The sequence below is a fragment of the Pleurodeles waltl genome, chromosome 1_1, assembly GCF_031143425.1.
Source record: "Pleurodeles waltl isolate 20211129_DDA chromosome 1_1, aPleWal1.hap1.20221129, whole genome shotgun sequence".
NCBI lineage: Eukaryota > Metazoa > Chordata > Amphibia > Caudata > Salamandridae > Pleurodeles > Pleurodeles waltl.
In genome coordinates this window covers 85,975,570-86,119,748 of record NC_090436.1, presented here as the reverse complement: position 1 = coordinate 86,119,748, position 144,179 = coordinate 85,975,570, and positions in this window count along the sequence as shown.

Genomic DNA, 144,179 nt, shown 5'->3' with positions numbered 1-144,179 from the left:
GCCTTTCCAACGGGGTTCCAGACACGACTTCCTCACGTGCTTCTTTACCACGACCCAGTCACCTGCTTTCAGTGCGTGTCCTGGACCTTGGATCGGTGGCAAGGTGGTTGCTTCCACCTGGTGAGAGAAAGAGCGAACCACGTCAGCCAGACCTTTGCAGTAGTCTAACACCATATCATCTGTAATATTCAAAAGCGCGTTTGCGGGAACTGCAGGAAGTCTCATGGCCCTGCCCATGAGGATTTCGTGCGGGGACAATCCAGTCTTTCTGTCAGGGGTGTTTCTCATTGACATTAGCGCCAAGGGCAATGCGTCAGGCCATTTCAAATTTGTCGATGCACATATTTTCGCCATTCTTGATTTCAGTGTACCATTCATCTGCTCCACCAGTCCTGATGCTTCAGGGCGATAGCTACAATGCAGTTTTTGCTCAATGTTCGGCGCTTCGCAAAGTAACTTTATCACCTCGTTATTGAAGTGACTTCCCCTATCTGATTCTAAAGAGATCGGGAATCCGAAACGTGGTATCAACTCTCTCAACAGTAGCTTTGCAACTGTAAGGCTGTCATTTCTACGTGTGGGGTATGCCTCAATCCAGTGACTAAAAATGCACACAATCACCAACACATACTTCAGACCTCCATGCACAGGCATCTCAATGAAGTCCATCTGCATTCGACTAAACGGGCCACTTGCTCTACCAATGTGGCTCGCGTTCACAACTGTTCCCTTTCCTGGGTTCATCTGCTGGCAAGTGACACATCGATGGCAAACTGCTTCTGCAGCTTGACGAAATCTGGGGTTAAACCAATCAGTTTTGAACAATCTTATCATGGCATCTCTCCCTAGGTGAGCTTGCCCATGATAGAACCGCGCAAGCTGTGATAAGAGACTGTTTGGCAAAACAAATTTTCCCTCATTTGAAACCCATAACTCGTCTGGTCTCTTTATACATTGTGATTTAATCCAGGAATCTCTTTCATCCTCCCTGACGTTATTCTGCAATGCTTTTAGTTCATCTATTGTATCTACGACCTTCAAGGCAAATGCTTCAGCTGGTTCGAGTTCTGGTTCATTTATTGAATTCCATTCGTCCCTGAGTAATATACAGTTCAAGGCACAAAATCTTGCAACTTGATCCGCATATGCATTTCCCCAGAGAAACATAGTCCTGTCCTTTCGTATGAGCACTACACTTTACCACTGCAACTTCGGCTGGCATTTGAATGGCGTGTAACAATTCCCTTATTCTCTCCCCGTTTTTCACTGGGGATCCTGAAGAAGTCAGGAAACCTCTCTGTGACCATAGTTGGCCAAAGTCGTGCACAATTCCAAACCCGTACTGACTATCAGTGTAAATGGTGACTTTCATCAATGCAGACAGTTGACATGCTCTTGTAAGGGCTACAAGTTCTGCTACTTGTGCAGAATAGACTCCTTGAAGCCAGCCCGCTTCCAAGACACCTGTTACAGTACATACAGCATATCCTGCTTTCAAAATTCCCATCCCATCTCTTAGACATGAACCATCAACAAAAACAATTTGGTCATTTTCATCAAGCTTAGTATCCTTAATGTCAGGTCGAGGTTTTGTGCAAAATTCAGTCACCTGAAGGCAGTCATGCTCGACGTCTTCAGCGTTCTCAATTTCAGCATTTTCACCAGGAAGCAAGGTTGCTGGATTCAACGTAGTGCACCTTTTCAGCTGCACATTCGGTGAGCCCAGAATTATCGTTTCATACCTTGTGAGTCTTGCTCCGGTCATGTGTTGCGTTCGGGAGCGGGTCAAAAGTATCTCAACTGAGTGAGGGACCATGACTGTTACTGGGTGTCCCATCACTATTCCTTCACTCTGAGTGAGGCTGATACCAACTGCTGCTACGGCGCGCAAACACCCTGGAAGTGCTGCTGCGACCGGATCCAAAGTAGCTGAAAAATACGCTACTGGTCTGTTTATGCCACCATGGGCTTGAGTCAAGACAGACAAAGAACATGCATCACGTTCATGACAAAACAATGTGAAAGGCTTTGTGTAGTCAGGCATACCTAAAGCTGGAGCCCTGCACATGCATTCTTTCAATTCAATAAAAGCACCCATCTCATCTCCTTTCAGCTCAATTTGATCCAGGGCATCCTTCTGGGTCAGTTTCAGTAAAGGCTTCGCTAGAGTTGAGAAGTTGGGAATCCACTGGCGACAGTAGCCCACCATTCCCAAAAACTTCCTCACCTCCCTCCTTGTCTTGGGTGGACTCATTTGAAGTACACTTGTAATTCTTTCCTTCATTATTCTCCGTGACCCTTTCTCTATTTGGTGACCCAAGTATTTCACTTTCTTCTGACAGAACTGCAATTTGGAAGGAGACACCTTGTGTCCATTCCTTCCCAAATGGTTCAACAGAGCAATGGTATCGGCTGTGCAGCCACTTTCTGTCTTTGATGCAACCAGTAAGTCATCAATGTACTGTACTAGGGTTGACTCGAATGGCAATTCTAGTGCTTCCAAATCTTTCTTTAAAATCTGATTGAAGATGGACGGTGACTCAGAAAACCCTTGAGGAATTCGACACCAACTGTACACTCTGTCTAGGAATTTGAAACAAAAGAGGAATTGGCTGTCCTCATGAAGAGGCACAGAAAAGAATGCTTGTGACAAGTCGATGACTGAGAACCACTCGGCATCGCAAGGGACTTGAAACATTATCACAGCTGGATTTGGTACGACAGGGCAACACTTAACTATGATGTCATTAATTTTTCTCAAGTCCTGCACTAGTCGGACCTTTCCACTTGGTTTTATTAGTCCCATTATTGGTGAATTACATGGACTGCTTAACACTTCTTTCAGTACCCCCTGTTTTATAAATTCGTCAATAAGTTGAGCAACTTTCATGAGGGTGTCTTGTGCCATGTGCTATTGTGGGGTCTGGGGAAAGATTGCATTGGGCTTTACAGTCACTTTCACTGGTTCCACTCCTTTCATCAATCCCACCTCTTTCCCTGTCATATCCCACACTTCCTTTCCGACTGTTTCCCGTAATTCAGCTGGAATATCTTCTTCAGTTATCATCGGGAAAAGACAAATCAGAGGATACTCTTCATCGACAGTTTCCATCTCATCCCCTTCTACACTGTCCTCTTCTTCCCCATCACTGCTCGTCTGAATTTTTATTCCCTCGTTCGAACACATAATCGAACAACCCAATTTGCACAACAAGTCTCTCCCTAACAGTGCTATCGGGCTTGAGTCACATACCACAAACTGATGCACCCCTTGATAGTTACCGATGCTGACTGGTACCGGATCTGTTATTGGGTTCGTCAGGTGCCTGTTTGCTACTCCCACCACTTGAACTGTCCTCCCTGAGAGTGGCAAATTTGGTACTTCACTGCTCTTAACAGTTGAACGTGTGGCTCCTGTGTCAACCAAGAATGAAACACGATGACCCATTACTCTTCCCTCTACGTACGGACCCTTTTGATCAACTTCCAAGGATGCTGCAAGCACACAATCTCCTTCTTCTTCTGAACTTTCACTCTCCCATACATTGTTTATTCCACTCTCACTGTGTAGTGGGAACTGTTGTACTGTGCCATTTGTACTCATTACCTGACCCGAGACCTGTGGAGGAACCATCACTTGCTGCTGACTCATTGGTGCCAAAGGTATTTGCATTTGCTGATTAGGTACCATGGGTAACTGCTGTTGCATTGGCTGCATTTGCGTCACCTGCATACGAGGCATCTGCATCTGCTGCGGCTGCATAGGTTGTAATCCCTGCAACTGATTTACGGTCTGAAAATTTGGGTTTGGACCTCTCATTTTCGGTCCCCTCATTGTCTGGAATGCATTGACATCATTGTTTTGCTGACCAACACCTGCACCTGCACCTTCCTGCACCACCATCGGGCACTCGCGTTTCCAATGACCGACGATTCCGCACACGTGACACGGCATCACCTTCTTCATTGCCTGCACACCATTCACAACAGTGTTCAAATCCGGACCATTATTCACAAAACCTCCTCTGCCTCTGCCTCTCGTCTGTGGCTGAAACGCCATGTTTCCCTGCAACTGCGGCTGCGGTTGCGGTACCTGCTGTTGGAACCCTTGCATCCCTTGCAAACCTTGCAGACCTGTCTGGGCTGCTTTAAGTTGCATCATCATCACCTTCTCTTTCAACCTTTTCTGTTTCACTTCAATTTCGTCGCTACAGTATTTCGCATAATTCAACACCTCATCAATAGGTTTCGATTGCCAACAAATCAAATGCGACTTTATCATCTGGCTTATCTCTGGTCTCAGCCCTTCCACAAATCTAAACACAAAATGAAGCATGTCCTTCGCCTCTATTGTTTCCGTGCCGCTGTAGTTTTTGAACGCCTTCAACAACCTCTCATAGTAACTATGAATCGACTCTTTAGCCTCTTGGGCAGTTCGATCAATCTTCTGCCAATCCACATTTTTCGCGGCAACTTTCGTCTTCAAATGCTCAATCACCTTGTAGTACAAGCTCATCACCATAGGTGATGGTGCACCCGTCTCCCTGTCTCTCTCTGGTTCACTTGTCGGCCAACCTACAGCTCTTTTGCAATCCTCCCACAAATCTGCCGGAACCACAATCTCAAAGAGGGTGTTCAGGTCTTCCCAGAGACATTTTGCAAGCTTCACAAACCTATCAGTCTGTTGATACCATTCAATCGGTTTCTCTCTCAGTTTGGGAAAATCATCCGTAAAAGACTGAATGTTGCTTCTGTGCCATGGTACATGTATTAATTTTCCCCCTGCTGTCTCCCTCATTGGTAACATGGTTACTGCCTCGCTACTCTGTGGTCTTTTCTCATTGAGCTCTGTAGCACTGTCCCTCCTCTTTTCCTTTCTCTTTACCCACCTGCTTTCCCACTTGTCTAAGCACCTCCACACTTGTGCACTCTGCAGCAATTCTCTAAGGTGCGCCTTCATGCCTGCTGACCTCATGTGTTCAAAATCTGTGGTCCCAAAATCCAATCTGTAGCTTCTGCTCAAGTGTTTTGTCTTGTCTATATCCACCCCGTTTTTGTCAGCTATTTCCTGCAAGCTTTTATGTACCTTATTCACTTCTTTCGTAATCCTGGGACATAGATATCTCAGCTCTTCTTCCGAGTAGGACTCTAACCTATTCACACCCATAGTCCCTTCCACCAATTCTTGTGCTTCCATGTTCAACCGGACCCTATTCAGATATTCTTCTCCCTTCCCACTGGCTGAGCTTTGAGTGGAATTCAGACTGTTGAACCATTGTGTCAGCTGTTGCGCATTCAACCCCATCAGTGTAGCATTCACATCGACTGCCATTGATGGTTGCGGCAACTTTTCAGTATTCGATGACAGCGGTACCATCAGTGGGGGACTCGACCTCACCAGTGTTGACTGAGCACATATGGGACTAAACTCCATCAAGGACCCAGATCCAGTTGGCTGAGCCGCTATCGGAGTTATCCCTGGAGTGTTTTCTATGCACCTCCTTTCTGTCCCATTCTGCAGCATTGATCCCTGACCGCTCATACCTAAGTTAGGCTGACTATACAGAGGTACCGGTGGACCTACAGTAATGGGTAGTGATATCGCATCTGGGTTCTGTCCACTTCCCATGTTCTGAGACATGTTCATTCCCACACTATGGGTCATCATTGCCGGCATGCCCATCTGACTCCCCGTCATCTGAGCATGTGCATTTCCCCCCTGCATCTGCTTTTGAGGCATCAAAAACTGGGTTGATTCAGCTTGTGCCAATATTGGGTTGTGACCATTCTGTCCTCCCATTACGGTTGGATCTAGAATCATTCCCGTACTGTTGTCACTGCTGTAGTACCTTGGGACCTGCGGCTGGTAATTTTCTGCTGGTTTCAATATGGGCACATCTGGATACATTCTCCTAACCTGCGGTATCTGCGGGGTGAACAGTAAACTCGGGTCCTTAGATCCCGATGATGCTCCTGAACTCTGAGTTTCATTATTCCGTACCGATGCCGGAGGGGCAGAACTGGTACTTGGACCTTGTCCACTCTCTGCATAAGGTGGTGGACGGTCGTTCAGCAATTGCATTATTAACTCCTCATCCTCTAACTCCTCTTCTCTTCTCAACTTTTCCTCGTCCTCTCTATCCTTGGAACACCTCCTGTTTGTCTTGCAGGTAGCTTTCTTACCTGTCTCCTCTTCTTCCTTAGTAATTGCGGGAAACAATTTTATCCCCTGCAATACATCTGACCTCCACACCTTCTGTGCATTATCCCACCTAGCGTCCGCTAGTGTCTTTTCTACCTTTCTTATCCTGGTCTCGAACTTATTTTGCTGTTGCTGTCTAGCCATCAGTTCCCAAATTGCTAGAGCCTCAAACTGTGCTGGCCTTGGAGGTACCTTCATGTCGTACATCGTGAATCTCAAATTCTCTAGTATCCTTATATTGAATGTCCCATGGATCGGGAATGCTACGCTCCCATGCTTCTCTGTCAGCTTGTGCCATTGCTTTAGCCAAAGGCACGGAGCTACCCCCTTTTCCTCCATTACAATGTAAGCTGGTGTACCTTCGGGTGGCGTCTCTTCTCCTACGCTCGCTTTAATGTAAGACTCCCCCTTCATCGCACTCCTTAATGCTTTAAAAAATTTAATTTTCTCGTCTTTTATTTCACAAAATTTGTAATCAATAGGTGACTTTAATTCCCGGAATACTCTTCGCTTGCCTTTCCCCTTCCAATCGAGCCCCACGGACTGCGTCCAATCCGTGCGCGACCCTTCTCTCCAACCAACCTATCCCAGCGCGGCTCCTAGTGACGTCACACTCACACACACTGCGGCCGACAAAGCCTCGCGGCTAGTCCTCCTTCACTCAGCTCCTCTCGTAACAACTTCTTGCATGTATCGCGAGCTACCAAAATAAAACAGATCTGTCGGTTTACTACAGGAAGGGTAACACAATCGCTTCAGGACCTTAGGGATTTTTCACTAGCCTCTGCAGTTATTCCATCTTTCTCGGTTCCCACGTTCGCAAGCAAATCTGACCCGCAGACCTACTCTCAACTTGTCAATGATCTATTCTAGTGCACTTAGAATTTTGTCAAAGCCCGAAGTCGAAGTTCCTTTCACTCCCTTAACACACGTACCGACTCGTTGACCACGCCCGATCAACCTACTAAACCGCCCAGACCACAACATAAATCAACATACTCCGGAGTCTCTTGACCTCGCAGGGCCCGTCTCAACAACAACAACCACGTGGACCTTTTTATGCACAAAGCGCCACACGCACATGAAGTTCGACGACTTCCCTACTCTCACACTCGGAGTCGCACCTCTGCTATTTCTATGAAGTTCGACGACTTCTCTACTTCTACACTCGGAGTCGCACCTCCGCTATCCTCTAAAAAGAAAAAAATTCCTCGCAACCTTTTCACTAAATCTGCGGCAATAAGCTGTGCAAGCGCAAAACCCTAATTTCACTCATACCATCACTAGTACCGCCAACGCTGATTCCACACCTCCATTCTCTTCATTCGCAAGCTCCGAGATCCCGGGAAAGTCGCGGTGGACCTAGCCCATCATCATTCTGTCAATCTATTTTACCCAAGAAAAATCTAATTCAACTTCCCGAATGGGGTCTCAAAGGGCGTAACCGTCAACTCAACACCATGTACTTTAAGAGTACGGGGTCTCAAAAGGCGAAACCGTCCTCTGCTACCATCTACTGATAGAGCGTTCCGTACTAATAATTTACCTGTATTTGGACGCTCTTTAGGCCGATGAATCTTTTGGCTAAGTGGGACCCTCGACACCCTTAATCACCCAATTTCATTAAATCAATAATCAATAACGAACATAAGCAATACCCTGATCAACATAACACTTAACAATTAACCCAGAATACATTTCGACGAACCCTGACCTTTCAGTCAGGAATAACCACACCAGTTTATTCAAAGTTAGTGAATTTATTTCCCTATATTAACAAAGCTAGCACAATATAAATGTGTCTCAACACCAAATGATAAACATAAATGAACATTAATAGCTGTCCATAACGACGAAACAGGTGCAATCTATGCAGCATTTGAATAACAAGGCATTCGATAATAGCAATGCAAATCACTAAAACTATAATCTGTAATGAACTAATTGCATACATTTAGTCAGCATAACAAGGTCTCAAATTGCATTGTGCCACAAAAGGAATCCTCATCTAACCTCAAATTAGCATCGGCATGTGGGACTTCATGCAAAACAATTTAGCAACATTAATTTAGAAAACTCCTAACTAGGGATCTTGTCAAAAATCAGCAGTTGGTTACCTAAAAGAAACACAATGCAATTGTACAATTTCCTTTCATATTTACCAATTACGATCAGCATACAAGGAAGTCTTCGTCTCTCAGGTACCGTTTCTCGATCAGCATGGGACGGGGCAAAGGGGCAGGGGTGGACGGGGCAATTGCCTCACGGCGGCAAGGTAAAACTACTACTTCATGCAAAGGGATCAAAGTTAAAGTCTCTAGGGCAAGAATCATTTAAAGTCTCTTTCTCTCGATTAGAGAAAGCATCAAAGTCTCTTTCAAAATGGCGTCGCAGCAGGGTGGGCCATAATAGCTACGAAATGGCGGGTAACGGCAATAATGGCTGCAATGGCTGGCAATGGCTACTTTCTTCTCGTGCACCTGGTTTTTATAGACAACAGTTCAAATCCAGTAGGGTCTTCCATTGGAGGGTTCATAGGTTAGCTTCCAATTGTCCAATCAAAAACGACAGTTCTCAAGCTTTTACTTAAGCATACATTATCCTTGGAGATGGGTACGCAAGTTGCAACATTTTATACCAATTAACTCACTTTCAGAGCTTCCATTGTCCGCACCTGCAGATCGACCTTGGAGCAAAGAGAAAAATGCCAAGCTGGCACGAAACCTTAAGATAAGCATGTGAACGATCTCAGTGGAAAAGTACAGCTTCAAGCAAAATACACGTTTATTAGCACATTGGAAAAATACGAGCATCTAAACCGTGAGACCAAGCAACTAGGCCGAAGCCTCTACTAAAGTAATGCTAAGCTAAAGCATTTCAAACAAGCAAATCATAGCACACATTTACGATTATGTCGGATTAGTGCAATTCTAATACACCACGTTATATAAAGCACGCTTATAAATGTTGGCAAACTACTCTAAGGGCACATTTGTCCCCGTACAATCTTTATTAGTTCGGTTAAAGTCACACATGATTATTGCAGTACTACGTTTAAGCGCTAATAAATGAAAACCTTCATTTTCTGCTTCATCAGTGCCTTGGTGTCCTACCTCTGCAGTTTTGCTCACAACCAAACTTTGGTCCTCTACCTGGCTGCCCTGTCAGTGCTGACACATATTGCAGCCTTATCTCCATATTCGGGGCAACATCCTGACATAACTTGCAATACTGTCCCTCAAATGTGGACCCATTCATAAATACTACCAAGTGATAGCTTCCCTTCTCCTTCCCGAGCACAGCACATGAATGTATCCATATGATGTGATTAAGGTTGGTTACTTCAACCATTCAATAGTAAACCTCACTTTAGTGTGTTTTGAAGATGTTCCCAATGAATAAATCTCGTTTAAATTTACAGTGTAGATATTTTGGAACGAAACATACCTGTTTGTAGTAACACGTGAAATTGTTTTTATAACTGCTTAAAGTACTGCTAAAGCTTTTGCATTATTGCACGTTAACACACATTTGAAACCCACAGGCATGTTGTATTTCACTGTCACACATTGCACATTTAGCCTTCCTGTCCAGGTAAGCATGGCCTGGACTCCCAGCTGGGATAGCCCAGTGAGTACTGCAGGTTTAGGGAAGCTCTTTCTACCGTACCCTCCGGTACCTCCTTCCCAGTACCTTCCTGCATTCTTGCTGCCAGAAGAGGCCGCACCTGCTCATTAGTGTCTAGCTTGAGTTTCGGTTTAATCACCTGCCCTTTCCTCCACTTCCTGCACTGTAGAGAATGCATAACAGTAGAGAGAAAATACCCTGAATTTACCATCATTTGCTCCAATGATTCAGAGGGTGAAGCACTGCTCAGTTGACATCACTAATCACTCTTAGAATATTTTTGCTTCTAGTTATACTTGTACATTAAACATGTGTTAAACTTCTATGAGCTTTCCCGGGTGTCTTCCTTCTTTTGCAATGGAGGTACCAGGTAGGCAGCTGGAGTTTGCTCCTCAGTGGCTGGAGAGGACTAGCCCTACCGGTTAGGCATGAAGGTGTATCCTGGGCATGTCTGATTGATCAGTGCTACCTGACTGTGCTGGATGGAAGCCAGTGACTTATCAACGCCTTCCTCCTCTTGTATGCTCCTGCTCAGACTAGCACATGATTTGTGGTTAGTCAGTGACATTTCTGTGACTGCTGCTCAATGCTCCTTGGCTTTGGGCCATGTCTCTTGTGTTAATGCATTAACCATAACTTCTTATCTATCAGTGGCAACATTTTCTGCTTGACATATAGATGAATTGGTTCTGTGGAGACTGCATACTGTGGCAGAACATGACATATTGGTATATTTGCAAAAGATTTCTCTCTGTAAAACCTATGGCTTTGAGGCCAATATTTCTTCTTTGTTATTCTATCAAACAAACCCACTTGTCACAATTTTTACAGAATATTCTTCTGGAGAAAACCTCTACGCGATCCAGCTTTCTTGTTAATGATGCAATAACGCTCTGGTATTATAAGTGCCACCTGACCCAGGGCACACCAGATACAACTTTAATATGAAGTGTGGAGAAGGGTAGTAAATACCCAGTTTAATTTCATAAACTGAAAACAGTTTGACATTACATTCTGTGTCAGAGGTCATCCAGTGATTCAGAAGTCTAAGGGTAAAACGCATTTATTTGTGACCATTGACTTTGCCCTTGAGTTACCAGCACTGGGGGTACTAGTAACATCGTGCGGGCGAAGCTACCACGCATTGCAAGTGAAATCCTGACGGTTGCCTTGAAACGAAGAATTATTGTGGAAATCAGTAATTCTGGGTCTGATCCTCCTAGTAGTTTCTGATTTTACCCTGGAGCTTCCCCGTGATGAAACAAAACAAATACTGACCTCATCACAATTACCAGGGTCCTTGCATAATGTGCCAAGTAGTCTGATGTTAATGATACTGCTATACACATATATTTTACTATAAAAGAAAAAAGCAAGTTAGCCAAAAAGAGTTCCATAGTGACAGCAGAGGGCTGGGTCTACTGTTTTTGACTTTACCTATGCTTCATAGGCCAAGAGACTCAGGCTTGGTCAGCAGCTGTCTAACTATCATCAAATCCAAGATGGATTTAACTACCGGACAGTGACAAAACTTAAGGTACTGTTAGCTGGTTTTAGGAGAATCATTTTGAAATCATGCCTAATTAATTTAATCATCCCATTGGCTTTCAATGGAATATAAAACCCAGTCTATTTCCTGTCAGGCTGCTCCATCTTTAAAAATAGCTGCACTTTTGTGCAATTCTTCTCATACAAGGTGATGAATTATCTTATCTTTGGAAGAAAGATACATCATATAAAAGGCGAACACATCTCCTTCATAAGACAACAAACTTCGACTGCCCTCAATAACATCCCAACATCACAAGTAAACTAGGAATTGGAAGGCACAACATGCATCATCTACAAAGTCATCACTACTGTCCCCTCCCCCCCACTTGCTTGGGAGGCAAGCTCACCACCTCTGGAGGCTCTCGACACACCCACAACCAGGTCTCCACCAGCTTGAGCTTGGAGACAAAAAAGTGCAAAAAACAGATCAACTGGCCCTCTCCATTTATCCATACAGGATCTGGAACGACATCCCTTTATTCATTAGGCATCAGGACGGCCACAACCCAGCTAAGGAATAGCTGAAGACACACTTATTTCAAGGACTATGCATTATGACAAAGTAACAGTCAACCTCCCCTCTCAGAAACCCTCCAAGCACTGATTGGCTGTATCTTTGTCCATGTCTTGTTGCCAGTTAGCTAGGTTGACGCTGTACAGGAAGCAGACGCATACACACATCTACTTCAGTGCAGCGGATCCGAGCATATTTCCTCTCAAAGAAGCTACTAATACACAAAGCATCCTGAGGAACAGAAAGAACGCTAATGGTGAGGGTAGTCACAGGGACACGACATCATTACCAGAGTCTAAACCTTTGTTTGCCAGAAACCTGATCACATGACAAAATGGAACACAAATTACCATAGCCAGAGGAATTATGGAAAGCACTAAAACTTCAGGAAACATCAGAAAAACTGAGCTGAAGAAAGAAAAGCAATGCTACTTTTTCATTTTAAAAACAGCTGTTTTAATTATGCTCCATGCCCTGCCCTGCATGTCCCCTCAGCTGCACTGCAAGTGCAAAAATGCATCGCATATCTGGCCCTGTTTTTCTGTAGGTCTTTCACATTCCTAAACCTGCTACAGCCATGCATGCAGCAGAAAATAAAACAATTACAACAAAGTGTCCTACTGTTCTGTCCTTGGTGGTCTATGGATAGTCTCGGTATAGCATTATTACTGCTTTGTATTGCACATTGTTTTTCGATACATTACGTATAGTATACTACAGATGTATCTCCTTTTCAGTGTTTGACACACTTTGCAGGTTGGTCCATGCTATAAAGTACCATAGCAATAAACACAAAAACAGAATATACCTAGCTCCCAGGAGCAGCAGAGAACACTCCAATACATTATGTATGGTATACTACAGATATTTCTCCTTTTCAGTGGTTGACACACTTAGCAAGTTGTTCCAAACCATATAGTACCATATCAATAAATATATAAACAGACCACGCTTAGCTCCCAGGAGCATCAAAGCTCTTCAAAAAGAAGATCTGTACTGTCACATAAAAAAGCCTAAATAAACCAAAATCAATATTAAGCATTTAACATATCTTGCAAGTAAGGAATCTACCCAATACCCTTAAATATCAAGGTAAACAAACACAAAAATGATTGTCTTGTAGGGTAGCCTTCTACAGTGCAATATAAGTCAACTTAGAATCGCCTTCAAATTATTCAAGAAAAAAGGGGTGTTACCCTCACAGTTGTAGCGTTTTTTAAAATATGCGAAACGTGCAAACATTGTATGAAAAGTATCTTTGTTAATTAGTGTTTTGGTAATATATAGAGCTGTAATTGACGAACTAATGATGTTGCACTTGGAACGAGTTACGTAGGTCACTTAGAAGTTTAAAATAATGTTATGAATAGTTATACCACATTTTGTCATATAATAAGCCATTATTTTCAAAATGGATGCAGCTTCTGGTGTTCTACTCAACTTGCTCCTGCTCATTGCCCCTCCCAATTAGCATTCCGCTGCAACATCATCCCTCCCCTTGTTTCCACCGAGCATCAAGTGAAGACCATCAATGTATTACCAATATGCAACATTGTTTCAATATGCGTATTGTGAGTGACGCTTCCATTGTGTGCTCAAAGTATCATTTTCAAGGATTTCTGTCTGAAGTGTTAGTGTAGATGTGCTAATTCTAAGTGTAATTTTTAAGAAATGTTTAATTTGTGCTGGACATCTTCAGAGTGCAGTTGAAGAGGAAGATTTCTCTTACCTTATGAAATGTGTTAGTACTAAAGATTTAGAACACTGTGTTGTTGTTTCTGATTTGCCAATGCAACCCTAATCATGATCATACCTCGCTGAATTGCGAGATTCTATTAATAGCTTGTGGGATCTGTCTATAAAATGTTTGGTCTTCTGTCTTTCCTGTGATTCTTTCATTATTTTCCTTGTGAGTGACTTTCTGCTTTCCTCCAAGATTATGTTCATTTATTTTGACTTGCTAATGGAATGCTGTCAGTACTCTTTATGAGTTGAATTTTACATAGGTTCTGCCTAACTTGGGATTAGTACATTTTATGGGTTTGCATTTAGCTGTACTTCTGGGCCTTCACAGCATATCATGCATTTTTCTCTGTACCGCATGTGGACTATTCTGTAGCAAATCACCTTATATTTGATCCAGAAATCAGTTCTTTATGCTTTTATTTTTTTATTTTGTCTAACTCTGCTAAATTGTGTTTTCCTAACGAGTGTAGTTTCTAACCGCTAGATCACCTGGAGACAATGGAGACAAATTATTTTGGTAAAGTATCAGAGTAATTAAACAATGGGGTGCAAATGATTATTGGGGTTTGGTTCCCCCACAGTGTCTCGCTACCACTCACATGCATGTATTGGAAGTGTAGTAACACAAAAATAATACCACATAACATGTTGGTGTCAATAATAGATTCAGTCAAAATCTTTCACTGCAAAAAGCTACTTTGAGCACATTCATAAGGACGACAATAGCTTATTGACTCTGTACCCTCACAACAGATTTTAAAGAGACAGAGGTGCCTGCAAAACAGCAAAGAACAATTGCCATCCCTCATGGCCAAACCAGGTCAACTTCATTGTTATGTAAACATAAGTGAAAAGTGTGAAAAAAAGAGGGAAACTCACCCAAGTTTTTAAGGCAGTCATCCACACACTGATATTAGAAAATGAAAGAAAAACTGAATAATGTGGCTAAGGATTAAATCAAACAGAAGACCATATTAAACTGTTCCATTTGCCTTGGCAAAATTGTTTCTGTCCATTGAAATGTCCATCTCACTGCTAAACATGAAGAAGTGAGGAAATATCTTGCACCTCATCAAGACTCTCCAGGCTCCCATTCCATAACCCACCTCATTGTGGCGATAAGCATAACAGCAAACTTCACATCAAATACCGAAGAGATCTACCCTCAACAGAAAGTGGTCCATAGTGGATCCTGTGTAACACTGCTCCCTATAGGCCATCTTGGAAGTAAAAATGTCAGATCCCTGAATGGTGGAAGTGGTACAATCATATATTCAGTACAGCTCTCATTTGAGAGACCTCCTGGGTTAAGTGCCCTCCATCAACAGAATGTTACATGTCCATTTGGGGGTGCTTGGAAATGCTGCTCAAAGCCTTATGAGGTTAGGTACCACTGCCAGAGTGCGGATGCACCCACAGGGATTGTCAGCCAAGTAACTACAAGGAGGAGCGAATCAAATAGGTCCAAAGGAGCACACTGATTGGCATACCAGTACACTTTTCTCCCAGATGCGTTATGGTAAATGTAGTGCATGATAACTGTCTCATAAGCAAAAAACAGCAACTCTTCTGATCATGTGGGCCTAAATGACTTTCTCAGTTTGTTGTTTATGTTTAGTTGCCTCTCCTATAACCTAAGTGACTAAGGGCCAGATGTATGAAAGCATTTTGCATTCGCAAACAGTGCGAATGCCCGTTTGCGAATGCAAAATGCCATTTCAGAATAACATTTTGGGGTGCAGCAGAGGGGGCCTTAGCCCCCCAGCACCCTGGGGTTTTGCATTTCCAAAATTGCGATTCTGGTTCAGAAATCGAAATTTTGGAAATGCAAAAAATTCACAGATATGGGCCAACAGGCCCATAGGTGCGAATGGGGCCGGTATCGCAATTTGCGAATCGGTAATAGCATTTGCGATTTTTAAGAAATCACTATTACCGATTCGCAAATGTGATACATGGCACTTTGCGAGTCGGAAATGACGATTTCTTAGAAATCGCTATTTCCGAATCGCAAAGGGCCGTGATGATACATCTGGCCCCATATTCAAGAAAGTTTGGGGGCAAAAGTATAACACCTCTTGGAGACCCTACAGAAGTACTGAATTATTGCCAAATTTAGAAAGGATGAAAACTCATCTATTTGTGAAGTACTCTCATCAATACCTTTCCAGGTCAACCCTAGGGTTTAGTGAAATCACATTATGTGTGGGATCCATGGATATTATGGAAAGGTGTCTGAGTCACTTTCACAATGTTTTCATTACAAGAGCCCCATTTTCATCAACTGTGCACAAGTAAAAATTGTCACAGGCAGCGTTCCCTTATGTCTATCCACTGCCCAGTCAGTTGTGTGACAAACATATGCCAGGTAGTCGTCACATACATGAGGTTTGTGAGATGCTGCTATGTCTGTCCACCTTCTGTAAGTCACATAGTAAACATTGCTAGCGTATTGCAGAAGGTCTCAGCACACATCAGGATTCACACTGTTCACGAGACGTTTTATTTTGAACCAAGCCTTGCACGGAAGAAAGTTACACAGTTGACATAGTATGAGAAAACATGAAATTACGTGTAATGTGGATAGCAAAAAAGTCAGGTTTTACATGGGATTACACTGGTATGATAAAAATGCACACAGACCTACCTAATACTGCACTCTTGCTGTGATTGTCTGATAGGCTGCCCTTAGGTCTATTGGTCTGTGGACTCCTGTCCTGCCCCTGGTGGATCCTTGATGTGCAGAGCGTATAAAGGCTCTCTTTATTTAACAAATAGTACAGTGTTTTGCTACATAACACACACACATATTTATTTGAGTCACAGGAAGATGACATGATTCATACAGAATGTCCTGATATTTGGATAAGTACAGATAAGAATCCAGGAGCTGTATTATATATTGTGCCCCAGGGGGCAAAAGGTGTGTACAGCCACTTTGTTACAGCTGTTCACAGTTAAAAAAACTCCCAACCGGATTTTTCTTGCATTAAAAACTGCTACAGTTCACACTAATAATACCAATCAGCAAAAGTGCAATTAACTGAGTAGCAAGGTCGATAGTATGCGAAGCGCTGGACTTCTGCCCAGCGAGATCGCGCTGCGAAAACAGAGAAAAAGTAGTCCACAAACCCAGTGTGCCTCGCATGTTTTCTGTACTTGGTCGCTGCGCTCGAGGAGGGCTAACCACCGGAAAAGGCATGACGTATGCGTGCTTTCCACTAATCATAAGAAGCGGATTCTAACAGGCAAGCCAACTTGCCAATGAAAGACACTGACGTCACGTCGACGGGGCTCCGAGCCCTTTTCTAATACCTAAAGCGTCTCGCTAGCGATACGCATGCGCGAGCGCATGGGACGCAGGCTCGACCCTAAAAATGCTTATCGAAAAGCAGTCATAGACATGGTGATCTTTTGAACCCAGCAGGTCACCATGAGAGTGATTCTAGCCAATCATAGCGGGTCGCAACTTGCATCTTACCTCATTAATATTTGTGAGATGGGCCAAATTGCAGCCCATACAAATTCTGCATTTTGTGAACCAACTTATTGATAAATAAGTCAGTTTGCAAAATAAAAATGCATTCTGTAAAAGTCGATGAGCAAATTGCAATTAATTTCACCAAATGCATTTTTAGTAGATAAGGCCCTTATCCCCTAGATCAGATCCCCCCTTTAGTCCCTTACACTAGGTGCATTTACCTCGTGAGTTCAATATAGATAAAGGCATCTAAAAAACATTAACAACATAAACCAAATAAGAAACTATGCAGAACATACTGTCCTTCACCAGTGAACCTGACTACGTTAATCAGCAATGACAAAGAGGAATGATGCACCACACAGGAAGTTGATTGCAGCACAAAAGAAGGAATGAGCTGGCAGTCTCACGCCCTGTTTGCATAATTTGATAGGGCCTAGTTTCACTCCTTCTCTTTGTAAACCAGTCAGGCATGTGAGAAAGGATTAAAACCAAGGTTTAAAACGTGTTTACCAACATCTCTGTTTGCTTTTAGGATCATTACTTTCCTCTATTTAACTGTCTGAAATAACTAAACACCACTAGAGACCCTGATAGGCATTGGAGTGTTATATAAGAGTATCTCCCAGAGTAATTATATAATTTCATGGTAGAAATACTAAAGACTAGCAACAATGCAAATTTGCCCCCTTAGAAAAAAGGGGGAATCCATACAATGCACGATAAACTTTAATATAGTTGGGTCACCTCAAAGCAGAAGATCTCTTCTCAAGGGGCAGGCAACATGTCTAAAGTGTAATTGTGAACTATGGTTCTGCCGTAATAACCTGCATTTTTAGTGTCCCTTTTCTTTCATTTTTGTTTTATTTCTCCTAGTGCTATAATGCATGATGATCATGATTAACTTTAGGCTCTATGCACGTTTTAGATGGTACTGTATGATAAACAGGGAGGGCTCAGACTTTCTCACTGAACTGAAAACAAACAAACTGAAGTCTGGGGTCAATGAACCATGGATGAAAACCTTTTGAACCAGTGGTTATTTGGGTATGTGTAAAATTAAACCTCATTTCATGTTCTTTATTGCTTCTACCAGGTCCTGCATCTTGCCCTTGGCTTTTATACTGGGCACAATAAAGATAACATATGAATTTTTAATCTGTAAAACCAATAAATCTTTGTCTCCTTTTGGGTGCCCATATTCAATTGTTCAGCTAAACTTTCAAACCAGTTAAAACCATACAGTTCATCTTTAAAAACGAATTAATCACTTCACCATTTTACTTAAGGAAAGTTGTTGGTAAACCGTCCTTAAAACACATTTGACTTTTAGACTGTAAATGAGGCATTCGCAAAGTGGCGTCTCAGAGCTACCATGAAGAGTGAACTCTAGTATCTTCCATGCCGACAGACAAAGAACACATTTTACAAGTCTTTCATCACAAACCCTTCCTAGTAAAAATCATATGAGTATGTGCCTAAAGATTAAATGAAGAAATGCATTGGTCTCCTCAGCGGAAAGCTCAATTTAACACACATAAGTGGAAAATTCCATTTACAAGAGAAAATAAGGTTTTTCTCAAAGGAGGTAATACCACCAAGCATGCACGCTATCCCAGGCAGTGATAAATGAATCATCTTCCAGACTCTCCCAGATGGGTGCTTATAGACATGAGGAGGTCAAGGACAAATATGCTGAATTCTACTCAATTTTATATAATTGTAGAGAGCATGGCTACCCTAGGGCATCCCAGCACTAGCAATGTAACATAGACTACACAACGCGCTTAAGAGGGGTTAGTTATCAAACAGACAGGTTTTTAGGCATTTCTGGAATGTCAATTCATTATCAATGAGCCTTATTGTATGATGGAGAGTGTCCCATAGTTTACCCACATCGTAGCTAAAGCAGCGCCCTCCACTTCTCGCTCTCTGAATAAAGGGAATCGAGGCCCCAGCTGAGTCATAGAGGATCTGAGGGTTCTGCTTGTGCTACAGGGTGAGATCAGAGGTATAAGTATAGGGGGCCTTTATTTAAAAGTGACTTGAGTGCTGCTATGCATTGGGATTTGAATTGTACCCTCTGATCTACTGGAAGCCAATGGAGAGTGTCCAAGGACTGTCGGGCTCAATTGTGTCTGGGGACTTTGAGCAGGATGCTGTATTCTGCACAACTTGAAGTTTCTTGGTTCCAGCTTTAGGCGCTCCCCAACAAAGTGAGTTCCCTTAATGGCTGGTCCACAAGCCTTATGGAAAGAAGGGGAAGCAATTGAAAAATGTTATGTAGCATTCTGAGTATACCATAGCATAGCAGCTGGTCGCAATTGCAGATGCCTGGACCTCCATAGACGAAGATTTGTCCAGCCATATACTCAGACTTTTTATAACAGTCTTTGAGGCTGGAGGGGTGCTAGGCAGTATAGCCAGCCTAGCCTCAGATTGGGGTTCAAGTTGTTGCCTAATATCATAAGCTCAGTTTTATCCCCATTTAGCTTGAGGCACGAACTGGCCATCCACATAGCTGTCTTCTCTAAACAGGGTCCCAAAAAAACAAGATTGGGGATAATTTTCGGGGAACAGGGAGAAATGGAAAGTCCTTTTTGGTTAGATACAAAGCATTGTTTGCTACTAAGAATTTAGAGAGGCAATGATGTACATGTTTCTACAGTACAGTACATATTTGCCTGTACTTAACTTCAAAATATTTGTCAATGCACATGACAGCTCTTCACCTGATCAGTATTTAATAATCTCATTGTTGAGAACAAGCACATTCCATATTTATCCTCCGGCCATCAATATTCCGAGTGGGGGTGAGACCATTATTTGTCTAAATGATTTTACTTAATCTTAGTCTCAGTCAACCAATGAATGGAGAGTTCAGATTTCATCCCTGTTCAAGACATGGCATTGAATAAGAGGACAAACAACAATATAGCCTCATCAGGCCCTTCTGAATTTCTACCAAACAGGAGAGACTCAAAAGAATAATAATAAAATAAGTTGTATCAACCTGGGCTGTTACCTAACTTTTGCACCAGCCCTATACTCAGCCTCTATGAAATCATAACAAATGAAGGCCTTTAACTACTAAAAGAACCACAGAAATTTTGGGGGGGATGATGTAAATGTTATTGTCCTTCTAATCATTCGTCAAAATGCTTTTTAGTACAATAAAATGACATCAATGTGCATATATATATATATACACATATATATATATATATATATGTATATATATATATATATATATATATATATATATATATATATAGGTATATATATAGGTATATATATGAAGGAATCTTACTGAGGTTTTATTGATAGCCCAGCTACTGGTTTAAAGACTTTTGGTAAAAATAGTCTTCTGGTGATGTAACTGGAGAGGCAACAGATGATGCAACTATCCTCATAATCATATTCAGCTCATGCTAGAACACGCTAGGAAGCTGTGGTCGGTCTTCTTCTGGATCTTTTCAGCATGCTAGGGGACAAAGGAGTTAGCATCAAATACACATTTACAAATATGTGAAGCTCATTTACGATTCTGTGGCTACACAGTGGCTACACAAAGAGGACCAGGAACCACTATTGAAGTTTAGTAAGTTTATTACAAATTAGTAATCACTCGAATATATGAGCATATCAAAGCTACAGGATCAAAAGTGGCAAATTGAAGCGCCAAAATGGATTAAATATCTTCAGTATAAGGCATATAAGGATTACAGTCACAGCAATGCAAAAACTAAGAAATAAGAATTGATATTCTATAAAAGAATGTATTTTTTTTTTATTCAGCACAAATAACAACAGGGACATTTAGCTAAGTTCTATGCTAGATTGGACTAGATTTAAGAGCCTCGAGATGAAGCAAGGTAGGTGTCAGCATAGAAAGACTTCAGTAGAAGTCTTCAGAAAATAAAGAATCCAGTGTTAGCATGAAGCTATGCACTGTGAGGACAAGGGGTCTAAGTCTCCACCTCTCAGAGTCTAGAAGAATTCTGCTGTTACTCTAACCGCGTGAACACTAAATGAATGTGGAAAGTTTCAAGAGCATCCGTATCTTCTGAACACATCATTAGAAACCCAATTATTTCTCCTTCTCATTGTGCATACTCACAACATGGAATGATTTTCCCATCCCACGGAACAATGACAAACAGGTCAACCTTGATTTTCTTCTTCCCAGATAGACAATGAATAGGAGGCACACCAACTCATCCTGTCCGTGCCAAGGTCTTCTTGCTTGGCCTTTCTATCTCTAATAAACAATACTCCTTTCACTAGCTAAGCAATTAGGAATGTGCACCTGCAAAGGAAAACATGGCAAGTAAAGAAACTTCATCTCATATGTTAAATGTAGGCCTGCCTATGCTAACTTAACAAGCCGCAACTAATATGCACTTGTGCTATAATTGCGCGCACAATATTAGATAAATGCAAACATAAACAAAAAGTCATAAACATATGAGCATGACTCCTTTCAATAAATGCAATGAACCCACACATACAAATGAAAACCCTAATTTCTACAGCAAATGCACTTTCGATAATGTAGTTTGATGCTTCTCTTTATAACAATAAAGTTAAGGCACACCATGGAAATGATATCAATTACACTGGCGAATTACTTCTGTAACATGAAGACGTGCAGCCAAAACTGCCCTTTTCCCCTCATATTAGGGAACTGTGAAAAACAGCACACTGTTGGGCTGAAATATCTCAAAGAATGATCACTCTCTCCAGGTCAGTTATTATCTTCAACAATGACTCAGAAAATGTTGCCTGTGATGCGGCTCAAAATGTTGGATTATAAGAATCCTAAACTTTCCAAAAATGATGTAGAAGGCGGGCAAATCTTCCTTCTTTTCCTAAATAGCACCCTGGATCACAGAAATATTGCAACTAATCCCTACTTAACACACCTGATACAAAATGTACGATGATACCAAAAGATTTCAAAGTATCTTGTGTGATTTTGTACTTAGTAATTTTATCAAGTCATTCTGTGGGGAAAAATGTATGTCAACTACATGCTTCTTTAAATGGGTGATATAAGTTTATTTATTTCTTACTTGAACTACTAATAGCAATATATTTTAGCCGTATCTTGAGGCTAGTGCTGAAATAACTGACTGTAAAATGTGTAGAGCTTTAAAACAATGTAATCTTGGCCCATATGTGTGCTTGTAGATATATTGCACAATGTGTGTACTAACCTAAAAAAACATTTTTTGATGTTTACAACAGAAAAAAGACATTACAGAAATAACATTTCCCATGTGCATAAATAAGTTAAGTAATGTTCTTTGAATAGTGCTACCTCAGTGCCTTATGGTCACCTTGATGCTGACTAACTGGGCCCTTCACAACCATGCAGTCAGACTCTGACTAGTCCAACTGAGGGACCCTGAACAAGGTCTTAAGACACCTTAACAAAACCATACATAATACTTATTGCCTTTGTTCATTCTCATCTTCTGGCTGCTGGCTATTCTGTCAGACAAATTATATCTGTCTCACATCAGTACTATTCGGATTCCCGATGTGCCACCTGTTTTTAGTTAATACTAGAAGCAATCTTTTGTCTGGTACTTCTGACGTTGGAGATGAAGGCTCTACTAATTCGGATCATGATTGTGGCAGCCTGGGGTCCTCTCCAGGAAAGTCTAAGTTTGTCCCTGGCTAGGGTCCAAAATTAACTCTTTCCTGGAATCTCCTTCAAGCGTGGGCCTCTATGTATTGACTTTGTATTTGTGGACCATGACCCGAGGGATTGATCGTGGCTAGCAAACCAAATTTTTATTTAAGTGATAACAATAGCGTTATCAGGGTATGGAATCCTGATTACTACATTTGTCTTGCCAGAGACCGTGATAACTAGCAGTGGAGACAAAGGATTTCTTCCTAAGTCTTTCCTTCCTATTATATTTGTAATTTCAGAGGCTTATCATTGCTTAATGGTGTAATATTGGGCAATAAGCCCTTTGTGCACCTGGGTGGTGGATAGTTGTAGGCCCACCCCATGTAAAAGTGGTTAGGGCGAGTTGTGGGAAAGGGTTATGATGTCAATGCTCATTTCGTGTGTGTTGTGATATTGTGTGGGGTCGAGCTCTGGTGAGGTGGGCGTGGAAGATAATTGATGGGATGACAGGGATAGACGTATTGAATAATATCCAGCTACCATTGAGTACCGGAAGAACTGAGCGATCATTGCCTCCCAAATCTTCCATATGGGCAAACTGACCTGCTACTGTTCCAAGAGATTTACCTTTTTGGCAATGAGGGTCAATTTGTGGGTAGAGGGAAATACTTATGCTAATCAATCGAAATTCTTTATTCTGCAAAACTTGCCATTATAGCACTAAAGACATAAATATATGCAATAATGCCATTTTAAATCAACTGATCAATTAACTTATAAATTCATAAAACAAATTTAAAAGACATTACGATAGCAGCATAATTACACAAGTACAATCTTGGTTCGCAATACATGCCCAAGCACATATAATCTATTACAAAATAACAATAGCCTACAATTCATACACAACTTGGAGACACAGGTCGGACCATTACATCTTTCAGGGGGTTGAATTTGTTTGCCTGATTCTCCAAATATTTAATAAAAAGCGGAAGACAGAAAAAACAATAGGTTGAGTAGTCGTAGTTCTTAACATCCTGATCGCTGTTTTATAATCCCCAATCCCCAGGTTGCGACAAAACAGCAATATTCACTTCCCCCTGGATACATGGTGTGTGGGGCAAAAGATGATAACATGCTCAATGGATTCTATTGCCTCAGTACAAAAGGGGCAGAGTGAGCCAGGCACTGAACAGGATTGCTGCCATTTTGCTGTAGCTGTACGTAATGGCAGGGTCCTGATTCAAAATGTTATGTATAGTTTGCTAGCCAACAGCGGCCCAATGTCATCCAGATAGCCTTCCAGAGAAAAGACAACTTTAGACTCAAGGAAGGCTACAGAAAGAGAGCCCGCCCTCCCATCCCTACAGATCACTTCATCCACGTACCGCCAATAAATCCCCTTGCGCATAGATTTGGGGATGACACAAGCATTTTAAGAACGGTCCAGAGATTTTCGCATCAATCCTAGCAGCCCAAGGTGATTTCACAATTTCCTCAAAACCCATCCGATAAGGCAGCAGTTCAGAAAATGCCCAGACCCTCCACCAGTACAGCAGTGGTATGAGGCCTGCTTTGTGAGTGAGAGATCTATGTTCCAACTTTAGGTGAAGTGGGATAAGTGGGGCACTTACAGGAGGATTAGTTAGGAGATGAAGGAAACGGTTCCCAACTAGTTCCATTTCACTTACTTTCTCATGTCGCCACAGTTCCCCACCATAAAGTGCTGCTCCAAGGACTTGCAGATGATACATTTCAAGAGCTGGGGAAACTGGGCAAAATGTAGAGCCACATATAGCCCTCACAATACCCCCCTGTATATTGCTCTAGCTTAAGTCTTCTATTTTGGGGCATCCAAACAGACTGTTCAATGAGCATGAACCCCAGGTATTCAAATGTGTGGACTCTCTCCAAGCCAACACCATCTAGCACTGGATGGGAATGAGCTGACGTGCGGGGATTAAAAATCATGCACTTGGTTTTGGTAAGGTTAATTTCCAGGCCTCTCTGCTTTCAGAAGACTCCAGACTGGTTTGACAAATTTTGGATTCCCATAGGGGATTTAGAAACCAGTAAAATATAATTGGTAGAGGAGCGCCAGAGCCTTCCTATTGTCCGACCATGCTGAATCATGGTTACATAATTCTAACTGAGCCACCAAATCATTCATATATAGTAAAAACAAAGTTGGGTCAAGAGAACACCCTTTTATTACACCCTGTGTGACTGGTATAGTTGCTGTCAATTCACGGAGGGAGACACACCTCACCTGTGCATGCATATTTAAGTTAAGCCTACTGATGCCATCACCAAGGTATTTAGGAACTCTAGTCCCTTCCCTGAGCCCAGCATGTAAAGGATTCAGCTAACCCACATCCAGGTATGCAATCTGGTCCACTACAATTCTGCTGTACAGCTTCTGAGAGCTAGCAAGCCAACAGGCCAGTAGCTGGAGGGGAGCAATTTTAGGTCCTTTGTATAAATTGGGATAACCTCTGCCCTCACCCACGTGGGGGCATGGGAGACCCACCCATTATGGAATTAAAATACAAATCAAAATAAGTGTTCCAAATGTTGGCTTTAAACAGGTCTCCCTTTTCCAACCCTGGTGCTTTACCCGAGGTAATCCACTCAATCGCTTTTGCAACTTCACTAACAGAAACAGGCCTAACATCACGGTTCTCTTGCCTAATAGTAACCGCACCCAATAGAGCATCAGCCTCACAGCTACCCTCCTCAGGAACCACTCAACTGAAACACAGTCTTGGAAGAACACACCCAAAACATTAGGTTAAAATCTCAGCAGCTGTATCCCCTCCTCTTTAGCCAAAATATGCCAAAAGGAATGGTGTTCTTTTCCTTTAACAGTTATCAACAAAGATACCAATTCACAGTCTCTCTTAACCCTTGCTAATGCAGCTTTATATGAGTGCCTACCATCCTGGATTAGTGTTCTACTCCCCCATTTTATTGCATCTGTTAGGGCATGCCTGGCTGTTCTACAAGCTTTAGTCCTTCTCTAGCTTTGGTAGGAAGTGCCTTAGACTCAACCAGACACAGTTTCTTTAGCACAAGCTGGGTTTACAAGAGTTTTTTTGGGGATGGAGGGGTGAAGATGTATACGAGGAAAGACATTCTATTTATAGTGCCTTCAAAAAGCTAAACTAAAATGGCTGCAATGCTGCTGCTACATAGATATTAGAGCCATTTGTGTTTATGCTCTACCTAAACTCAATAAGGGTATGCCAGCAAAAAGAGGTACACTGTTAGCAGATACTACAGATGCGGAGCAGTGATGGAGGCAAAACTTCCATAGGCCTGAGGGATGTCTGGCACTTAGCTCATGAAAGAAGGAGGATGGATGGATGATTGAAGGAAGGATGGAGGGATAGATGGAGAGAAGTATGACTGGATTGATTGATGTACCGAAGGAAGGTTGGAAAGATCAATGAGAGAATGAAGAATGGATACATCAATGAAGAGAAAGATGGATGGCGAGGAGGAAAGATGGGTGGACAGGGGGAATGCTGGATGGATGACCAGGTCCATTGAGAATCGAGATGTAAAAGTATAATTTTACACATTGTTTTCAGAAGTCCCTGAGGAAAGCAACCAAATGACTTGCAAGGTTACTGTAATCACTTGTTGGCTCTCAGTGCCATTCTGTGTATGGGTCAGAGGGGGGGGGGGTATTTTTTTCTCTCTCTCAGTCGAGACTGGTAGTCTTGCTGGAGAGAGGGACCTAATTGCTGAGTCTGACTGGTCTGCCAAAATGGCTCTAGAAAAACTGAAAGGGGAATACAGGGAATTGGTAACTATTGCACCTAAAACACATTATATTCTGTTACGGAAGATACTATGGGGTCAGAAACAAGGTGGTTCATAGTTTGGCTTAGTCAATGAGATAACGAAGCAAGATGGATATGGCTGAATGAAGATTCAGAGGGTGTCAGTGATCTAGGTAAGGCTGTTGCAAAGTTAGACAATGCCTAAGATCACATGGGAAGTCAGAAAATAATAGAGATCCAATGAAGGAGCTCTGCATAAGATAAAAAGGCAGACGTAGGTGGTAAAGACAAGTACTTAAGTGTCAATTCAACATTCAACCATGGAATGCAAGACATACATATTACAATATTAACTATTAATAGTAAATGGGATGTAGGATAAAGTACTTGGGAGCTCTACATGGTTTGACTCGAACTCAGTAAGTTCCTCACTCACAACCTCTATTACAAATGCTAATGCTGACTGCAAATATCCTCACTTAGGGCAAACATGCAAAAGCATGGTCTGTGGAGCTGATATGTTTAGCGATGTGCTAAAAGGTAACAGACTAGAAACAACACCTAGGTTGCCAGCTCTGCCCACCAATCCTGATAATTACACAAAAACCACAAAGATGGAGAACAAAATACACAGTCATGATACACCATAACTATAGAGGAGTAGTGCTTAACAAGGAAGAGGAAACAAAACATGAATCACTTGATAGAAAGCAAATAAATGAATCATGCTAGGAAACCGAGAACTAAAGCATCAGGGATAGAAAGATAGAACACTGGAAACTACACAAGCAGGGAAAAGAAGACTATGACGCAGGGCACTGTTGAACCGCTGATAGGAAGGCAAGGACTACAAAAGGAAAACTACAGAAGGGAATGTTCAAGAAATCTGGAAAACACTGCAGTATTGTGGTAGCTCTGGAAACATTGATGCACTAAACAAATAGTGTAGGTTCAGGAAGCAGGGTTTAGCAATAGCTCAGAAAAAAAATCTCTGGAAAGAGAGGGTCAGCCAAAAAGAACTACTGTTATAATGACTAACACTGAACTGAAGGAAACATAAGCTTAAAATAATTCACTAATGAACAGATGCCTCAGTTGTGATCTAGGTGGAAACTACCAGCTACACCTGTTTTAATTCCTTCACCCATCCTTGGCATATATGGATACAAAGGAAGCAGTAAGCATGGAATTCTACCAATGTGGTTTTTGGCAGGAAAAGCAAATAGTCTGCTACACAATCTAGCACGGATCTGTAACACAAGTTGGTCCTAAGCTGGAAATATTTTGTTGGGTTATGTCACAATGTCAAGGCTTGCAGAAAATGTAGTCTTTGAAAGGAATAGTATTTGGTCTATCACAAAGCCCAACATGGATCCAAAATGAAAGTGAAGTTTAGAATATTTTCCAAGAGGCTTGAAGTCAGTATAATGATATAGAAAAGTCAGATAGCTTTGTCAAACATTGGAAAATCCACCAAGCACCCTCCCAGTGGTGGGCACAAGAAGGCTGGAGGCATATGGTGACATAAGGCAAGGAAGTGAGTGGTGATGAAGATGTAGCACAGGCATTTGCTGCATGTTTCAGGGAATTGCGCTGCACCAAGATAATGGATGACTGATCCATTATGAAGTTATTGCTTGGTGAACCTGAACTCCCCCTTATCTCTGACTGATTGGTTTCAACTGAAAGACGATCTTAGGTTTTAAGATGTTCAAGGCTTTTAAAATTGTTTCTGGGTGTAAGGGCCATGTATAGTAGTCTTCAGATATATCATAATTTACATTTACAATAATTCACAATTGGAGGAAACCCTAAGTAAAATGCCTATCAAATTGCTACATTTTACGATTGAATGCAGACACTAAAATACTGTCCAACATCCCCTCTAGCCGCTGACTGTTCTTTCATCTTTGATAGACCCTCATCAGTCAGGCTTTATTCCACACCAGTCTACATAGCTAAAACTCAGTGAGTTCTACAATTGTTTAGGTAGAGCAGGTGAAATAAAAAATACCCGAGCTGGCTGGTCATTTGACCATAAATGAGCATTTAACTCGATTGAGTGGCGTTTTTTGAGAATTCACTACAGAATAGATTTTGGACTATAATTTGTACCTTCGGTTGCACTAAGGTGCACAAAGCCACGATAACAATTAAAGGGAATGGGTTTTGTCCACAGGTTTGATATTGGTGGCAGAATGAGGCAGGGATGTCCCATTTCTCCATTATTCTTTGCTTGGGTGATGGATTAATTGGCAGATTATAGTAGATGGACCCATTAGTTAAATGTTTCCTATGGGAAGAAGATAGTGACAATTGGATATCATTACATGCAGATCAACATCCTGCAGTTTATTGAGTATTTTGGTACAGTATGCCAAGACTGCTGGATTCCACGTAAATGTGACTAAATCTTCCTTATTTCCCATTCAGGGGATATTTGTGGAACTCCTTGCAAGATACTACCTTTATGCAAACATGGACTACTGCCGTTCTCTGTGCATTAAAATATCTAAGACATGAAAATGATGTCCAACACTACAGTAGGGTACCTTTCCATGCTCTTGGCCAGGGCTGCTTAATTTATCTTGGGATCTCTCTTGAAGTTGCCATAAGTTCTAAAAATGTGGTCGCCGATAACACTTTACGAATGTGAACACACTGTCTAGTACCCTGCTCTGAGATGATGCTTCCCCTCGGATCCCATAGCCCACGCTTTGAAAATGGCATACGAGGGTGCTATTTCACGTCACGATTTGTAGAGCTATTACTCGTTATCCAATCTAGTATTGGCAAATATTTAGTCATATGCCCATTGGGATGTGTTTCCAATCCGAAAACAGCTATGGAAAAGAAGTACATTTTACACATCATCTTTAGATGCAAGGAAAATGGGACACCTTTCCTGCTGATAAGCAAGCCTTGGCAAAAATGGTGGGATGGGAGATTAACAAGAAGAACTCCAAAGTTACACCAGGAGCACCAGATTTTTTTCTTTTGTATTTTAGCTTGTGTTTTGCACAATGCTTACTCAATTCATACTTTAAATCCAGGGACGTGATAGATATATTGACACTGTGACCATTAGCAGGCCATGACATAGTAAAGACCTTTGATAAATTGAGCACCTGGATGTAGAATACTTTCAAGTTGGCAGCTACTGATTGAAGAACTAACAAAAGGGGCAATCCCTAAAATATAAAGTTCTCCAGTTTAGAAGTGATGGCATGTATTAACTGTAAACAGGAGGAAGAAGCCTTTTTCCATTTACTTAGCAGATGTTGAAAGATGCATCCCTTTGGGATAAGTGAATTGTTCACTGTATGTGGAGGTGAAGATAATCCTTACCTCCAGTATGGGTAAGTAAGGTGTGTGGGGAGTTCATGATCTGACCCTCTCCACTTTGCGCTTGATCTTAGTTCATTGCCAGTAAATGGGGGAAGTACCTAAATATTTGTCACTGATGGGTGTATGACGGAATGAACTCCAGTATGGTGGCTCAAAAATCAGTATCAGAGGGACGCGGACCCCTGGAGACATTTGATAATATTTGGATGCACTGTAATTTTTAAAGCTACTTCCAATATTCAGAGCCACATTTTGGCATGGACGAGTTGGGCCCGTGCCAAGGGTGCCAATCTTCAGAAGGGATAATGGAGCACCTTTTAACATGCTACAGTCACTGCTTTTAACACTCTATCAGCTGCCTAGCTTGCCCTCCCATCTACCTCTCATCGCCTGCCCCACATACTCTTAGAAACCAACACCCACTCCGAACCCCAACAGAAAACCTGGTACAAGCGTAACACACCTAAGCTGTGGTTGATTCAGGTGAGTCAGGGGTGGTATGGAGATGTATCCAGAGGCAAGTCACTGGTTTAATGCAGCCTACTGAGAAGTGCTACTCCCGAATAAGACTAAGAGTGTGGGAACTTCCTGTCAATTTGAGAAACTAATGATATTAGCCAATAAGATGTTGTTTCTCTGCTATCACAACTACCGAAGTAGTCGGTTTTAGGTACTGGGATTCTGCAACACCTATAAATGCATACATTTTCACCCAAATCTGAAAGACATCTTTCCTATTTGGGCCTGTGAGAAAACCGTGGGGCTCAAAGTTAAGTAAAACTACCCCTTCATATGGAACCTAATTTTTTTTTTTTAAGTTCTCCTGTGGGACCCGGTACCAGGAAGTAAAAACCCATTTGGGACTCCCACCTCATTGGTTCTATGGGTCCTGCAGGAGTACTGCAAAATTTTATATTTATGATAGGTAAAAGAGATTAAAAGGAAAACAGCCCTTTGATTGGCCACTCAGGTAACTCTAGTTAAAACAATCTTGCATCCTTTGAAAATAGTGTCAAATAATTTTGGTAGCCCCCATTACTGGACTGGTGTTTAAAATAGACAGTTTGCAGTAAATAGAATCCAAAGCCATAATGTTTTCAGACAAAATTGGAGACCATCAAACACCACGTGCATTATCCACCTGGCCTATGCAAATTGCACCATATATAAATGTGATATATGCTTTGCAATTAATTTAAGAAAGAAAACCACACTCATAGCACTGAGGTTCTCCTTCTGTAAGACAAATTATTTTACATAATGTCTGTAACATGCATACATTTTATATGTCCATATATAGTAGGATGCACTCCAACCATCAAACTCTTGATGGTTGGAGCGCATCCTAATACTTAATTACTCAACAACATATTCTTATTACAACATTCCTTTTAAACCAGCATAGATCTAAAATATTCATTCTTCAAGATACCTAATAATGATATAGCTTAGAGGCTAATTTAGATCAAGCCAATACGTGCTTCGCAGCATCCTCTCACTTCTTCAGGGTTCTTAAAGAAAAAAAACTGCATCAATTAATACACACTAACTCTCTATCAAAAAGCATAAACTACAAACAAGTGTTCATATTTTCCCATATCAATAAACACAAAGAGCATCTTCCTTCTCTTTTTCTGTAGAAATAGACGTCTTGCTACTCCTAAAGTTCATGTGTACACATTTTTTAACAATGAAAAGTTATCATATTTAAAGGGGGATGCATAGGTTGGTAGACAAACAAATATATTACCACATCTTCAATCAGTTTTTCACAAAGGCAACAAATCATCCAAAATACTTTTTAATTAAACCGATTGTATTCAACTCTTCACTCCTTATTAAGCCTGTTGTCCACTGAACTGCCTGAACTTTAGTATGGATTCATAATAAACTTGAAAACAAAGACGTTAAAAAGTCTATCCTACACCCTACTCTGCTTCCGGCTTAAAGAAAAGAATGTGCACATATCTTTACCTCAAATCAAATGCAGTCATACTCCTGTGAGTTAGTGACTCTTTTCTTATAACATCCAACATGTTAATGGCATCTGACGTAATTTCCTATTGAAGTGCACACTCAACTGAAAAGATAGCTGCCCCTTGATCACAAACCCCTCAACATCACAGTCCGATAGGACACTGCTACTCTCAATTATTTACATTACCTTATTTAATATGTGAGACAATCATACTTACAATTGAAATGGAAATGAGAAAATACTAAGACATAAATACAATGTATTTTTATATTTTATGCTCCTCCCCGCTTACAATCCAAATCTTATCTTATCAGACCACATGTTCATGGAACATTGGCTAGCTTTAACAGATCCTTATAAAGAGTCAATTTATATGGGGTTCCTTAGTAAAAAAAAATACAAGTTTAATACTTAGGATAAAGTACGTACTTCCTCTAACAAAATTACCATTGATTCACACACCATCCCTTGATTCTTACACCACAATTTATAAGATTATATGTATAAATCTCAGAACAGTCTCTAAAACCACTCCACTAAGGATAAAGTTCCACTGATAATCTCCTTGAGCCACAACGTAACCTCTTAATATATTGGACACTCTGGGGGTCATTCTGACCTTGGCGGTCCATGACCACCATGGCGGAGTGCGGCGGAAGCACCGCCAACAGGCTGGCGGTGCTTCCTGGGCGATTCAGAAAAGGGGAGCCGGCGGTTTCCCGCTGGCCCAGGGAACCCGCCATGCCGGCGCTGCTTGCAGCACCGCCATGGGGATTCCGACCCCCTTCCCGCCAGCCTGTTTCTGGCAGTGTCCACCGCCAGAACCAGGATGGCGGGAACGGGTGCCGTGGGGCCCCTTGGGGCCCCTGCACTGGCCATGCCACTGGCATGGGCAGTGCAGGGGCCCCCTAACAGGGCCCCACAAAGATTTTCACTGTCTGTTTAGCAGACAGTGAAAATCGCGACGGGTGCCACTGCACCCGTCGCACCCCTTCAACTCCGCCGGCTCCATTCCGAGCCGGCTTCATTGTTGAAGGGGCTGTCCCGCTGGGCCGGCCGGCGGTCTTCTGGCGGTCGCCCGCCGGCCCAGCGGGAAAGCCGGAATGGCCGCCGCGGTCTTTTGACCGCGGTGCGGTCTTTCGGCGGGAACCGCTTGGCGGGCGGCGACCGCCGACCGCCACGGTCAGAATTACCGCCTCTGTGTTTGAATCTCAATACTTCTACCAATGATCATTCTAACATGCACAATTTTCCTATTACAATACATCATGAATTGTTTTTCCCGTTGGTGATGCAAAGGTTTAAAGAAAAACAGGTACAAAGAATACCAATCCAAAGATTAGAATCAAGTCTTATTTTATTTTAAGATAGCACTCATATCCCTATACATACTATTTATTTACAGTTCAGAGACCTCTTGATTTAGTGAGAGACATATAAATATAAATATACATCGATTCATATCATATTATTTCTAAGTGGTGCATAGTTAATTATCTATGTTAAGACCTGTTGTAGCCATTTGCCTAGTATCAGTTCACAAAGGTCTTAGACATGCTCAACTATCACCCCCACTACAATAAATATGGACATGCTCAATTCCTAATGAACTGATTTTCTGGATCTCCTCTTGCTTATGATATGTGCCAAAGTGTATAGCTCATGGTAATTTAGTGTCCTGATTTCTAATACATTTAATAACACTCACATGTTATTTTATTTCCGTATGGACACACACACACGCACAAACACGCTCGCTCTGCTCTCACCACTGGGAAGTTATAGTTAGGATATTTCCATAGGAAATTGCTTTTTTGGGTTGCTAATAACTTTAGAACCATTTGAGAAATCTCCCCAAAATTTTTTCATCCACCTCAACTCCTTTCTGGACAGTTTTGAGGTGATCCATCAATCAGGGGCCGAGAAAAAGGGGGGTCCCAGAGCACATTTTCCCATGCTATTTTGATAGGACAAATTAGACGAAGACACAGAAAAAACAGCTGAAAAGAATAACACCAAATTTGGCAGAGAGCTAGATCTTTACCCAGAAAGTCTGCTTTTTTGTGATTTGGTGTAAAAGTGTTCAGTAATTTTTTAGAACTTAAGGTTCAAACAATAGCCGTATCTTGATGGTTGGTATCGCAAGGCTTCTGCGGGAGTCCTGTGGTACTGCAAATTGAAAAGATGGAGTGTTCTCATTGGTAACAAGAGTTTTTTTTCCTGTTAGCCTATTCAGTACTTCAGACCTCATTGGTCCCTCGCAGCAGCCAAACCCCCATGGTGGCTAATCCCCTGCAACAGCCACAGGAGTTTGCCAGTAATGGGGTTTGGGCGCAGGGTCTGGCGGCTGTCCGTTGTGCAGCTGGGAGTTAGCCACAGACGTACAGTTATAAGAACTTACTTTACTTTACATTAAAAAAACAGAAAGCCACTTTAACCTAAGTGAAAAAAACAAAGGTTAAAGTGTTTTTGTAGGTAAGTTATGTAGTAAGATTTTAGCGCATACCCTTAGAAATCCACTGAAAAACAAAGGTCAAAGTGGAGGTAAAGGTAGGTCTTCTAAAAATAAAAATAATGATTTAAAAACAAAAAAAACGCAGAAATTAAACAGTCATGTGTGACTGACCTAAGCATACCTTGCACCGCTGTGGTGCACTTCGTGTGACCTTGCATATTACATTACTGATGACATCTGAAATCTATGGCGTTGCAAGTTATGCACAGGTCAGTTACATGTAACTTGTGAACTTCAGTGTGTTTTTAGTTGTAAAACATTATTTTTTTATTATTAGAAGCCCTATGCATACATTTTAACCTTTGTATTTTCAGTGAATTTCATAACATAACACAGACGTTTAGAACTGAAATGGCACTGTACATGAGAAGACAGTGCCCGCCCAGGGTGCTGGGGAGGCATGTGACTTCGAACAATATCAACATTACCCTGCAATCATATATAAGATCTATTTAATTAAGACCTTGTTTTTACACCTGTTCGGCTAGGTATGTTAATGTATATGTTTGACCCAAATGGGCAACCTGATGTTATTGTATTTGTTTAGAAAAGTGCAATTAAAAATAAAAATATAAAAAACTAAAATTAAAGAAAAATGTAAAAGAAAAATTAAGCACTTGTAAAATTTTCATCACTGAAACTGAATAGCTGCCTTGTGTCATCCTTAACCCACCAGTCATTAATGCGATCTGCTTACACATGCCTGAAGTATTGAATCATGCCTACTGTACATTAGAAGTCTCATTCCCTTTTTTCCATTTACACATTGACTCTGAATGTTAAAAAGCTGTTTCACAAATAGAAGGACCATATGGCGCCACTAATGGATAAACCACATGTTTGATTTGTATTTGGTTGCCTCTAAGTGCATTATGAGCTTTAGTCAGGCCTTGGAGATCTGGCAGCAGAAGTCGGAATGTAAAGCCATAGACAACAAACAGCAGTGAAGAAGGAACCGGAGGAGGAATGTATTGAGAAGTGCACGCGCTGGAAGGGTGCCTAGAAGAATGAGGCCTCTCCCCGCTGTTTCAGGGCGAAGGAGCTTTACATTACTCCTGTTCAAACATTCAAACTTCAACCACAAAGTTGGCAAACTTCATACAGTTTGTCAACTTTCCCAATGTTCCCAACTTCTCTTGCAGAAGTAGTTTCTGCAAAGTTATTATTTTTTTTAACCGGATTCTCTCGATACAAGAGCGTTTTCTGTAGTTTATATCCTGCAAATCTGTATTTAGGAGACTGTTCCTCAGGATACTTCTTGACTGAGAATTTAAAAAAAATCTTCCCAACTTGGCACTCCCTACTGAGCAGGAGCCACGAACTCAACTGGGCTATGTCAATCTTTTGTGCAAAAGTGTCCAACACTGGCTTATAGAAGGGTGCACCCATTAAGTCTTTATCCAGATTTACTAAGGCGCTGTGGCCGTGCAAAGCGACGTAAAATGGCCCAAAGCAGAGAATGCTATTTACTATTGAGTTCAAACGTGTTTTGCTCTGGCAAAGTAGTCTTTTCTCAAATACAGCTTTGCATTCCTTTGTGTCAAGAAGGCATTACTAGGGCAAATCAGAGCAAAACCCCATGGCCTTTGACCCAAAGCCTAATGTCCTAAGATAGGCAGACCGACTTCTGTGTCAAAACCTGCCTCCTACTTGAAGCAGGCGCAAACAAGAGGAACTGTGTTCATTTCTCCAAAAACCTGACCCATTTCAAGCAAGCAGCAGTTCACACTCAATGCATTGGAACCCTATGAGGTTCTCTATGCAAGGGAATTTGTACTGGAAGGTAATCCTTCCAGTAGGTTTGGGTGCTAGAACTGATGCACATACCTGACGTTTCCCATAAGTTACAGCCCTGCAAATGATCTTATGCATTAAAATATAAGAACTCTTGCCTCACTTCTCATCGCAAAATCATTCTGAATCAAGCCCCTAGATTTTCATGTTCCATTTTGATGACAACCATATTCAACACAATTTTTAGGAGGGCTAAGGGGATGGTCAGGGGGCTGTCGCTTGTCGACCAGAATTCTGATTTGAGTGCAGAACAACTGGTCAAGCCAAATGCTGATAGGAATCTGATCATGCTGGTGGACACGGTGCACCTTTAGATACTCCCACTTTCTCAACAGTTTTGTACCTTGGAGTTGACTTTAACAAGGCTGTTACGTTTGAGTTGCAAATAAATAATTTCTCTGTTTGCTCATAGCTCTTACTGTCTTGCTCTCCATTGTTAGTATTCAGGAGAAATGCAAGCAGCCTAGAGTACATGGGGCTGGGAACAATGGTAGGGAGTTTAAGGGAAACCCTTTGTGATGGGAATACTAGGGGGCATATTTATGAAACCTTTGTGTACGGTTGCGTTGCCTTTTGTGGACAACGGTGGTAGAAACCTGGAAATCATAACTACGAGGCAATGCAAAGCCACGTTGCGTGGCTTTGAATTACCTCGTAGATATGGAGTAAGACAAGGCAGCGCAAATTGCACCGTTGCCTTAGCCTGCAAAAGGGAGGCGTACCATGAGCGTTGCGGTGCGTGTTCCAATGCAACAGCCGTGGATTTTAGCACATCCCCAGATTTACAAGAACTTGTAAACCTGGGGATGCGCAATGCCTTACGCTTCCCTAGGGGAGGCGTAACGAGGAGAACTATCTTTATTTATCCTTGTTTTTTCCTCTTTCTATGTGTGATGCATTCTGCAACACACATTGAAAGAGGAAAACACCTCCCAGGATTGTTTTTGTGCTGGAAGGTTCCCCTTTCTGCACAAAAACAATCCTGCATGTAACGCAGGCATCCTTGCACCATAGTACAAAGGTGCCCATATTGGCGCTAGACTGCCGAGACGGCGCCAGCGCAGGGGGAAAGCACAGAAATGCGCGGAATGCCATAGACACCAAACATTCCTGCCCTTTCACTGTGATACAGGGCAGCACAGCAAGGTGACTTGCTGCACTGTGCTGCGCTGCTCTGCCCTTCTCCAAAACACCATAACTATGCACCTAGACCTCTAACTGCATGACCACTCACTCACATCTTGGGTTAAGGTCAAGTCATGGTGTATAATGGCAGAACTCCATTTGATGTTCATAAGGGTTCGTGGCTTTGCCTGACAGCATATCACTAGTTGCATTGGCTCTCTGTATACAACCCAGTTCACACTTACATCCATCCTTCAGGATTATTGTGTTTATTTTCCCTTCGGGTTCCCTTACTATCTCCATCAGTCCCTGCCCGTCCCCTTTTGCCTTGCTTCCTTTCGTTGGTGCGCCTTGTCTCCTTGTTTGTTCTGTTGTTCTGTCTGGTACCTTGGCAGCAGCATCCCCAGGGCTAAAGTCCAGGTTGGTCCTAGGCTTATCACAGCAACGCCCTCTGCCAAAACCGGCTTGTAAACCTGTTTGTATCTTACATTCCCAGCTTGGTTGGTTGAAAATTTGTATCAATCACTCTGTTTTCCAGCCAGTATAATTTAGACCTATCTCCTCAACATCAGGTTGTGTGTGTTGTTCTTCTGCTGAGACAATTCTATATGAGGTGAACTCCAGTCAGTGTTTCTGTCTTACTTCCTGTTTTGCCCCAAATTCCTACCAGTGGCAGCAAGTCTACCTTTGTTTGCAAGTGTAGATATTCATGAATGGCAGGTCTACATCTTTAGAACCTGAGAGCCATTCAGATTGCTCTTGCAGTACTCATGTTCCTCTGAAATATTGCAATACATATTCAGTTTAATGTTTCTATTTTAAACTTTCAACAATTACATAAAACAAGGTAAATATGAAACTATAGAAAATACATTAACTAAAAAACACCATGAATAATGAGTAAACTTGTAAGATATAGTTTCAGGAAAAATATAATGTTACTAATATATGGATCCTATATTTTTTTTAAAATAACAGACTTTTAAGTAATACATATGATACAATACACTACGGTCTAAAATATTTTATGTAACAAAGCTCAATAAAATAGGATAAGACCATCCACAAACCAGTTTCCTGTCCTCTTACTCGTTGACTTTTTGCTTGTCTTAGACAATGTTCAGCGCTCAGCTACTTTTTGGCTAGGTTTGCTCTATAGAAATAACACAAACATTCATACAGGAAATGTCAATAATCAAAACAAAAGAACAAAGAAAGAAACAGAAAAATAAAGATTGAGAAAGAAGAGAAAAAAAATATATGCCTTAGAAAATAGAGGAGAACAAATATATCAAAGCAAGACAGAGCCTAAATACTTAATGCAAATAAGATGAAAGTGGATTGAAAATATGAATTTGAGTACTAGCTGCATACTGATGCTATAACTATTTACTTAAGGATAACAAGCAGCATTTGTAGTAATGGAAAAACATTTATCAATCCTGTGATTAGCACAGGCTCATATTCCACTAAGAGACAAATAATATATGGAAAAAAGTTCCCCCTTTTAAGAATATTGCAAATCACTGAAACATTCCATTACCATATAGAGTAAGGAGACTAAAAGTGAGTTCCTTTAAAAGGTAATGGGACTCTGAGGTGATGTGCAATATTTCTTTATGGTACACAGATGGGATTTTATTTCTTGTCATACATGGTCATACCATCACCATCCCACAAACTCCTTAAATCCATTGTCTGCTGCTCTTTCACATTAAAGGGGTAGTATGGTTGCAGACATGAAGAATAAAGGTAAAACCTATAGTGCAAAATTAAACACGCAAAGAAGTAGTTCCCCTTGTTGCACCTGCCCTTGGGAGGCATATAGTTTTGACACATTCCCAGGTTTACCGGTTCTTGTAAATCTTGAAATGGATCAAAATCCATGGGTGTTGCATGGTAACACTCACTGCAATGCACATGCGTAATTGAGCCAGCAGCAATGCTTTATAGCGAGCAGGGTGCACAAGCACCATCGCAATGATCACTGTCTGCAAAGCAGACAGTGATCATTGCGATGCTGCTGGACCGGGAGGCCTCTGCACTTCCCATGCCAAGTGGGATGTTCTCCACCAGCCTTTTCATGGCAGTGGTACCGCCATGAAACCGCTGGGGAAGAAGGGGGTCATAATTACCATGGCATCTCTGCTTGCAGCGCTGACCGGGTGGATTAGGACCGCCACAACCTCCATACCGATGGGATCTCTGATCCTGGCAGAGCGGTTGATTCTCTGGAGGCCCATCTGTCAGGGTTGTGATGTGTAGTTCAGACCGCTACATTGGCGGCGGTCCGACCGCAATCCACAAGCTAGGTGGTCTAGTGACTGCCAGACTCATAAAGACCCCTATATCTTACAAGTTTACTCTTTTTTATGTTTTTTTTTTATCTAATGTATTTTATATATTTACTGATTTTACCTTGTTTTGATGTCATTGTCAAAAGCTTAAAATAAAATCATTAAACTTAATATGTAGTTACAATATTTCAGAAGAACATGAATACTGCAAGAGCAATGTGATTGGCTGTCAGGTTCCAAAGGTGAAGACCTGCTATTCATGAATACCTCCACCAGCAAGCAAAGGTAGACTTGCTGCCAACAATAGGAATTTGGGGCAAAAGAGGGAGTGAGACAGAAACACCAGACTGGAGTTAACTTCATGTTGAAGAATTGTCTCAGCAGAAGGAAAACACACATTAGCTGATGATGTGGAGATAAGTTTAAATTATACTGGCTGGAAAACAGGATGATTTAAAAGTATTTTCAACTAACAGAGCTGGGAATGTAACATATAAACAGGTTTAGAAAGCTTGCCCGCTTTGGCAGAGGAAGTTGCTGTGATGAGTCTCGGGCCAACCTGGACTGCAGCCCTGGGGAGGCTGCTGTAAACATGCCAGACAGAACAGCAGAACAATCAAGGAGAAAGGGCGCACCAACGAAAGAAGGCAAGGCAAAAGCATACTGGCAGGGACTAATGGGGAAACTAAGGGAACCGAAAGGGATAAAATACAATAAGCATGAAGGATGGATGTGGGTGCGACCTGGTATATATACAGAGAGCTAATTTAACTAGTGGCATGCTGATGGGCAGAGTCAAGAAACCTAATTACCCTTAAATGGAGCTCTCTCGTTAGTAACCCTGATATGACCTAAACCCCAGGATGTGAGTGAGTGAATGAGCATGCAGTTAGAGGTGTAGAGTTCAGACCTCTCTCTCAGATGACAGGTGTGCGTAGTAGTGAGTGGAGAGCGACTGCCTTTTCCTGTCAGACTGCTCTCTCAGATGGTGGATGTGTGTACTAGGGTGTGTACATGGACTGGCCTTTTCCTGTCAGACCTCTCTCTCTGATGATGAGTGTGCGTAATAGGTGTGTACATGGACTAGCCTCTCAGGGAGGTAGACTGGCCTCTCCACTGAGACCTTTGTCTCAGATGAAAGGTGTACGTAGTAGTGTGTGAAAACAGAGACTGGCTTCTTGGCTGAGGCATCTCTTTCAGATGAAGGGTATATATAGTATTGAGTAGAAAGGGACTGGCTTTTCCCTCCAGACCTCTCTCTCAGATGGTGGGTGTGCATATTAAGGTGAGAGCATGACCTGCCCTCTTCTGTCAGACCTCTCTCTCAGATGGTGGGTCGGAGTAACAGGGAGTGTACATGTACTAGCCTCACCTTCCAGACCTCTCTCTCAGGTGACGGGTGTGCGAAGTGGGCGTGTGAAGAGAGACTCTCCGCTCCACTGAGACCTCTGTCTGAGATCAGGAGTGTGGTTAGTAGGGTGTGTGGAGAGAGACTGGCCTCTCTGCTGAGATTTCTCTCTCAGATGAGAGGTGTGCATAGTAGTGAGTGTAAAGGGACACCCTTTCCTCCCAGACCTCTCTTTCTCAGATTAGACGTGTGGATATTAGGGTGTATACATGGACAGGTCTCTCCTGTCAAACCTGTATCGCAGATGGCGTATGTGCATAGTGAGCTGTGTTTATGGACTGGTATCTCCTTTCAGACCTCTTTCTCTGATGACAGGTATCCATAGTAGGGTGTGTGGAGAGAGACTGGCCTTTCCACTGAACCTTCTGCCTCAGATGACGGGTGTGCATAGAAGGGTGTTAGGAGAGAGACTGGTCTATTCACTGAGACGTATGTCTCAGGTGATGGATGTGAGTAGTAGGGTGTATGGAGACAGTCTGGCTTCTCCGCTGAGACCTCTCTCTTGGATTACAAGTGTGCATAGTATGCTCAGTTCCGGGACTGTCCTACGTGCTAAAACCCCTCTCTGATAATGGGTGTGCATAGTAGGGTATGAAAAGAGAATGTACTCTACTCAGAACTCTTACCAAGCCAGTTGGTGTGCTCTGATAAATACCATCTCCAGTAAGACTCCTTCCTGCAATAGCACGTGTGCATACCACAGTATATTCAAAGATCACCTACTCCTTTCTACTTCTCATGGTCCTGTGACTCTCGCAAGATCGTAAAATGTTTTTAAAATAATTAATCATCTACTCATCACAGTACTTATCTCGTACACACATCCTGTCAAACACAAGGACCACATTATCCATTCTTACTAATAGAATGCATTCTGAACTCATCTACTCATTTTTACTATTCACAATTCTGCGAGACTTCCGTAAGATCTCAAAAAGATTGTTAAAAACAATGTACATTTATAATCTTCTTATCCCTTAGGCACCTCCTCTTCAACTCTAGGGTGTAGCATGCCCTTCTGATGCACTCTTATATAGCTTTGTACTTCATTTCCACAACACCTCCAATTTTTCACAGTAAACAGTAATGGCGACCATTTCATGTCTAACATTCCAACATCCAGCCAATCAGAGTGCTCACTCTCACGGGACTCAAAAGAGAATCTCGCTCCCATGAGAGAGTGAAGGCTCACTGGAAAAATTGGCCTCTAGACCAATAACAGGGCTCCTTTTTTGATTTTGCGCTCTCACAGGATGCTCGACGGACTCTCAAAAGATGAACTACCAAAATGTACAATTGTTTTTGACCCTTACTTTCTCAAAAACTACTGAACAGATGTTCACTAAATCACAAAAAGCAAAGTATGTGGACCAAGGTCTAGCTTCTTGATGAATTTGGTGTAATTCTGTTCAGCAGTTTTTGCAAAAACCTGTTTGAAAGAAGTCTATTCAAAATCATTGGGATTTTGCGTTTTGGGACTCCTCCCCCTTTCCTGGAAGGAACTGGGGTGGATGATTTTTTTTATTTTTACGTTTTGTGAAGATTCGTCAGACTCGGCCAAAATTATTAGCAAACCAAAAGCACTTGGCTATGGGAAAGAAGACCAAACTATAACTACCTAGTGGGGATGACATGTATATAATTGGGGTGCAGCAGCAAAATAAGAAATAAGACCTTAACTGCATACCTAGATACCTAAATATAACGTCAGTCTAACTTTAACCTTTTTTTTTTAGTGACTATATATGGTGGCTGCCACTGTGTACTTATAATATTATAGTTAGATCTGGTGACTAGAGGCATCACAAGTCAACTGTGTAGTCTTCTTTAGTTTGCTAATAACTTTGCAGTTGTTTGTCAAATCTTCACAAACATTTCCCCCAAAAAATTAATCCACGTCAGCTCTTTCGTGGAAAGTGCCAATCCATCAAGTGGGGGTGGGGGCAAGGGTTGGACAAGAAAGAAGGGGACTCAAAACATTGATTTGCCATGTTAATTTCCATAGAAAATCTTAGGAAGCAATACAGGAAAAAATAGCTGACTGGAATTATACCAAATTCTGGCAAAATGTTAAAACTATACTCAGAAAGTGTGCTTTTTGTGATTTGTATAAATCTGGTCAGATGTTTTCAGGAAATTTGAATTTAAAGATCTCATGAAGGGTTCAAAAATATGTCTATCTGGACTGTTGGTATCCAGATAGACTTTGATTGGCCACTTTAAAAGGAACTAGACAATTCTGATTGGCTGGCTACAACTTGTTTCAGACAGCCATTACAGAACTCAGGGACATGGTCCCTGCATCCTGAAAATGATTATTATATAAATATATGAGGACATGCTTTCTATGAGTTCTCAAATATCTTTTTCCCTCCATGCAAGTAAAACATCCTGTCCTGCAGACTGAAATGTAAAACAACAGCAGTCTGCAGCAGGCTGTCAGTGACAGTATTGTCTGATTTTGAGACAGTTCCCAAGCCCAAAGGTGTTCAAGTAGAAGCCCAAATACAGCCCAATGCAGATGCAAAAGAAGACCAATGCTGCAACACTCAAATTATGCTAAAACAGTCTTTTGGAGACACTGTAAACACAATTCTATTTTCTATTCAGTACCACTGTGACTTTTTAACTGGCACTTCAAGGACCACAAATCCAAACATGAACCTGGCATTGATGAATGAACTTTTTAAGAGCAGACTATACCCTACCTTAATGAATTCTAAATTCCAAATGCAAGAACATTGACACCCTTTCAGCAATGCGACCCCTAAAATAGTGCATTAAATGCACGTTGCAGGATTAACAGCACACAATGAGATACACAGAAAGATCCCTGCGGTTAAAGAAACTCCAGCATGACTTGTTAGCAAACTGCAAGATTCTTTAATTATTATATGCAAAGGGCAATAGATGGTCACTTACTCTGATGAGTCCCTTGTCCCACACTCCAAATTCCTTAACCAAGACCACTTACACTGACACTACAGGTTATACATGACTTACAGAAAATGGCCTTAGATATTTGCTGTTGTGTTGCAGGAAAGATTAGACTAAGGTTCCCAATCTTTGCAAGAACCCGGTGATTTTTTTTGTGCTCCAAATGAAAGGTTATTGGAGTTTCAATGTAAAAGACCCCTTTCCTAAAATGTTTAGCGATGCTCTCCCCCTAACATTTCAATTCTGCTGACATCACCATCACTGTATGCCATTTCTTTCCCCATCAGCACCAGCTTTCCACTCTGTCCTTCTTTATGTTTTTTTCTTTCATCAGTGCAGGATATGGGTTTGGGGGCAGCCAAATCTGGCAGCTATTGTTCAACCAGATTTAGTCCAGCATATGTGAATATGCTGAATTTGTCCTAGTATAATTTACAGGCACTAGTACTCATTCAGTAGCACCTACAACTTGTCTGTTTTCCTTTCACAGCAGGCATCTGCAGAGCATAAGTGAGGTTCCTATTTAGACTTCCACATGAGCCCAACTCAAAGGCTTCAGGTAAAGGGCAACCAGCCCTCCTTTTGTAGGTGTCTTATCCTGGTCGGGAGCCATCTGGAGCCTAGCACCTAGATGCCAATATAACGGAGAGAAACCAAGACACTCCACTTGTCATCATTTTACTCTAGTGCTTGAGAGAAACTATGATGTGAAGGCAAGTTTTTCACTTTGTTCAACCCTGTATGGAAGAGATATGCATGCACCTTCGAATGTCAGATGTATCTCTCTGTATGAGTAACTAATCTATTAATCATTAAAGGGTACTATTTCTTATTTAATTTCTTTTGCAGGGCTACTCATCCTAGGTTGAGGGTAGGGTGTCAGAGAGTTTTATATCACACACATAGTATACAGAGACAATGAATAATAGAAGGGTATAGCACAATGTACAGTGATTGTTACAGAAGAGTTTGAGGGTTACAAGGCAAAGGAGTGACATATCATCCATACTGGCAGGCACTATATGTTAAGTGTGCATGATCTGAAGAAACATAAACTTCAGATTTGAAATGTAACACAGTGGTTGGGGTTGTCTATACAAAAATACTTTACTAGTACCTAAAGGAATGTGTTTTAGCAGCCCTGAAATAAAACAAAAGATTGAGTGAAAAACTAAAAGGTTCTAAACCTATGCATGAACCTACTAGATGCTGGTTCATAGCTGGTTCATACCTCACTGTGTTAAATTAGAAGGACTGTAAGTGTACACTTTAAGTAATTTCAAGTAATAAAACAGTTGTGCTTTGCAGCAAGCACATTAACTCCATATGCTACTTTATGATAAGACAAAACTGTGACTAAGCTAAACACAGATCTCTGCAGCAACATCCCTATTCATCTTGTTGGGCACACCTGGTCATGGACATGGGCACCGCAGTAAGTTGAGCAGGCCAACCAGGTGACCTTTCGCTCCTCTTTCCTCCAAGGCCGGGCCTCGAACACAAAGCACAAGACGTTTTTAAGCATAGATAAGGAGGAGGAGAGGGGACTATTCACTGGGGCCTCATTAAGGCTTGGTCTGTGGCAAGCTTGCCTCTCCTCCAGAGCACCCACCAACTCACTCACCAGAGGATTCTGGACATACATACACTGGGTACGTGAATAGCTTCAAACAGGGCCATCATCGTAATCAACTGCAGTTTTCCATAATTTTCTAATTAACAACTAGAGTGTTAATATTTTATATGAATGACAAACGTGTGGCACACCTGAAGCCATCTTGATGTAATCAAAGCGGTAAAACATTGTGCATTTCCTTTGAGAGGACCATCTGCAGCCTTGCCACAAAATTTATATGAGTAACTAGAGTGCTAACGTTCTAAATTTATGACATATGTGTGACACATCTGAAACGCTCTCTTGATGGAATCAAAACTATAAATCTGAAAGTATTTTCTACAGAGGATACTGCAGTAAATGGACACATGAGATCTTACATTTTGTTATAGAAAATAGGGCTAGTGATTTAGAGAAGTAAAATTAAGTCACCTTTTAAATGATTTGTCAGTTAACTCTATAGTAATCAACTGAGTGCCACTACATTGTTCTAATGAACAATTAGAGCTCTAATATTTTGTATTCAAGACGTAATTTTGTTGGAACAGGAGCAGTTGAATTTAAAGCCTTTCCTGAAGAGCAGGCTGATATAAATGAGCATTGACATGTTAATTGCAGGCATGAAACCAGGGGTCTAAAAATGTGAGGGGAGGTGTGGGATTTTACTAATTTGAGGCATATTGTACTTTTATAGGGGTTACAAATAGTTAAAGGCAGAGATGTTTGCTTAAGTATGTCATCCCCTTTGCATATATGGTTATTCAACCAACCCATCTTCTCAGTCACCTCACCGCTCCCTAGTTTTAAAATAGTTATAGTTTCCTATATGATTATCTTTACCGAAAAAAAAGATTAGAGTGGTCTTATGGTTAGGCATGAAATAATATAAAACTGATGTTTAAAAAACAAAAACACTGAAGTTCACCACTTATAGTTCGCTGAGCTAACTGTAACTTGCACCCCATCATGCCATGCGGATAATCTCACATACTGCATCACTCATGACATGTCAAGTTAGCATCACTGATGACTTCTCCAAATACATCTCTGACCACATCATTGATGCTACTGCTCCATAAAAAAAACTGTGTAGTACTGGAGACAAGTCTCACTCAGTATGGTAAAAGTTATGTGGTACACAAGTTAGCTGTATGTCCCGAAATACTGCAAGCTGGCATCATTTCCTTTCTTTTTTTGTTGCAGTGGTGTGTCCAGAGCCATTAGTTGTCTTTCAACTGCTCATTTCTTTTGAACTTCTGCTCATGCTATGCTGTTTGGCTGCATAACCCTTCAATGATTCCACATCCCAGTGGTTCCCATGGAACGCTGGCCAGTCTTTCCTCTGTGACTGCACTTTGTGGAATAAAGTACACGTCACTTCCTGTGCAATGAATTTTTATTCACCAGCTGGAAGTTGAAAAAACTGCTACACTAGTGATTTCTTTGCTAGTCGTGCTTCTTTTGTTGCTGCAGAAGTGCTTGGGAGCTCAATGACATCAACATCTTCCGATGGTGAACCTTGCACAGACGTGGAGGATGATGTACTTGCTGTTTGCTCTCCTCCAGTTCTGTCTGAGGCCATGATGGGTTCAGATTATATCTACTACAAACTGTGTTGTTAAACACCAATCCAGGAATAGTGGTTTGAAAAATCTTTTGAGGTTATTTCTAAAGGGTGTGGGCTTTTTTGAGCAGTGTCTACTGAGTGGCCAATCAAATGGCTACTTTCACTTATATATATAAATATTTTTTACCTCCCATAGGTACAGCGGTACTCCTACAGGACCCATAGAACCAATGAGAGGGGAATACGGGAGTACAGCGGGAGCCAGACAGACAAAATAAAAACTTGTGTTCACTATGAAGGGGTAGTTTTATTTAAACTTTGAGCCAATGTTTCCTCACAGGCCCTAATAACAAAGTTGTCTTGCAGGTTTTGGTGGAAGTTTTTAATTTTCAGGTGTCGCTGTTCTGTAGTACTTAAAAACAGGTACCACAATACCTGTGATAGAGAAATAGCATTTTATTGGCTAGTATCATTAGGCTCTGCATGCAGGCTCTGCGCCCAACCGCCAGTGGCCAGCATTGCCTCCACACATCCTCAACCCCCATCTTTCATATATTTTAAATAATATTTTTGGTGCCACATGACTGCCACCAGGTTTCAAATCCTGGTACCATGAGACCATGCAAGCTTCAGTATGTGAACTTTGTTTTGGTCTCGCAGTAGCACAAGTCTCACAGAATTCCTGTGATTCAACGGGGCCAGGCGGTGCACTGCGTAACGTAGACGTACCACGATACCCACAGCATGAAATAATTTGTTTTCACTTTGGCCTTGGGGTCCCCCCAAGAAGTGCCAGGGGATCAGTGTACCCTTACCCTGCCCCCTTATATGTAATGTACATTTGAACTTCAGGACAGGGGACCGAGTCCCCATGTCCTCTAATGGTGGCTGCAACATCTCTGTTTGATTTGGGGGCAGTCAATCAAATTGCCCATTTCCTCAGTACTGGTAATGGTCACAAGGGGACGAGAAGACCGATGGGAGTGAAAAAAAGCCCTCTTTCTAACAGATTGTTCCACTTTTTCAAATTGCGGTACCGCTGTAGCACTGTGGGACTCCAGTGGGCCCAACTGTTCGGATATGACTACTTTTTCAGCCTTCGCTTCCCAAAAATAACTGAACATATTTCCTCGAAATCACAATCAGCAGGTTTTCTGAGTAAAGGTCTGGCTTTCTGTCACAGTTGTGTAATTCCGTTCAGCCTTTTTTCTGTATCATTTTCCAAGATTCCTATGGGAAAAGGATATTTTGGGACTACCCTTTTTCTCAGCCCCAGCATGCTGGATCACCCTGGAAGGAGCTGAGCTGGATGAACAGTTTTTTGGAAAGTTTTGTGAAGATTTGTCACAAAGCATCAAAGATTTTAGCGAAACAAATGATGCTCTTCCAATGAAAACTCTGACCAAAACATACATAGACAGTGTCAACCCCTACATATGTGTGTGTGTGTGTGTGTGAGTAGGTCCTCACAAGGATGGTAGCACGTGTTTAAGTCCCCACAATGATGGTACTGTGCACGCAATTAAATAACTATATATTTGAAAATTTGAAGCAGGATCCTTTATCATGAATTTTTTCTTAAAATTTTTCTGTTATTTGTATGTTTTAAAAACATTAGGAAAGGATAGTCCCCAAAAGGCAAGTATCCACACATAGGGGGTGATTCTAACCCCGGCGGTCTTAGACCGCCGGGGCCAGGGTCGGCGGGAGCACCGCCGACAGACCGGCGGTGCCCCGCAGGGAATTCTGACCGCGGCGCTTTGGCCGCGGTCAGTGCAGGAAAACCGGCGGTCTCCCGCCGGTTTTCCGCTGCCCCTTGGAATCCTTCAAGGCGGCGCAGCTTGCTGCGCCGCCGAGGGGATTCCGACCCCCCCTACCGCCATCCAGTTCCCGGCAGTCCGCCCGCCGGGAACCGGATGGCGGTAGGGGGGGTCGCGGGGCCCCTGGGGGCCCCTGCAGTGCCCATGCCACTGGCATGGGCACTGCAGGGGCCCCCGTAAGAGGGCCCCTAAATGTCGTCGCACAGCTTCCACTCCACCGGCTCGATTCCGAGCCGGCTTCATCGTGGAAGCCTCTTTCCCGCTGGGCTGGCGGGCGGCCTGAAGGCGGCCGCCCGCCAGCCCAGCGGGAATGTCAGAATTACCGCCGCGGTCTTTCGACCGCGGAACGGTAACCTGACGGCGGGACTTTGGCGGGCGGCCTCCGCCGCCCGCCAAGGTCAGGATGAGGGCCATAGTCCCCACAAGGATGGAAACACATGTATGTGTGTGTGTGTGTGTGTGTGTGTGTGTGTATATAAATATCTTTTTTTTTTTTGCACTGAAAAAACAAATGGTAAAGTTATATTGATGTTGCAGTTAGGTAGGCTAATAAGAGTTTTCCTTATCTTACAAAACCCTAGACATGCAGCGAAAAAAATAAAGTGAAAGCAAATGTTTTAAACCCAAAAACCTCTGAAATTCACCAATTGTAATTAATTGTCCGAACCATAACTTGCACCTCCATGCACCGGTTATAAACCACACAATCCATCACTCATGACTTGTTAAATGATATAATTGATGAGATCTCTCATCTCATCCCAGTGCTATTTGTGAATAGGTCTCTGAGTCTGCAAATCACCAGATTTGCACATACAAAGTTGTAGGGGCAGCAAACGCCCAAGACAGAAACCACAAGTGAAACCACTGACAAACAAGCAAATCCACAAGAGGTAGGTATGTGAATTCACAAAACAAGGACAGGCAAGGCTGGTAATTCCTTCCATTCCACCCGGGCGGATGTCAAAATTGAAGAAAAAAAAAGAATCTGGTGATCACTACAATTTTGAGTGGTGCAGCAATTTTGCACCCACACTCAGTATTTTCCAGCACCATTTTGCCTTGTAATTCTTGGCAATATATGTGTATGGGGAAAAACATTCAATGATGATGCTTGCAACCATTAAAGGGGGAAGACATTTAGGGGGTTATTCTAACTTTGGAGGAGTGTTAATCCGTCCCAAAAGTGACGGTAAAGTGACGGATATACCACCAGCCGTATTACGAGTTCCATAGGATATAATGGACTCGTAATACGGCTGGTGGTAAATCCGTCACTTTTCCGTCACTTTTGGGACGGATTAACACCTCCTCCAAAGTTAGAATAACCCCCTTAGTATTATTGTGCTGTTTCCATGATCAATTGTTGTATGCCAGAATATGGTTAGCAAAAATATCATTTGAGAGAAAACATGTCTCCTAAATATCATTCACAAAAATATTACCCCACTGGGTGTACATTTTTTTATGACTAACTCCCAATGGGATCTATTTTTGTAAAAAATATTTAAGACACAATCTTTCAGTCAGACTATATTTTGGTTATGATACCTTGCTGACCCGGCAGATTACCCACGCACAAATACCGTGGCCAGGATAACCGCTATGAGTGGTTCTATTTTCTTAAGGGCGGTGTCCCTCTTCCACTCTTGTCATGCACTTTCTCAAGTGCAGAGACAAGTCCCACCATTTTCTCTTAGCACTGGCCCATGAGCCAATTCCCTGCGCAGAACTTACAACTGTCCCTGAGGGCAAAATGCTAATTGTTTGTTTGCGTCGCATAAATTTCCATGAGTTCTTGCCTGATGCACAGTTAATATATTATGAAGATGGGTATATTTGCACTCACACCCCATGAGACATTTATAAAAAAAAAATGTAAATCAGCATTGGTATTTCTTAATTGAGCTGCTGCAATAGTAGTTATATAGTGTAGTAGATATTTCAATATTTATTATTTTCTTTTATGGAGTCTCAAGGTGGAGGTACTATGTGTATTGATATATGCAAATTAGTCTTCAAGCAGCAGCAGAGACTTTAAGTAGAAGATATTTATGATAGCATTAACATCTCAATCACACTATGGGATATGTGGTGGATCAGCTAAAGCTTAATTGCATAAAACAAGATTTGATACAGTTGGCGGGCAGCATGTAATTGAGGTAGCGTATATTTAGAATTTGAGGTACAGGGAGTGGCCTGCACAACAATCACATTGTTTTTATTGATGAGCCAACACTTGTGTTGGAAATCAGTTCTGCATGTATGAGGTCAGCAGCTTAGCCAATTGGAAACATCTCTCCTAAAAAGACCACACTCATACAGACATAAGCAAGGACTCTGCTGCACCTTGGGCCGGGTCACCAAACATTTTTGATTGTCACTATTTCATGTCCTTCATGGTAAATTAAGTGTGTTTTCAGTTCAAACAACTTTTGCCTCTGTATTATGAACGGTGGATTCTGGAGAACTTTCTCCTTGACATGTGGTGTTCCACAGGGCTCCTCTTTGAGTCCTACGCTATTTAATATTTATATGGCCTCGCTGGCAAAGACCGTGGAACCTTATGGATTATCTCTTATCTCCTATGCGGATGATACTCAATTGTTTTTTTCCTGGCAGCACTATTATGGTTAGTGAAGGTACCATCAGCATTTGATTATGAAAAAAAAGATTTGTGATGTATTTGTTTATAGCCCTAATGAATTCGGGGATGAATATGCCATAACAACGAAACACATGTTGGCTGAGTTGATGTCAAGAAAACGTGGCTTGTATTGATGTCAAGAAGCGTGGGTTTAAAGATGATAAGATTTGGGTGTTGTTATTTTTGTATTAAATAGTGAGTGTTCAGTGATCTCTTGAAATTGGGGACCCATGTGGTTTCACTTTATTATTATTACATTCTTGGATTATCGGTTGGGGAATGGTAGTCCTCCACACATAATAATGTCCCTAATCATAGTAGGTGCAGTAAAAGTTTCAGTAATTTAAACCTGAGCTCAACCCCTGGTGTCTATAGCACAAAGCAGACAGGCTTAATTTAAGAAAATGTGTAACTCATTTAGAAGTATAGAAACAGATTCAAAGTCAAAAATACAAAACCATAAAATTCCACTCCCCTTCGTAAACCTAGAGAATATTTAAATGAACAAAATTACACCACAGTGACAATCTTTATAAGGATATATGAATTTTTAAAGCTTTAAATAAAATAGCGTCAAAAAGAGCAAAGTGCCAACCACAAGCAACTGGTCTTACTAGGCCGGGGCAAAGTAGCAAGTTATGGCCGATCATAATGCCTTGCTGGTTGATTGCTGGTCAGATACAGGGTCTGGGTTCTCCCCAGGCAAAGACTTACCTTCTTTTCTTAGAAACAGTTCTGGACACCAACAGTTCGTCAATGGGTTTGTCGCCATTGAAGGCAGCAGATAGAAGGGCTTATGTGCTCAACATAGAAGGGTTTCATTAGGACGGATCCTGATGCGGCTGTCGAAAAAAGGTAGGAGAAGTTCAGGTTTCCACTCCATGGACGTCTACGGTGTTGATCGGGTCCTTGTCAACGGCAACATCGAGGAAGCTGTGAGAGGGAGTCAAAGTGGCCTTTACATCTATACAATAGATTCCCATGTTGAGCGGAAAACGCAGGTGCATCTATAGTCATGCCCACTGGCGATCCACCCACAGCAGATTGGTTGGGAGGTTGGTCCTGACCCCTCAACAGTTCTCTGTGAAAAAGGTTTGCTGAATATTTCTGCATCCCAGGTTTTAAGGCTAGACAGGAGGAGTAGACTCTGACAAGGGTTCTAGGACCTTAGGAACAGCACCTAGGGATGAGGACCCACTCCCACAGAAACCTCCAGCAGGGTCCAAGGTGGGTCCAGTAGAAAATGGTAAGCTGGGCTCTTCCAGGAAAATTGACTTCTTTCAGTTTTTGTGTCCCTGTTGTAAGGAATTCTTCCTTAACATACTTGGCTCAAGTCTGAGGGGCGCAGGTACAGAGAGCTCTTTCCCAGAATGCTGTTGCTCGATGAGGACGAGATGGCATCATAGCCTGCTGCTATGTTGTTTATTGAGTGTCAGCAGACACAAGGGATCCTGGGCGATTCCTGCATGGGAGCTCCTAATATACACCACATAGTGAAAAAAAAACAGAAAAAAATCACTGTATTTTTTAATTAACAATTAGCCATGTATTCAGCTATACAACTGTTGCAGATGTTATTGTTTCTTATTCTTTATTCTTACTCCTTAATTTCTCATCCCAACCCAAAAGGGTTAACCTTTTTTTTCAAATTAGGTCACCTCCTGTGACTCCTGGCTCCTCCCTAATCAATAGGGAAAAGGTTCTCAGGGGTAACCCTACCCACTTTTGCACAGTTCCTATGTGTCCTACTGCAAACAATCCCACAGTGCTCTTTTCTACATACAACCAAGATGCTAGAACCTTTCGGTGCTTGGGCAGAGCTCCTGCGCCCACCCTTCCTCTGTGGTCACTCATTACTGGTCCTGAGAGAAGCTCTCTCCCAATGGGATTGGCTGGCTGGGAACATAAAGGGAGGCAGGCCTAGTGTGTGATTCATCTGCCAGTGACAAGGTAGGCATCCTTTGAAGATAGGCAAGAGGCTGGGCACAGCCCCCCCATACTATCCTGTAAAGGGGAGGTGAAGCCCATCCCCCCCCCACATACACACACCCAAGGCCTATTGTTTCAGCTCTCTGGGAGCCAGTTCATACCTCATCAATGATCTCAGGAAAATGGGCTTCAAGAGGCTTTAGACAGGTTAAAGGTGACTTTTAAGTACAATTTATAAAATATGTATTGCTAATTCGACTTTACCAATTAAATGGGTTTGCAATAAATAGTTTAAAAAGTCTAACTTTTTATCGGGTTCCTTAATGGCAATAACATTATTAACTGTAATAACGTATTCCAATGATTTCCAATAGAACAGCTAACTCTGCTACAGTGGAAATAGCTTTTTTGGGAGTATTGTCATTGCAAGGACATGTTTAGCAAGTTCTTTAAAAGTCCTACTTTTAAATATCTTATGGGCATTTAAAGCCTATTTCGCAGTGACCTATTAATATTTAAAAGGTGGGTGTTGGCTTGTCAGTAGGGGTTATTTTGACAGGTCGAATTTGCAGTTTAAACTTGCCTAGCCAGGTAACTAGTGGCAGGCCTGTAGCCAGTGATGTTTTGCATGGTCACTTTAGTGGTTGCACAATATGCAATGCAGCCCACTAGTAACATTTAACTTACAGGCCATGGGTACACTTTGTGCCACATACTAGTGACTTAGGGTAGGTTAAATATGCCAATTAGGAGTATAACCAATTGCAGCAGTTTTCGTTGCACATGCACTGCTAGTTGGCAGGATCCCAGTGCTCAGAGTAAAAAAAACAGCAATAAAATCTAGAAAAGAAATGGGGATGACCACATAAAAAGGAGCAATTTTTTTAAAGCTTTCACTCCAAGAATTCGTTTTTGCTGAAACCAAAGTGGATAGGCCTAGTGTTTTGTGAAGGTTGTCTACCACAGTGTTTCTGATTTCGCTAAACATTTGTGTAGCGACTTTGGAAGTTTAGCTACCCTATGGTGCTAATAACTTTACTTATCAGCTGAGATTTAATGAAAACACGAATAACAAAGAAAAACAGTATGAAAATCATATTTAGGAAAGTGTTTTGCAACGCATATGCTTTCACAATTTAAGTTCTGGGGGGGGGGGCTGGTTCCATTGCAACGTGGCAGCCATTTTGAAAATAGAAGAAATAGACTTTCAAAATGGCTGATTGCCGCTTTTGGCTTTGCCAATGCATTATAAAAATGCAGGCATCGGCAAACCCAAAAGCGGGGACCACAGAGCCAAAGTGAGAACAATGGTCTTCGATGCTAGTTTTGTGCATTTGTGCATGCATAAGTGATCACTTCTTACTTGTGAAGAGGTGTCATACGTGCAGTACTACATAATGTGACCAGAAAGTGCAGGGACGTGTTTTGATGGCTCATACCAGGCTCTCAGATTTGCATGGAGGGAGCTTCCCCACGCCCCATCATGAGATTTTTGTATGGAATACAGAGTTAAGTAAACTTCGTAACTTTCATAACACATCGTGACGCAACGTCAAACATTGTCCTGGGACAGTTCCCTGGGGCACCAGACGTACTTCATTGCTGTGAAGGATTTATGTTGTGACTGCATGACTGCAGCAGAGCTCACGCCTGGTCACAGGACACTCCCGTCTGCTGACCACCGAGAGCCGTCACACCCTCTTCTCATCTGCAACAGAGTGTTAAAGTGTCAGCTGTTTCACTTCATAAGACAGTTGTACACACAGCCAGCATCGAATGAAACACATAAACCCTTCGTTTCATCTGTTATGCAAATGTTTCAGTTCTTGAAGCATAGTCATTAAACTACAAGCACAAGTGAATCAGTGCTGTGAATCTTGGCACTAGACTTATCTGATGATACTTATCATAGGTAAGGGGCATTTGCCTCTTTGTAGACTTGAATATGGAGGTTTAACAATAGATTCTCCTCTGGAAGCCTGTGTTGAGGGGCTTCAGTCCACCCATAGGATGGGGGTGGGGAGATGTGTGCAAGTAGTGTGTCCAATCGAACTGGGAGTTGTCTGCGATGCTGTCAGGAAATATATCCACACTTTGGAAGCGGGCACTTTCTGTCAAAAAGTAGTCAATTTTGGGTGGAGAACCATGAAATTGTGACATAAAAGTATATTCTTTTTCTCAAATGGGGGGGGTTAGTAGCTGAGATTCAATTAATTTAAACTGGTGGAGCAGATCCTTCATGATTGCCCCTTCTCTACTATTAGCTGAATTTGGGGGATCTGTTTTATCGACTAGTGGATCTAAAATCAGATTCCAATCCCCTCATATCACAGTCTATCTTCTACTGAATTCTGACAGAAGTGGTGGTATTCTCATCAATACATTTTTCTTCTGTACATGAGGCAGGTACTCTGAACTTACTACTAGGGGCTGCCCATTGTCCTTAGGAAAGACATATAGGCCCTCATTATGACATTGGCGCTCAGCTGACTGCCACGCCGGCGATGGCGGTAGGTCAGTCGCCATGCTGGCGGTGAAGTCGCCAAATTATGACCATGGCGGTGATCCATCCCATAGACAGCCAATGTACCACCGAACCACCAGTGCGGTCAGTCCACTGACCACGGCGGCTGCCATCTTCAGGGTGGCGGAAAACAACACCCAGCTCACCGTATAATGACATAGCAGACCGCCAGGATTTCCAGGGCAGGACCACCGCCACCAAAAGCCTGACAGAAACTAATCATATTAAAGGAGACACTCACCTCCAGGGACACAGATGTGTCGGCGGCCACTAAGGAATCCGAACTGGAAGTCCTGCCAATGCTGTACCACACAATGGCAGTCCAGGGGCAGCAACACCGATGAAGACAAGGACGGTGAGTACAGCAGCCTAGCACACAAGGGAGGGAGGGTAGAGTGACACACCCACACGGCACATCACACACCATACACACACACCACACACCGAGAACAATCTGCAGAGAAATCCTACAACAACATAAGCCAGAAGTCAAGAAAGCCAGGACACATACCTTTGGTCCAACCTCTTTATTTAGGTGGACCTGCGCCCACAACAAATGAGGCAACTATATTCAAAAGGCCATTGGCCAGTACAATGTTAGCCAAAAGCCACAGGGCAACGTCCAAGGCCCAACTTGATTCCTGACAGCCCAAGTCACTACACTGGGCAGGGGCATCATGGTGATTGTGGGCAGGCACATCAGGGGACATGACTGGGGAGAGAGGGTGGGGGGTGTTTTTTTTGGAAGGGGGTCCTTAGACTTGGGTTTAGGAGGGAGTGGGTCCTTGCTCTGTTGCGTAGGGGGGCGAAGGTGGTTGCTTGGAGCGGGGTGTGGAGTGCCACTCTTGTGCCCCTTAGTGGCAGGTGTAACTGCAGGGGGAGGAACAGGAGTGGACTCGGAGCTGGAGGTACTGGGCTGGGGAGAGGGATCTTCCTCTTACGGACAGGATGTGGCTGGGTGGAGGGAAGAGGTCAAGGCGGGAAATGAAAAGTTTCTTAGGTCAAATGGGGTGGGCAGGAGGTTTGGGAGTGGAGGTAGAGGAAGTGGTTGTAGGAGGAGTAGGTGTTCTGGACTTGGTTGCAGGTGCATGTATAGTGTGCGAGGTGGATGGCTGTTGAGTGTCTGAGTATGAGCGTTTATGTGTTTTTGGAGGGGGGTGGGCAGACATGGTGGGAGAGGACAAACAGGACTTGTGTATGTATGTTGTTGTGGTGTCTGTAAATGAGGAGGGTGTGCTGCATGAGGTTGAGATGGTGGTGGTGGTGACTGCACATATGGTGAATGGGGTGCTAGTATGCATATCTGCTGTTGAGGTGACTGTGGGCAAGGCTGTACCGGTGGCAGGATCTGGGACTGATGATGCAGTGCTTGCAGGTGAGTGTTGATGTGACTGTGAAGGAGGAGGAGGAGGGGGAGACAGTGGATGTAGTGGCTGTTGTTGTATGTGCTTCTGTGTGTTGGCTGTGTGTGTGCTTGTGGAGTGAAGTGTTGTGCCTTTGCTTGTCTGTGCGAGTCCTGTCTGTTGTCTTGGGTGCATGCTTGTCTGACTGTGGGCGTGGGATGGGTTGGGGGGAGGGCTTTTGGACTGGGAACAGGTAGTTGGAGGGGGGAGACGGAAGAACCAGGGACACTGGCTGCCGTCAAAGAGGAGGCCAGAGCCCAAAATGATCTCCTGTAGGGCAGCCAAGCCACCGTGAATGCCCTCCAGGTAGGCATTCCAATGCTGCATCTGGGATGCCAGCATTGGATGGCATTCATTAAGGTTGACTGCCCTACAGAGATGGATCTCATGAGGTCAATAGCCTCCTCAGTGAGGGCAGCAGGGCTGACTGGGGTAGGGCCTGTGGTGCCTGGGGGGAAGGAGATGCCCATCCTCGTGGGTGAGCGGGCACAGGCAACTAAGTGGGGGGGTTACTTGGAGGGCAGTGCTGGTACAGGTGGTGGCAGAAGATGTAGTAGCTGAGGAGCTCCCAGAGGGGTCCACAACCACCAGGGAGCTTCCATCGGAGGAGAAATCAGAGTCTGTAGTCGTAGCTCCAGTCTCCCCTCAGGTGCTCTCCTCACCCTCCAACCCACTGGTCCCTTTGGCATCGGTGCACTCTGCCTCCTGGATACCGTGGGCTGCAGCTCCCCCACTCGCTGGTGCCCCTGCTCCTTCGCCAGATGATGCTAATGCACACAAGGACAGGATGAGAAAAGGAGAGAGGGGGTGGAGAAAGAAAGGGAGTACAGGGTCAATCACAGCAACAACAGCACATATGGCATACACATCACAATCACTCACTGGGACTAATACTGTGCAGTATAAATCACAATCACCACCCATTACCTGGGAACAACAGCAGAAATGAACCAAAACACTACCATCCGCACACCTACTGGGACTCACTAAGCCATGTCTGCCATGGTATGCCAGCTACTTACTAATACCAAATATACATACCACCCTACATTGCCAAGCAGGACTCCACAAGATTAGCTAAACCAGCATATTGGGGCATCCACTGACTAGAACCTTGCACCCAAACCCCATGGCAGGCAACAAAAAAAAATACCACACAGTCTGTACTCACCCCCTTGTGGCTGCTGTGCTGCCCTCAAGTGCATATCCAACTCAGGATTGGCCACCGCTAGTATGCAGGCCATTGGGGGGTCAGGGTCCGACGGCACCTCTCCCTCGTTGGGAGGCTGTCCCCACCTAGGCCTCCGCGGTCTTCCAGGCCCAGCGTCTCAGGTCCTCCCACCATTTCCTGCAGTGGGTGCTCTGCTGGCTATGGACCCCCAGGGTCCGCACGTCTTTGGGGATGGCACGCCACAAACCTTTCTTCTGATGGTGCTGACCTGTATAGGGAACACAGACAAATGGACACCATGTACTCAGCACTCCATTCTGTACCAAAAATGGATTACATACTGCATAGATCCCACATTAAGCCCACACATGACCCGTACCTTTGCATACACAATGCATGCAGCAAAAACAACCCCCCCAAATGACACACTGCCAGCACACACATACATCTTCATGCAGCCATGTCGCATCTAACGTACCCATGAGGTACTCACTTGTTGGTCTGTAGGGCCATACAACTGCCCATACAAGGGTAGGACCCCATCCACAAGCCTCTCCAACTCCTACGATGTAAAGGCTGGGACTCTTTCCCCTGTAGCACAGGCCATTGCGGGTTCCAGACATGGGACACAGCAGCACACGTAGTGGAGGTGTTGATCAGTACAGAGCCAGGAATCAAGTGAAGTGGTACAGAGAAAATGGAGGTCACGTCCGTAGCGGTGAACACTGTCACCACCGACGTTGATCATCATTGGTTCCTGTGCTCCATAGAGCTCCATGTTCACCAATGAGGAGTTGCACAGCGGTGCAGACCGCCTTCTGCCATGACGCCAAACGCCAGCGGAGTGAGGTCACTTCCAGCTGTCCCTGCATACAGGACAGGTGGTTGTCAGTTCCTAATGCTGGTACTCATGTTGGACAATTTAATGTGCGTCATAGGTATTGATGGTAAACACCAAGACAATTCCAGTCTGCTGCATACATACATGCTCTGTGTACTGTGATATTGTGTATCCATTCTTCCTGTAGTCAGACACATCTCACTTAGTTACCTATCACTGTGGAGGAGGAGGCAAGCACCCGTGTACAGACCTCTAGTGGACTTGGCTACACTGGAGGAATGGCACATCATAATCACTTATCGTCTGGACAGGGCCATAAGTACTGAGCTGTGTCAACAATTGGAGCCAGATCTGATTCCTGCTATCCGTAGCACTACAGCAATACCCCCGGCAGTACAGGTACTGTCGGTGCTCCACTTCCTGGCAAGTGATTCTTTCCAGGTGGCTGTGGGCTTGGCTGCAGGAATGTCACAGCCAATGTTTTCGATTGTGCTTGGAAGGGTTTTGGCTGCCTTGCTCAAACACATGAGCAGCTACATCTCATTCCCCCAGAGTGAAGATTTGCCCACTGTGAAGGCTGCATTCTACGCCATGGGACACATACCACATGTGATCGGGGCCATTGACAGGACGCATATTGACTTGGACCTCCAAGGGCAAATGAGCAGGTCTACAATAATAGGAAGAGTTACCTCTCTCTGAATGTCCAGATGGTGTGGTTTGCTGATCAAAACATCTCCCGCGTCACTGCCACGTTTCCTGGATCTGTGCATGATGCCTATGTGTTGAGGAATAGCAGCGTCCCATAAGTGATGGCACTACTACAGAGGCAGAGTGTTTGGCTCATAGGTGAGCTTGAGTCTTCACCCAATGTACGTCAGTTTATGCCAACTGAAGTTGTACTCCATGCCATTGTACATCAGTAATGTGTGTCCCTCACTACTTCCAGGTGACTCCGGCTACCCAAACCTGTCCTGGCTGTTGACCCCAGTGAGGAATCCAAGGACAGGGCCAGAAAATCTGTACAATGAAGCACATGGGCATACCAGGAGGGTTACTGAACGCACATTTGTTCTACTGAAAGCCAGGTTCCGGTGCCTCCATTTAACTGGTGGATCCCTATGCTACGCCCCTAAGAAGGTCTGCCAGGTAGTGGTGGCTTGCTGCATGGTGCACAATTCGGCCCTCAGACGCCATGCGCCCTACCTGCAGGAGGAGGGGTGAGACAATACACCTGTGGCAGCAGAGGACACTGTAGACAGAGAGGAGGAGGAGGATGTGGTCAACAGGACACATATAATACAGCAGTACTTCCACTCACACACAGGTAAGACTGCACTACTGGTCATCTCTCCATTTCAGTAATGTGCTGTGTGCCTGTTGTGTTGTGCAATGCACTGCCTTTGCTTTTCAAGTGACTGTCACTTATGCTATCCCTTTTTGCAGATGTTGGTGTGGTCACAACTGTGTACTTATGTAATGACTACAGACTGCTTAAACACATTTGTTGGATGGTTTCATACATTACGGGACATTTGCACAGGATAATGCAGTTCAATACATTACATATTGTTGTATGATAAAGCACGAATACTTCAGTTGTGTTCAAGGGTGTTTATTGAAGTGACAAAAAGGATGGGATAGTGCAATAGAGTGGGGTGATGGTGGATGAAAACTTCAGTATAGTGGCCCGGTTGGTTTGTAGCACAGGTCCATTATCCATGGGGCCATAAGAAAAGGAGCAATGGCAGTCCAAAGTGAACAAGGTGACTCAGTGGCACACAAGGGAGACATTCTGGAGGAGCTCATTTCCTGTCGGTGGTTTTGGTCTTGGCAACAGTCTCTGGTGTCTGTCTGGGTCGCAGGGAATTTTCCCGGGGTGGTTCACCTTCTGCAGAGGGAGGGGTGCCAGTGGCCTGTGAGTGGTGTGGCAGGTCCTCCTGTCCACTAGCTGCAGCAGATGTTGTTGGCTGGTGTGTAGATTGGCTAGTGGAAGGGGCCTGCTGGTGTGCTCCGTTCTCACGCATCGTGTTGGCCATGTCACCCAGCACCCCTGCAATGGAGGCCATGTTGGCATTTAGGCCCTGGAACTGCTGCATGGCCTCCTGGTGGTGTACCCCCTGCAGCTGCTGATTCTCCTCAAGATGGTAATCACCCACCCCTTCCTGTCCTGGGATTGTTGGTAGTCCCCCAGGACATGCGTGAGTGCCTTCTGGGCAGTTGGTTCCCTGGGTTTGGCCTCCCCCTGGCGCACAGCTGACCTCCCACTGGCCCTGTCCCCTGAACGGTGTGCCCACTCCTACTTATACCAGGACCTTCATCGTCTTGCCTTTGTGGTGTCGACTCTGGTCCCTGTACAGGTGAGCACACAATTGATCGTGGTGTTCTGGAGACAGAGGTTTGTGGACGTTGGGTGGCTGCTGTGGTGTTGGAGTCAGATGGGGGGGCCCTGTGGTAGACTGGGTGTGGGATGTGGAAGCTGACTGGCCAGTGGTCCCAGATGGGACAGGGAGATCATCCAGATCGGCACATCCAAAGTTGCTGTCATCACTGAGGGCATCTTCTGTTGGAGGACTGGGTTGCCCTGACCCATGCTCGCCGCTGACATTGGCTGGGGCACCTATAGACATGTAAGTGACTTGTTACAGACATTGTCTGTCACATATTCAGAATTCAGAATTTCTGACTTTCCCTGTGGGTTGGGTGTTGTCTTCCCACCTGAGTGTCTGCTGTGGTGATTTGTGGTCCATTATTTGGAGGGCCGTGTGTTGCTGGCGTAGCTAAGAGGGTGATGGTTCCAACAATTTGTCGCCTCCGTTGGGTCTGGTGGATTTGTTGTTGTGGCTGGTTTCTGTTGGTTTTGTGTTTGTGTGTCATTACCTGGCAGGCGGATTCCCACCTCCGCAGTGGTCTTTTGGCAGCCTTCACCGTGGTGGTCTTCGGAAAAAACACCAATGTCATAATGAGGGCCATAGTCCCTCTGGGTCTATTTGCAAATGAAGCAATTTTGTGGGGAGGAGTTTTTCAAATTGGTATGGCCACTCCACATTTCTGGTTGGGATGCAACTATCTGCTGTGGTGTGAAAGTTTCGGAGTGGGTCCTACATTTACTGATTGTTCTGCCCACCCAATCCTGCTTCAGTTTGTCATTCTTCTTGTGAACTAATGCTATAACAGTGCATTTATCATTGAAATATGGTAGCGTCTTTTTCCCTTTAACATAGCTTTAATGCTCATGGGCCCTGTCCATTTAATGAGTCTACAGTTAACACTAATGGGTATGGCTTTTCCTGTCTCAGAAACTGTGGGTGGAAATTGAAGGTCATTTTATTCAAGTAAGTTAGAGGAGCGCCTATTTCCCTATTACTCTGACAATTAAAGAAAAGTGAATGTGGGATCCACTTACCAGGAGATACGGTGCTAGCTTTAGAAATTCCTAAATTGGCTTTTATGGGTTGTGCTCTGTGTATACAGCACTTTCACTCAGGGGCAGCTCCTTCACAATCCCGAAGGAGCATCGCCCCCTCAGGCCCAGCCAGCAGCTGAAAAATAAAACAATAGTTTACCATTGTTTTATTTTTGCAGCTGCTGGCTCAGCCAGCAGCGTATGCAGGGAGGGGGGTGGGCTGGGCCATGGGAAGAGGGAGAGGGTTGGGCGAGTGGAGTGCACTTAAGTGTGAATGTGTGGTTGGCTGTCTGTCTTGAGGGGGCCAAACATACATGCGCACTTGGGTTTCTCCAACCCACCTGTGATACACAGCCGGGTTGGAGAAACTGCATAGACTCCCATGCAGTGTCTGAGAGGCAGACCAAGCCGCTCAGACCAATCCTGATGCTGCTCTCTTGCTAGGTGTAGCATGAGAGCACCACCGGGATTGCATGGGGAACTTGTGCTGGTGTCCCAGGGACTGCTGGAGTGAAGCGGCCATCGTCGAGAATGGTGTTTTTTAAAAAAAAAATTATTTCACCCCCTGTCCCTGCACCCCAAAACAGCCCCTCCCCTTGAGATTTGTGGCGGCCACCATTACTTTCACTCCAACTTCAACTTCTTACTTTAACTTTTAACTATTAGTAACAGAAGAATGTTCCAACACATCCAGCTGGGCTGTTACCCAGGGACAAACAAAATACCTTAAGTGGTAATGGGAACTATAAGACAGTGTGTTGGGGTGTCTGGGGCCGTGTCACCTATGGGACATATGATCAAATAGGGTTGCAACCTTAGTAAAGGTGTGATGTATGTGAATTGTGGGAATACTCACTGTCTGTTTCAAATTGTATCTCTTCTGGGCTCAAGTTCCATCATCCATGTCATCAAGACCTGGCAACCAATTCATTGACCCTGTGAAATGTGTTAATCTCTGTTATCCTCTCAATCACCCACTCTAGTTGTCTCCGTATTGTAACCATCTAATAATTGAGAACAATGAGAGTATGCTAACAGCATAACTGTAATATGCCAAAGTTAGTGCAATACAAGAATGCATATGTCCCTGCACTATTTATGGACCACGTTTTCAGTGTTATTAAGGATTACGTTTTTGAGTTCCCTAGTGTCACCTACTGCAGCGTTACTCCAAGGGGGAGCATGATTTATACCTCCATTGCAGTGTCCCTACCATTTTGCTCAAACTTTCTCTGTATGGGTGTTGAGGTCTGTGCGTTTCTCCAGAGGGGCTGGAAATTCTTTGCAGGGGGTATCTCAGACTCCAGTGTTTGAATCGTTCAGTACTGCTGATAGTGAGCGGCATGGCAACAGTATCCATTTGAACGTCATGCGCTGCAGGAAGTTAATCAGGTCCCAATATGTTAGCTCTCTTGTCATCCACTGTGGCAGTTATTACTGCTTGATCTAGTTGCGGCTTGCGCTAATTAGAAGGGGCGGCGCATGCTTGAGGGAGGGAGAAGAATTAAATTAAATAAAAGCTCATTTAAAAAAAATCACTTACCTTACTGCTGCACGCTGCTCCAGTCCTCCGTCTCCTCGCTGCAGGCAGGCTCAGGCTTCCAGCCTGTCCTGCGCCAATCCTGACGCTGCTTAGAGCAGCATTAGGATTGGCTGGGAGCGCTCCCGGGCAGACTAAGAGCCTGTGCATGCTCTCTCCAGCCCAGCAACTCTGTCCATTTAATGGACTCTGTTGCTGGGCTGGAGAGTGCCCTGTGCACATGTGTTTGGCCGGCCCAGGACGGCCGGCCAAACACACATGCTCTCTGAGGGGGAGTGCTGTGAAAATGTTTGCAGCTGCTGCTACTGTCGGGGGGGGGCACTCTCCTCTGCCCTTATGGAGGAGTCGCCCCTGGCTGGATCGAAAAAAGCAAATGTTATGTTCCCATTTTGCACCCTTATCCTCATGGTAAGAAATGTCTTCCGCTTTATATCTGTCTCTTGAGAAAAGTCTTTATTGAACTGTTTCTCATATTCTTTTGCAACACATATCTAATGGACTTTTGATGTGTTAAATTTTGCACTAGAGGTTTTATGTTAATTCTTCATGTTTGCAAACATGCTTGCTCATTCATATGGAAGCCTCACATCAAGGTTTTAAATGGTTTGTGGGAAAGGTGATGGTGTCACCTTTCCCACAAAATTAAAATATAAAAGAATATAATTATTCACCATAACATGAAACAATATTAAGGTAAGCAATATTTTAAACTTCAGTATAATAATGAACCACTTAAAAACAATATATTTAGCCTCGATAATGTGGTCCATTATATTTTTGTAGTCCTTAGATTCTGACCACAATATTATGGTCAAATGAGATTTTTGAGTCGATATTGTGGCAGACTATCACAACATCACATTTTGTTTGATAACCAACTTTATTGATTTATGTGCACAGCAACTGTCACATTACAAAAGAGAGCAATTTGTGACATCACAATATATTACCACTTCAACAACCCACAATAAATATACAAGACAGTCATAATCATGCGGCTCCTATCTACCTGGCCCACACCTTATTGTATTTTGGAGGGCCTAACTAGTCACCTCTGGAATGGTTTTAGATATGGGACTGCCATACAACATATCCAAATGCGTGAAAACCCCATCATGGAGAGTTCCAACCGGTAGGCTGGATCATCCCTGTACCCCTGTGTGCCACTTGTTAATGGTGAGTACCTGAATAGCTAGATAATAGAAATATTAGTTGGACATACCTAGGCCACCGTCATATGTACCTCGTTGGCATGTACCACAGGAGAGGTGTCGCCTGCCATTTTGCCAAATGATGGAGCGGCCGACATGTCCGTTTCCAAAAACGAGTGGAGGAAGAGCTGAATGGGGAGGTATTAAAGTATATAAAGGAAGCTGGGCAAAATTAGCATCTTATAAAGTGCTAATCGACTCATAACATTCAGCGGCAATCCTTGTCGTTTACCCAGGTCAGCCTACACCTTATGTGTAAGTGGGGTGAGATGAAGGGCTCCGGTCAGGGCAGAATCCAGCATAACTCTAACACACAGGAAGGTAAAACTAAGGCACCGGGTGGGAATATTCGATTGCCAATCAACAAGGTCTCGGGAGCCCGAGAGGTGGACCAGTAGCCTCTCCAAATATGCATAGCAGTTGGAGACATCTGGGTCCACTCACTGCCAGAGGTGAGAAGTATAGTAACACATTGTCAGCGTAGAGTGCAATGCAATATTCTTCCCTCCGTCCATTGCCATTCCGTAAGGGAGGCATTTCTGCAAATCAAATTCGCTAGTGGCTCTATGGCTAGGGCTAAGAGGAGTGGGGACAGAGGACAGCCATGCCTCATACCTTTCCCAATGGGGAAGGCCTAAGAGAGCACCTCATTCACCAGAACACGAGCTCTCGGTGTTTGGTATAGAATCTGTATCATGCGGCAGAAAGAACCCCCTAAGCCCACTTTTTGAAGAACAAGTTCTAAGTACCCCAAGTCTACTGCATCAAATGCCTTTTCGAAATCAATTAATAAAAGGGCCAGCAGAGAGGGGAGCATGTGCTGGTGCCCCAGGGCAACATGCGGCTTTCGCAGACAATGCATGGTGCTACAGGTTGGCATGAAACCACATTGATCCTGGTGGACTGAGTGGTGCAGGACCATTCCCCCTATGGGGTGGCCAATATAGTGGCATATATTTTAATTTTGTTCATTTATTAGTGATATTGGTTGGTATTCTGCACAGGCCACTGAGGTGGGGTGAGACTTTGGAAGGGCCACTATTGTGGCATGATCGTGAGGAAGGGCGCCTCTCTCCAGGGCCTCTGTATATAGGCCATGGAGTTGGGGTATCAGTATATGTTTGAATCAAGAATAGTATGCTGCAGGATATCTGGGCTGGGAGTTTTGCCGGACTTCAGGGCCCCAATAGCCTCACCAGTCTCCTCTATGGTTATACCTCATCTAGACTTTTGCCAACAGAGACCAGCAAACAAGGCATATCTGTCTCATTCAAGAGTGGCACCTAACGTTAGCTGAATGGTCTAGCCACCGCTGTGTATAATGCAGCATAATATTGGGTGAAGATAGATGTGTCACGGTTTTCAATGGGCTTACCGTCGAAGTTGATGAGGTTTGGGGAACGACCCCGGTTCCGGCAGGTTCTGCTCTGGCCGAGGTAGGGGCGACCCCTTCCGGTAGCCACGGTGCTGTTTGACAATAGCAAGCCACTACAGTCCGTCCCCTCCAGAAGGAGTCCCAGAGGAAAAACCCCAATAGGGTAAAAAACCTCCAAGAGGAACTCCCTGAAACAGAAGGAGGACACCAAGGCGTTAGAGCTGAAGATCCGAGGGTACAGGAAGACTGGAGACAAAGACAGGTCAGGAAATACTGGATTCACAAGAAGAAACCAGCCGGAGCGTGACTACCACCAAAGGAGTGTTGCAACGCAATGAACAAGCAGCTGAATTCCCCTTATATACCCCTAAACAGGAAGTAGGAAACAGGAAGTAGAAACACCACCATCTTGGATTGGGGAAAAGAGTATAATAGTGAATAAAGTACATGCGTCCAAACAAAGAGAAACAATGCATGCTGGGAAGAGAGGAAGTGGGCAGCATGCTGGTTAAGGGAAAAGGCAGGCATAAAAACACCACCATGTGCAAGTATTCGGCTTTTACCTGTAGATACTGGTAAGTGGTGAGCAGATGTTTATATTAAATAGTCTGAAATGTAAAGCGCACTAAATGCGCTATGCGCAGCAGGCCTGAAACCCACTCGGGGTCTCAAGCCCTGCTGCGTCTGCCTTTGCGGCAGAACTGAAAGAAGGGGGCCCGGCGAGTGCCGCGAACCCTGACCAGTCTTGCGGCTTTTCCCGCGGCTTGTGCGCGGCGTGACAAGATGCTATGTCTTGGGGAGACGTATGGATTGTCCCAGTTCCATCCGCTATCTCAGGGATCACCCTCCCCGCCCGCAGTCTGATAGTCAGTCTGTAAAACAATTTACTGTTCTTGTCCGCCCACCCATAAAAGCGCGCCTGCGAGGCTCACCAGATTTGTCTTGCTTCCTCTAGTGAGTAAGTCCTGATTTCCTCCCTTGCTATCTCAAAGCACGGTCAGCGACCCTCCCCCTTTACTGATTTGTGCTCCAATTGGAGCGCTTGAGCTTCAAGGCATGTTATACATGCTTGTTTTTCCTTCTCCCAGCATCGCACAAGGGCCTTGCCGTGACCACAGATGGTAGCCTTGCCCGCAGCCCGATCGTGAGGTTAGACTGAACATCTCTGAAATAGTGTTCAATCTCCTTGTAGAGGCGTTCAATCTCCTTGCAGAGGCTAGTAGAATAGGTCTTGTCCTGTAGGGACTACGCGTTGAGATGCCACATGGGCCACTGACTACAATCAGAGTGGCCATTAGTCAGGAGAGTCGAGGCATGATCTGAGACCCCGTGGGCAAGTATCTGTGCCTGGGTGACTAAGTATAGATCAGTAGCAGGCATAAGGATCATGTCTATGCGAGCATGTGTGTGATGTGCTGCAGAGGTGTGAGTATACTGTCAGGAGCGAGGATACCAGGTCTGCCATACATCACAAAGGCCAGGACTCCCTACCCATTTCATGAGGGATACGGCATGTCTGCAACGGGCCTCTGATGGGGGCCATTGATGTCTAAGCCCAGATCTGGGACTGGATTCATGTCGCCGGCGATGATGGTGGAACCCAAGGGCATCTGAGCAAGTAATTCTGTGTGCATGGAAAAAAATGGGGCAAGCGCCGTAGAGGGGCATTCTAAGTAGGTTAATAGAATGACTATCTATCCGGCCTGTCAGTGCAAGAAATGTCCCCTGAGGATCTGTCTTCTGTACCACCAGAGAGTAGTCACTGTGTAGGAGTATTGTGACCCCTCTGACACCACGTGCAAATCTTGCATGGTAGACACAATCAAAGCTGTAGCGAGCAAGGAATGGGCATGAGGTCTCCATTAAGTGTGTCTCCTGAAGAAACAGGATAGAAGGGTGAAGCCCGTGCACGTGACTTAGCACCGTCCCTGTTTAATGTTATCTAAGAGCCCATTAACATTCCAAAAGACTACAGTGGAGGGTATCATGGGGCGCCTGAGAAAAGAAATCCTTTTGGGAAATTCCACATGACTGGGAGCGCCGGGTGCTCGTTAGGTGGGGCTGCTACGTAAGATGGAGCTTGTGTTTGTGTGGGGATCAGAACAATCCACGACCTTACACGCCTGTGTGACATCAAAGCACAAAGCAAACAACCTTTCAACAACACAACAATGCAATGAATAACACACTCCAAATCCCCTCTCCCCATACTTCCTCTCCCAACTGAAGAAGCATCTGTTGTCCTGTAAGCAAATCACAAAAATTACTCCAGAGGAAGAAAAGAAAGAATATGGTAAGGAGTGGTGTTCCCCTCCAGGAGATCGGATCTCATGCATGCCACTGTGATGAACCTGCCCAGATCTCACTTCAAACCCAAGAGGTCAGCTAGATTGGTGGTGTTTGATCCAGTCTCTCGCCTCCCAGTGGGGGCGTCTGATCTCGCAGTGCTAGGTCTTGAGAAGCATCCTCCCTCCGCGAGGTTGGCGGGGTAGGAGAGCTGAGACTGACGGATTGCGAGGCAGGCTGAGTCCTTCACCGTCTGCCGGTGAGTTCCCTCAACAGATGCCCCAGGCACATGGGCCGAGGCCCAATGGGAGGAGGGGGGCGCTCCAGTGTGTCCCCTGAGCAATCGCTCCTCCGTAGCCCACTCCCGCACAGCCTCGGGCATATCGAAGAAGTTGCTTGGCCTGAACTTCGCAAGAGTAATCTGGGAATATCAGAATATCAGAATCTTCGAGCTCTGGAAGTGGATCTCAGCGTGTAGCTGGGACTCTCGTAGGATTCTATCACAATCTTGGAAGTTAAGAAATCAGTCAATGCGGATTTGGGAATAGGATAATTTTGCCTGCTCATCCTTCCCCATGGCTTGAAAGCTTATATATGTGTAGTGTCAAAGGAGGTCACCACGGGCCACTACTTGTACAAGGAGGAATATGCATGTAGGAGTTCAGTCGGGGTGCAATCGCTCTTATAAAGGGGGAGGTGAAGGTGCGATGCTCCAACCCTACATCCCTGGCTCCCGTCCCATCCACGTCAACTCCAGAGGGGCCACACACATCGTAGTGCAAGTTGGGACGCCCACTGTAGAGCACTGCAGACAGTAGCCAGGCAGTCAATGGGGGAAGAGGGATCACTAGCAGGGTCCCTCCGGGACAACACAGGTCTACGCCAACTCAGGCCGCCTGTCAGTTGGAGCGTAGGGGAGCCCCACCCTCAGTGTGTAGTGCCGGGATCTGCACATTAAGGTCAGTATTGTCAATAGAGGAAGGCTGGGAGAGTGACTGCGGCCAACACCGAGGAAGGGACAGGCTGCACAAGCTAAGCCCGGACCAGGGCACCAGCTGCGCAGCTCTCCTCTGCCCGACCCTAGTTAGGGATAGCAATGGGGGCCCGATTACAGGCCAACGAGGCAGCAGTACCCCCAGCAGAGGTCGTAAGGCAAGGCAGCAGGGATGGTCAGTAGGCGGCACACATCGCACCCCCAATAAATCCCCCATGGGGGCAGCAGCGGCGATCAGAAAGGAAGGGAAAGGCAGTCCAAGCCGAGTATGGCCCCGGTGCTCCAGGCTCCAGGTCTGCAGTTAAAATGCACACCACAGCTCAACCCCGCCCAATCCCAGCAAGGGGAAAAGCAGGGGGCCCAGTTACAGGTCAGCAGAGCTGCGCCCCCCGCATGGGACTCTAGTCCCAGAGGCAGCAGGAGCGGCCGGCAGGCAGCACACCGCACTCACACCCCCAGTAACTCCTCCAGGGAGGCGCACCTGCCACAGGGTCAGCGCTGCTCAGGGTTCGTCCAGGTGGCCCGCCCCCTCAGCGCCCTGGGACAGGTGTGGGTCAGCTGCTCGCAGCGTCCTCCATGGGGCCTTGGATCCCACCGCAACAGCTATCAGCCACACCACACTCACAGACAGCCCCTTGGGGGTGGCCGCGGCTGCTACAGGATCAGCGTTGCCCGGGGCCATCCCGGGCTGAGTGGCCTGCCCCTCAGCACCTCAGGACAGATGCAAGTACGGCGGGCCACCGCCGCCTCAGGCTATCTGGATTGCTGGATCAATGGTTCCTCGTCCACAGGGCCCAAGTAAGTGCTGCAGCAGGATTCAAGCCTGGAGGACCCAGGATGCAGCCACAGGGCGAAGGGGCAGCGCAGCTTAGGATTTCAGGAGAGTTCAGTGGGTGTCGGCCTCTGCCATTTTGCCTCTCGGCCTCATCTGCCAAGTCGGGCCTGAAGCATTGAAGGGGACACACCATGCCCTCCCCCAGTCCACAGACCTCCCCGGATGAGGCGGGCCAGTAAGACTGGTCCAGCGGGTCTCACAGCAGCATAGATGGCGGCGGAGGGGTCCAGAGCACTCTCAGAGTGCGACCGCCATCTTCACACCCCAAACCACGCCCCCACAACATCACATTTTAAGATCCTAAAATCTAACCCTGCAGTGTTTTAGCATATAGCATGCATTCTTGTCCTACTCAGGGTACAAAAATGGGACTAGGCTCTCCTTTTCTACATGCCACGCTTCTAGTTTTTATGTTTTTTGCAGCATCTAATACCTTGTCTCTTTCATTCCGGAAATGGGTTGAAAGTTTTTGCCAGAGCAGTTCTGAATTTACTTTTCATTCTGGTCCTTATGTAGTATTATTATTAAGTTTAACCGACCTGGGCTTATGCTATAACTTCATTAGTATGAGAATGGGTCATGAAGCAAACGGTACTTAAAAACAATGGAACAGAGCAAGAAAGAAGTACACAACAAGCAGTTGAAAAAAATTTGATGTTAAAGAAAGAGAACAGAATGAGAGGCAAGGAAAGAGTGCTGGTAGGATGAAAAGTGTGTTTGGTGGTAAATGATAGATGAGCATGCATCAGTGGGAGACCGAATTAGAATGGATGAATTTGTTGAGGAAGTACCAAAATTACTATGGGTAAAAGTGAGTTTGGGTTGATGATGATGTAAGAAGCCATCAAAGGACTTCAAAAGCCCTCATGCAGTATTTAATCACAGACCTGATCTTTTAAGCCTCAGTTCCGAGAATGTAAGCATAATTTTAATAAGTCACTTTTTAAAATTGTAAAGAAATTAATAAAGTGCAACGTGTCTCCTTTTGCCCATTTGAGGATTCTTGAGAGAGCCATGCAGGAATATAACTTTATGGCAAGGAGTTAGAGTTGGTAGGACAGATTATTAACTGTCCAAACCTCATTGATCCCAGTCCCTGTTGTGTGTTGAGTTCCGCTGAAGGCAAATCTGAATAGCTTAGCTTTCGAAAGTGTCCTGGACCTCATGAAGTTGGGTTTAGATCTGAAGTTCAGTCTACGGATTTTCCAGAGTCCAGGAGACCAGGGGGCATATTTATAAGTGGCTCATACCTCCAGAGCATCACTTTTTGTGACGCACTGGCAGCGCAGGCTGCAGACCCGTATCTACAAGGCCACGTAAAGTGCATGGCTTTTCATGGCCTTGTAGATATAGAGTAAGGCAATGCAAGGCAAGTCGCTGTGTTGCCTTACTCTGCATCAAAGAGGCGTTAGATGGGTGTTGGGGTTGGTGTTCCTACGCAACACCCATGGATTTTGATGCATTCCCAGATCTACAAGGATCTGAAAACCTGGGAGTGCGTCAAAGGCCTACGCCTCCCTACGAGTATAGCTGCTATTTATTGCACCTGGTAAATAACGATACCACTCGGAACATTATTAACCAAGTGAGATAAACACCACCTATTACAAGTTGTTGGTGAATAATATGAAGATTTTGGTGTTTAATGCACCAGAATCAAGATTATATGATACATACCAAATGGTTTTCCTGGTTAAATTTGGGCCTGCCGAAATGTAACCAATGTTGAGTTATTTAACACATTCCATAAGTATGGGTTGCGCTAAAATTCTTACAATTCACTATTCCAACTTTTGCATAAACAGGGGTTTGCACATGAGACAGAATTTAACAAGGTAATCCTAATCAGGCCCGTAGTCTGAACCTCACTCTTTTGCATGTTCTAGTGACACACATACCCACTAATGTGTAACATGATTTCTTCCCACATCAAAGACATGGGAAATCTCTGCCCCCTATGAATTCATATCTCTAATAAGTGTCTTTCTCCTGCCCAGGTTAATTAACAAGAGAAGTGGCAGCAACTGAAAAAAAAATAGAAAGCTTCAGCACTCCACTTTTGAGTTGACTCTGTGATCTTAAAAATCAGAAGTAGAGGAGAGGTAAAGGGGCTTCCCAAGACATTTATAATCATAGTCAAACTTTTCTAGAACTAAGTTACTGTGGTGGCATTTTTTAATGCTCTAAGTAGGGCGTGCAGGAAAGTGATCATGTGAAACACTTAAACTGGGTGTAAGTGCCCTTGAATTGTATCTAAACAGGGAGGTTGGCACTTCACTATGTCCACACTAATTTTGAAAATTAGATCTCGGGTGCCAAGTACGAGAACCAGCCTCGCTATGAAGAGAAGACTTCCAGTTAGTGCATTAATTAGCCAAATGAAAGATGGTTGCTGAATGTTAAATGATACCCATATTTAGTACTCTGCACTACCCATACTTCTTTTATATGAATTCAGAATCCATTTAGACTATAATTGTCTGCCCTTTACATTAACGTAGAGCATACATTTATGGCTTTATACTTCTACTTGATTCGCATCAGGACTTTCTAAAAATGTAGTTCATGTTACAAATCATTCAACATGTTCTTTACCATTGATCTCCCTAGTGCTGACCTAGTGCCAATTCTCTTAAGATCAACCTGTGTCCTGAGGCGGTCGCGGCTTGCGAAGTGGTAAAGGGGTGGGGCGGCACGTGGTTGGGGGCAGGAGGGGACAAAACAAAACATTACATTTAAAAAAAGAACTTACATCACTTCCCACTGCCGTGCTGCTCGTCTGGCGCCACTTGCAGGTAAAGGCTCCCAGCCTGCCCTGTGGTCATGAAAGCAGCATTAGGACTGGCTGGGAGCCTGAGCCTGCTGCCTCCAACCTGGCAACACTGTGCCGGGTTGGAGAGAGCTCAGTGCGCATGTGTGTTTGGCCGGCCTGAGACGGCCGACCAAACACACACGTGCACTGAAGGGAGTGCACTGCACTACCCCTCCGTCCCTGTCATCCCCCATGGCCCCGTCGCTTTAAAAATAAAACGATTGTTTATTATTTTTTAAGTTTTGCAGCTTCTGCTGCTGGTGGGTGGGGGGGAGGGTGAGGCTCCTCTTCCATAGCGGAGGAACCGCCGCTGTACCATCATCATTCTATTCCTCTCTTCATTGGCTTCCTCTTTCCCAATGCATCATTTTAAGGCTTGCCATGCCTCCAACTATCTACAACACAGTTTCCTTACTTATTGTCCTTTTCATTATTTATGATATTCTTCCCACTACACTCCTCCTAAAATGTGCCATATTTTCTTATCTTGCCACCAACACATGGAATTCCCTTCCTCCCTCTGTTTGGTCACTTTATGATCACTGAGCCTTTGGCAAATCACGGAAAACCTTTGTGTTCTGATCTTGAACCTCTTGCTACCTCTTGCGCTGATAACAGCCACTGACTCCCTTTGTGCCAGGATACCCTTCTGGGTGATAGGAAGAGCCACAAATGTCTACAATAAAGCAGAATCATGACCCAAGACGAGTCGCCCCTCAGCTTGTTTATAGAGAAACGCTCTGGGTGAAGTTCTGCTGCCCTCTAATTAGACAGATGAAGATGGAGTCTTGTCGAAGTTACATGGTTAAATTTTCATAACCTGCTTATTAATTGAACATCAATTCCTCTGAAGTTGTACAAGTGACAGTTTTGGCGTACCAAAGGACAGGATGTTACAATAACTGATTATTGACAAGACGGACAAAACTACCTGAAAATACCTTCCAGCACCGCATTTAAAGGTAACTGAAACATTTGTTACTTAAGCACCTTGTGCTCGAATTAGCCATGTCCAAACTTTGAAAACAAGGTTTCCAGACAGATTCTCTCCAGAATGACTTGTACCATATAAATGCCATCACTCTGTGTGCTTTGTCTTTGATTCCAGACATACCAGCTCATCTCTCGTGTTGCCCTGCCCATCTAAGTCTATAAAAAAACAAGCGTTCAACTCCAGGCTTTTGTCTTTTTTGACTTTCTTGACCCCTCTCAATCCAGGTTTCATCATCTATACAGCATTAAATCAGTTCTAGTCTGCATCTTGGACTCATGTCTGAAAGTTACAATATGTTATAACATGAACTTCAATGTTATACTAGATGGAATCCCTGTAGGGATATGGACAACCTCAGAAGTGTGGGGTTTTCACCTTTCATTTGATTTAACCATAGAAGGGGCTTGTGATTTGCTTGAACAAGGAAGTGAGTGCCAAACAAGTATGGCCTCCGCTTCTTCAAAGCACAAACAACAGCAAAGGCCTCCCTTTCTACGGATGAACAACGCTTTTCCCTGGGGGTCAACCTTCTGCTTATAAAAGCTACAGGTTGATCCTGGCCAGGCAAAAAGTAGGTGGTTAATGCTCTTAGGGTTCGCACATCTGATTTGTAGCATGTATACAGTATTAGAAAGACAAATGCACAGACGAGTGCCAAGGGTGCCAACCTGGTATGCCACCCAACCACCACGGGTGTGAAAACAAGGGCTGATTGAAAAATCAATCAGACCTGAACAAAGTCAATGTAAAACCAGGGCACACCGAAGTAGTCCGAACAGTCTCTCCAAATGTAGAAATAAGTGTAAGATCCAAGAGACACTGTGTGATAGCTGATTAAGGTTTTTATTTCTTGCTGAAACAGTGATACATCTGACACGTGTTTCATCACAAGGACTTTCTCAAGGCCTTAAAAATCAGTGTTATAACTTGTAAGATTGCCGAAAGGATTCCAAAATGTTATAAAGTCAGGTGACTCCGTCACAAGGAAGAGCAATGTTGTATTAAGGGTTGGTAGCATGAAAGTGCCAATTTTGTGAAGGAGAAGTAGTCCCAATTGTCCTTCATACGGTGACACGGGAGAGAAAGGCCATGATAAGCCTGATCCTTAATGGTTGCTGGGATTAGAGGTCCCGTAACTGATGAATCTTGCAGGTTAACAGGTTGATCCTGGCCCCCTGTATTAAGTTGTGATAGTACTGCCCCAACCCCTACACCAGAAGCATCCGTCTGTACTATGAATTTCCTGGAGTAGTCAGGGCTTCTTAATATAGAAGCAGAGCACATGGCTTATTTAAGTTTCTCAAAAGCTTTTTGGCAGGTAGCTGTCTATAACATTTTCTTGGACATCTTGTTGGAGGTGAGGTCATTAAGATGGGCTTCAATGGAGTCATAGTTCTTAATGAACCTCCTATAGTACCCAGGGAGGCCTAAAAAGGCTCTAACCTGGGTATGTGTAGTAGGGGCAGTACAATCCAAAATAGTTTGGATTTTCCCCTGTGGTGGCTGAATCTAGCCTCCACTTTCCAGGTGGCCTAGATATACCACCTTCCTCTGCCCTATCTGGCACTTAGAGGCCTTGATAGTGAGGCCTGCTTTTGTAGGGCCTCCAAAACATTCCATAAATGGACCAGGTGATCCTCCCAGGTAGAGCTAACGACAGCTATATCATCAAGATAAGATCCACTGTAGTCTTCCAATCCTTAGAGAACTGTATTCATCAGCCGTTGGAATGTGGCAGTTGCATTTTGCAGCCCAAAGGGCATCACAGTGAAGTGATAGTGCCCACCAATGGTTGGAAATGCTGCTTTAGGTTTAGCATCCTTTGATAACTTGATCTGCCAATGTCAAGCAGTCAGATCAAAGGTGCTTCGATACTTGTTAGATGCTAGTGTATCTAGAAGCTTTAGTAACAGTGTTCAGACCCCTGTAGTCCACACAAAACCTCAACTCCCTTTTTCCATTCTGGGAGTGGGGTTTTGGGACAAGTACTAAAGGACTAGCTCAAGGGCTGTCTGAGGGCTCTATGACTCCTACATCCAGCATCTTCTGAATTTCAGACATGATGCAATCTCTGACATGATTAGGTTGCCTGTTAATTGTGCTTTTAATAGGCAGGCTGCCCCCTGTGTCAATGGTGTGTTCACGCCATGTGGTTTGAGCAGGTGTCAGGCAGAATATTTCTGACAACTGTCCCAGGACGTTTCCTCTTTTGGGGACTCAGAGAGGCAATCAGTAAGCACAACACCCCATCAACTGAGCCATCAGCTGCACTGTGGGAGAAAGAGGTCAGGAAGAGTGCCACTCTCTTCTTCTTGTCCCTCATCAGATGTCATGAGCAGTCATATCATACCTGTCATAATAGGGCTTAAGGGAGGTTCACATGAAGCACCCTGAGGGGGCTTCTGGAAGTGCCAAGGTTTGCCAAGTAGATAAACTCACCTTTTTTTCTTCTCCACAATAGTGTGGGGAGCACTCCATTTTCCCTGGAGTGCCCATGAAGCCACAGGCTCCAGGACCCACACTTTCTGTCCTGGCTGGTACACAGTCAGTACAGCCTTCTGGTCATGTCATTGTTTTTGCAAGTCCTGGCTGTCCTGAAGGTTTTTAGTGGCCCTCTTTATGTACTCAGCCATCCTTGATCTGAGGCCAAGCACATAATCCACAATGTCTTGCTTAGGAGGCTTGAGAGGTTGCTCCCAGCGTTCTCTAACAAGAAGACGGGCCCTCTAACAGGGTGCCCAAACAGATGTTCAAAGGGGCTGTAGCCCACACCCTTCTGAAGGACCTCCCTATTGACGAAGAGGAGGCATGGTAACAGGACATCCCGTCTCCTTCTGAGTTTTTCAGAGAGTCCCATTATCATACCCTTGAGAGTTTTATTAAACCTCTCAACCAAGCCATGTGCTTGGGCGTGGAAAGGAGTAGTGAACTTATAAGCTACACCACATGGCTTTCAAGTCAGCAGATATGAAGTTTGCACCCCTGTCTGATACTGACTCCTTAGGAAAGCCCACTCTTGAAAAGATACCAAGAAGGGCTTTGGCCACTGCAGGAGCTATAGTGGTCCTAAGAGGAATGGCCTCTAGGTACCTGGTGGTATAGTCCACTATGACCAGTATGAATGTGTTCCCAGAGGCTGTTGGAGAGTCCAGGGGGTCACAAATATCCACCCCAACCCTCTCAAAGGGTACCCAAACCACTGGGGTGGCACCTATCTTGCCACTGGCTTGATAGGTGACACAGGCGCGACAAAACTCCTTTGTGTCTTTAGACATGTGGGGCCAGTGAAGGTGAGAGACAAGCCTGTCCCAAGTCTTGCTTTGCCCCCAAGTGACCTCCCAGGGGTATATCATGTGCCAAGGTCAACAGAAACTCCCCATACTTAAGAGGGACCACTGACCTAGTGGTAGCACCAGGTTTGGGGTCCCTTGACTCTGAATATAGGAGACCGTCTTCCTAGTACACCTCATGGATGCTACTGATATCCCCTGCCTCTTGAACTGCAGCTTGCTGCCTCAAGCTGTCTGTTGTTCCCTACTGAATTCCTCCTTAGCGGGCGTCCCTGTACCCATGAGCTCAGCTGTGTCAGCTTGCAGCTCTCTGGTGTAGGTTCCACCTAAGGAGTAGATTCTTCTCCCTCTGGAGTTGAATCCTCACTGCAGACTGGAGCAGGGGTGTTTTCTTACCCTTCCTGGTTTTTGGTTTAGGAAGCTCTTGGGACATTGTTTCAGGCTCCAAAGCTCCTTGTTCGTTTTGCTTCTTAGCCTGTGCTCTTGTGAGGGCAAAGATATGCCCTGGGATGCCCAGCATTGCTGCATGGGCCTCCAGTTCCAGCCCAAGCTGAAGTCTCCAATTCATTCCCTAATAGACACTCTACAGATAGGTCTGAGGAAATCACAACTTTTTTAGGACCTGTAACCCTCTCCCCCCAGCTGAAACCAATAACTGCCATGGGGTGGCACAAAGTGTTACTATGAGCATCAGTCACTTGGTACTGATAACCAAGTAGGTGTTGTCCAGGGGACACCAGTTTTTCAGTCACGATAGTGACACTGGCAGCTGTGTCCCTGTAGGCCTCAGCCTCACACTATTTATCAAGGTGTGCTGGCTGTACTAACCCATGTTAGGGGGACAGGCATTAAGGGTGGCAATGTCAATGTCCCCATCAGAGACTAGCAGTGCTTCAGTGGTCTCTCTAATCAGCCCAGACCCCACTACAGTCCCTAAGGTGAGCCCAGCTACACTCTTGGGCTGACTACTGTTAGAAGTCCCACCACTACTGCTATTGTTAGTGGCACTAGAAGGGGGGTTAGTAGTGGTGGAGGACTTGGTGCCTTTCTTAGGACAAGAGCTGTCTCCTGGCCTATGGCCTTTGTTTTTACAAATATAGCACCAAGTATTTTTAAGGTGGGAGGAAGAGGTTTTGTTCCCACCCCCAGAGGGGTTTTGTGGGGTTGATGAAGACTCTTTTGATTGTTCTTTGTCCCCACCTCTCTCTTGATGCTTACCTGCTTCCTTTTTGTGGTCACCCCATGTGTGAGTCTTCCTACTCACCCTTGTGCGGAACCACCTGTCTGCCTTCTATCTCAGTTCTTGGGGAGAGATCAGATAAGAGTCCACCAGGTATTGATGCAGCTGATCCCATACGCAGTTTTTCAAAATGTGCTCTCTTAGGATTAGGTTATACAAGCACTGGTAATCACTAACTTTGCTTCCATGCAACCGGCCTTCCAGAGCTTTTACAGAGCAGTCCACAAAACCTATCCAATCTTGGGAGGGTTTTTTCCTGGTCTCTCTGAACCTGATCCTATACTGTTCAGTAGTAAGGCCAAACTCATCTAACAGTGCTGGTTTCAAAACTGTGTAATTGTCTGCATCTTCTCTCTGACAGTGAGGAGTCTGTCCCTACCCTTGTCAGAGAAGGTGAGACACATAATTGCTGCCCATTGCCTTAGGGAGACCCTCTGTCCCTTACAGGGCCTCTCCAAAGGAGTGAACCACTTGTATATGTCATTACCCACCTTGTAAGGTGAGACTACTTTGTTTAAGTTTTTAGAGTCAAAAGAGTCCTCCCTGACTCTGGTGACCCTGACACTGCTGTTACTATGGGGGGTTAACCCCATACCCTGCCCTTCTATCTCCACTGCCAAGGCCTTCCTTTCTAGGGCCAGCTGTTGCTTCTGCAGCCTCAGCTTGGCCTCCTCCAGCCTCAGATGCCTGAGTTTCCTATCTAAGGAATCCTTCCTTGAAGAGGAGCTGAGGGTCCCCTCAGATACTGAGGAGACATGAGAATGGGCAGAGGAGGATCTGTTTCTCCTTTGGGGAACCCTCTGTACCAGCCCCCTAGGGACAAAGGTGGGCCTACTGGTATGACCCCCCCCTTCCCACTACCTGTAGTGCTGCCAACAGGGCTGTGATGGTCCCAGGTTTCTCTCTGATGCTCCCTGGGTATATCCTGACCCTCCTCAGTGTCTAAAGCTACTCCTTCTAGTACTGGAGGTCAGATTCTACTTCTTCCTCCTCCTCCTCCTGGCTGCCAGCATGGTCCTGGTCAGCCTGGAGAAGTAGGCCTAGAAGCAGACTTTTATTGGCATTTCTCCCTGTCTTCAGTTTTCTCTCAGCACACATCTCCCTCAACTCTTGGAAAGTTAGACCTCTGTATTGGGAGTCCAGGGCCTGAGAGGTGTGCTCTACTGAGGACATGCTGTCTAGCTAGAGTGGTGTAGGTGACCCTAACTACTCTAACTACTAGAGTCCCAAAGATGTTTGGAGCAAGGGCTATGCTCGACCATTAGCTTACTCAAACCTAGGAGACTAGATCCATGAAAGTAAGTGCAGTGTGTACCTCCTAGTTAGTAAATGGTCTTTCCTGTGGACAGCACCTAGTGCCAGAGTGGTAAGGCAATTGCAAGTGCTTATCCCTGCACCACAAATGTAGGAAGCTGGCCTGGTGTGTGGTGAGCACATATGGTGTTATCACCTTGTACCAGGTCCAGGTATCCCCTATTAGTGAGGTGTAATTCATGTCTAGGAAGCCAGGCTCTCTAGAGGTAGCTGTGGATGAGCAGCCAAGACTTATCTAGGAGACATGAATCCTGGAAGAGGAAAACCTGTAAAGGAAGGAGACCAAGTCCAGTTCACATTGGAGTGTCCAGTGGTAGCAGGAGCCACTAACCACCCATCTGTGAATGCAAGACGAGGTCGACGGTGAACGAAGACAGCAGTGCAGGACTGGAGCAGCTGAAGACTTCCTGGAGTGATGCAGTCGACGTTCCACACCGGAAGAAGAATTGCAGGGAGTCCCACGTCGCTGGAGCAACATGCAGATGACTGTGCTCCGCAGGGAAGAGTCCTGGTGGGCTGGTGCTACATGGAGCCTGAAGATCCCTTGGAGGAAATGCCAACAAGCCTTGGTAGCCTCAAGAGACACAGTGCACAGGTGTACTGTCCTGCGTGGAAATTCAAGGGCTTACCATCTCCCAAGTTGGACAGCTGGTAGAGAGGACCAAGGGGACCACTCCAGCCACAAAGTGCTCATATTTTAGTAAATGATAGATTTATAAATATGTTCTAGAAGCCCAGTTTGACATATGGCATAAACTGACAAATTAACTGGACATAATAAATCTGAGTGTAGGTAGCCTGTGATATCAGCAATGGGAAGACTCTTAAATTGTATTTCTCCCTAGCTTTTTGATTTCTGTTCTATAACAAACACTGTCCCTTACTATTATCCTATATGTACATCTGCTCCTGCATTAGTCATGGTAGTTGCCAAAACATGAATCACTTTCAGCGGATTTGTATACCTTCTTCCATCCTTCACATATGTCTCCTATTTATACCCTGCCTATAGGAAACATATCAATAGAAAATATTTACTTACATCAAAATGTAAAACCATAAAAATCTCCGATATCTCAATTTTGGTGAATCATCTACTATACAGTTCATAACTACCCCACCTTGCACATACATGTCCACTCATGCACACCACAACCATTAAACACACACAGAATGTAAAATAAATTACATGTCGGTCACTTTCGTATCTATAACATATTAGTGATTAATTGAATTATAATATATTTAGCATTGATGTAGTTTTGGCCCTAAACACAATTTTCATGGGTGATCATCAGGACAAAATATGCATCACAGTGTTATTCAGATAAGTAAATATCCAGATTTCGAAGAGGCTTTGTGGGGGAAAAAGAAAGAAGGCTCAAATACAACAGCTTCAAGTCATTTATCCAGTTCAATGAATCTCCTAATCACTGTCATATATATTAGGGATGGTCTACAGTGTAACTAACCCCTGAATTTGTTCTCCCCCTCCTGGTATTACATTTATATGGACAAAATATATTTGTCCTTTAATTTGATCCAGACAGTGCTTATCCTCTCTACCAAAACTTCACATCTTTAGACCAGTCTTTCATCATAGGCAATGTATACCCAGTTATCAATATCACTGGGAGTGATGTTGTCCCCGTCCTGATGCTCTACGTCACAAAGGCATCTGTTGTCCTTAAAATAGCTACAAATTGCTCATTTGTCAATACCTTATAAATCTGTAATCATAATTGAGAAGCCTGGTTTGACATCTGGCATAGCCGACTAATTTACTGGATATGAATAATCTAACTGCATGCGCCTGGGATCTCACCAATAGGAAGACTCTCAAATGTTATTTCTCCCTACCTTTATGACTTGTTTTAAGCTCTATTAAAGGAGCAGGCATCCTGTTTTCATTCTAATTAATAGTAATAGCATTTGATTTGATATTCAGGCTTTCATCTTGTGTTTGAAGCCTATGGACATCAATCATGTTAATGCAATGCACATAGCCATGGACTTTTTTATTTTGCATGAGTAGAATTAAAATCTGCCTTTGTCACTCATATTGATTGCTTGATATAGGTACTTGTTAGACCTGACAGCCTTAGGGTAGTCACCCCTAACTTTTTGCCTGCCTCCCTCCACTTTTTGGACACTGTTTTCGCTGGCTTTTAGACTCTACGCACTTTACCACTGCTAACCATTGCTAAAGTGCATATGCTCTCTCCCTTTAAACATGGTAACCTTGGATCATACCTGATTGGACTATTTAATCTACTTATAAGTCCCTAGTAATGTGCACTATATGTGCCCAGGGCCTGTAGATTAAATGCTACTAGTGGGCCTGCAGCACTGGTTGTGCCACCCACTTAAGTAGCCCCTTTACCTTGTCTCAGGCCTGCCATTGCAAGGCCTGTGTGTGCAGTTTCACTGTCACCTCGACTTGGCATTTAAAAGTACTTGCCAAGCCTAAACCTCCCCTTCCTCCACATATAAGTCACCTCTAATGTGTGCCCTAGGTAACCCCTAGAGCAGGGTGCTGTGTGAGTGAAAGGCAGGACATGTACCTGTGTAGTTTACATGTCCTGGTAGTGTAACACCCCTAAATTTGTTTTTACACTACTGTGAGGCCTGCTCCCTTCATAGGCTAACATTGGGGCTGCCCTCATACAGCATTGCAGTGGTAGCTGCTGATCTGAAAGGAGTAGGAAGGTCATATTTAGTATGGCCCGAATGGTAATACAAAATCCTGCTGACTGGTGACGTTGGATTTAATATTACTGTTCTAGAAATGCCACTTTTAGAAAGTGAGCATTTCTTTGCACTTAAATCTTTCTGTGCCTTACAATCCACGTCTGGCTGGGCTTAGCTGACAGCTCCTTGTGCATTCACTCAGACACACCCCCAAACACAGGGTACTCAGCCTCACTTGCACACATCTGCATTTTGAATGGGTCTTCCTGGGCTGGGAGGGTGGAGGGCCTGCTCTCACACAAAGGACTGCCACACCCCCTACTGGGACCCTGGCAGACAGGATTGAACTGAAAGGGGGCCTGGTGCATTTCTTAGACACTCTTCGAAGTCTCCCCCACTTCAAAGGCACATTTGGGTATAAAACAGGGCCTCTGCCCTACCTCATCACACACTTGCTGGAGAAGAAACCTGAACCAGAACCTGCATCCTGCCAAGAAGAACTGCCTGGCTGCTCAAAGGACTCACCTGTCTGCTTTCTACAAAGGACTGCTGCCTTGCTGTTGCCCTGCTGCCTTGCTGAACTCTTGCCTTGCTGCTGAAGTGCTCTCCAAGGGCTTGGATAGAGCTTGCCTCCTGTTCCCTGGAGTCTCAGGACCAAAAGGACTTCTCCTTTTCATTTGGACGACTTGTGCGCCGAAAAATTTGACGCACAGCTTGCTCCGCGGTGAAAAATTCACCGCACGCCGATCCGGAAAGATGACGCTCGACGCAACGCCTGCGGTGCGACCTGAACTTAGACGCACGGCCTCGCATGGACAACGCCGCCCGACTTCAGAAAGGAAAACGACGCGACGCCTGCTGTGAGGGAGAAGATTCCACGCACAGCCCACCCGAACGACGCGCAGACGGAAAACAAGCCTAGGATTCCACGCACAGACCCTGGGACATCTGGTAATCCCGCGAACCACAGAAGGAGACTATCCGCGCGCCGGAAAACGACGCACGACTTCCCCACGTGAAAAATAACGATGCAAGTCCATGTGTGAAGGGGCGAAACCGATGCACACACCATTTTTTCCACGTATGTCCTCCTCTGCGGCCCTTTGTGGAGATTTTCCACTTTAAACTAGGTACTTTGTGCTTGAAAGAGACTTTGTTTGCTTTTTAAAGACTGAAGACACTTTATATCACTTTTCAGTGATATCTCTACAATTTTCATATTGCATCTTTATTCATTTTGACCTGCAAATATCCAGATAAATATTATATATTTTTCTAAACACTGTGTGGTGTATTTTTGTGGTGCTATATTGTGTTATTGTATGATTAATTGCACAAATACTTTACACATTGCCTTCTAAGTTAAGCCTGACTGCTCGTGCCAAGCTACCAGAGGGTGGGCACAGGATAATTTGGATTGTGTGTGACTTACCCTGACTAGAGTGAGGGTTCTTGCTTGGACAGAGGGTAACCTGACTGCCAACCAAAAACCCCATTTCTAACAGTACTGACGACAGATCCTTTAAGAGGATCACTTTTAGTTGAAGATCATTTGAATTAAATGCAGCACATATTCTTTGCTCAGTGCTAGATCATTACTTAAGAGCAAAAAATTGGACAAAGGCCAACTTCTATTAAACTATTCTTCTTGTACTCAGGTAATCATAATGTTGATTTACCCCACGTTGCCCTCACCACCAATGCAATAACTGTGTTTTTTATGGTATGTACTTTAAAAAAGATGGTCTCTTTGGGGCTTGCATATGTGGTGATCACATGGTTTCTCTATGAATCTCTTACATTAAGATCACTCCACTACAATTTCTAATGGTTTGCTTTCCTTCTGGGATGTGAATGCATGAGCCTACAGCCTAGAGGCGAATGGCCTTATACTGTGGGCAATGCAGGAGTTATGGGAAACCAAATTGAATTAATGAAATCATAGTTAAAACTTTGACCATCTCTTTCTCACATTCTGCTAGTTCTCACAAGATTTAAAGTGTTTAATTTTATTTGCTTTTCTCTAACATGAGTCCGACGATTGACTCATTTAGTGTTGACCTTAGATGGACAGGCACTCATTTCACAAAAATCACTGTAGATATGCACGTAAGCATACGTGAAATAAACAATGGAATGGCAGTTCTTTGATAGGCTCCTCAAATTATATCACTACTAAATATGATAAAGAAAAATATATGGGTAGATTTTAAGGAAGGAATTCATCTGATACCAGGTACCAAGTCTCAATATTGTCCTGATTGCCTTGTGGCACTCTAGATTTACCAAGCACTAGCGAGACACGCACAGTGGCCTTCCGTGGTTTGGTCAATTTAATCTAGTTTTTGCATTGCCTTTATGTTGCCTTGTGTGGTGCAAGGATGATGCAAAACATTGATAAATATGCCCCTGTAGGTAGAATTTAATTCTTACAAATATCAATGTCATCACATATAATTTAATCATTCAGTCCTGTGTACAGAGCTCCAAATGCACTCAAAAGCCAGGCCTTCAGGAAATAGTTTCTCCAAATTCAGCAAATAGGTTTCCATCCAAACACACAGAAATTCAATAGCTCAGAATGCACCCTTTACAGATTGAAAGGCCTGGATCATGACTTCAAGGTTTATATAAACAAAGTTTAATACCCATCACAAGAAAAAGATGTAACTTCTCTAACATTGTTTCAGAAAAAACAAATCTAGGGCATCAGTTCAGAACATTTTCCACAGGGGTTGGGGAGGGGGACAGGGACCTTGAGCTATTTCCTTGCCCAGGACATACTGACATTCCTCGCAGAAGGGTACTATGGCCCTCATTACAACATTGGCGGTAAATGCTGCTTACCGCCGTGCAGAAGACCGCCAACACACCGCTGCGGCGGCGAAATTCTGCTACAGCTATTACGAGCCACTGCTCAGAAACCGCCAAAATCTAGACACTCACACAAGACCGCCACACCAAAGGTCAGTGATAAACTGGCGATAACAAAACCTCCACCGTCACGCCAACAGGAATACGCCCACACTATCACGACCCACGAATCCACGCGGCGGTCTTTCAACCGCGGTAAACCATTGGCGGTACACACCGCCGCGCTCAAAATACACACACTTTTACAAAACACAACCACATCGGACCATTCGAAATACACACACCTGATACACATACACACACCACTCCCACACACCCAATACAATATAAAACACACACCCACATTACCCACAAACACCTACTACCAGAAATGTTGACGAAGGCCAGAGAGACAGCAAAGCAAAGACAACACCAGCATACAGAGGCACACAACACCATCACACATACACATCCACGCACAAAACACCACACACCTCTAAACATCACCCCACACATCACAAAACACACCACCTCACACATCACCCACACCACCCCATGGCACCGCAAAGACACCCCAGGTTTTCTGACGAGGAGCTCAGGGTCATGGTGGAGTAAATCATCCGGGTAGAGACACAGTTATTCGGATCACAGGTGCAGCACACCACCATAGCTAGGAAGATGGAGCTATGGCGCAGAATCGTGGACAGGGTCAACACAGTGCGACAGCACCCAAGAACATGGGATGACATCAGGAAGAGGTGGAATGACCTACGGGGGAAGGTGTGTTCTGTGGTTTCAAGACAACAGATTGCAATTCAGAGGACTAACGGCGGACCCCCACCTCCTCCCCCACAACTAACAACATGGGAGGAGCAGGTCTTGGCTATACTGCATCCTGAGGGCCTCGGAGGAGTAGCTGGAGGAATGGACTCTGGTGAGGCAAAGCTTTAACTACTTCATCCCCCACCCTACCTGCATGTTATCACATACCCCCACCCTCGCCCTCACTCCCATCACTCCAACTCCTCACATATGTCACACTATCACAAACCACACATCCCAACACCAAGCACAACAAAGCATGGACACCCATCACCAATGCATGGCCACTGCACATACCCACACAGACCCCTAAACAATTATCACACAAGCTCCTACACAGGAATGGAAGCACTGGGGTACAGGGTCACCCACCCATTGCACACCATGGCACACACAGATGCAATAATCATGCCTTTACACCCCTGCAGGACCCCTACCCAACGTCACCGGACAGGAGGTTCCAGACATGTCCACTCCCCCCCCAGAAGAAGCCCACAGTGATGACAGCAGCTCTGTCCAACTGGATCTAGATGACCAGCCCGGCCCATCTGGGACCTCTGGACAGTCGGTTCCCCTCACACTGGCACAGGACACCACAGAGCCTCCCCCCATACCTCTGTCCCCAGGACACGTCAAGCAGCAGTGTGTCCACCACTACAGGGAACCCAGGCTAACCTACCACCCCAAGAACAGCAGGGACCTGGGGGCAGTGGTAGTGGGCACACGGTTCAGGGGACAGAGGCACAGGAAAACAGGGGAACTGGGAGGGCTGCTGTGGGACAGGGGGAGGACAGGCCCAGGGAACCCACTCTCCACGAGGCCCTCTCCAACATCATGGGAGCCTACCATCATTCCCAGGAGACAATGGCAACGGTACTGGCCAAGTTTCAGGAGACCCAGAAGCTGCAGGAGGAACAGTATTTGGGGTTCAGGGAGGAATTCAAATCCATCAATACCACCCTGGGCACCATTGTAGGGGTGCTGAAGGACCTCGTGAACACCAGGAGGGACCCTGTGGCACAACAAGGGGCCCTTGACACTAGCCTGGACGATGAACTGCCCACCAACTCCGCCGGTGCTAGTGGACAGGAGGCACCGCCACAGGACCAAGACACCAGCACCCCACCTCCTTCAGATGGAGAACCACCCCGCAAGCGGTCCCTGAGATCCAGGACAAAGACAGAGAACAATGTCAAGACCCCCGCAAAGAAATGAGACCACCCTGATTGTCATCCTTCTGTCCCACTTTGTCACCCTGTCCATCCTTAAACTGCCCCAGCTCCACTGCCTATGCCCCTTTGGACAATGCACCTGTAAGACTAATAGACTGGACTCTGCCATGGGCATTCCTCCACCATCAGCCCTGACCATTTTACCCACCCATCCACTAATTTGCACTTCAATAAACACCCTTGACACAAAACAATCAGGAGTCAGTCTGTGATTTCACAAATGTGTATTAGCTACAACTACGGAAAATACCAATGTCCATTGTATTGTCAACATACCTATGTCACACAGCTCTAGTCCATGAGGTTACATAGCAGAGGTCACACAGTGGGACCCACATCTGTGAAATCGAAAGGGAAAGTTACAAATCAAGGTCCAGACACTGGGTGAAAGTGACAGACAGATGAGAGGTCGAACAATTTGAACAGATGTAGGAGGCAGTGATGTCTTCTTACCTGTGTCTCACTGGAAGTATTGGTTGATCACGGTGTTTCTATTGTCTACGTCCTCTTCTTCTGCCTCCTCTTCTTCACTTTCCACAGGCTCCACAGCTGCCACAGCACCTCCTTCAGGACCATCCTCCTGCAGAAAAGGCACCTGTCGTTGCAAAGCCAAGTTGTGCAGCATACAGCAGGCCACGATGATCTGGCACACCTTCTTTGGTGAGTAGTATAGGGAACCACCTGTCATATGGAGGCACCGGAACCTGGCCTTCAGGAGGCCGAAGGTCCTCTCTATAACCCTCCTAGTCCGCCCATGTGCCTCATTGTAGCGTTCCTCTGCCCTTGTCCTGGGACACACACTATCCCTTAGGGAAAACCCCAGACCCAGACAACTATTCACACTGTATAAAGTCCTTGTCCTCACCTAATAGCCACACACGGTGCCTCTGGAGTTGCCCCATCACATAAGGGATGCTGCTATTCCTCCGAATGTAAGCGTCATGCACTGAGCCAGGAAACTTGGCGTTCACATGGGAGATGTACTGGTTGGCCAAACACACCATCTGCACATTCATCGAATGGTAACTCTTCCGGTTTCTGTACACCTGTTCACTCCTGTGGGGGGTACCAAGGCCACATGTGTCCCATCAATGGCACCTATGATGTTGGGGATATGTCCCAGGGCATAGAAGTCACCTTTCACTGTAGGCAAATCCTCCACCTGAGGGAAAACGATGTAGCTGCGCAACTGTTTCAGCAGGGCAAACAACACTCTGGACAACACGTTGGAGAACATAGGCTGGGACATCCCTGATGCTATGGCCACTGTTGTTTGAAAAGACCCACTTGCCAGGAAATGGAGTACTGACAGCACCTGCGCTAGAGGAGGGATCCCTGTGGGATGGCGGATTGCTGACATCAGATCTGGCTCCAACTGGGCACACAGTTTCTGGATTGTGGCACGATCAAGTCTGTAGGTGACAATGACATGTCGCTCTTCCATTGTCGACAGGTCCACCAGCGGTCTGTACACCGGAGGATGCCGCCATCTCCTCACCTGCCCCAGCGGACGTGCCCCATGGACGAGAACAGCGAGCACAGACTCAGCCAACACTGAGGTATTAAATAGAATATTTATTGCACACATTTGTCAATCTGCTGTGTGCCTGTCTTAGTGTGTCTGCAAGGCCTAGATATGTGTGACTTATTAACTATTACTCCATGTGGCCCCCTGAAATGGCGGCTGCCTGACCTGTAAGGTGGGATAAGGGGATATGAGGTAACTGCACTGGAGTTGTACACCGTCGCGGTAGGCGGTCGAAGACAGCGGCGCAAACCTGCATTGTTTAACGTTGGACCCTATGGTTCCCTGGAGCCAATGACGATGTACGCCGGAGGTGACGGTACGCACCGCCACGGACGTGACCGCCATTTTCTCTCTGTTCACTCACTTGATACCTGATCTTCGACAGGAGAGGACCTACACTGCAAGTGCTGCTGTGACCTCAGTCTGGAAGCGACGATGGCTCATGTGTCTGGGGAAAGGGCCCCTGCCTTCACATCGGAGGAGTTGGATGAACTAGTGGATGGGGTCCTCCCCCAGTACACGCTACTCTACGGTCCTCCAGAAAAACATGTGAGTACACTGTGAGCATGCTGTATGGGCAATGCCTGTTTGGAGTGGTGTGGATGAGAGATGGGGGGGGGGAATGAGGCGTGCATGAAACGACGGGGAGTGTATGTGCGTTATGGAAAGGGTAGGAACGTGGCATAATGACTGTGACGGTCCGCACGGTTACTATTCCTCTAGGTCAGCGCCCACCAGAAGAAGGATATTTGGCGTGTCATCGCCAAGGACGTCCGGGCCCTGGGGGTCCATCACAGACGGAGCACCCACTGCAGTAAAAGATGGGAGGACAATTTCCGCTGGAGCAAGAAGACGGCGGAGGCTCAGCTGGGGATGGCCTCCCAACGTGGGAGGGGTGCCCGTCGCACCATGACCCACCTGATGTTCCAGATCCTGGCGGTGGCGTATCCGGAGTTGGATGGGCGCTTGAGGGCATCACAGCAGCCACAAGGGGGTGAGTACAGTCACATTCATCTCATTCGGCGTGCATTGGAGCTGTCTGGGTGGGGGAGGTGGGCTGTGGGTACCCCTAGGCCAGGGCGAGTTTAGTACGCAAGGTCCCTTCGTAAGCCATGCCATGTGGCACCCCACCAGTGTTAAGAGCCATCTACCCCTAGTCAGGCTCCTGTGACTTCCATGTGTGCAGCAATCGGGCATAGGCCTTGTACCCCATGGCCCTGTGATGAATTAGGGAAGTCTAAGTGCATGGAGTAGTGCAGAGGGCTGCTGTGTCTGTAGTGTCCGCCAACGGTAGCGGTATTGCATGCACTGAACATGTCTTTCTACTTTCTTTCCCACCCTTTTTGTGGTCTACCTGTTCTTGTGTGCATTAGCATCATCAGGCGGAGGAGCAGTGCCACCGGAGCAGGAGGGAGCTGCATCCCACATGGCCCTGGAGGGCGAGACTACGGACTCCGAATTCACCAGTGGGACGGAGGGCGAGGGGAGCTCCACGGCGGGGACAGGAGGTGAGACCAGCGACACCGACTCCTCCTCTGATGGGAGCTCCCTTGCGGTGGCGGGCCCCTCTGTGCCCACCGCATCTACAAGTACAGCAGCCCCCCCCTTCCAGCACCGCCCTCCCAGCAGCCCCTCAGCGTGTGCCCCGTGGCCGCTCACCCAGGAGGGTGGGCATCTCCTTCGTTCCAGGCACCTCAGGCCATGCCCCAGTCAGCCCTGCTGCCCTCATGGAGGAGGCCATTGACCTCCTCTGATCCCTCACTGTTGGGCAGTCTGCCATTCTGAATGCCATACAGGGTGTAGAGAGGCAGTTGCAACAGACAAATGCATACCTGGAGGGCATTCATTCTGGTCAGGCAGCCCAACAGTGAGCTTTTCAGACTCTCAGCACTGATGGCAGCCATTGTCCCTGTGTCTAGCCTCCCCCCTCCAACTTCCTCCACCCAGACCCAAACCCCAGTACCTCAGCCTATCCCAAGCACACCAGCAGACCAGCATGCACACACCTCAACACACAAGGGTAGCTCTGGCAAACATAAGCACCACACATCCCACAGGCACTCACACAAGATTCATACCCATGCACACATGCCAACATCCACTGCCTCCACTGTGTCCCCCCCCCTCCTCGTCTCCCTCCTTCCTCCCTGTCACGTCTCCACTCACACCTGCATGCACTACATCTTCAGCCACTATGTCCATCACCAGCACGCCCATCACCACACACTGCTCACGTGCAATCACCACCCCCACTACCATTCACACATCCCCTGTGTCCTCTACCAGTGTGTCTGTGAGCCCACCTCCCAAACTACACAAACGCAGTCACACACCCACCCAACAGCCATCCACCTCATGACAGCCTACAGCCCATGCACCTTCAACCAAATTCAGCAGACGTACACCTTCTACAACCACTACCTCTTCCTCCACTCCCAAACCCCCTCCATCTACCCGTCCCAGTGTGCCTAAAAAACTTTTCCTGGCAAACCTTGACCTCTTCCCTTCACCTTCCCCACCCCTCCCGTCCCTTAGGGCATGCCTTTCCAGGTCCCAACCCAGCACCTCAGCCACCACATCACCGGGAACAGTGGTGACAGCAGTAACCAGCTTCTGGAGTGCGTCAGGCAGCAGGGCAGCCAGTGTGCCAAGGAGGCAGGCCAAGGACAGTCCCCCACCATAGAAACATAAGAAGTTGGCCACAGGCCGGAGGGAGAAGGGCAAAACACCCAGGACTACAGTTGGGAGTGGCAAGACAGCTGCGCCACCATCCAAGGTGGGTAAGGGGCAGAGAAAGAAAGGGAAGTCGCCGCGAACCTGCACGGCGGACAAGACCGCCACCGGCCCCGCCACATGCACCCCCGCCACCAGCACCGCCACCCAGGACACCGCCGCCACTAGCACCGCTTCCCAGGACACCGCCGTCACTAGCACGGCCACCCAGGACACCGCCGCCACTAGCACCGCTTCCCAGGACACCGCTGCCACTAGCACCGCTTCCCAGGACACCGCTGCCACTAGACCGCTGCCCAGGACACCACCGCCACTAGCACCGCCACCTAGGACACCGCCGCCACTAGCACCACTTCCCAGGACACCGCCGCCACTAGCAAAACCACCCGGGACACCGCCGCCACTAGCACCGCCACCCAGGACACTGCCGCCACTAGCACCGCTTCCCAGGACACAGCCGCCTCTAGCACTGCTGCCCAGGACACCGCCGCCACTAGCACTGCCACCCAGGACACCGCCGCCACCAGCACTGCTTCCCAGGACACCACCGCCACCAGCACGCTCACTGAGCCCCCCACCAGCACCGCTGGGCAATGACCGCTGCAAGCACCGCCGCTACTGAGCCCGCCGCCAGCACCGCCAGCGGCCACAAAACATCCTGTGCCAGTGGCACCACCTCAGACATGGCTGCCATCCCCAGTGGTGATTCGTACGAGGCTGGTGGTGAGTTCCAGGGGCCTGGACAGCTTCCATGTTGCCCCACCGTCAGTGGAGTGTCACATTCACTACCTCAGTCCTTGGCAGGATGAAGCACTCTGGGCACAAAGCCCCCTCCAGAACCAGTGGAGAAAGTCATCCACTACCTCTGTCCTGGGCAGGATGAAGCACTCTGGGCACAAAGCCCCCTCCATAACCAGTGGAGAAAGGCATCCACTACCTCTGTCCTGGGCAGGATGTAGCACTCAGGGCACAACGCCCCCTCCAGAACCAGTGGAGACTGTTATCCACTAGAGAGACTGTGGCTTTGCACTCCCCAGGATAAAGCAGTGGGCAACCCACTCACTGGAGACACTTGAGAGACTGTGGCTTTGCACTCCCCAGGATGCAGCAGTGGGCAACCCACCCACTGGAGAGACTTGAGAGACTGTGGCTTTGCCCTCCCCAGGATGCAGCAGTGGGCAAACCACCCACTGGAGAGACTGGAGAGACTTTGGCTTTGCACTCCCCAGGATGCAGCAGTGGGCAACCCACCCACTGGAGAGACTTGAGAGACTGTGGCTTTACACTCCCCAGGATGCAGCAGTGGGCAAACCACCCACTGTAGAGACTTGAGAGACTGTGGCTTTGCACTCCCCAGGATACAGGAGTGGGCATGGAGCCCCCTCGTGGAACTGGCGTCGTGCCCTCATCCAACTGAGGTGCCCCCCCTTCCCTTTCCCCTGAGGTGCCTGTTTTATTTCTATCTGATGCCCTGGCAGTGTTCTCTCCGTTTTGATCGGGTATCATGTGTGGGCCTCGCCCATGCATTTTGGGCCCAGTGGTCCACGGACTATGTAGGTTCAGTACATGGACTTGAATTCTTGGTGTATATATTTGTTAATAGTGTATATATATTTTTGACTACTGGATTTTTATTGATTACAATCGTTCAACTAATTTCCTTTTGTCCTTGTGTTCTTCCGGGGAGGAGTTGGGGGGTGTAAATGTAATGTATCAACATGTTTTTGTGTGTGTGTTGTAGTGGGTGAGGGTGGAGGGTTTGCATGTTGCATGTGTGTGTGTCACTCTCTTTTCCCTCCCCTGTGTCATAGGTGCAGTACTCACCGTGGTCATCTCCGGCGTCTTTGTTGCTCCTGGTAGAGGAGCAGGAACACAATGGCAGGGAGTATCTGAAGTTCCGGCTCCATGGCGTCCTGGTTCCTCGTGGGGTGTGTAGAGGTGAGCGTTTTCCCTTCCAAGTCCTGTTTCCGCCGTGTTTTTGTTCATGTTGAATCCACCCCTGAAAAGGTGGCGGATTGGCCTCTCATGATACTGTGAGCGGTACATTGTCTTCCGCCTCTCTGTTGGCGGTGACCCCCGCGCTGATGGTTTGTACCGCTGTGGCAGTCGGAGTGCTAAAGTGGCGCTCCGCCATGGTCGTGATTCCAAATTTTTTACCACCGGCCTGTTGGCGGTCTTACCGCCGCTTTAACACCGACCGCCAGTGTTGTAATGAGGGCCTATGTCTTTATGGTAGACAGGCCGTCAGGTCAGAGATTTCCACTGAAGGAACCAGCTAAGGCTTTGTTGTGGGTAAACTTGGCAAAGTTAAAGCCCTACAGATGTAAAGTTCACACTACATTAAACCAATGCAATCTCATAGTATTGATGCAAATGAACCAATGGGCGATCAGCAGTATTTGAAAAGGAGGCTGACACATTCCGAGACGGATCTCAAGCTAAGAACAGCATTGGCAGCTCCAAAAAGGAGAGAATTAGCAAGACTTTCTGAACCACCCCCGCACCACGGGCCCTGGTGCTTTCATTCTTGTGACTGAAAGGCTGGTAACCACGTTTGCAGCTACACTGACTACCACTGGCAGCAAGGGTCAGGTTTGAAATAGTCAAAGGTACACAGAGGCCTATCTGAAGGCAGGTACTGGGTGATGTTGCTAGGGCCGAGGGGGCTATTCACACTGGGACGCTCCATATCTTTGCAGTGGTGTCGAGTGCACGCTTATAGTTTTCACAAAGAGAACACGTTAGCTATTTGGTTTGTTTTTCTGCTCCAGTGTGTTGCCTGATCGCTCGGTACCAGTTTGCTGTATACAACAAATCAATACGAAGCAGCCAAGCCTTTAACACAAACACTGAATCTTGCAAATCTTATCTTCTGTGTTATCTGATTTTAAAGGCATTGTGGCAAAAGGCGTAGATGGCATTCATATGCCCAATACAATTTCCCAGGAGACGTTCATGCCTCTAACACAACTTAATGTGCCTGGCTCAATCCTCGTTTTCCAGTGACCTCACGGCTGCTTTTTACTTATTCTCAGACAAAAGGTTCATGTTTCCTTAAAATGAGTTGATCTTCAACTGGCTTGATTTGTAGAGCCCGCAAAATGGCATGTTTATAACATAAACTTTACTGTACTGAGTATAAATGTTCCAATTGTAAGAATCTATGGTGAGCTACAAGAAAAGGTGCCATGAAAGTATCTCTAAAGGATAACTTTAAGGTAAACACTGAATAATCTATAAAGCCCAACTACAAGAAAAAGTAGATGTGGATAATAACACGAAGGCCATCTCCTAGACAACAAAGCTATGCAAGAATCAATAAAGGGCAGCTACAAATAAAACAAACATTTAAACACCTAAAATGCCACAAATAAGAAAAGTAGCAATGGAGGTAGTCACGAGCTTGTGTGTGTTATGTGAGATTGTTTCAAACCCACCATGTCAAATCTGCATGTCAAGCAGACAGATTTAAAGTATGTTGCTGTCCACTAGGGTTTAAGCAGAAGGATCACTTGCTCTAAGTCGAATGTTAAACAGGTCAAAGAAATTCTCTTTCAGATATGGGAGACCCTGGTCTCACTACTTTAACAAGGATGATGAAGATAAAATATTATGTGCTTGGTTCACATAGGGGCTTAACATTTTCCATATTTTACCTAGAATGCAATGTATTATTTTCATATATACATGTTCATGTTTATATAATACTCAAGGGTCACACAGATGTATATGTTATATTATGTTATGTGCATTTGTAAAGCGCACTATCACCCATGAGGGTATCCTGGTGCTGAGCAGGTGTGTGCTCCCTGCCCTGTCAATGGTAGGTTGGTTAATTGAAAAGCCAGGTCTTCAGCTTCGTGCCGGCTTCAAGAAGTGAGGAGAAGGTTCTGATGTAGAGTGGGAGGCTGTTCCACGCTTTAGGAGCGATGTATGAGGACGCCCATCTCCCTGGGATGTGTGCAAGTAGGAGTTCTGGGTAGTAGAGGTGTCTGGGTGTTTGGTAGAAGGAGATGCAAATGTACAGGCAGGTGGGGCCTGCCTTGAATGTGTGAATAAGGATTTTGAAACAAGCACGTTTGTGTATCAGGAGCCAGTGGAGGTCCCTAAGCTATGGTGTGATGTGACTTCTGTGTGGGAGGTTGAGAATGAACCTGGCTGCCGAGTTCTGGATGGTTTGTAGTCTTCTTGTGAGTGCTGATAATCCCGGCGAAGAGGGCGTTCACATAGTCCTACTTGTTGGTGACTAGGGCGTGAGCGACATTTTTTCCAGTGTGGCTTGGGAGCCATTTCAAGATGTTCCTCAGGATCTTGCAGGGCGTGGATGCAGTGACACCGTTGACTTGTGCAGTCATGTCCAGTCTTTTGTCAACGGTTATTTAGAGGTTGCTGACATGGGTGGAAGGGGTGGGCATGGGTTCTAGTTCAACTGGCCAACAGTTGGAGTCCCACAGTGAGGGGTTCTTGCCAAAGATCACTACTTCGGTCTTGTCATTGTTGAGCTTGAGACAGTTGGCTTTCATCCAGTTAACATCTTCAGTCATGCAGGCAGTCAACATTTTTCTTGTGTTGTGGGGCTTATCCTAGAGGAAGGGTACAATTGGGTGTCACTGGCATAGGAGAAAATGTTAATATCGTTTGTGCAGATGACATTGAACAGAGGGTCCACGTATGAGCTGAAGAAGGTGGGGCTGAGTGATGAACCTTGAGGCACTCCACAGGTCATGTTGAGGACGTCCAAGGCTTCAGATGCCAGGCTGAGATCTTGTATACCATAACCATTAGTGATCATTAGTAACAATAAATTGTTTTAGGGTAAAATGAGGGAGAGAATATTTCCTAATTAGCAGCTCTATTGTATTTACTAACTAGAAAGCATTTTTAATCAAATATTGAAATTAACAATTCCAAATCCAATTGAATATAAAGAATATCACTGCTGAGCACAATTAAGAGTGTTCATTAGACTATCACAGTGTCTTACGATAGAAAGGGATATAAACAAATAAATTATTAATGTTAGACCTGGCAATCAATGATATGACAGCGCTTGAATATACATTAAAAATTAAGCAAATTATCCTCACTTTGGAAATGCATTCAAGTGCAGCATGAGAGATATAACATGGGCCCAGCCTCCTTCCTTTGCTTTTTATTGCAGTTTTCCACTTTCTCCAAATTATTTTTTTCCAAGTATGAATCTCATGATCTAAGTCAGTGTTGCAGCCAATGTTATTGAATGTGTAGCTCGCTCCAGCACCGCAGTATGCGTGAGCCTACAGTCTAGTGGCGAACTGCCTCTCACTGTGGACAATGCAGAATATATTGTAAATCAAACTGAATGAATCATTTTCTTGTTAAAGCTTGCACCATCTCTTTTTCACTTGGCTAATTCTCACAGGAGTAGATGTGTTTTATTTTATTTGCTTTTCTCTAACATGAGGCCCACAATTCAGTTGTGGGTGGAGCATCACAGGAGACAGTCATGCTTTCTGAATATCTATTTGAGGCCTCTATGCTTACATGCACTACTCCACAAGGCTGGGGTGTTCGCGGGGAATGGCATGGTAGAGGACTGCTCACCCGCTCTGACCAACCTCAACCCAAGTTGACCGCTATATGCATGAGCCCATTGATGCCATGCACCGGCATGCAATATCATAGTTGGATCATACACTTGAAGTCCCAAAACACGCCGGCACACAAGTGTTGGAGCATCGCCACACAGTCCTGTCAGTGCTGTGCATGTGGGGATGTATGCAGGCCAGTCAAAGGTGACAGGAGGGAGGTAGAAGCAGGTGAGGAGGACAGAAGGGGAGAGAAACCTATGATAAACGATGGATTCAGGCCAGAGAATAGACCAACAAAAGGGAAGCACCAAAACGGAGAGAGGATTGTGGCTGTTGTTATTTTGGTCAGAGAAGCAGTAAGCGGAAAACTCCAGACCAGATCATGGATTATTTTCATTGTCAGGATTGCAGGGCATCGGCCACCAAGGGATTCATGGATGAGTTCTTTGGGTACCGGTAGGATTTCTTTCATGAATAGGCTCCCAAGCAGACCCAAGCAGACACAGTTGGGTTTTGTTTTTGTTTAGTCCAGAATACACAAGGGGTATTGTAGTTTAGTTCTTTTATTTTTGTATCGCAGTTGAGGTTTCTCAAAATATTCCGATGTTAAGCACATTGTGGCTGTATTGGCATTGGGGACAGTAGGAAATACAGATGAAAAACATCGTGGAGGTGAAGAGACTTGGGCCAGGTCCACTGGAGCATGTGGGGAGGGGTGGACTGCATTAGGTAAATTAGGAACTAAGGGCCATATGTACAAACACATTTTCCCATAGACACAGAATGGGGAAAAACCTTTGCTACATCTGGCCCTAAGTGCACCCTTTTCTCAGAAGATGGTGGTTCATTCAGCACCATTAAAGTGAATAGAAACTGGAAAACAGTTGTTGTTCCCAGCAACTGAAACTGATACAGATAAACAGAAAACTATGAGTGTTCCTTTACTTTAGACATTTTAAAGCGGTGCTAATTCAGGCTGTATTGGTCATTTATAAAGGGTGCCATGGGAATTCCCCACCTTGACCCTTTTCCCCTTGTTGGTTCTTGTGCTGTAGGGGCTTCCTGCAACTGACAATATAGCCGGAAAGTAGTTGGCAGTGCAGACCTTGAGGAGGGTTAGGTGATGCCAGATAGTCTCCAAATTATGGTGACCATTGCAACTTGCACATTCCTTTCAAGAACAAAACCCACAATCTCAGATACACAATTTCATCCTGCGCTCTGTTTTGGGAACTACATGCCCTCTTGCCCCTTCATACCCCTCCGCACTCTCCACCGCCTAATCTTTGTATTCCGCGCCCCTCTACACCCTCTTCTTCACCTCATGTGCGTTACTCCCTTCCTAGTACTGCCAATCACTTTAGCTTTGTTTTTTGTTAAACATTATTCCCCAGGTTGCACCAGCAGAAAACACAGGTACGCCGTGGGCAGTGTGAGAAATTAAGTTACTTGTTAAGGTGTGTGAAATCCTACTCAAGCAGCAACCACAATTCTTGTCATAAAGAAACACAAGAAAACCCCAAATTAACCTATGCTTAGCTCTCTGGTAGCTTGATAAAAAAGCAGTCAGGTTTAATACAGAGGCAATGTGCAAATTATTTATGGAGCACACAAACAGTAATATAGTGTAACACAACACTAGAAAAATCCCTCACCAATTTTTTTTTAAAATAGATTAAAATATAATAAATTATTTGACACCAAACCAGTGAAAACCCAGTCAGTAGAACCGAAGACATGCAATTATAAAGATTTAGGTAAAAATAGTACCTAAAAGCACAAAGCATCAACTGTGGTTATCTGATATCACCAGACCAGGACAAGGTCATAAGTTCAGGCTGACCGCAATGGAGGGGGATCCAGATACAGGGACAAGTTAATCCCGCTGAGAAATGTACCTTAAATCCTGATTGTGGAGCGCCGCACTGCACAGAAGTTGCTCTGAGCAGTAATGCGAGTTACTGCATTGGAAATGGTTGCACAGCAGTGGTTCCAGTGAGTTGAAGGGCTGCGATGTGAGGTCCTGGGTTGGAAATGCCTCAAGCAGCTGCAGTTCTGATGAGCTGCGGAGCTGGAGTGCAAAGTCCTAGATCAGAGATGCGCCTCGCAGTGGCGGTTTCAGTGTGGTGAGTAGTTACATCGCGCTGCATTAGCCCTGCTAAAAATCCCTGCTGGGCTGACAGAGCACCTTCAGCCCCACTTTCAAGGGTCCAGGACAGGAAAGCCACCACTTGTGGGGTTAGGACTCACAGCAGGCAGAATCCGGTGCATTGTTCAAGATGGTTGGAGCCTTCTCTGTCCCTGAGGCTCCAATCAGGAGACCAGCAAACTAGGCCTTGGAAACCCTCTGGTGGCTCTGGGTTCAGGATGCAGATGCAGTCCTTCTCACTTAGGCAGCATGGGTGCAGTGCAACAGGGCAGCATAGTAGCAGGGCAATAGGGCAGCATAGTAGCAGGGCAGGAGGGCAGTTCTTCTTGCAGCAGAACAGCACAGCAGTCATTCCTCTGCGTCTTCCACAGGTCAAGAAGTGTACTAAAGAGTTGGGTTTGATGGTCCACTATTTATACCTGGTGGCCTCTTTGAAGTGGGAGAAGCTTCTAGATTCCTCCTCCTACAGAACAATAGTGTCTCAAATTTTCTGTCTCCTTGCCCTAGCCCCAGCTTGCCTGCGGGCACAAAAGTAAGTGTGAAAACCTTTAAGATTGTGCTGAGGCAGACCCTTTGTTAGGTGACAGCTTCTCCCTCTCATTCTGACAGAGATGACCCATCCTGCCAACATATATTCCCCCTTTGTCTGACTGTCTGGAAGTAATACACAAATGCCAACTGTCAGCTGCACCTAGTCATGTGACTCAGGATACAGACTGCAGGCACCAAATGGGCAGGACAAGAACATGCCAAATTTCTAAAAGTGGCATTTTCAGAATTGTGACTTAAAATTCAGCTTTGCCATAGAAGAGGATTTTAAATTACAATCCTTAGAGACCAAACTTGCCTGCTCCCAAGTGAAAGTTATCACTTATCATATGTAACAATGTAACCCAATGTTATCCTATGGGAGAGGTAGGCAATGCAGTAGCAAGAAACAAATATAAGTGTTTTTACTACCTGCCATTTAAAAGTCAAACGTATATGTCCAACTTTTTAAATACAGTGTATCCTGCCCTATAAGCTGTTTAGGGCCTATTCTAGGGGTGATTTATATGCATTAAAAAGGACTATTTAGGCCTGGTGAAATGTTTACTTTGCTAGGTCGAAATGGAAGTTTAAAACTGCATACACAGGCTGCAATGGCAGGCTTGAGACATGTTCTAAATGACTACTTAAGTGGGTGGGACAATGAGTGCTGCAGGTCCACTAGTAGTCCTGGTACCACTTTAATAGAGACTTACAAGTAAATTAAATGTCTCACTTGGGTGTAAGCCAGTTTCATGATGTTTAAAGGAGAGAGCACAAGCGGGTTTAGCAATGATCAGTAGTGGTAAAGTGTGTAGAGTCCTAAGGCCAGCAATAGCAAATTCAGAAAAAACAGGAGAAGGAAGGCAAAAGGTTTGGGGGAAGACCACCCTAAGGCTGACAGCTCTAACAGGCAGCATTAGGTGACGGGTGCAAACGCATCACAAAAAACAATCACCTGCTTATGCACCATTAAATGACGACATTAAAGAGAGTACCCTCAAAATGATGCCTTAATGCAAGAACCTTGGTGTAGACAAATCACCTCTGGGCGGCTCTAACATTGCTACCCAAAACAACCTCTGACTCTGTAAATGCAGTTCCAATACAGGTTTTCACAAATGCCTGCACGAGGAAGAGGGAAGGAAGGTAGCTGGCTACTGATCAGCTCTGTCCAGAAGTAAAATAGACTTCCTAAGTATTTCAAACTTGAAGCAGTGCCTGCATTGATATTGCAATCATGCACCTGCATCTAGTGTTAATGAATATATAACACTACTATTAATAACGATAACAACGACGATGATGATGATAATAACAATAATTGAGAAATAAATATAAACACCTTCAGAGGTGTGATGAAGTAAATTAAAATTCAGTACCTTTGTGCCCTTCAAGTTTGGGATAATAGAAGGGGAGTGTAAGGGTGAAACTAGCAATAACAACAAAAACATACCACTACTACAGTTTAGGGGTCTTTCATAACAACATGAATGCAGGTATGGCTATGAATGAATGTATGAGGTGGTTTTAAAGCATGCGACTACTTTGAAGGGTGTCCCGGCGCTACAACTGTACAGGCAAGCTCACTGGCCAAACAACAAGTTGAGAGACAAAAAGTGAGTTTTAAGCTTTTTCCTGAATAACGATTCCTGTGAAATGGTGCAGAGAGATAACAAGAGCCGATTCCAAGCTTTGCTGGTTTTAATACAAGAGACGTAGTTCTTGAGATCTGGTTTACTGGTACCATGTAACTACCCCTGGCTTAGCTGTCCTCCTCTCCAACTGACTGACTAATACTCTCAGATTCCAGAAACAGTCAGTAGCTTAGTTGCCCGGAGACAACTTGAATCCAAGGGAGTACATAACAAGAACTTAACAAGGATATAACAGCTGGTAAGTACCAAAAAGGTAGCTCTGCAAGAAGCGCCGCAGGTGAATGGAGAGTGTGGGAGGCTTATGGTGTGACATCCTGGAACTCAAGTACATAGGACTACGTTACAGGAGGCTCGATGAATAAAGGTCAGGGCTTTGAACAGACCTTTTACCCTAATGGGGAACTAATGCAGATCCCTAAGGTCACCAGAAACTAATGCCTTCTCAGCGATGCCAGGAATGAGGTGAGCTGCTGCGTTTTGCAGTACCTGGAGTTTTCTGAGCTTGCACTCTGGCACACCATGGCAGAGGCAGTCGAAGTAGTCTAGGGCTGTTGTTATCAGTGAAGGGACTCCTGCTCCCTTCACTAATATAGACTCTTCAAAAACCTCACTTGCCAGAGTAACCCAAAACAGGTACCCATTACTGACAGATTTTTGGAGCTGTAGCTCAATGATGTTCATTTTAGTGACCTCCTGCAGGAGACCTGTTGTTTTCTTTAAGTTTAGACTCAGTGGTGGTTCATGCACTGGGGACTATGTGGCTGTTTTCTGAGAGTCAAGCAGCACTTATGGCTCACCCCACCACTTGACACTAAAATTCTGGCTGCTGAGTTGGGATATCAGTTGTTCCACTTTCTACCACCTGCCCTGTGGCTTCTCTACTCAACACAGCAGCAGAACGGTAAGGTCCCTGGTGTCCCCTTGCTTATGACCACAGTGGTGAGACCCGTGGCTTGCCCTATGCAGAAGGGGTCCCCGACATGGCCAAGGCAATTGCACTGGAGATTTCCTGGTGGCAGTGGGTGCCCCAGTCCTAGAGTACCTGCTTCAATTGAAAAATGGCACACTCAAGTTTCTCTTTAAATTTAAGACAATTCAGACCCGCCCTTTTTGTTGTTTTAGTTCCTTCGGCATGTATCGGCCACCATATTGTGTTTTAAGAGCCACTTGGATTCAGATTTTCACAGAATTTCGGCAGTCTCTCCTGCTTTCTCCTTAGCTGCATGACCCTGACTTGCCCTCCTGTCCAGTCCTGGAGATCCCCTGATCAGAGACGCTCATCAGCATCACTCTCAAAGTCCTCTGCGGACCACGTTCCTTGCCTGTCCTCCTTAGCTCCACAGGCTGTGCATTACATGCTTGATGACAGGAGGTCTACAGTGCCAGGTCCTCAAGGCACTATAGCAGGACCAGTTTGTCAAAAGTCCACGAAACACCCCCCGTCACAGTCCACAGAAAGTCCACCATCCTCTGAGCCTGAGAGAAAGTGATGGATCTGATGTACCAGCCTTCAAAAGCGTTCACAAAGTCAAGAGGATAAGTTTAGAGAGAAGGCGAACATCTCAACGTTCTAGGCAGGGGTTCCTGAACTACATGTGTACTCCCACAGTTCAGCCAATGTCACTTCTCAGCTTTAAAACTGTGTAGTTTCTTATGATTAGTGGTACACCCACCCACACTACTGAGGCCAGTTCATGATTCCATCCATTGATGTCGCAAAAAAGAACCCACCATTGCCTGTCACAGTCCGTCAGCTGCATTCTGGACAGGATTACAAAAGGCAGCTCAATCCAAAACCGATGGATATCTCTCTGAGCCATCATGGCATGCCTGTTCCTTCTCAAACCCTGAGATTAGACCCACTGCTGGAAAATCAAGACAGACACGTGGGGCATTCTACTGTCAAGGCCTGACAGCATCACTTCCATGGATTTGCAGGCAGGTGCCTGATGATGACTATGGAGACTCCAAGCCAACATGTTCCACCAGGAGTAGATTAGAAATCCTCATGGAATGGGCCTTTTGTCTCCTGGGCTAATTGATCTGCCAGGTGGTACAGTAGAGCAATCACCCCTCTCAGCCTGGCAGCTCAAAAGAAGAATCACATTACGGGTGGCCTCAGAAATATATGCCTAATTATAAAGTATGTTAAGGATTCCAGATAAATAAATCATGTTTGGATTTCGGGTCAATATGGGCAAATGGGAGAGGCTCATAGAGGGAGGTCTTTGGCTCTTGTAAGCGTCTCCCTAACACATGTGAAGGTCTTCTATAGCGCTTTCACACAGGTGAATCTTCGTGGCAGGGAGGAGTTTGATTCCTGCAACCTTCGAGCTAATACCATGTAAATGCTACGTATGATTTGTAGGTTCACATTCATATTTACAAATACTTTGCACCAAGTTTGTGTAACATTTTTAATATAAAACCAACACAAAGTGTGGTGGTGGTAGTTACAATCCAACACAAATTGCGATTTGCACAGGATTGTAACCAAAAGTAACACAAAGCTGCCTTGCATTACTTTACTTTACTTCAAGGGAACATTCCATTTGTTGTACACATGCGTTCCCAAGAATTGCAGGCAGGGATCGGCGCAAAAATCCTGCATCTCCTTCAGGCAGGCATACCACGGAGAAATGTTTGTATTTCTCATTGGTTTACCCTCTTTGCACGTGTGCTGCATTCTCCTCCACACATAAAATAGGAAACGCCTTAAAGCAGAGTTTTTGTACTGGAAAGAACTCCTTCCTGTGAAAAGCTATGCTTACCACAACACAAAGACCTTTGCACTATGGCGCGTGAGTGTCTGCGAAGAGCAGAACAGCGCCGCATCCTAGCAGATACTCAGCGAAGCAACTTTACGTGCTTCGCTGCGCTGCATGATTTTGAGTAAATCTGTGACTGTGTTTTACCAATATTTCACCGAGCCCTCCTTGTTTGATGTATGTGTCATGTCTTTCTAGCGCTGCGTTGTATGCGCAGATTGTGGTGTTGGCTCATCTGGTGTGTTTTGGAGAGTTGACAGCTTTAGGTTAAGGTATAAGAGGCATGATGGTGCCAGGGTGCAAAGGTCATTCAAGTTCACACATAAATGAAAAACTATTTGTAAAAACATTGTCCTCATAATAGGATGACCTGTTTTCAGTAATGTCACTGAGGACCCCCTCTGCTCCCCCAGACTCTCCTTCTCCTGGGATGAGATATATATCTAAGCAAGGGGCTTCTTCATGCGGTAGCAAAAACTCCCCACTTCCGTCTCAGAGAGAGGCCTGAAATGCAAGACTTACTAATGAAGAAGAACTTGAAAACAGAAAACACATGAATGTGGAATGTGAAAGCGGATCAGCTCAGATTAAAATGCATCCTCCCTTATACAGCTCCCGATTCTGCTTCCCCCTTGCCAGGACTGAAACAGGCCCAAACAGAGAGTAAACAGTGTTGTGTCCCACCCTTACCCAGGGTGGTTCTTGGTTTTGGTTTATTTAAAAAAATCCATCAACTTGTTGTTTGCGGAAAGCTGTACTATATGTAGGATAATGTTACGTGTCACAGGGGGTCATTCCGACCCCGGCGTGCGGCGGGCGCTGCCCGCCGGCGGAAACCGCCCAAACACCGCCCGCGGTCAAATGACCGCGGGGAGCATTCCAACATTCCCGCTGGGCCGGCGGGCGATCTTCAAAAGATCGCCCACTGGCCCAGCGGGAAAGCCCCAGCAAAGATGAAGCCGGCTCCGAATGGAGCCGGCGGATTTGCTGGGGTGCGACGGTGCAGTTGCACCCGTCACGATTTTCAGTGTCTGCCAATCTTAATGGGGCCCTGTTAGGGGCCCCTGCAGTGCCCATGCCGGTGGCATGGGCACTGCAGGGGCCCCCAGGGGCCCCACGACACCCGTTCCCGCCAGCCTCTTCAGGCTGGCGGGAAGGGGGTCGGAATCCCCATGGCGGCGCTGCCTTTTGTCTTGTGCAATAAATATGAGGCCCGACTTCGAGGCCCTACTTTCTCCATACAAACAAACTTATGAAAAGAATATAAAAGACTCTGGCAATTTGTGCAGGGCACGAAGACTGACTGGTTGCTGGGGAGAGATGCTGATGATAACGCGTCCCGACCTAGGTACTTTACTTACACGGGGACTCGTTTTAGGCCAACAAATCTTTTTACCCTGATTGGAGACACCTTAAGACGAGATCTCTATTCTGCATTGGAATCAATGAATCAATAACCCCATCAATATTCACAATAGCGATCAATCAAATCAATTAATAAGAATCAAAACACACCATGACCCTCCAGCCATGAATAACCACACAATTTTAGTAAGATTTATGATATTTATTCCCTATTTGTTAGACTCTACTAGCAAGTTTATTAGTCTCAATACCAGAAAACACATCAACAATGTCACAATGTGCCAACTTGAATATAACTTAAACAAAGCAAAGATCATGAACATTAGAACAAAGCACGACGTCAACATGAATCAACTTTAGCAGAGTATCATTAGCACGTTATTCAACAAAGCAAGATTCAGTCACTTGTCTATTTGCATCCAAAATAGTGAACTCCTTAACTATCCTCTAATTAGCATCAGCATGTTGGGCTTCATGCAAAACAATTTAGTAACACAAATTTAGAAAACATCTAACTATGGCCTCTATCAAAAGAGCAGTTGGTACCTAGAAAGGAAAAAGACAATTACAATTCATCATCATATAGTTTCACTCCAGAATGGGTCAGCATATAGAATCAGTCTTCGTCCTCAGGACAGCAATCGATCCACCATCAGTCAGAATAGAACAGCAAAAGTCTCAGCAAACAGGGCAGAAAGCTCTTCCCTCAAAAGGAGGAGAAGCAAGTATCGGGCAAGGCAAAAGGGAGGATGGTTTAAAGTATCAGAACAGCAAAGATTGAAACGGAATGCCAGGAATGCCAGAGTAACAGCAGGGGTGTCCCTCTAAAGGCTGATTTCCCCTTGTACCATGTTGTTAAATCGAATTTGCCAGAGAAGTCTCTAATTTCCAATTGGTCAATATTTGGTTCGTCAATATCTCTGTCCAATGATCAGTTGATCACCTTACTAGAATTTTCGCCTAAAACAGTTCTCATGCAGTTTATTGGCTCCTGTGATTTACGTCTTCAACCAGTAGAATGTCAGGTAAGAAAAGTTACACTCCTCGCTTCAGTCAGTAGCTCCATTGTCTTTACCAGTTTGGGCGACCTTGTACCTGTTGCGAATTACACTGTTGCATTCAGCAAGAATGTCTCCTTGAGCAAGTCGGATCTCATGAGAAAGAATTTACGGTTACATACACATCTCTAGTTTCTGGAAAAGTACAGTTTCATGTCCTTCAGGAAGACAGCACATTGCACGTTAGAAAAACACATTTAATATGAGACCAGACAGCTAGGCCCAGATCCTTGCTAACTAAGGCCTAGTGAGTGATTTAGAAAAACCTTAACATATAATTCTTAGTGCTAATACAAAATCATACATTAGTACATTATTAATTCATTATTAGTCAATTTCATTAATCCTCGTATACATTGGTGGCCACTCCCCTTGGGCACATTTCAGACGGGCACATTAATTTCCTTCTATCACGTTTTCTACGCAGCTTCATTATACATTATTTTGCAAGCTTTTCATGTTAATATTGAATATAAAAGCTACACTCCAACAATCCCTCCTCTGATGACTCTTGTCATCACACAAATCCTTTCTTCACAAATTTCCATTTTCTAAATTCTGTCATTTCAATTTCTTCCCTCGGTTTTGCCTTTTCATATTTTGCTCTGAACATTTTCTCCATTTTCTTTTCTTCCCTCCTCGCATTATGTTTCGCCAATTTTGCTTTAATTCTTTTACTAATTTTGCATGACAACCATAGCCTAAATAAACAAGCCAAAACAATCACTATTCCCTGTATTAATTTTCCCAATATCCCATGCCAAATACTACTAAACCAGCTTCCCACATGAGCAAGTCCCTTTCCAACCTTTTCCCAAATGCCTGGTTCCTTCAATTCCTTCAAATCAGCACTATCTCTTGTTAGGTTAGTAAGCATGCTTTTAATCTCATTACTATTGTCAGGTATGTAGGCACAGCAGTGACGCTCATTAGGTATCTTACAGACTCCGCCATTTTTTGCTAAAAGAATGTCTAAAGCAAGCCTGTTTTAAAGAGTCATAGCCCTTTCTGCAGCAAGCTCAGTATCCATCAGGAGTATAGCTCCCGTGAAATTTGTCAGCATGTTATCCACAATAGTAGACAACTTTCGAATCTTTATGGAGTTCAAGATAACCCCCACTAAGGGAATTATTGCTCCAAATATGTCTCCTACTACACCAGCAGCAGTCTCTCTCTTTTGTCTAGTACGAAGTAATACCGACACCTTCGGAAACTTCTTTAGGTCCTCTAGCTGGTAAATCTTTGGGAAAACTATCCCCAAATAACATGTCCCATACCATCCCTTTGGAAGACGGTAATAAGCATTAAGTCCACAAATATAATAGACCTTTCGGATCGCTGGATCCATACCATTTAACATTAAATGTCCATTTACTCTGAAACAAAAACACATGCTTTCATTCACTCGTACCCACAAACACATTGTCATAATATGACTTTGGCCGTGTTATGCAAAGCTTACCTTCATGTAGTGCATCTAAAGCTAATTTCCCTTGTTCCCTAACTCCATTGTAACTCCCACTATTAATAAAGGATCGTTGCTGCAAGCCCTTTTCTAATTTCCCTTTCAGAACTCTTCTTCTATCTTCAGTGTGATCAAGAAAGTTTTTCTCTACAGGTGAAAACAAGCAAGTCAAGTTATTGCGGTGTGCATAGGATGTACTAATTGTTACTCTAGCTTCAAAGAACCCTTTAATCAACTTTATGGCATAATATTTAGCTACGCTATTCAAATCTTCTATGATAGGCACATAAGAGAAAAGAAGATCGTGGTTGGAGTAAAAATATTGCACTTCTTCTTGGTTATAGAAACGTGTTAGTAGCAAACTACAACTTATCCCATAGGTTAGGGGCAAACTATGGTAGGTAACTCCCTCTTGTACTGAAACAGGAATTTGTGTACACACATAACAAGCTTTTGCATCCATAGTGTCAACATACTCACTCAGCAAGCAATAGAAAACATTAGTAGACAGTTCCCCTTTTGTGTTAGTTTCCTCATGCAAATACTTTGTATCTTGCTCAAACCTTTCCCAAGGTGATAGTGTAGTGGACTCAGAAATTGTAGCATTGTTAGTTTCATTCTCATCCACCAATCGCATTTCCACAAACAGAGCTATAATGAATATCAAACATACAACACCCAAAGCAACACCCAAATATTTACAACGCTTACTCCCCTCACTATCATCTCCTGTGCTAGGCATGATCTGTAAAGAATCAGAAAGTAAAGTGCTACAAATGTAAATGACAACCGACTGAGGATAGCTAAAAGCTCTTTCTCTCCTTTTTTTTTCTTCTCTTCTTCTTCTATGCAAGGCTAAGCAAAATCTTTCTTCAGCAAATATTTACAGCTCTCCTTCATTCACGCCCAGGATTCTTGTCAATTCAGTTAGCAGCTTGTCACAATCAGCTTTCGAAAGTCAATTCAGGTTAACAGTGTCACATCCGGTAACTTATCAGTCTCTTTTCTCAGGTTTCTTTAATTCAAATTCAACTTAACACAGTCTCTTTTCTTTGTAGCCAAACTCAGGTACCATAGTATTGACCTGGTACTTCTCGATCAAAACAGAATGCCAAGAACTCTTGTTGCCACTCAGCTGATGTTGCGTATGCCCATTCAGGACCTGCGTAACTTCTATTTGCTACTTTCTTTCTTTTCAATTTGCGGTCACCTTGCAACTCTCCTTCGCTCAAGTCTTCCTTCCGTGTTGTATCAACCTCTTCTTCAATTGTCTCATCAATGACCACCTTTCCTTTTGTCCCTTGTGATTCTGGCCACTTATCTCCTTTTAAAGTTCCTCTGTTGTTTGACTTTCCGTGTGGCAGCTCAATGCCCTCCTCTTGTTCTATGGTGTTTTCTCTTGCTGGACCTGCAATGGGCTCAGGAGGAGTCCGGGCACTCTGACTTTCTTCTGCCTCAGCTCCTTCGCCTTCTGGGTCTGTCAGGGGCTCAACTTCAAACCCATATCCGTCTGCTTCTGGGAGAACCTCTCTTTGAGTCAGTCCTCCTGGCGCCTCAGTTGAGATAGGCTCACTGTCACCCCTCTGGATCTCATTTGCTGTTTGAGTGACTAAGCCGTCCTCAACGGGCTCTCCTTGAGTCTCAGTTCCCCTTTGATTACTCTCCGGCCCTGAGACTTCCTTTTCTGAAGTGGTTATTTTCGACAATTCAATTTCCTCATCAGTCGGGCACATCACCTTCTTTGTGTGACTGGCATGAATCCAGTTTGGAATTCCCGCACACTTCACAGCAGTAGTATTTGTCAGTGTTACTTGATATGGCCCCTTCCAACGCGGCTCCAAACACGACTTCCTCACGTGTTTCTTGACAACAACCCAGCCCCCAGCTTTCAGGTTGTGACCTGGATCACTGATCGGTGGCAATGTGGTAGCTTCCACCTGGTGAGAGAAAGAGCAGACCACGTCAGCCAGACCCTTGCAGTAGTCCAACACCATATCATCCGTGATATTCACAAGAGCATTTGCAGGCACTGCGGGCAATCTCATAGCTCAGCCCATAAGAATTTCATGAGGAGACAGTCCTGTTTTCTTGTTGGGTGTGTTTCTCATTGACATTAGTACTGAGGGCAACGCATCAGGCCATTTCAAATTTGTAGCTGCACACATTTGTGCATTTGAGACTTCAGAGTACCATTCATTTGCTCCACTAGTCCTGATGCTACAATGCAACTTCTGCTCAATATTCAATGCTGCACACAAGAGCTTAACCACCTCATTGTTGAAGTGACTTCCTCTATCTGATTCTAAAGACATCGGAAAGCCAAAACGTGGTATCAGTTCCCTAAGCAGCAACTTCGCTACTGTGAGGCTATCATTTCTACGTGTAGGGTACACTTCAATCCAGTGACTAAAGATGCACACAATCACCAACACGTATCTCAAACCTCCGCACACAGGCATCTCAATAAAATCCAATTGCATTCTTCTAAATGGACCTCCTGCTCCCCCAATGTGGCTCAAATTTACCACTGTCCCTTTTCCCGCATTCATCTATTGACAGATGATGCACCTGTGACAAATCACTTCTGCAGCTTGTCTGAACTTCGGGTTGAACCAATCAATCTTGAACAACCTGATCATGGCATCTCTCCCAATATGTGCTTGCCCATGGTAGAACCTTGCAAATTGTGACAGAAGACTGTTCGGAAAAAACATTTTCCCCTCATCTGAAACCCACAAGTCATCTGCTCTTTGTACACATTGCATTTTAAGTCAAGAGCGTTTTTTTTCCCTGCTGGCACGACCCTGCAACAATTTTAATTCCTCCAAAGTGTCAACCACTCTCAATGCATAACCTGTGCATATTTCAGTTTCTGTTTCAGGTAACAATTCCCACTGATCCTTGAACGAAATACAGTTCAATGCGCAAAACCTTGCGACTTGATCTGCATATCCATTTCCCATTGACACAAAGGGGGTTATTGCAACTTTGGAGGAGGTGTTAATCCGTCCCAAAAGTGACGGTAAAGTGACGGATATACCACCAGCCGTATTACGAGTCCATTATATCCTATGGAACTCGTAATACGGCTGGTGGTATATCCGTCACATTTGGGACAGATTAACACCTCCTCCAAAGTTGTAATAACCCCCAAAGTCTTGTGATTTCAGATGAGCACTGCATTTCACCTCGGCAATTCCAAGAGGTAACTGAATTGCGTGCAACAACTCCTTAATTCTTTCACCATTTTTCACTGGCGAACCAGAAGAGGTCAGGAAACCCCTCTGGGACCATAGCTGTCCAAAGTCATGGACAATTCCAAATCCGTACCTGCTGTCAGTATAGATAGTCACTTTCAACTTGTCAGCGGCATGGCATGCCCTAGTAAGAGCAACCAATTCAGCCACTTGAGCAGAGTATACTCTTTCAAGCCAAGATGCTTCTAGGATAACAGTGATTGTACACACAGCGTATCCGGCTCTCAGTACTCCTACTGAGTCTCTCAAGCACGAGCCATCAACAAAGATAATGTAATCATTCTCTTCCAATTGGGTATCTTTAATGTCAGGTCTCGGTTTGGTGCACAGTTCTGTTACCTTAAGACAATCATGTTCTACATCCTCAGCATCATCAACCTTTGTATTCTCATTTGGAAGCAAAGTTGCCGGGTTCAATACAGTACACCTTTTCAGTGACACATTTGGCGATCCCAATATAATTGTTTCATACTTCGTCAATCTGGCATTTGTCATGTGCTGAGTTTTGGTTCGGGTCAGTAAAATTTAAACTGAGTGTGGGACCATAACTGTTAAAGGGTGTCCCATCACTATGCCTTCACACTGTGTAAGGCTTTGACCAACTGCTGCTTCTGCGCGCAGACAACCTAGTAGGGCTGCTGTGACTGGGTCCAAAGTAGCTGAAAAATATGCTACTGGTCAGTTTGTACCTCCATGGACCTGTGTCAGGACAGACAAGGAACAAGCATCACGTTCATGACAAAACAGGACAAAAGGCTTCGTGTAATCAGGCATACCTAAAGCTGGAGCCCTGCACATACACTCTCTCAACTCCATGAATGCCTTAATTTCCTTTTCGGACATAGTAATAGCATCTAGGCCATCCTTAACTTCTTTAACCATCAGTCTCACCAATGGCTTGGAGATAACTGAGAAGTTCGAGATCCACTTGTGACAGTAGCCCACCATTCCCAGAAACATCCTAACGTCTCTCCGAGATGCTGGGGGATTCATTTGCAATATGGCGGTCACTCTTTCTTTGGATATTTTCCTTGACCCTTTCTCAATCAGATGACCTAGATATTTCACTTCTTTCTGACAGTACTGCAGCTTCTGTGGAGACACCTTATACCCATTCTTTCCTAAGTGGTTTAGTAAGGCAATAGTATCGTACTTGCAGTCATCTCTTGTTCTGGAAGCAATCAACAAATCGTCAATGTACTGCACTAGAGTCGATTGGAAAGGCAGGTCAAATGACTCCAAATGCTTCTTCAGGATCTGATTAAAGATGGAAGGTGATTCCGAAACCCTTGGGGGATTCGACACCAACTGTAAACCTTGCCCAGGAATTTGAAACTGAAAAGAAATTGACTGTCCTCATGAAGAGGCACAGGAAAGAACGCTTGAGACAAATCCACGACTGTGAACCACTCTGCATCGCATGGGACCTGGAACATAATCACAGCTGGGTTTGGCACCACTGGGCAACACTTCACCACTATGTCATTGATCTTTTTCAAGTCTTGACCAATCCGAACTTTCCCACACGGCTTTCTCAACCCCATTATAGGTGAATTACATGGGCTGCTCATCACTTCTCTCAGGACTCCTTGCTTCACAAAGTCTGCAATTATCTGTGTCACCTGTATGAGGACATCCTGTGCCATATGGTACTGCGGTACCTGAGGGAACACGGCATTTGGCTTCACATCTACTTTGACTGGGTCTACTCCTTTTATCAGTCCCACTTCCTTTCCTGTCAAGTCCCATACTTTCCCTGTGACTGTCCCCTGCAGGTCTGCGGGCAAATCAGTCACTGTGAACATCGGGAAGAAGCTTATCAAGGAGTTCTCTTCATCTGTGGTCTCCGTCTCAGGCTCTGAGATCTGACCATCATCCCCTTCATCGTCACTGTTTGTCTGCACCTCTATCCCTTCATTGGAACAGGTGATAGAACACCTCGTCTTGCACAGTAAGTCTCTTCCCAGTAGGGACACCGAACTTGAGTCGCAAACCACAAATCTGTGCAATCCCTGAAAGGTACCAATCTCAACCTGAACCAGATCTGTAATCGGGTTAGACAGGAGCTGGTTTGCCACTCCCACTACCTTTATTGTATGTCCCGAGAGGGGCAATTTCGGAACCTCTGCACTTCTGACGGCAAAGCACGTAGCTCCCGTGTCAACCAAGAATGATATCTTATGGCCCATCACTTTCCCTTGCACATAGGGCCCCCTCTGATCTACTTCTAGGGACGCTGCAAGTCTACACTCCTCGCTATCTGAACTATCATCCGACCAATCATCGTTTATTCCATTCTCACCATGCAAAAGGAACTGTTGTACTGTGTTACTTTGACCCATTCCTTGACCTGTGACCTGTTGAGGAAGCATCACCTGTTGCTGTCCCATTGGTGCTAAGAGCAACTGCATTTGCTGTCTAGGTACCACTGGAATCTGCTGTTGCACTTGCTGCATCTGCACTGGTTGCATACGTGGCATCTGCACTTCTTTTATTGGTTGGAGACCCTGCATCTGAACCATGTTGTTCTGAAAATTTGGATTAGGACCCCTCATTCTTGCTCCTTTAACATTTTGGAATGCATTGACATCATTGCTTCGCTGAACAACACCCTCCTGCACCATCATCGGGCATTCCCGCTTCCAGTGTCCGATGCTCCCGCATGCATGACATGGTAACACCTTCTTCATCCCTTGTACATCACTTTGAACTGTAACGGTATCTAAATCTGGACCACGGTTCCCAAAACCTCCTCGACCTCTGCAGCTCGCTTGCGCCTGAAACATCCTGTTTCCTTGCGGCGTTTGCACCATCTGTTGTACTTCATTTCCCTGCATCCCTGCTTGCACTGCCTTAATTTGCATCACCATCACTTTCTCCTTCAACTTTCTCTGCTTCAACTCAATCTCGTCACTACAGTATTTCGCATACTGTAACACCTCATCAATCGGCTTCGCTTGCCAACAGATCAAATGATTCTTAATCATCTGGCTAATCTCTGGTCTCAATCACTCAACAAATCTGAACACAAAGTGATCCATGTCCTTCGGCTCTATGACCTCTGTACCACTGTAATGCTTGAAAGCTTCCAACAACCTCTCGTAGTAGGCATGTATCGACTCTTTAGCTTCCTGTGCCGTTCGATTAATCTTTTGCCAATCAATATTCTGCGGCGACACCTTCTGCTTCAAAAACTCAATTACCTTATAGTAATACTTCATTACCTCCGGAGAGGGTGCTCCAGTAACCCTATCCCTTGCTGGTTCTGCGGTTGGCCAGTCAACACTTCTCTTGCACTCCAGCTAAAATCAGCAGGAACAATGATCTCAAACAGGGTATTCAGGTCTTCCAAGAGATACTTCGCAAGCTTCACAAACCTGTCTGTCTGTTGATACCACTCTATTGGCTTCTCCCTCAGCCTGGGGAAGTCATTTGTGAAAGACAGAATGTCACCTCTAGACCATGGTACATGGACAAGAACCCCTCCAGCTGTCTCTCTCATGGATAGCATTTTTATTGTACCGGTATCCGGCGCTGGTTTTGCCTGCTGCTGCTCCAAGCAGTCACTTTTCCTTTTATCTCTTTTCTTTGTCCATCTGCCTTCCCACTTCTCTAAGGCCCCCCAAACCTGCGCGCACTGTAGAATTTCTTTAAGGTGTGCCTTCATCCCAGTAGACCTCATGTGATCAAAATCTTTAGGTTCGAAGTCTAACCTGTAACTCCTCTTCAAATGCTTAGTATTGTCTAGGTCTATGCCATATTTGTCTGCTAGGTTTGCCAACCTCTGATGCACTTTGCTCACTCCTTTAGTTATTTTTGGGCACAAATATCTCAATTCTGCCTCAGTATAAGACTCTAGTCTGTTTACTCCCATGCTCCCTTCAACTAACTCAGCTGCTTCCATGCCCAACCTCACAAAATTCAGGTACTCTTCCCTTTCCGACCGCTCTGCTGTCGCAGGGGTAGTCTGTGGTGTATTCAGCTTGTCTAACCATTTGTTCAATTGTTGCGCGGTTAAACCTTGCAACAAGATATTTCCAGCCTGTATCATTGGTGTTTGTGACGCATTCGCACCTGGGATCTGCGGAGTCAGTAATCCCAAACCTGAGTGTCTCATGGTATCTGGAGGAACCCCTATCGGACTGAAGCCTAACAGTGACCTCGACCTCTCTATCATCTGTTCCACTGGAGTCATCCCTTGAGAGCTCCCTACGAACCCTCCTCTTGTCATGTCCTGGGTCATTACCCCCTGATCACACACGCTAGGCTTGTCCTGCGCGTACAATGGCACTGGTGGACCAACGGTAATAGGTAAGGATATGGCGGCTGGTGTTGGCTTGTTCCCCACAACCTGTGGAACACTGGCCCCCATCTTCTGATTCATTATCTGTGCCGCAGCTAACTGCGGTCCTGTGACCGAAGTGTAACTCGGAATTATCTGTGGCTGTGGCTGGGGTAGTAAAAATGGAGTTGGCTCAATCTGCACTAACTTTGATCTTGCATATGCCTGGTCAGGCGGCACCATCAAGCTCGTAGTGGTTTCTAATATTGAGACATCAGGGTAGAGCCTCTGAGCCGGTGGTGGCTGCGACTGGGGTGGCATCTCTGGGGCAGTAGACACACTGACACTATTCTGTACCGGAGCTGGTGTCACAACTGCATTTACCTGTGCTGTATTTGCTGTTCCCTGGTTCTGTGTTGAATTTACAGGACCTGCACTAGTACTTGGTCTATTGTCATCCATGGCATATGGCGGTGGACAATCATGTAACAACTGATTAAGGAACTCATCATCATCTGAGTCATTTGCATCTGCCCTAGACTTTTTTCGTCTCCTTCTCTTTGCTAGAGCCCTTGTCCATTTTACAAGTGGCCTTTCTTCCTTGCGTGTCAGCTTCCTGAGTTATTGCCGGGAATATCCTAACAACGTCTATTATTTCTCTTCTCCACATTCTGTGTTCAGTATCCCATCTAGCCTCTGCTAGTGTCTTTTCTGCCTGTCTCATCCTCCTCTCAAACTTCTGTTGTCGTATGGCCATCAATTCCCAAATTGCTAACGACACATCTCCCCTTAACGCGCTCCTTAGAGCCTTGAAGAACTTCATTTTTGCGTCTTTTATTTCATTTGTAAACTGAATGAGGAAGTTACTTTAATTCCCAGAACACCCTTCGCCTACCTTCTCAACCAATTGCCTCTCACGGACGGCTGCCAATCCGTGCGCAACACTTCTCACTAACCGACCTATCCCAGCGCGGCTCCAATGACGTCACACTCACACACACTGCGGCTGACAAAGTCTTGCGGCTTGTCTCCCTCACTCTCGATTCACACAAAACAAATGCAATATCTTGCGAGCACTAACAAAACTTAAATTTGCCGGTTTACTACAGGAAGGGTAACACAATCGCTTCAGAACTTTACAGAGATTTCACTTTAAGCCTCGACCGCTACTCTCTCCTTCTCAGATCCCGCATTCGCAAGCAGAATTCGACCCGCAAATTCTACTCTCAACTTCTCAATGGTTCGTCCTAGTGCACTTTAGAACTTACCAAATCTCCATCGAAGTTTGCATTTACTCACTTTTGACTCAACTCGACTCGTCAACCGCGCCCGATTGACCTATTTAAACCACGCAAATTACAACATAAACCAAGTGTCTCATACACTTATCAATATACTCCGGAGTCTTAGACCACGCAGGGTCCGTACATCACTAACAACCACGTGGACAATTTTTTTAGCACAAAGCGCCACACTCATATGAAGTTCGCCGACTTCCCTACTCTCATACTGCGGAGTACACACACTCCTACTAAAACATTACCTGGCCTACAATCCTCATAAACCTCACAAATCACCTGCTTTATGCATAAGCTGTGCAAGCGCGAACCCTACGCCACTCACTCTATCACTAGAACGCCAAGAACATACCCAACTCACTTTGGCAGGCTGTGGGTTTCCGGGAAAGCCATTTGGGACTTAGGTGAACATCATCTCTCCAATCTGCATTTTTGCGAAACCCAATTCAAAAACAATGGTCCCTCGTCTTAGGGCCCCAAATGGCCGCAACCGTCCTCTGCTACGAGAACTGATAACGCGTCCTGACCTAGGTACTTTACTTACCCGGGGACTCGTTTAGGCCCGATTGGAGACACCTTAGGACGAGATCTCTATTCTGCATTGCAATCAATGAATCAATAACCCCATCAATATTCACAATAGCGATCAATCAAATCAATTAATAAGAATCAAAACACACCATGACCCTTCAGCCATGAATAACCACACAATTTTAGTAAGATTTTGATATTTATTCCCTATTTGTTACACTCTACTAGCAAGTTTATTGGTCTCAATACCAGAAAACACATCAACAATGTCACAATGTGGCAACTTGAATATGACTTAAACAAAGCAAAGATCATGAACATTAGAACAAAGCACGACGTCAACATGAATCAACTTTAGCAGAGTATCATTAGCACGTTCTTCAACAAAGCAAGATTCAGTCACTTGTCTATTTGCATCCGATTTAGTGAACTCCTTAACTATCCTCTAATTAGCATCAGCATGTTGGGCTTCATGCAAAACAATTTAGTAACACAAATTTAGAAAACATCTAACTATGGCCTCTATCAAAAGAGCAGTTGGTACCTAGAAAGGAAAGGCAAACAGACAATTAGACAATTACAATTCATCATCATATAGTTACCCTCCGTAATGGGTCAGCATACAGAATCAGTCTTCGTCCTCAGGACAGCAGTCGATCCACCATCAGTCAGGATAGAACAGCAAAGTCTCAGCAAACAGGGCAGAAAGCTCTTCCCTCATAAGGAGGAGAAGCAAGTATCGGGCAAGGCAAAAGTGAGGATGGTTTAAAGTATCAGAACAGCAAAGATTGAGATGGAATGCCAGAGTAACAGCAACGGTGTCCCTCTAAAGGCTGATTTCCCCTTGTACCACGTTGTTAAATCGAATTTGCCAGACAAGTCTCTAATTTCCAATTTGTCAATATTTGGTGCGTCGATATCTCTGTCCAATGATCCGTTGATCACCTTACTAGAATTTTAAAACAGTTCTCATGCAGTTTATTGGCTCCTGTGATTTACGTCTTCAACGGCTAGAATGTCAGCTAAGAAAAGTTACACTCCTCGTTTCAGTCAGTAGCTCCATTGTCTTTACCAGTTTGGGCGACCTTGTACCTGTTGCGAATTACAGCAAGTTGGGTCTCATGAGAAAGAATTTACTACGGTTAAACACACATCTCTAGTTTCTGGAAAAGTACAGTTTAATTTCCTTCAGGAAGACAGGACATTGCACGTTAGAAAAACACATTTAATATGAGACCCGACAGCTAGGCCCAGACCCTTGCTAACAAAGGCCTAGTGTGTGATTTAGCAAAACCTTAACATATAATTCTTAGTGCTAATCCAAAGTCATACATTAGTACATTATTAATTCATTATTAGTCAATTTCATTAATCCTCGTATACATTGGGGGCCACTCCTTGTGGGCACATTTCAAACGCGCACATTAATTTCCTTCTATCACGTTTTCTACGCAGCTTCATTATACATTATTTTGCAAGCTTCTCATGTTAATATTGAATATAAAAGCTACACTCCAACACTGAACATTGGTACTCTGATTTGAGGCCTACCAGCACTCTGGTGTGCAGTGTCTTGGAATATTTTAAATTGAAACAACAAGCTCCAAGACAACAAAATACAACACAATTAGTTTTTTTTTTTTTTTTTTATTAACCGGCTAATGGTCTGTGATGGTCAGTGTTTGGAGTGTAATTAGTTTTCCCTCCTGTTCTATTTGTAATTGCTGAGATGTTTATTATTATGGTGATATTTCATACTTCCCTGATTCATGTGAGAATAGTACATAAATCATTATCATTCATGGTAAATAGTCAGTGCTTAATTTGTAAATAAAAATGTGCAGGTGCCCAAAGCCTTCCTCTTAAACACGTGGCTGCTGCATTTAGGTGTGGGAACACGGAATAATGTGGCAGCTAATCCTGAATGAAGCCATCTCGGGCCTATAGCTCACTCTTTCAGCTTTCTGCTTTCTCCCATTGTGACGCTTTTTCGTTTTTCTCTTCCTCCCTCTTTCCCATGTGTCTTTTGCTCGAAGCAAATGCTTGAGGCAGAAGATAAAGCCCCGGCCCTCAAAAATAAGTGCGGGTGCTCACCACCGGAAACAATAATCACAAATTAAGCACTGTAAATAGTAATATTTGAATGTATACTTGCTGTGGTTTTCCAGGCAGGACTTTACTATATCACCTGCACATGTAAGAGATTTTCTGACGCCTGACCACAGCTCAGCGGGAGGGACGAGAGACAGCAACAGCTTCCATTTTCTCCCAAAAGAAAAGGTCATATTTTTCTTATGGGGCTCAGGAAATATATTGGGCCCGACCCCGATAATATCAGAGTAACAGAACAAAAGAACATATTTATTGCACAATTCTTCCTGATATAAGTAGACAGATGTTCGTGAAATAGTTCAATACAGTCAGGGAGTCTCACTTCCTAAGACCATTTATCAATCATCTCACCCACATGAAGATTTCTCTGTTGGCTGTTTAGCAAACTCAGCCGAGACTACACCTTACTATCAAGGCCCAAAGTGCAGAAACACATTTGTATGTGTTTGCAAACTCTGCACCTGTTCTCTGCCAGCCTTTTCATGGCCATGAAACCACCATGAAAAGTCTGGTGGAGAACCAGGTGGTAATGAGCAGGGGGGCGCTGCGTACAGCGCCACCCTGGCTGATTCCGACCTCTGCCACCGTCAGCCCATCAGGATCACCGATCCCAGTGGAGACAGCGATACCCTGGCGGTCGGACCGCCAGGGTCGTCATGTGGCAATCGGGCCACCATAGCAGTGGCGGTCCTGTCTGCCACCGCAAGTCTGGTGGTGGGGTGACCGCCAGACTCGTTATGAGGCCCTATGCCTTTGGGTGTGAGAATTCACAAACATTGTGCAAATAGTTCCCTCCCGTGGACATGCCTATAACATAATTACATGTTCTGGTACATATTTCAAGTTTAACTGGACTACAAAAATCACTATGGCAACTCTTGTCTTCTCACACTTCATAACATTTCATATGTGTGGCACACCGATGATTACATCTCATTTACAACACCAATTATTTTAATTGGACTCTATTGTAAATAGCAGTTAAGTGGATGGAGTGATGAACTTCATTTTAGATCCAGTTTTTATAGGCTGTGTCATTCGTGTGTTTATATTGTACGATTCTGAGAAAGAAAGTACTCTGCATACTATTTTTACCAGTGCACCTCCTCCACAGAATCCTGGATGCTGCACAATGCTTGATTTTTTAGTTTTGGTAATGAAACATTTCTGAGAAAAAAGACCTAAGATTGAAGGAGAACCCATTTGTGCCAATTTTACTCTGATGTTAGCGTTGACACCAAAAATTGGAGAATTTTCCATCACCATTCAGTTCAAAATGTGCACAGCATTTTGCATCCTACCTATACCTATGAGTTGAAGGTGTGTAATATTGCTTGAGACACAACCAGAAAGTGATGTAAGACACCGTGGATGCAGATTGGAGCATTAAAGATGGACGGATTTGTCCAGGAATTGTTTGTCAGGTGTGGATCCGACCCTTATTATGTGAAGTCTGGTGGTTTATGGGATATGGACAGAGGAAGGCGTTATGAGCTGAGAACAAAGGGGAGAATTAATTTATGTGACTGGTGACGGTGTTCGCTGTCTGTATCAGATACTGCTTGATGTGAACTGAGAGAGAACTGTAAGGACTATGTCAAATTCTTCTGAGATGTAAAGAAAAAAAGAACAGAAGATAAGGAGACAGTCCCTAAACATTTCTGGCAAATGAAACGTCTGACTGCCTAATATGTGAATTTTTATGAAGAGTTTGAAGATCATGCATTAGACCTGAGGTGGCAATTTATCACCACGAAGCATGTGTTGACTGTCTCTGTACTGGTCAAGGTGGATGTTTAAATGGACTAAATTGGATGTCAAAGGGAATGGAGTCATAAATTACTTTTAGGGTTGCCAACAATATGATTGTCACAACCCCTTTCAGAGGGCCTTGGGGTAAAAAGGGGTTACTGGGTCTAACTGTGGTGGTGGAGGACTTTTACTCCTGACCTACTATTGATCCTGCTCAACTGGGCCAAGTATCCCTTCTTCAATTGACTCTCAGTGATAGCTGTTGTCGGGCAGTCAAGGCTCCCTCGGGGGGCTATAGATACAGGTCAATGAACATGACTTGTAACTCAAAGTGAAAATAGTACAAACAATTAATCAATGTCAAGAAAATAGTTGTAGGACAAATCCCCCTTGTGGTCAGGGCTCTAGTAGTTGTCAGACAAATCCCTGTCCCACCCTGCTTCGTATTCTGATCAAAGTTACTCCCCATTCACTCTTGGCTGCATCAGGGAACGCAAATTATTACGCTGTAGTCAAGAGTTCCTTCTGGTGCTTCAGGGTTTTAGTCAAAGGTGTCTATAGTGCTGCAGCTCTTTCAGATGGGAAGCCCCCGGGGCCTAATGGCCCTAGTTCAAGCCTTACCAGCTCCTGCAACACAAAAGTCTTTGGAATTACAGTGGGTGAACTCAGAGCGGGTACTCATGAGACCAGGCCCTGCACTGAGAAGTAGAGTTTCTTGTGGCACATGCGGCAGAGACAGGTGGGTGCAGGCTCACTTTCTGGAGTAGCCGACTGCTTTCCCCAGTGATCAGAGCAGCTTTCAGCTCACAGCGACTTGGCAAGTCAACTTCTCCTCAGTGGGGGGAATTCAGTCCTTTAGGTCCTGACTGGAGTCCCAAAAAGGTGTGTTTTCCTCCTGGGAGACCTCCTCGTCATCGGGGGGTCAGTCAGGGTAGATCTCTTGGTGAGGCTAGACCCACTGATCACAGTTTCCCTCCCGCCCCGGGCATTGGTTCAAAGTCTGATGATTTGGTCACAGCAGCCCCTCCTAGCACCTGAGTTGCTGCAGTATCTTCCAAATGCAACCTAAACTCCTCAGGTGCAACTGCCCATATCACAGCAGCCCCTCTTGGCATTTGGGGTTGCTGCTCAGGCACAAGTTCTGGCACACTAGTCACACAACTTCTTCACAGGTGGCCCCCTCTGGCACACTGGGCCACTGCAACAAGGCCATGTGGGCACAGCGTTCAATACTTTTCACAGACAATGGCAGCTCTCTTCTGGCGTACCGGGATCACCGAAAACAATCCTGAACACGGGCTACAGCCCAATCAGTGCACAGCCGAATCCTCACACCTCGCACAAGGAGACCTCATGGAAGGGTTCTCCACTGGACCTCCCTCCCTGCAATGCTCTCCTCTTCCTCACAGGGCACACTGGTCTTGGCAAGCATGCAGGTGCTGGTGATCCAGGCTCCAGGTGGTCTTGGTTTCCCTGGGTGATGTCCCCTCACCCAGCAGGGAGATTAACAGGACTTGGCCCCCAGTCCTGGTCACAGGCTGAAATCTTGCAGAGATTCACCTTCACACACAGCCTGTCTGGCTGCTTGGCAGATGACAGATTGTTATGGACTCAACTTCCCCTTCTTATAGTCCTTTTCCAGACACCAAATGTAATTTAGAGTCTGAGTATTTGAGGTTTTATGATGAGGTTCTGCTTACTTGAAGTGGGCACTTCTCTTTTTTTTTTCTTTCCTCATGAAATTTGTCTTTCACAGCAGGTGTGACTCCAAAGCCAATTGACCCACAACACAATTCAAGGGAGTAACAAGAGTTCACACCTGGATGTCAGGCATAGTGGTTAATCCCTGGTTCCCAGTCCTACTCTTTATGATTCCTATATCATCCCCATCTCCCTTCCTGATATGTGTCCAGGCCTCTTTGCCTCATTGCTTGTGATCTATCTCTGAACTAAAGAGCAACCTCTTGAAGTGCAAAGGACGTCTCTTCCTTCCCTATAGTGTGTGTCCCTCCCAGCTCACAGGAATGCAGCAATCCACAAATCTGTCGAGGGGGATTCCTCTCCTTTTCATGACTTCACCAGGGAAGACTGAGCCTCCCAAAATGGAACCCGGGGTCCTCCATACATTGTACCCTTGCAGGCATATTTACAAAGTGTTCACTCACAGCACACCTACTGTCCAGTCCAGCACTAATATCTCTATGCATTGTACCCTTGCATGTGCACATGCATTCAGCCCACAAACTCAGTCTGTGTGCACTGTTCAGCATTGCAGCTTTCCTATATTCAACTAGGATGTGCTTACTTTAAAACACACAGTGCCAGCACATGCACTTACCGGGTGCACACTGCACAACACTTCACCCTTTGCATACTGCACCTCAGGCAAGTACACATGCACCCAGCACATGCTCTCATTGAACACGCAACATATAGCGCTACATCTTTGTTGTCATGTATTGCTTACAGGCATACACACTCTCAGCACATGCACTAGTCTCACATGTACTGCACAGGATTGTTCTATCTCTGTACTGTAGCCTTCCCAGGCACACATACAATCAGGCAAACCCACTACTCCTGCGCTATGCAGCACTCCACATCTACCTGATGTAGGCCATAGGTGAGTCAAGCACATAGAAGCAGAACGTTTGAGAAGGTGAGTGAGCTTGTAAGCCGCACTCTGGAGATATAGGGTAAAAACATATTGTTCACTATAACTGATCACTACACAGTATGTTGCCACCAACACTTGTGCAGCTTACCACCGGGTGAAGGCGGTAGCCTTCCACAACTGTGAGGGCAGCACTTTAGGCTCCCGTCTCAGTCCAACAAGACCACAATCCATGAAACAGGCTTATGCCATGCGCACATGCATGATCTGTGCTCGCCTAGGACAAAAAAATCAGCCTTAGGGATCCAAACAACAAAACAGTTGGGCAATAAGTGCAAGGGTGCACCTTGTTAACATGCAGAAGACATTTCCATTGCAGTAATGATGAATTAAGGAACGTTTATAAAATAGTGTATTTTTGTAGTAAGATTGTAATGGAAAGGACTATATGTATATATATATAGATATAGTGAATCAAACATTTTATAGGGACAACGTGAAATATTATCAATGGGATTCCTGAGACCGTATGAGTTGAATTATTGCTCCCTATGAATGTATGAATGTATATTATATTAGGCTGCTGTTTGAGATGCTGTAACCCTCTTGCATAATTTAGGAAGCCTTCTCACTGGCACTCAGATCATTTATATGGTGCTCAGCTGCCAGGGTCAGACTGGCCTATGGGGCAATCTGGCAGTACCCGAAGGGCTGGTCTCACAAATCAGTGTTAATTCATTTCTCTGGTACCACAAACATTACCTGCAACAAAAGCATGCAGTGTCCTATACTTTGCAAAACATCTACATATTTTGTATTCCCAAGGTTAAAACTGCCCTAATTTTTACACGTGGGCCACTTTTTTAGCTGTCTGATCCGCTAATTGGGGCCACTTTGAATTCCGTGGCCAGACCGATTTTCTGTCCCAGTCCGACCCTGTGCAGCATAAACCCAGAGCCCCAAACTCAACTACTTTTTATTCTATAGAGTAACAGCAGATCGCACTGAGCACATTGTCAATACAGATGAGTGATAACAATAAATACTGACTACACTAGGAACTGGTATATCTTGGATACAAAATTGTCAGTAAAGAATTAGACTATTATTACCTATGAGCATCCCCATGGGTCGCATAAAGATGTATGTGTCCTTAATGCAACAAGCTGTGACTCATTTATTTCATGTGACTATTTGATACATCCCTCCTTTGAAACCACTGACTCTTAAGAGTGTATCCGCCGGGTTCATATGTCTTGTTCACAAAGAAGGAGCAAGGCACAGAGGAATTGAAGCAAAATAGCACAGCAATAAGGAGGCCCAAAGGCTTTGATAAACAAGTAAACAAGGTGGTTTACTGCACACATTTCCCATAGCTTTCGTGCTCTTTAAGACACTTTTGCTGTTAGAGTGTATAGAACAAATACGTCTTTGAAAGAAGAAAAGAAATTCAATTTATGTTAGGATGAGACTGTCTCTTGCATGGTGTACAGTTATTTTCCCCTGCACTGACTGCAAGTATTTTGTGTCCTTGTTTTTGATTTTGACCCTAGCCTCACATTAATCCAGCGTGTGCACAGAGACCTATGTGTAACCCTTGCAATTGATGTGGTCCAGGACCTGCCCTGCAATCTTGAGTGGTGCAACAAAGCGTGACTTCAATTTACTGACAGTGGAGTACTGTCTCTGTCACAAGTATAGCATGTACACGGGTGGTGGTTGTGTACCATATTTTGTAAATCCTTAATTGTGCCCAAACTTGTTATCTGTGTCACTGGGGTGGAGCCCTACTGGCCCACTTGTGTCAAGTCCTACTTCTATGCGCTAACATCTTACGTGTATGTTGTACGACTTTCTGTATGTGGCCTGTTTGGTACATGCACTGTGTGTATGATTGAGCTAGAAAAAAGGAGACCTATGGGGTTAATTTTGGAAAGCCCTGTCCTGTTCTTGCACAAGATGGTAACAAGGTTGTTTTCTCAGACAGTGGAAATGTGTTGATGACATTGCTGAAGTGGGCAAAGGAAAGAAGGCTCCTTTAGAAATGCATTTAGGTCTTTTGCTGAGAGAAGCTGATGTTTAATCCTCCTGTAGCACCACCATTTGGTAGATGGCAGGGCTACTGGGTGGGACTGCAGTCTCTGTGGTTCAGGGTGAAAGGGATTCCCTTTAGGTGAGGACAGCCTTTGATTTCTCCCTTGATCAGTGCTCAGTGTGGCTGTAGGAAAGTACCATCTTGCCTGGCATGTTACCCCCATTTTTTACTTGCATGTATGTTTGTTTTTGCCTGTGTCACTGGGATCCTGCTAGCCAGGACCCCAGTGCTCATAAGTTGTGCCCTGTATGTGTTCCCTGTGTGGTGCCTAACTGTATCACTGAGGCTCTGCTAACCAGAACCTCAGTGTTTATGCTCTCTCTGCTTTTAAAATTGTCACTGCAGGCTAGTGACTAATTTTACCAATTCTGATTGGCACACTGGAACACCCTTATAATTCCCTAGTATATGGTACCTAGGTACCCAGGGTATTGGGGTTCCAGGAGATCCCTATGGGCTGCAGCATTTCTTTGGCCACCCATAGGGAGCTCAGACAATTCTTACACATGACTGCCACTGCAGCCTGAGTGAAATAACGTCCACGTTATTTCACAGCCATTTTACACTGCACTGAAGTAACTTATAAGTCACCTACATGTCTAACCCTCACTTAGTGAAGGTTAGATGCAAAGTTACTAAGTGTGAGGACACCCTGGCACTAGCCAAGGCGCCCCCCACATTGTTCAGGGCAATTTCCCCGGACTTTGTGAGTGCGGGGACACCATTACACGCATGAACTACATATAGGTCAATACCTATGTGTAGCTTCACAATGGTAACTCCGAACATGGCCATGTAACATGTCTAAGATCCTGAAATTGACCCCCCAAGCCAAATCTGGTATTAGGGTGCCAATCCCATGCATCCCCGGGGCTCCAGCATGGACCCTGGGTACTGCCAAACTAGCTCTCTGGGGTTTTCTCTGCAGCTACCGCTGCTGCCAACCCTCAGACAGGTTTCTGCCCCCTTGGGGCATGAGCAGCCCAGTCCCAGGAAGGCAGAACAAACGATTTCCTCTGAGAGAGGGTGTTACACCCTCTCCCTTTGGAAATAGGTGTTAAGGGCCTGAGAGGAGTAGCCTCTCCTGGCCTCTGGAAATGCTTTGAAGGGCACAGATGGTGCCCTCTGTGCATAAACCAGTCTACACCGGTTCAGGGAACCCCCAGCCCCTGCTCTGGTGCGAAACTGGACAAAGGAAAGGGGAGTGACCACTCCCCTGTCCATCACCACCCCAGGGGTGGTGCCCAGAGCTCCTTCAGTGTGTCCCAGACCTCTACCATCTTGAATGCAGAGGTGTGAGGGTACAATGGAGACCTCTGAGTGGCCAGTGCCAGCAGGTGACGTCAGAGACCCCTCCTGATAGGCTATTACCTGGTTAGGTAGCCAGACCTCCTCTGAGGGCTATTTAGGGTCTCTCCTGAGGGTTCCTCTTGAGATAACGAATGCAAGAGCTCACCAGAGTTCCTCTGCACTTCCCTCTTTGACTTCTGCCAAGGATAGACCGCTGACTGCTCCAGGACGCCTGCAAAACCACAACAAAGTAGCAAGAAGACTACCAGCAACATTGTAGCACCTAATCCTGCTGGCTTTCTCGACTGTTTCCTGGTGGTGCATGCTCTGAGGGCTGTCTGCATTCACCCTGCACTGGAAGCCAAAAAGAAATCTCCCGTGGGTCGACGGAATCTTCCCCCTGCCAACGCAGGCACCAAACTTCTGCATCACAGATCCTCTGGGTCCCCTCTCATCCCGACGAGCGTGGTCCCTGGAACACAGGAGCTAGATCCAAATGACCCCGACAGTCCAGTGGTCCTTCTGTTTAAATTTGGTGGAGGTAAGTCCTTGCCTCCCCACGCCAGACAATAATCCTGTGTACTGTGTGATCTGCAGCTGCTAGAGCTTATGTGCACTTTTGCAAGACTTCCTTCATGCACAGCACAGCCCAGGTCCCCAGCACTCCATCCTGCATTGCCAAACTCCCTGAGTTGACCTCTGACTTCATGGGACCCTCTTTTGTTGTGCTGAGATGACCGCCATGCTCAGATTTCTTGAATGCCTGTTCAGGTACTTCTGCAGGTGCTGCCTGCTTTTGCATGGGCTCTCTCTGTTGCTAAGCGCCCCCTCTGTCTTCTCCTCCAAGGGGGGACCTCCTGAATCTTCCTTGGCCCTGGCAGCACCCAAAATCTTTAACCATGACTCTTGCAGCTAGCAAGGCTTGTTTGCGGTCTTTCTGCGTGGAAACAGCTCTGCATCCTCCAGCACGCCATGAGACATCTTCTGACCAAAGGAGAAGTTCCTGGCACCTTCCGTTGTTGCAGAATCTTTGGCTTCTTCCACCCAAAGGCAGCCCTTTTGCACCTTCATCCGGGGTTTAGTGGGCTCCTGCCCCCCCGGACACTTGCGCGACTCTTGGACTTGGTCACTTTCCTTTGCAGGTCCTCAGGTCCAGGAATCCGTCTTCAGTGCTTTGCCGTCACTTTACTGTCTTTCTGGAGTAGTAGGATAACTTTACTCCTATTTTTCAGGGTCTTGGGATGGGGTATCTTGGACACCCTTAGTGTTTTCTTACACTCCCAGCGACCCTCTACACACTACACACTACACTAGGCCTGGGGTCCATTCGTGGTTCGCATTCCACTTTTGGAGTATATGGTTTGTGTTTCCCCTAGGCCTATTGTGTCCTATTGCATCCTATTGTATTCTACAGTGTTTGCACTACTTTTAAAACTGTTTACTTACCTGATTTTGGTTTGTGTGTATATTTTGTGTGTTTTACTTACCTCTTAAGGGAGCATGGGCCATATGTACGAACACATTTTCCCATTGACACAGAATGGGAAAAACCCTTTGCTACATCTGGCCCCACATCCTCTGAGATACTTTTGGCATATTGTCACTCAAATAAAGTACCTTTATTTTTAGTAACTCTGAGTATTGTGTTTCTTATGACGTAGTGCTATATGATATAAGTGGTATGGTAGGAGCTTTGCATGTCTCCTAGTTCAGCCTAAGCTGCTCTGCTATAGCTACCTCCATCAGCCTAAGCTGCTAGAACACTACTAATCTACTAATAAGGGATAACTGGACCTGGCACAAAGTGTAAGTACCACAGGTACCCACTATAAGCCAGGCCAGCCTCCTACACAGCCTGGTGCAGAACGCATACACCTCCTTCTGCCTGTGTTGGGAGTTCCCCAGCTATAACATTCCAAGAATAGTAAGAACCACCTTATTCCAAGATACAGCCGACCGAGGTTTAGACTACCCTATTACTTAAAACGATATATTGGTGTATTAATTGTGCCCAGCAATAGCCTGGGATTGCCCATACACAAAACCATGTGTGCTGCTTGAACTGGCCCTCTCTACCACTGATTACCCTACATTCTATGTCTCCTTTCCAGGCACTGACCTAAAAGCTCTGACCTCCTGCCATCAACAACTGTATTGCTGGAGTACTGGAATCATGCTTCCAGAACAGCTGGAGTGACCACATTCTCTTCACTCCTGACACTGCTGACACACACCCTGTCTTTGTGCCTGTAACACTTGATAGAGCGGAACGTGGTAACAATTTACCTGCGTTCGGATGCTCTTTAGGTCGATGAATCTTTTGACTAAGTGGGAACTCTCTGTACTCTTAATTGATCAATCACCTCTTATCGATAATCAATAACGAACGTAAGCAACACCTTGAACAACATAACACTTAACAATTAATCCAGAATACATTTCGGCGAACCCTGACCTTTCAGCCAGGAATAACCACACCAGTTTATTGCAAAGTTAGTGAATTTATTTCCCTATATTAACAAAGCTAGCACGATATAGATGTGTCTCAATACCAAATGATAAACATAAATGAACATTAATAGCTGTCCATATCGTCGAAACAAGTGTAATCTATGTAGCATTTGAATCACAAGGCATTCGATAGTGGCAATGCAAAGCACTAATACGATAATCTGTAATGGGCTAATTGCGTACATTTAGTCAGCATAACAAGATCTCCAATTGCATCGTGTGACATATGGAATCCTCGTCTAACCTCAAATTAGCATCAGCATGTGGGACTTCATGCAAAAACAATTTGGCAACATCAATTTAGAAAACTCCTAGCTAGGGTCCTTATCAAAATCAGCAGTTGGTTACCTAAAAGAAACACAATGCAATTTTACAATTTCCTTTCATATTTACCAATTCCAATCAGCAATCAATGAAGTCTTCGTCTCACAGGTACCGTTTCTCGATCAGCATGGGACGAGACAAAGGGGCAGGGGTGAACGGGGCAATTGCCTCACGGCGGCAAGTTAAGGCTACTACTTCATGCAAAGGGACAAATCAAAGTTAAAGTCTCTAGGGCAAGAATCATTAAAGTCTCTTTCTCTCGACTAGAGAAAGCATCAAAGTCTCTCAAAAATGGCGTCGCAGCAAATTGGGTCATAGTAGCTACGAAGTCAAAATGGCGGGATGTCCGAAGATAGAGAGAGCTTCCCTCTCGTGCACCTGGGTTTTATAGACAACAGTTCAAGTCCTGTAGGGTCTCCATTGGTGGGTTCATAGGTTAGCTTCAAATTGACCAATCAAAAACGATGGTTCTCAAGCTTTTACTTAAGCATACATTATCCTTGGAGATGGGTACGCAATTTGCAACATTGTTTCTCGATTAACTTACTCTCAGAGGCTCCATTGTCCGCACCTGCAAGCCGACCTTGAATTTAAGAGAAAATATGCCATGCTGGCACCAACTTTAAGATAAGCATGCGAGCAGTCTCTGTGGAAAAGTACAGCTTCAAGCAGAAATACACGTTTAATAGCACAGTGGAAAAATACGAACGTTTAAACCGTGAGACCAGGCAACTAGGCCAAAGCCTCCGCTAAAGTAATGCTAAGCTAAGGCATTTCAAATAAGCAAATCGTAGCACACGTTTATGATTATGTCGAATTAGTGCATTTCCAATACACCACGTTATATAAAGCACGCGTATAAAGGATGGCAAACTACTCTGAGGGCACATTTTGTCCCCGTACAATCTTTATTAATTCGGTTAATGTCACACATGATTATTTCAGCACTACGTTTATGCGTTAATAAATCAAAACCTTCATTTTCTGCTTCATCAATCCCTCCTCTGATGACTACTTGTCATCACATAAATTTAGCCCACAAATTTTATCTCATTAAAATTCTGTCAGCTCCCTTTTCCTTTTAGTTCCCCTAGTTTGCTCTTTGTATTCTTCTGCCATTCTTTTCATTATTTTCTCCTCCTTTCTTCTTTTAATTCTCTCCATAATCATTATTATTCCCCTTTTTATTCCCCAAATTCCAAATACACAAATTATCACTATTAATATCCCTTCTATTATTTTCAATAATATTCCATTCCAAATTCCCCCAATCCAATGTCCCACTGAAGCAAGTCCCTTTCCAACCTTCTCCCACACTCCTGGTTCTTTCAGTTCCTTCAAATCTGCACTTTCTTTTGTTAGATTAGCAAGCATAGTTTTAATTTTCACACTATTATCGGGTATATAGGTGCAGCAGTGACGTGCACCAATCATTTTGCAAACGCCTCCATCCTTTGCTAAAAGAATGTCTAAAGCAAGCCTATTTTGAAGAGTCATAGCTCTTTCCGCTGCAAGTTCAGCATCCATCAGGATTATTGCACCTGAAAACTTTGTCAGCATGTTATCCACTATAGTAGACAACTTCCTTATTTTGATGGAATTCAGCACAACTCCCAATGAAGGAATCATGGCTCCAAATATATCACCTACCACAGCAGCTGCGGTCTCTCTTTTCTGGATACGGTGGGATCCAGGTGTCTTTTTAATCATCGATATGTCATCCAGTTGATAAACCTTCGGAAACACTATACCCAAATAACATCTTCCCCACCATCCCTTTGGAAGACGATAATAGGCATTATGCCCACAAATGTAATACACCCCTGGAATGACAGGGTCAAGTCCGTCCATCATGAATGTCCATTTGGCCTTAAAAATAAACGTATGTTTGCATTCACTCGCTCCTACAAAAATATTGTCATAGTAAGATTCACCTCGATATATACAAAACTTCCCTACATGCCAAGCATCTAAAGCTATTTTCCCTTGTGTCTTTATAGCAGCAAAATCATAATTATCTACTGAAGTCCTCTTATGCAGTTCTTTTTCTAATTTCGCCTTCATTTGAGCCCTTCTATCATCTGTGCGATCTAAAAAACTTATTTCTACAGCAGAGACGGAGCAAGTAAGATTCTCCCTATGAGCATGAGCCGTTTCAAAAGGTTGCATTGGCTCGAAAAAATCCCTCATAATTTTGTAATCCCAATATTTTGCAGTCTCGCTTAGCTGAGCTATTATAGGAACATAAGCAAAGGTAACATCATAATTTGAGAAAAAATACTGTATGTTAGATTGACCATAAAACCTAGACATTACTATACTACATGTAATCCCATATGTAAGAGGCATGTGGTGATAAGTCACCCCTTCCTTTACTGATGTCGGTATCTGGGTACACACATAACAATCTTTCGCATCCATAGTCTCAACATACTCTGTTAGTAAGCGATAGAAAACGTTATACGAAAGCTCTTTCTTATCATGCAAGAGCCTCTCATCCATTGCTAGTCTTTTCAATGGTGTTAGTTCAGTAACAGGAACAATAGTAGAAGCAGTAATAGTCTCATTCTCACCCTTTCCATGCATTCCAAACACAATTGCCATTATTATTAGTACACATGTTAGTACTAAGCCTATACACACGTATTTACAATACTTCTTTCTATTGTTTTGCATAGCGTACCCAGGCATGATCTGTATAGAATCAGAGAGCTAGAAGCACCTATAAATGAAACTACTTAGCAATTCAGTTACAAAGCTGAACGAGCACAATGTTCACACCGTCTTCTTCAAAAGGCCAGTCACTTTTCGGTTAGCAGCATTTGTCTCAATTCGGTTTAGCAATGTCTCAGCTGGTTGTTTATCTCACGTTAGATTGCAGCAAGCAATGCCATTTACTTCCGTTTCAATCAACAGAGTCTATGAAACTTTTCTTTTCTATTTGTATCTCTTCTTCTTCTTCGTTCTCGATGCTTAGAGATACAAACTCATCAGTCCAATCATCATTGACTGCATATGCCCATTCAGGACCGGAATACCTCTTGTTTGGTATCCTTTTCCTTTTCAATTTTGCTTCTCTCTTTGATTCTGCTTCGCTGGCACTCTCCTCCTTCGCCAAGTCCTTTTCTTCACTTGACGATTGTTCCACAACAGTCACTTCCTTTCTTTTCTCTTTCACTTTCGGCCTTCCTCCTTCGTTCAAACCTTCTTTACCCTTTTCTTTTATCGGTGAGATACTTAGTCTTCCTTTTGCACCGTGTCCGTTTGATGGACCTGCGATCTTTTCTGTAGATGTTTGAGCTCTTTCGTTCTGCTCTTCTTTGTCCCCACCTTCAGGGGAATCAGTCACGTTTTCTTTGTCTTTTTCTGTATCGTCTATTTCTGGGAAAGCCCCTTTCTGTTCAGGCTCTCCTGCCTTCTCACTCTCCTCGAGCCCTTCGTCACCGTTACCTTCTTCAGGCTCTGTATCACTTTCAGCTGCTTCAGGTTCCTTGTCACCTTCAGCTGCTTCAGGCTTTTTGCTACCCTCAGCTGCTTCAGGCTCTTTGTCACCTGCAGCTTCGTCGTCGCTGTCTGAACTTTCTCCTTGGTCTTCCCCAAGTGAGTCGGACTCTTCGTTCCCCAATGATATCTCTTTTTCACCTGCTGTTGCTTGTTCGCTTTCAGTTCGCTTTTGTTCTGTCTCAGCACTCGGCACCGTTTTATCAGGCACTGGTAGTTTCAGCGCTTCAACTTCCTCATCTGTGGGACACAACACCTTCTTTGTATGACTGGCGTGAATCCAGTTGGGAACCCCCGCGCACTTCACAGCGGTAGTTGTCGTCAGGATCACTTGGAAAGGGCCTTTCCAACGGGGTTCCAGGCACGACTTCCTCACGTGCTTCTTTATCACAACCCAGTCACCTGCTTTCAGTGCGTGTCCTGGACCTTGAATCGGTGGCAAGGTGGTTGCCTCCACCTGGTGAGAGAAAGAGCGAACCACGTCAGCCAGACCTTTGCAGTAGTCTAACACCATATCATCTGTGATATTCAAAAGCATGTTTGCGGGAACTGCAGGAAGTCTCATAGCCCTGCCCATGAGAATTTCGTGCGGAGACAATCCAGTTTTTCTATCCGGAGTGTTTCTCATTGACATCAGCACTAAGGGCAATGCGTCAGGCCATTTCAAATTTGTTGATGCACATATTTTTGCCATTCTCGATTTCAGCGTACCATTCATCTGCTCCACCAGTCCTGATGCTTCAGGGCGATAGCTACAGTGCAGCTTTTGCTCAATGTTCAGTGCTTCGCAAAGTAACTTCATCACCTCGTTATTGAAGTGACTTCCCCTATCTGATTCTAAAGAGATCGGGAATCCGAAACGTGGTATTAACTCCCTCAATAATAGCTTGGCAACTGTAAGACTGTCATTTCTACGTGTGGGGTATGCCTCAATCCAATGACTAAAAATGCACACAATCACCAACACATATTTCAGACCTCCATGCACAGGCATCTCAATGAAGTCCATCTGCATTCGGCTAAAAGGACCGCTTGCCCTACCAATGTGGCTCGCGTTCACAACTGTTCCCTTTCCTGGGTTCATCTGTTGGCAAGTGACACATCGATGGCAAACTGCTTCCGCAGCTTGGCGAAATCTGGGGTTAAACCAATCAGTTTTGAACAATCTTATCATGGCATCTCTCCCTAGGTGAGCTTGCCCATGATAGAACCGCGCAAGCTGTGATAAGAGACTATTTGGCAAAACAAATTTTCCCTCATGTGAAACCCATAGCTCGTCTTGTCTTTTTATGCATTGTGATTTAATCCAGGAATCTCTTTCATCCTCCCTGACATTACTTTGTAGTGCTTTTAGTTCTTCTAATGTATCTACAACCTTCAAGGCAAATGCTTCAGCTGGTTCGAGTTCTGGTTCACTTATTGTATTCCAATCATCCCTTAACAATATACAGTTCAAGGCACAAAATCTTGCGACTTGATCTGCATAGGCGTTTCCCAGAGACACATAGTCCTGTCCTTTCGTGTGAGCACTGCACTTTACCACTGCAACTTCAGCTGGTACTTGAATGGCATGTAACAATTCCCTTATTCTCTCCCCATTTTTCACTGGGGATCCTGAAGAAGTCAGGAAACCTCTCTGTGACCACAGTTGTCCAAAGTCATGCACAATCCCAAACCCGTATTGGCTATCAGTGTAAATGGTGACTTTCATCAATGCAGACAATTGACATGCTCTAGTAAGGGCTACAAGTTCTGCTACTTGTGCAGAATAGACTCCTTGGAGCCATCCCGCTTCCAAGACCCCTGTTACAGTACATACAGCATATCCTGCTTTCAAAATTCCCACCCCATCTCTTAGACATGAACCATCAACAAAAAGAATTTGGTCATTTTCATCAAGTTTTGTATCCTTGATGTCCGGTCGGGGTTTTGTGCAAAATTCAGTCACCTGAAGGCAGTCATGCTCGACGTCTTCAGCGTTCTCAATTTCAGCATTTTCTCCAGGAAGCAAGGTAGCTGGGTTCAACGCAGTGCACCTTTTCAGCTGCACATTCGGTGAGCCCAGAATAGTCGTTTCATACCTTGTGAGTCTTGCTCCAGTCATGTGTTGCGTTCGGGAGCGGGTCAAAAGTATCTCAACTGAGTGAGGGACCATGACTGTTACTGGGTGTCCCATCACTATTCCTTCACTCTGAGTGAGGCTGATACCAACTGCTGCTACGGCGCGCAAACACCCTGGGAGTGCTGCTGCAACCGGATCCAGAGTAGCTGAAAAATACGCTACTGGTCTGTTTACGCCACCATGGGCTTGAGTCAAGACAGACAAAGAACATGCATCACGTTCATGACAAAACAATGTGAAAGGCTTCGTGTAATCAGGCATACCTAAAGCTGGAGCCCTGCACATGCATTCCTTTAATTCAGCAAAAGCATCCATCTCATCCCCTTTCAGTTCGATCTGATCCAAGGCATCCTTCAGGTCAATTTCAGTAAAGGCTTTGCTAGAGACGAGAAGTTGGGAATCCACTGGCGACAGTATCCCACCATTCCCAAAAACTTCCTCACCTCCTTCCTTGTCTTTGGTGGACTCATTTGAAGTACACTGGTAATTCTTTCCTTCATTATTTTCCGTGACCCTTTCTCTATCTGGTGACCCAAGTATTTCACTTTCTTCTGACAGAACTGCAGTTTGGAAGGAGACACTTTATGTCCATTCTCTCCCAAATGGTTCAACAGAGCAATGGTATCGGCTGTGCAGCCACTTTCTGTCTTTGATGCAACCAGTAAGTCGTCAATGTACTGTACTAAGGTTGACTCGAATGGCAACTCTAACTCTTCCAAGTCTTTCTTTAGAACCTGATTGAATATCGACGGTGACTCAGAGAACCCTTGAGGAATTCGACACCAACTGTATACTCTGTCTAGGAATTTGAAACAAAAGAGGAATTGGCTGTCCTCATGAAGAGGCACAGAAAAGAATGCTTGTGACAAATCGATGACTGAGAACCACTCAGCCTCGCAAGGGATCTGAAACATTATCACAGCTGGATTCGGTACGACAGGGCAGCACTTGATTATGATGTCATTTATTTTTCTCAAATCCTGTACAAATCGGACTTTCCCACTTGGCTTTATTAGTCCCATTATCAGTGAATTACATGGGCTGCTTAATACTTCTTTCAGTACTCCCTGCTTCACGAATTCGTCAATAAGTTGGGCAACTTTCATGAGGGTATCTTGTGGCATGTGGTATTGTGGGGTCTGGGGAAAGATCGCATTGGGCTTTACCATCACTTTTACTGGTTCTACTCCTTTCATCAATCCCACCTCTTTCCCTGTCATGTCCCACACTTTCTCTCCGACTGTTTCCCGTAGTTCTGCTGGGATATCTTCTTCAGATATCATTGGTAAAAGACAAATCAGAGGATACTCTTCGTCAACTGTTTCTATTTCATCGCCCTCTATACTGTCCTCTTCTTCCCCATCACTGCTCGTCTGTATTGTTATTCCCTCGTTCGAGCACATTATCGAACAACCCAACTTGCACAATAGGTCTCTTCCTAACAGTGCAATCGGGCTTGAGTCACATACTACAAACTGATGTACCCCTTGATAGTTACCAATGTTGACTGGTATCGGATCAGTTATTGGGTTCGTCAGATGCCTGTTTGCTACTCCCACCACTTGAACTGTCCTCCCTGAGAGTGGCAAATTTGGTACTTCACTGCTCTTAACAGTTGAACGTGTGGCTCCCGTGTCAACCAAGAATGAAACACGATGACCCATTACTCTTCCTTCTACGTACGGACCCTTTTGATCAACTTCTAGGGATGCCGCAAGCACACAATCTCCTTCCTCTTCTGAGCTTTCACTCTCCCATACATTGTTTATTCCACTCTCACTGTGTAATGGGAACTGTTGTATTGTGCCGTTTGTGTTCATTACCTGACCCGTTACCTGTGGAGGAACCATCATTTGCTGCTGACTCATTGGTGCCAAAGGTATTTGCATTTGCTGATTAGGTACCAAAGGTAACTGCTGCTGCATCGGCTGCATTTGCGTCATCTGCACACGGGGCATCTGCATCTGCTGCGGCTGCATAGGTTGTAATCCCTGCAATTGATTCATGGTCTGAAAATTTGGGTTTGGACCCCTCATTTTCGGTCCTCTCGTTATCTGAAATGCATTGACATCATTGTTTTGCTGACCAACACCTACACCTGCACCTGTACCTTCCTGCACCACCATTGGGCACTCGCGTTTCCAATGACCTACGTTTCCGCACGCGTGACACGGCATCACTTTCTTCATTGCCTGCACACCTGTCACAACAGTGTTCAAATCCGGACCATTATTCACAAAACCTCCTCTACCTCTGCCTCTGCCCTGTGGCTGAAACGCCATGTTTCCTTGCAACTGCGGCTGCTGTTGCTGAAACACCATGCCTCCCTGCAACTGCGGCTGCTGTTGCGGTACCTGCTGTTGGAACCCTTGCATCCCTGGCAACCCTTGCAGTCCCTGCAGACCTTGCAAGCCTGTCTGAGCCGCCTTAAGCTGCATCATCATCACCTTCTCTTTCAGCTTTTTCTGTTTCACCTCAATTTCGTCGCTACAGTATTTCGCATAAGTCAAGACTTCATCAATCGGTTTCGACTGCCAGCAGATCAAATGTGATTTTATCATCTGACTTATATCTGGTCTCAGCCCTTCCACAAATCTGAACACAAAATGAAGCATATCTTTCGCCTCTATTGCTTCTGTGCCACTGTAATTCTTGAACGCCTTCAACAATCTCTCATAGTAACTATGAATCGATTCCTTAGCCTCTTGGGCAGTTCGATCAATTTTCTGCCAATCCACATTTTTGGCGGCAACCTTCGTCTTCAAATGTTCAATCACCTTATAGTACAGACACATCACCATAGGTGATGGTGCACCCGTCTCTCTGTCTCTCTCTGGTTCACTTGTCGGCCAACCTACAGCTCTTTTGCAATCCTCCCACAAATCTGCCGGAACCACAATCTCGAATAGAGTGTTCAGGTCTTCCCAGAGACATTTGGCAAGCTTTACAAACCTATCAGTCTGTTGATACCATTCAATCGGCTTCTCCCTCAGTTTGGGAAAATCATTCGTAAAAGACTGAATATCACTCCTGTGCCATGGTACATGTACTAACTTTCCCCCTGCTGTCTCCCTCATTGGTAACATAGTTACTGTATCACTGCTCTGTGGTCTTTTCTCATTGTGTTCTGTAACACTGTCCCTCCTCTTGTCCTTCCTCTTTACCCATCTGCTTTCCCACTTGTCTAAGCACCTCCACACTTGGGCACTCTGCAACAATTCTCTAAGGTGTGCCTTCATGCCTGCTGATCTCATGTGTTCAAAATCTGTGGTTCCAAAATCCAACCTATAGCTCCTGCTCAAGTGTTTCGTCTTGCCTATGTCAATCCCGTTCCTGTCTGCTACTTCCTGCAAACTTTTATGTACCTTGTTTACCTCTTTCGTGATCTTTGGACATAGATACCTCAACTCCTCTTCCGTGTAGGACTCTAACCTGTTCACACCCATATTCCCTTCCACCAATTCTTGTGCTTCCATGTTCAGCCTCATCCTGCTCAAGTAATCGTCTCCTTTCCCACTGTCTGAACTTTGTGTTGAATTTAGACTGTTGAACCATTGTGTCAGCTGTTGCGCATTTACCCCCATCAGTGTAGCATTCACATCGACTGCCATCGATGGTTGCGGCAACTTTTCAGTGTTCGATGTTAATGGTATTATCAGTGGGGGGCTCGACCTCACCAGTGTCGATTGAGCGCATACGGGACTAAACTCCATCAAGGACCCAGACCCAGTTGGCTGAGCCGCTATCGGAGTTATCCCTGGAATGTTTTCTATGCACCTTCTTTCTGTCCCATTCTGCAGCATCTGTCCCTGACTGCTCATACCTAAGTTGGGCTGACTATACAAGGGTACCACTGGACCTACAGTAATGGGCAGTGATATTGCATCTGGATTCTGTCCATTTCCCATATTCTGAGGCATGTTCATCCCCATATTATGGGCCATCATTGCCGGCATGCCCATCTGACTCCCCGTCATTTGAGCATGAACACTTCCTCCCTGCATCTGTTTTTGAGGCATCATAAACTGAGTTGATTCAGCTTGTGCCATTGTTGGGTTGTAACCATTCTGTACGCCCCTTACGGTTGGATCTAGAATCATTCCTCCACTGTTATCACTGCTGTAGTACCCTGACATCTGCGGCTGATAGTGTTCTGCTGGTTTCAACACGGGCACATCTGGATACATTCTCCTGATCTGCGGTATCTGTGGGGTGAGCAGTAAGCTCGGATCCTTAGATCCCGATGGTGCTCCTGGATTCTGCGTTTCCCTGTTCTGTACCGATGCCGGAGGGGCAGAACTGGTACTTGGACCTTGTCCATTCTCTGCATAAGGTGGTGGACGGTCGTTCAGCAACTCCATTATCAATTCCTCATCCTCTAGCTCCTCTTCTTTTCTCAATTTTTCCTCGTCCTCTCTATCCTTCGAACACTTTCTGTCTGTCTTACAGGTAGCTTTCTTACCTGTCTCTTCTTCATCTTTAGTAATTGCGGGGAACAATTTTATTCCCTGCAATACGTCTGACCTCCACACCTTCTGTGCATTATCCCACCTAGCATCCGCTAGTGTCTTTTCTACCTTCCTCATCCTTGTTTCAAACTTGTTTTTCTGTTGCTGCCTAGCCATGAGTTCCCATATTGCTAGAGCCTCAAACTGTGCTGGCCTTGGAGGTACTTTCATGTCATACATCGTAAATCTCAAATTCTCTAGGACCCTTATATTGAATGTCCCATGTATCGGGAATGCTACGCTCCCATGATTCTCTGTCCACTTGTGCCATTGCTTTAGCCAAAGACACGGAGCTACCCCTTTTTCCTCCATTACAATGTAAGCTGGTGTACCCTCGGGCGGCGTCTCCTCTCCTACGCTCGCTTTAATGTAAGTCTCCCCCTTCATCGCACTCCTAAATGCTTTAAGGAATTTCATTTTTTTTTTTTTTCTTTTAATTCACAAAGTTTACTGTTATTCCACAAAATTTGTAATCAATAGGTGACTTTAATTCCCGGAATACTCTTCACCTGCCTTTCCCCTTCCAATCGAGTGCCACGGACTGCGTCCAATCCGTGCGCGACCCTTCTTTCCAACCAACCTATCCCAGCGCGGCTCTTAGTGACGTCACACTCACACACACTGCGGCTGACAAAGCCTCGCGGCTAATCCTCCTTCACTCAGTTCCTCCCGTAACAGCTTTTGCATGTATCGCGAGCTACCAAAAACTAAGACAGATCTGTCGGTTTACTACAGGAAGGGTAACACAATCGCTTCAGGACCTTAGGGACTTTTCACTAACCTCGACCACTATTCGATCTGTTTCACCAGCCTCGGCCGCTATTCCGTCTTTCTCAATCCCCACATTCGCAAGCAAATCTGACCCGCAGACCTACTCTCAACTTGTCAATGATCTGTTCTAGTGCACTTAGAATCTCGTCAAAGCCCGAAGTCGAAGTTCCTATCACTCCCTAACACACGTACCCACTCGTTGACCACGCCCGATCAACCTACTAAACCGCCCAGACCACAACATGGATCAACATACTCCGGAGTCTCTTGACCTCGCAGGGCCCGTCTCAACAACAACAACCACGTGGACCTTTTTATGCACAAAGCGCCAGACGCACATGAAGTTCGACGACTTCCCTACTCTCACACTCGGAGCCGCACCTCCGCTAACTCTATGAAGTTCGACGACTGCTCTACTTCTACACTCGGAGTCGCACCTCCGCTATCCTTAAAAAAACCTCGCAACCTTTTCACACACCCTGCGGCAATATGCTGTGCAATCGCAAATCCCTAACTTCACTCATACCATCACTAGTACCGCCAACGCTGTTTCCACATCTCCTTTCTCTCCATTCGCAAGCATCGAGATCCCGGGAAAGTCGCGGTGGACCTAGCCCATCATCATCTTGTCAATCAGTTTTATCCAGGAAAATCTAATTCAACTTTTCGAATGGGGTCTCAAAATGCGTAACCGTTAATTCAACACCATGTACTCTAATGGTACAGGGTCCCAAAAGACGTAACCGTCCTCTGCTACCATCTACTGATAGAGCCGAACGTGGTAACAATTTACCTGCGTTCGGATGCTCTTTAGGTCGATGAATCTTTTGACTAAGTGGGAACTCTCTGTACTCTTAATTGATCAATCACCTCTTATCGATAATCAATAACGAACGTAAGCAACACCTTGAACAACATAACACTTAACAATTAATCCAGAATACATTTCGGCGAACCCTGACCTTTCAGCCAGGAATAACCACACCAGTTTATTGCAAAGTTAGTGAATTTATTTCCCTATATTAACAAAGCTAGCACGATATAGATGTGTCTCAATACCAAATGATAAACATAAATGAACATTAATAGCTGTCCATATCGTCGAAACAAGTGTAATCTATGTAGCATTTGAATCACAAGGCATTCGATAGTGGCAATGCAAAGCACTAATACGATAATCTGTAATGGGCTAATTGCGTACATTTAGTCAGCATAACAAGATCTCCAATTGCATCGTGTGACATATGGAATCCTCGTCTAACCTCAAATTAGCATCAGCATGTGGGACTTCATGCAAAAACAATTTGGCAACATCAATTTAGAAAACTCCTAGCTAGGGTCCTTATCAAAATCAGCAGTTGGTTACCTAAAAGAAACACAATGCAATTTTACAATTTCCTTTCATATTTACCAATTCCAATCAGCAATCAATGAAGTCTTCGTCTCACAGGTACCGTTTCTCGATCAGCATGGGACGAGACAAAGGGGCAGGGGTGAACGGGGCAATTGCCTCACGGCGGCAAGTTAAGGCTACTACTTCATGCAAAGGGACAAATCAAAGTTAAAGTCTCTAGGGCAAGAATCATTAAAGTCTCTTTCTCTCGACTAGAGAAAGCATCAAAGTCTCTCAAAAATGGCGTCGCAGCAAATTGGGTCATAGTAGCTACGAAGTCAAAATGGCGGGATGTCCGAAGATAGAGAGAGCTTCCCTCTCGTGCACCTGGGTTTTATAGACAACAGTTCAAGTCCTGTAGGGTCTCCATTGGTGGGTTCATAGGTTAGCTTCAAATTGACCAATCAAAAACGATGGTTCTCAAGCTTTTACTTAAGCATACATTATCCTTGGAGATGGGTACGCAATTTGCAACATTGTTTCTCGATTAGCTTACTCTCAGAGGCTCCATTGTCCGCACCTGCAAGCCGACCTTGAATTTAAGAGAAAATATGCCATGCTGGCACCAACTTTAAGATAAGCATGCGAGCAGTCTCTGTGGAAAAGTACAGCTTCAAGCAGAAATACAC